At 53.5% G+C, this 121,896-nt stretch overlaps 2 protein-coding genes and 3 long non-coding RNA genes across 11 annotated transcripts; 2 read left to right on the forward strand and 3 right to left on the reverse strand.

Annotated features, from left to right (window-relative positions):
* Positions 1–22,830: 22,830 nt before the first annotated feature.
* On the reverse strand, positions 22,831–52,011 carry ITGB2 (integrin subunit beta 2). 2 transcript variants are annotated; one of them, XM_059886548.1, is made up of 16 exons: positions 51,685–52,003; positions 39,828–39,888; positions 39,403–39,491; positions 34,425–34,605; positions 33,274–33,444; positions 32,873–33,114; positions 31,899–32,054; positions 30,855–30,950; positions 29,053–29,142; positions 28,207–28,347; positions 26,557–26,744; positions 26,231–26,475; positions 25,835–26,054; positions 25,449–25,651; positions 23,504–23,670; positions 22,831–23,317 (listed from the first exon to the last, which is right to left on the reverse strand). In XM_059886548.1, the coding sequence occupies exons 2-16, from the start codon at positions 39,883–39,885 to the stop codon at positions 23,255–23,257; spliced, it is 2,310 nt and encodes a 769-aa protein (XP_059742531.1). In that variant the 5' UTR covers positions 39,886–39,888; positions 51,685–52,003; the 3' UTR covers positions 22,831–23,254.
* Positions 52,012–70,977: 18,966 nt separating this feature from the next.
* Positions 70,978–97,038, forward strand: SLX9 (SLX9 ribosome biogenesis factor). 5 transcript variants are annotated; one of them, XM_024982300.2, is made up of 6 exons: positions 70,978–73,090; positions 76,370–76,478; positions 83,467–83,535; positions 91,445–91,595; positions 95,584–95,652; positions 96,720–97,038. In XM_024982300.2, the coding sequence occupies exons 1-6, from the start codon at positions 72,953–72,955 to the stop codon at positions 96,841–96,843; spliced, it is 660 nt and encodes a 219-aa protein (XP_024838068.1). In that variant the 5' UTR covers positions 70,978–72,952; the 3' UTR covers positions 96,844–97,038. The 5 variants fall into 5 exon arrangements, with proteins under 5 accessions (XP_024838068.1, NP_001039573.1, XP_015329234.1 ...); NM_001046108.2 differs by having other exon boundaries at positions 72,886–73,090; positions 95,587–95,652; XM_015473748.3 differs by lacking the exon at positions 70,978–73,090 and adding an exon at positions 73,114–73,599 and having other exon boundaries at positions 95,465–95,652; positions 96,720–96,809.
* LOC132345971 (uncharacterized) lies at positions 90,753–95,465 on the reverse strand. The gene is made up of 2 exons (XR_009495617.1): positions 94,127–95,465; positions 90,753–93,526 (listed from the first exon to the last, which is right to left on the reverse strand). It is a non-coding gene; the product is annotated as an uncharacterized lncRNA (long non-coding RNA).
* Positions 96,992–98,302, reverse strand: LOC132345975 (uncharacterized). The gene is made up of 2 exons (XR_009495622.1): positions 97,589–98,302; positions 96,992–97,311 (listed from the first exon to the last, which is right to left on the reverse strand). It is a non-coding gene; the product is annotated as an uncharacterized lncRNA (long non-coding RNA).
* Positions 98,303–107,544: 9,242 nt separating this feature from the next.
* LOC101906512 (uncharacterized) lies at positions 107,545–119,791 on the forward strand. 2 transcript variants are annotated; one of them, XR_001501500.3, is made up of 4 exons: positions 107,545–107,764; positions 110,030–110,140; positions 111,273–111,488; positions 117,325–119,791. It is a non-coding gene; the product is annotated as an uncharacterized lncRNA (long non-coding RNA). The 2 variants fall into 2 exon arrangements; XR_804582.4 differs by lacking the exon at positions 117,325–119,791 and adding an exon at positions 111,989–114,100.
* Positions 119,792–121,896: the final 2,105 nt, after the last annotated feature.

Consider the following 121,896-nt stretch of genomic DNA (forward strand, 5'->3'; position numbering starts at 1 on the left):
AAATTATTGGAGCTTAAGCTTCAGCATCAGTCCTTCCAATGAATATTCAGACTCGATATCCTTTAGGATTGACTGCTTTAACCTCCTTGCTGTCCAACGGACTCTCAAGAGTCTTCTCCAGCACCACAGTTCAAAAGCATCAATTCTTCGGTGCTCAGGCTTCTTGATGGTTCGATTCTCACATCCACACATGACTACTGGAAAAACCATAGTTTGATTATACAGACCTTTGTCAGTAAAGTGATGTCTCTGCTTTTCAATACATTGTCTAGGTTTCTCATTGCTTTTCTTCCAAGGAGCAAAGGCTTTTAATTTCATGTCTGCAGTCACTGTCTGCAGTGATTTTGGAGTTCAAGAAAATAAAATCTTTCACTGTTTCCACTTTCCCCCCATCTACTTGCCATGAAATGATGGGAGCAGATGCCATGATCTTAGTTTTTTGAATGTTGAGTTTTAAGCCAGCTTTTTCACTCTCTTCTTTCACCCTCATCAAGAGGCTCTTTAGTTCCTCTTCACTTTCTCACATTAGGGTGGTATCATCTGTATATCTGAGGTTGTTGATATTTCTCCCTGCAATCTTGATTATACATCTTGTGCTTCATACAACCTGGCATTTTGCATGATGTACTCTGCATATAAATGAAATAAGCAGGGTGCCAATATACAGCCTTGGTGTACTCCTTTCCCAATTTTGAACCAGTCCTTTTTTCCATGTGCAGTTCTAACTGTTGCTTCTTGTCCTTAATACAGGCTTCTTAGGAGATAGGTAAGGTGGTCTTGTATTCCCATCTCTTTAATTTGTTGTGATCCACACAGTCAACTACTTTAGCATAGTCAATGAAACAGAAGTAGACTTTTTTTTTTTTAATTCCCTTGCTCTTTCTATGATCCAACGCATGTTGTCAATTAGATCTCTGGTTCCTCTGCCTTTTCTAAATCCAGCTTGTACGTCTTGAAGTTCTCAGTTCACTTACTGTTGAAGACTGTCCTGGAGAATTTTGAGCATGACCTTGCTAGCATGTGAAAAGAGTGCAGCTGTGCAGTAGTTTGAACATTCTTTGGCATTGTCTTTCTTTGGTATTGGAATGAAAATGGAACTTTTCCAGTCCTGTGGCTGAGTTTTCCAAGTTTGCTGGCATATTGAATGCAGCACTTTCACAGCCTCATCTTTTAGGAGTTGAAATAGCTCAGCTGGAATTCTGTCACCTCCACTAACTTTGTTTGTAGTGATGCTTCCTAAGGCCCACTTGACTTCACACTCCAGGATGTCTGGCTCTAGGTGAGTGATCACACCATCATCATTATCTGGTTCATTAAGATCTTTTTTGTACAGTTATTTTGTGTATTCTTGCCACCTCTTCTTAATATCTTCTGCTTCTGTTAGGTCCATACTGTTTCTGTCCTTTACTGTGCCCATCTTTGTATGAAATGTTCCCTTAGGATCTGTATTTTCTTGAAGAGATCTCTAGTCTTTCCCATTCTACTGTTTTCCTCTATTTGTCTGCATTGATCACTGAGGAAGGCTTTCTTATCTCTCCTTGCTATTCTTTGAAGCTCTGCATTCAGATGGGTATATCTTTCCTTTTCTCTTTTTACCTTTTGCTTCTCTTCTTTTCTCAGCTATTTGTAAGGCCTCCTCAGACAACCATTTTGCCTTTTGCATTTCTTTTTCTTGGGGATGGTTTTGATCACCACCTCCTGTACAATGTTACAAACCTCTGTCCATAGTTCTTTAGGCACTCTGTCTGTCAGATCTAATCCCTTGAATCTATTTGTCACTTCCACTGTATAATTGTAAGGGATTTGATTTAGGTCATACCTGAACGGTCTAGTGGTTCTCCCTACTTTCTTCAATTTAAGTCTGAATTTGGCAATAAGGAGTTCATGATCTGAGACACAGTCAGCTCCCAGTCTTGTTTTTGCTGGCTGTATAAATGCTAGTGATAATTTCTAAAAAACCTTTGCTTTCTTATAGAAAGCGTCTCAGGATGGCACCAAGCATTTTTCATCAATAGCTCAAAGTTTCTCTGTAAGAGGAAATTAGTTTTCAAGAATCAGTGTTTCAGAATCTTATTTTATTTGGAAATGACCTAGCTATTCAATAAGCTTTTATCACTCAGTTTAGCATAACCCTAGAAATTCAGGTTACCAAAATCTGCAGAGACCATTTTAGACAGATATTTCTAAAGTATAATTATTCTTAATAGAGTTTATCTAAAAGCTCCTATCTCATTTACATTCTTTCCTGAGAGGTTTCTTGAGTTACTTTCCTTGCTGATAAACTTGTAACAGATATAACAATATTTAACATATTAAACCTAGGCACAATTAAAATATTGTGCTTAATGTTAATGACTCTTAGACATGTCTGTATTAGTTAGATCAACAAACTAACATTGACACCGGGTATTAACTTAATACTGAACATTTCCCAATTCACACGGACCTGAAATTCATTTAGGTTGATTTCTCTTATATTTAGAATTGTTTGATTGTGCTTACTTTTCTTTCTGCTGAGTAGATTGTAGCTCATTTACAAACTAACCTCAGCAATCACCAATATTATCCAAAGACAAAGCCACGAGCCGAGACACATGTACATCCAAACAGACACGGGAGACCTCATAACTTTGTTTTCCAAACCTGGCTATGAGTCAGGTATCACAATATAAAACTCACTACTTGTAAACAGCAGTTGGAATAAAAACATGTTTAAGGCTTCATTCCCTTTTTTTCCCTTCAATTTCAGGAATTAGAGATGGTCTAGATAAGTGATCCAGAGAGCTCTGGTCTCAAGGCATAATAGGAGTTATTTCCTCAGGGCAAGGATTCTAAAGAGATAATTTTCCTTTCAAACTTTCTCTGGAGGCTAAAGACGATTGTGACCACACTGTCAAAAAGCATATTTATTTTCCTGTGGTCATAGTTTCAGAGCCAAATTTTAGGCCAGATAGTGCTCAAATTGGCCCTAACTGGCTGATAAAATGTCTGTCCCAGAAGGGATTGTCCCTCTGAGAGATGGGGGGGTCTTAGTTAGATCAGCTCCAGGCTGTTGAATACAGGAGTAAAGTCTTAGACGTAAGGGAACTTCAGTCTATTTTCCCATCCTATGGCAATAAAGATCTAATATTATTAGGCCATTCTTCCTTGTCATTGGATCATAATGTATGGGGTGATCAGTCATTTAAAATCGTTCCCAAAAGGCTCCCAGGTGAGAGGTAGGCTTCCAGTTTTAACTTGAGCAGTTTGTACAGGGGTCTGTGTGCTCAAACCAAACCAGAAGCTTACCAACCAGAAGTCACACTTCAAACAAAACAAAAGGCAAAGAGATGCCCAAGAAGTCAATAGCCAAATGGCATAAATGTCAAATGTGACTTATCAGTCCCATTAGACCTGTGACCTGGCAGAGTCAGGGCTAGGTGGCATTTTTTAGTTCCGATATACTTTCAAGCAATTTCATTTGATTTCCTGCAAAGAAGTTACTCTGTTGTTCCCTCTTTTAGAACCTTCTAGATACTAAAGAAAGCATTCCATTCAGTCTGTTTGATCTTATGGCCAGCATTTTCTAAGTGTATGCAAAAATATCAATTTTGGAATATCAAAAGAACTCCAAGTTGGACATTTTTGTTGAGAGGTCCTTTAGCATGATTTCTCCAATTAACTACATCTGTTAGTCACCCAGTCATGTCCAACTCTTTGTGATCCCATAGACTGTAGCCCTCCAGGCTCCTCTGTCCATGGAATTCTCCAGGCAAGAATACTGGAGTGGGTTGCCATTCTCTTCTCCAGGGGGTCTTCCTGACCCAGGGATCAAACCTGGGTCTCCTGCACTGCAGGCGGATTCTTTACCATCTGAGTCACTAGGGAAGTTCAGTTAACTAGGTACTTGTAAGTATATAAGTCTGTATATATTGCACATAAATCTAGTTGGAATGTTAATCAGAAGTTGACTTTCTGATGCCCTTCATTTCTGTTTTTGAGATACTGTTTCCCATTTTAAGATGAATTTGTCAGGGACAAAAAGGAAAATTGTGTGATGGGCCTGTGTGCTGCTTGTTAGCTTAACTCCTCCAGGAGTCATCCCAAAGTTGTTTCAGCCCATCTTACTTGTCTCAGATTCTGCGTCTGGCAATCCAAGATGACTGTGGCTGCTCAGGTTGCTAAATGGCCAATTCTTATTGTGACCCCTGGACGAGCAAGTGTTTTAATCAATGAATGGGTTTCCCTAAGGGACCACTGCATGGTATGAGGACTAGGCCTCCACTACTTCTATAAATTTCTCAGTCACCTGAGAAAACTGTAACCAGCTGGGAGGAGACTTGTCCCTTTTCTTCATTCCCCTCACTTTTATCCTGACAAATTCTATAAAGGCAGCAGAATTGAGGAAAAGTGACAGATCAGCCTCTTACCTAACCACTCAGTCCTCTGCAGCAGAGCGATGTTGGTAACTTTCAGCCAAGCCCCCAGTATCCCTGAATTTTTTTCAGTTGAGCCCCCCGACCCAGTACCTTTCCACTGGGTGGGTATTCCCATGGTATCTTTCAACCAAGCCCCACACAGTGTCTGGACTATGAGTGGGTATTGTTCTTGTTCAGTTGCTAAGTCATGTCTGACTCTTTGCAATCCCATGAACCATAGCACACCAGTATTCCCTGTCCTTCACTATCTCCCAGAGTTTGCTCAAATTCATGTCCATTGAGTTGGCGATTCCATCCAACCATCTCATCCTCTGTCATCCCCTTCTCTTCCTGACTTCAATCTTTCCCAGCATCAGGGTCTTTTCCAATGAGTTGGCTCTTTGCATCAGGTGGCCAAAGCATTGGAGTTTCAGCTTCAGCATCAGTCTTTCCAATGAATATTCAGGGTTGATTTTCTTTAGGATTGACTGGTTTCATCTCCTTGCAGTCCAAGGGACTCTCAAGAATCTTCTCCAGCAGCCCAATTCAAAAACATCAGTTTTTGGGTGTTCAGCCTTCTTAATGGTCCAGCTCTCACATCCATACATGAATACTGGAAAAACCATATCTTTGACTATACAGACCTTTGGTGGCAAAGAGAACGTCTCTGATTCTTAATACACGTCTAGGTTTATCATAGCTTTCCTTCCAAGGATTGAGGGTCTTTTAATCTCGTGGTGGCAGTCATTGTCCACAGTGATTTTGGGTATTAGTGGATGTGCCCCAGCATATTTCAACTCCCCTCCCTCAGTATATTTCAGCTGGCAGGGGGATCAGGTAACCTGCTCCACCACCAAATAAAATTCATGATCTCAACCAATACAGGATATCTGAGAACCAGGAGAGTTCCCATCTGCACTCCCCAAGGAGGCGGATGGGCACAAGGGTCCCAGCTGCTGCTGGTACCAAAGCTCCAATTCCTCATGAAGTTCAGGCGGAGGAGGGAAGTCGACTTAGGTCATTTCATTGGCCACCATAACTGTTGACTAAAAAGGTGCACAATGTGAGCGTTGCAGGTTGAGTTTTACTGGGGATAAAATGAGGACTGCAGCCCAGGAGATAGTTCTGAGAGACTGCTTCATAGAGGTAGTAGGGATGTAAATATTTAAGATTTTGGTGAAGGAGGGATTCATTGCAATCAAGTGCTTACTTTACAAAAGGTTCTCTGCTAGTCATGAGGAGCTGATGTTACTATGAAGGGATTTAAGGATTCTCTAGACATGAAAAGATACAAGGATTGGGATCATGAAATCAGTTCCTGAAAATAATCTAACTATCCAAAGGCCTGTTACACCAGATTCTCTGGAGCACAGAGTCCCTCACTCTCCACCCTGATCTCCCTCAAGGGGTGTTGAAAGTTGGCAGCTGCAGCAGCACAGGCTTCAGTCTCCACAGAGGTAGATGGGAAATGTCCTTGTTGCTGTTCAGTTGCTGGCAAGAGCTCTTGGCAAGTGCCAATTTGTGGCTGACAATACCATCATTGGAAAAGACCCTGATGCTGGGAAAGATTGAAGACAGGAGGAGAAGGGGATGACAGAGGATAAGATGGTTGGATGGCATCATCAACATGATGGATATGAGTTTGAGCAAGCTCCAGGAGTTGGTGATGGACAGGGAAGCCTGGCGTGCTGCAGTCCATAGGGTCACAAAGAGTCAGACATGACTGAGCAACTGAACTGATACAAACATTTAGAAAAGAGAGAAACTGTAGAGGAGAGTAAAAGCACATATATCACCAAACTGGGCCAACCAACATCCAGACGCAAACAGTGTGGGAAGTCCCATGTAGTAGCAATCTGGAGTCCCAATTGGGAAAGTTCTTCCACCCCATGGGTGAGACTTGAAAGTTGTAATTTAGGGGCTTCTGATTATAATCCCAGGCCACAAACTGATCAACAGTTTGCAAGCAGAAATGTAGCTCTGGTTTCATGTTAATCTTTTTACAATGCTATTTTTCTTTTATCTTGTAAGTGATAAGATTGCCAGACCATGGGGGATTGGCCAGATTCAGGGGCTCAAGAGAATTCCAGGACTCACTCCCAATCTTATCTACAGTGCCCCTGGCTTACAGGTAACAACTGGTGCCCTCAGGAGCAGACAGATAGTCAGGGTAGTGTCCAGGCAGGCCTGCAGCAAGGTTGGAGGCCTGCTCTGCTTCCTTGCTTCTGAAGCCTGAACAAGACTACTTCCATTAAATTCCCCTAATACCTGATTTTATGGAGTTTCTGCTATTAGGGTGCTTCTAATTGTTCAGAAATTGTTCAGCCAGGGGCCCCATCTACCTCTTGCCTCGAAGGCATCTCCCCAGCACCCCAGCATGCTAGGACTCAGTGGCCTGGCCTTTAAAATCTTCCACATGCTCTCCCCAAGACAGTCCCATCTGGTTGGAATGTAACTGGCCCTCAACCCCTAGGGTCAGTGTGGAAAAACTTTTCTTAGTTAAGAGGACGTGGTTGGTGGCCTTGTATCTGTGCCTCTTCACGTACAGGGACTAAAGACACCATGACCTCATTGTGCCCACTGCCGGGTGGGGAAACCTGGGCCCAGCATGGTTCCTGCAGAAGGCCCCAAGCCAGGAGAACAGCGCATCAGGGCTGTGAGCCGACATCCCAGACCCGCCAGTTCCTGCCTCCATGACCTCAGCTGCCATGAACTTTAGTGCCACAGCTCAGCACACTCCTGACATCACAAGGTCACAGGGTCACACACTGAAAGGACCTGAGGGCCACAGGTCAGAGCCCAGAGTTCGTGTCCCTGCCGGTCCCTTTCAGGGCAGCCCTGAGCGAGCCTGGGTCCTGCCGCTGCTGCTCTTTGGTGCCAGGAAGGAGCCTGGCCCTCCCGCACACAGAGACCAGGTCACAGACCCGCACAGGTCTCTGAGGTCACATCAGTGTGACTGTCGAATGTTTTAACAAGACTGTCTTCAACTTTGCTCTGGCTCTTTGTAGAGGGGCAAGGTTCCTTCCTGCCCGTGTCAGGCAGCAAAGGGCCCTTGACTGCAGTAAGCTGTGTCTGCCCCACCTCTTCCAGTTGTCGATTTAAAGAAGATGCACAATGTGAGAGCTGCAAGTTAAGTTTTATTTGGGGCAAAATGAGGACTGCAGCCCAGGAGACTGCCAGAGATAGTGTTGCCAAAATCTTGGCTCTCTGTGCACCAGGGCCAAACAGAAATATGGAGACAGAGTTATGGAGGAGAAGGAGAGACTAGCTTTATAACTTTGCCAGGCAAAGGGGGAACAGAGTAGGCTAGTGCCTCAAGAACTGTGCCCTCCTCCCTGGTGAGCAGGGAGAGGTTATATAGTCAGGCAGGAGTATGTGATAAGAATTAAGACAGTAACAGGCTATTCATTCTTCTGCAAGATTTCAGGGGCTTCCCTGGTGGCTCAGATGGTCAAGAATATGCTTGCAATGTAGGAGACCTGGGTTCAGTCCCTGGGTTGGGAAGATCCCATGGAGGAGAGAATGGCTACCCACTCCAGTATTCTTGCCTGGAGAATTCCATGGACAGAGGAGCCGGGTGGGCTACAGTCCATGGGGGTCACACAGAGTTGGACACAACTGAGTGACTAAGCACAGCACAGCACAGCAGAGTTTAGAAAAGGCAATGTTGCTGACAAGATGAGGGGTGTGCAGGGTCTCAGGTGGTCTGTCTCCTGATCTTGATGAATCTCTCTGGCCCTTCAGTCTGGGCTCAGGTGGTTCATTGCTGATCCTCCTTTGATTAAGAACTGCTCTGCCTCTTGGAACTGAGAGGTCATGAAGGCTCAAGTCTTACCTATAGGAAAGGCGGGACAAAAAGGCCTCTGTGTCCAGGAGTCCCACAGGGCACTGCTTTGCATCAATAACTAAGAGAAACTGCTCCAAAGAGGTAGGTGGTAAGGTCAATATATGTGATTTTGGGAAAGGAGTAGTTTGGTGCAATCAAGCTCTTACTTTACAAAAGGTTTTCTGCTAGTCACATGGAGGTGATGTCACCATGAAGGGATTTAGCACTTTTCTATATATGAGCAATAGAATTCCAAAAAAACATTTACTTCTGCTTCATTGACTATGTTAAAGACTTTGACTGTATGGACCACAACAAACTGTGGAAAATCCTTTAAAGAGATGGGAATACCAGACCACCTGGTCTGCCTTCTGAGAAATCTGTATGCAGGTCAAGAAGCAACACTTAGAACCAGACATAGAACTGGTTCCAAACTGGGAAAGGAATGTGTCAAGGCTGCATATTGTCATCCTGCTTATTTAACTTATATGCAGGGTACATCATGAGAAACGCTGGGCTGGAGGAAGCACAAGCTGGAATCAAGACTGCTGGGAGAAATATCAATAACCTCAGATATGCAGATGACATCATCCTTATGGCAGAAAGTGAAGAAGAACTGAAGAGTCTCTTGATGATGATGAAAGAGGAGAGGGAAAAAAACTGGCTTAAAACCCAACATTCAGAAAATTAAGATCATGGCATTCAGTTTCATCACTTCATGGCAAATAGCGGAAACAATGGAAACAGTGACAGACTTTATTTTCTTGGGCTCCAAAATCACTGCAGATTGTGATTACAACCATGAAATGAAAAGATGCTTGCTCCTTGGAAGAAAAGCTATGACAAACCAAGACAACATATTAAAAAGCAGAGACATCACTTTGCCAACAAAGGTCCATCTAGTCAAAGCAATGGTTTTTCCAGTAGTTATGTATGGATATGAGAGTTGGACCATAAAGAAAGCTGAGCACTGAAGAATTGATGCCGTTGAACTGTGGTGTTGGAGAAGACTCTTGAGAGTCCCTTGGACTGCAAGGAGATCCAACCAGTCAATCCTAAAGGAAATCAATCCTGAATATTCATCGGAAGGACTGAGGCTGAAGCCAAAACTCCAATATTTTGGCCACCTCATGCAAAGAACGGACTCACTGGAAAAGACTCTGATGCTGGGAAAGATTGAAGGCAGGAGGAGAAGAGGACAACAGAGGATGAGATGGTTGGATGGCATCACCAACTCAATGGACATGAATTTAAGCAAACTCCAGGAGATGGTGAAGTACCAGGGTCCAGCCCCGGTAGGATCCAGGGATTCCCTCGGGAGGACGGCATTGGCGAAAGAATAGATAAAGAGATGAGGAAAGAATTTTGAAGTTAAGAAAACAGAAGAGAGAAAAGAGGCTGATATTCTTTGGTTTACGCAGAAAGCCAATAAAGTCCCAGCACGGGACTTGCTCTGTTCACGTAGGCCGCAGGCGCCCTCTCGAATAGCTGAAGGTGCCCCACATTAGGCACCTTCTCGAGTGGGTCTTAGAAGCCCAGGCAGGAAAGTGAACGCAGAGAGCCCCTGCGCTCCATGGAATCAGCCTGAATAGGAAAAGGAAAGAGAAAGAACGACATGGGGAGACCAAGCTTCAGTGAGCAAGGCCCGCACTTTATTTTCCAAAGTAGTTTTTATACCTTAAATTGTGCATAGAGGATAATGGGGGAAGGGGTAGAGTCATGCAAGGTCAGCAGTCCTTGACCCTTATCGAAGCCAGGCTTTCTTTCTGCAAACTTATCATATGCAAAAGTTTTTAGGTGATTTACATCATCTTCTGGCCAGGAGGCCTGTTAACATTTTATGACCCTTTCTTCAGAAAACTGATTTTTCTCTAAAGGTGATTATTCTAAAGTCAGGCGCCACCCTCCGAAAGCATGAGATAAAGTTGCATTCCTATAGGGTAAAAGTGTGGTGGGCTATAACAAGAAAAGAATTAACTCAAGGGTCCAAGGTTACAAACATTAAAGCTACTACTTACATTTCTATACACCAACTATATTAATCAATACACTCCCAGGGACACAGTAGGTAAGGGATATGGAAACTTGGCAGCAAGCATTAGCTCAATAAAGAAATCCTCTACTAGTTCTATTTTAACAATTTTAATTCTCTGAGAATCTGAACAAACCTGTCAGGCAAACTAGAAAGTCATCAGAAGGGTTTGAATTGAAACACTCCTATTATGCCCAGGAGATTTATTAACTAGAGTTTTAAGTTGATTTTCTTACAGAGAAAGGTGGTAGGGGATAGCCCCCCATTAATGTCAAAAGAGTTGGTGAAAGTTGTGAAATAGTAAAACAGATTCTGGTTTGGGGGTAGATGCTCAGGCAGGCCCAGAGGGGCACCCCTCGAGTTCTGGCTTGCCTTGCCCACCAGAACTCTCCCACATGACCTTGTCATGGGTGGGGACTCCCATGCTGGCTCCCTGCAGGGAAGGCTGGTGTGCTGCAGATCATGGGGTTGCAAAGACTTGGACACAACTGAGCGACTGAATGAAATATGAGCACCTCTGCATTCAGATGGGTGTATCTTTCCTTTTCTCCTTCGTCTTTCACTTCTCTTCTTTTCTCAGCACTTTGTAAGGCCTCCTCAGACAGCCATTTTGCCTTATTGCATTTCTTTTGTTTGGGGATGGTTTTGGTCACCGCTTCCTGTAGAATGTTACAAACCTCCGTCCATAGTTCTTCAGGCATTCTACCAGATCTAATCCTTTGAATCTATTTGTCACTTCCACTGTATAATCATAAGGGATTTGATTTAGGTCATACCTGAATGGCCTAGTGGTTTTCCCTACTTTCTTCAATATAAGTCTGAATTTTGCAATAACAGTGAGCTCCAGGTCTTCTTATTGCTGACTGAATAGCACTTCTCTGTCTTTGGCTACGAAGAATACAATCAGTCTAATTTCAGTATTGAGTATCCGGTGATGTCCATATGTAGAATTGTCTCCTGTGTTATTGGAAGAAGGTGTTTGCTATGACCAGTGTATTCTCTTGGCAGAACTCTGTTAGCCTTTGCCCTACATCATTTTGTACTCCAAGACCAAACTTGCCTGTTACTCCAAGTCAGGTTACTCTTGACTTCCCACTTTTGCATTCCAGTCCCCTATGATGAAAAGGACATCTTTTTTTCTGTTAGTTCTAGAAGGTCTTATAGGCCTTCATAGAACAGAAATAGAAGATATTAAAAAGAGGTGGCAAGAATACACAGAACTATACAAAAAAGATCTTTATGACCCAGATAATCACGATGGTGTGATCACTCATCTAGATGCAGACATCCTGGAATGCAAAGTCAAGTGGGCCTCAGGAAGCATCACTACAAACAAAGCTAGTGGAGGTGATGGAATTCCAGTTGAGCTATTTCAAATCTTAAAAGACGATGCTGTGAAAATGCTGCACTCAATATGCCAGCAAATTTGGAAAACTCAGCAGTGGCCACAGGACTGGAAAAGATCAATTTTCATTTCAATCCCAATGAAAGGCAGTGCCAAAGAATGCTCAAACTACTGCACAATTGCACTCATCTCACACTCTAGTAAAGTAATGCTCAAAATTCTCCAAGCTAGGCTTCAACAGTACGTGAACTGTGAACTTCCAGATGTTCAAGCAGGATTCAGAAAAGGCAGAGGAACCAGAGATCAAATTGCCAACATCTGTTGGATCATGGAAAAAGCAAGAAAGTTTCAGAAAAACATCTATTTCTGCTTTAGTGACTATGCCAAAGCCTTTGACCATGTGGATCACAATAAACTGTGGAAAATTCTGAAAGAGATGGGAATACCAGACCACCACCTTACCTGCCTCCTGAGAAATCTGTATTGCTCAATCTGTATTGCTCTAACTGTTGCTCAAGAAGCAACAGTTGCTCAAGAACCTGGAACAAGGGACTGGTTCCAAAGTGGGAAAGGAATACATCAAGGCTGTATATTGTCACCCTACTTATTTAACTTATATGCAGAGTACATCATGCAAAATGCCAGGCTAGATGAAGCACAAGCCGTAACCAAGATTCTCAGGAGAAATATCAATAATGTCAGGTTTGCAGATGACAAGACCCTTATGACAGAAAGTGAAGAGGAATCAAAGAATCTGTTGATGAAGGTGAAAGAGAAGAGTGAAAAATCTGGCTTAAAACTCAACATTTGGAAAACTAAGATCATGGCATCTGGTCCTATCACTTCATGACAGATAGATGGGGAAACAGTGGAAAACAGTGACAGACTTTATCTTCTTGGGCTCCAAAATCACTGCAGATGGTGACTGTGGCCATGAAATGAAAAGACGCTTGTTCCTTGGAAGAAAAACTATGACAATCCAAGACAGCATATTAAAAAGCAGGACATTAGTTTAGTGACAAAGTTACTTTACTGTCTAGTTAAAAGTATGGTTTTTCCAGTAGTCATGTATGGATGTGAGAGCTGAACCATCAAGAAGGCTGAGCACCAAAGAATTGATGCTTTTGAACTGTGGTGTTGGATAAGACCCTTGAGAGTCCCTTGGACTGCAAGGAGATCCAACCAGTCAATCCTAAAGGAAATCAATCCTGAATACTCATTGGAAGGACTCATGCTAAAGCTGAAGCTCCGATATTTTGGCCAACTGATGCAAAGAACTGACTCACTGGAAAAGACCCTGATGCTGGGAAAAATTGAAGGCAGGAGGAGAAGGGACAACAGAGGATGAAATGGTTGAATGGTATCACAAACTCAATGGACCTGAGTTTGAACAGGCTTGGGGAGTTGGTGGTGGACAGGGAAGCTTGGTGTGCTGCAATCCATGGGATTGCAAAGAGTTTGATATGACTGAGCAACTGAACTGAACTAACTTCCAATAAAAAATTTTAAAAAGCCACATTTGCATTCTTAGTGGAGTACATACCATCCTCGGCTTAGAACTATGTCCCCAGATAGCAACATTTAAAAAAATTTTATTTTATATTTTTGGCTGCACTGGGTGTTCATTGTGTCAGCAGCAGATTGCCAGCGCTTGCCAAGGGCACTTAGCATCTGCCTCTGTGGTTTACTGAACCCTGTGCTGCTGCAGCTGCTGACACCCTGTGAAGAGAGTTCGGGGAGGAGTGGGGCACTCTGTGCTCAGGAAACTGGTGGAATGCATCTTTAGATAGTTAGATATTTTCAAGAACTGATTTCCTGATCCCAATCCTTGCACCTCTTCATATCTAGAAAAGCACTGAATCCCTTCATGGTGACGTCAGCTCCTCATGACCAGCAGAGAACCTTTTGTAAGATAAGTGCTTGATTCCATGTACTCCCTCTTCACCAAAATCACGTATAATGGCCTTCCCCCCCTACCTCTTTGGAGCAGTCTCTCATAACCATCTGAGGTGCCGTCTCCTGGGCTGCAGTCCTCATCTTTTTAAGTCGACAGTTGCTGCACGTGAGTTTTCTCTAGTTGCACCGAGCTGGGGCCTCTCTCTAGTTGTGGTGCTCAGGCCTCTTCTTGTGCTAACTTCTTTTGTTGCGGAGCATGGGCTCTAGACTCCTGGGTTCGGTAATTGTGGCACACAGGCTTGGTTGCTCCTTGGCATGGGGGGGTCTTCCTGGACCAAGGATCGAACTGGTGTCCTCTACATTGGCAGGTGGATTCTTAACCACTGGATCACCAGGAAAGTCCAGAAGGCAACATTTTTTTTCATTCTAACAACCACAGGACAGCCATGTGCTGGCTCTTGAAAGACACTGGGCATTTGTCACATTAACCAAGACACAGTGTTCACGGCTGCATCTCAAACGCTGCCCTCAGCAAAGGCATTTAAAATCCAACTGAGGTTTTGGGATAATTAGATAATGAGGAAGTTTAAAAAATAGTAACTAGAGCCTTAGTCCCTGTTTGAAAAGGTGGAGGTGGTGACAGCATTATTAAACTTGACGCATTCAATTGTCAGAGAGCATCAAGCTGATGAAAAATGTGAAATACAGCACTTTCTGGAGAAACTGATTGTTGTTTGCAATGTGAAATCTGTTTTTGCAAGCACAATGGTTAAGGAATTATACTGACACAATCACAGTGGAGTCAGCTTGGGAGAAATAATTGCAGCACCCCAGCAAGATGGAGCAGGCTGTCCACAGACAGAGCAGACCAGTCCCAGTGGGCGGTGGCCTAAGCCCTGGTGGCTCTGGAGCGCCAAGGCCCCCTCCCCAGGAGTGTGCATGTGGGAGTCACTCAAGTTAGGCATTTTCACCTGAATTTCTTGCAGGAAAGGGGACCCCTCAGGGCCTGAGAGTGGGCAACACTCAGAAATGAATTGTCCAAGTAAACAATAGCTACCGACAAGCAAGAGACTGCGTTGAGAAGGGGCGCTCAGGCAGAGAGCAGCAGGGTAAGGGAACCCAGGAGGACCACTCTGCCATGTGGCTCAAAGTCTCAGGTTTAATGGTGATGGGATTAGTTGCTTGCTTGTCTCTGGCCAGTCATCTTGACTCAGGGTCCTTCCTGATGGTGCACACGGCACTCAGCCAACACGGTACCAGCAAGGAGAATTCTGGGAGATTGGTGGGACACGTGGGCTTGTGTGTCCTCTCTCCTTTTGACCTTTCCCGAATCCTTCCAGTTGGTGGTAGCTTGTTGGTTCCGAGTTCCTTATCGGGACCTCCTGTTGTAATATAACCCACGCAAGTGGTTACTATCAGGCCTGGTCAGGACGGACGACTTCCATCAGTGATTCCTGTAACATGTCGTTTTTATTAGGTGGTCGAGCGTGCCATTGATTTTCTCATCATTGTTAGTATATTCTATAGAAAGTTAAAGAATGACTTCCAGAAAGGCTGTGTGAAAAGATGAAAGCTTCTACCCAGACAGGTCGCATTTTAACCCCTGGGATTATTTTCAGTTCAGCTGAGGACAAGGGAACCCTTGAGCACTGGGAGGGATCTGGGAAGGTCTGCAGGGCTCTTAGATAGGCAGGGGTCATTGGGAGGGATGGACAGAGGCAGAAGACTGTGCTGAGTGCCTGGAGCCCACTTTCCATGGCTGGATTGAGAGACGGTATGGGCCATGCATGCACCCCCAGGTATGAGGATGGCTCCAAGGAGGGCTGCAAGCAGGAAGGCTCCCCAGGCCCTGGCAGGTCGGGCCTCTCAGGGCCCTAGGATTTGTCCTGGACTGAAGCAGGGGTACTCTGCTACCCATCTCTTCCCACGTGGGCAGTCAGGATCCTTAAAGCAAGGATTTAAGGATTTGTCCTGGACCAAGGCAGGGGTACTCTGCCACCCATCTCTTCCCACGTGGACAGTCAGGATCCTTAAAGCACTTCCTCTCAGGGACAGGAAGGGGGCGCTATGGACCCCTCCACCAGTACCTCTTTCTTTTTCAATTGAAAAAAATTAGAGGGCCATGCTATGTGGCATGCACACGACACTTCTCTGACCAGGGATGGAACCCGAGCCCCTGCATTGGAAGTGCGGAGTCGTAACCACTGGACTGCCAGGGAAGTCCTCCGCCTGCACTTTGACAAAGCAGAAAACAACTTTTTCCCAGGTCATGCCAGGGAGGCAGGTTGGGCCTGAACCTAAGGGTTCACCCCGAGGGTCCACTCTCCTTCCTGGGGTCTCCATCCTACCAGGAGAAGGTGGAAACATTTCAAAAGGATTATTTGCAAACTAGCCGAAATAAGTCACAAAAACAGGAAATGGACTGAGTCTGCTGTTCATAGTCCTTCAGGCTCCTGATCCTAGCCACTAGACCAGTGGTCAGTGGCCAGGGCCCTGGCCCTTTAGCTTGGCTGAGAAGAATTGCCATAGAGATGGAAAGAGGTGAAGTAAGTATTTACTAAGCGGAAAAAGAGTGCAGTACAGGGGGTAGACACACAGGAGTTCTGTACGTGTGGGTGGACACACAGGGGTGTGATACGTGTGGACAGACACACAAGATACAGTTCAGGTGGACAGACACACAGGCCGACTCAGAGGGAGAGCCCTTGAGATGCAGACTTGCACCCTCGTGGCAGATTAGGTTACTTTTATGAGGCATTTCTTCTGGGCTTCCTCTGACCAGTCATTCTGGTTTCTCTAGTTCAGTTCTTTTCTGGTATATCTCAGGGCGCTCCCACGTGTGCACACATCTCTCAGCCAAGACGGATTCTATCACAGAGGCATATGGGTGGAACATCCCATGACATCCCTCCCCTTTGACCTCCCAGGAGCCTTTCTGAGCGTGTGTGGTCAGGGAGGTCTCCTGACCTCAGGAGTGAGAGATCTGTGGCCTGGGCAGGGCCCAGCCTCCTCTTTTAATTGTCCTGCTATTCTCATCCTGAAGTTTCAGTCTACAGGGAAAGAACGTTCAAGGGCTTTACCCTGGTGGGGGTGGCATCTACCTCCCGCCTCAAAGGCATCCACTATTCTAGTTCCTCACCTGCCCAGGTCCTAGGTCTCAACAGTAAGAGGCCCTCAGCAGTTAGAGTTTAAAATAAAAGTAGATGACTCAATGGACCTGAGTTTGAGCAAACTCAGGGAGATAGTGAAGGACAGGGAAGCCTGGCGTGCTTCTTGGGTTTGCAAAGACTTGAAGACGACTTTGCAACTGAACAAAAGGGACCAAAAGCCAGATGCCCTCTACATGTGTCCCTTTGCAGGTCTGCTTGGGATCCCGAGGATTCTGTGATACTGTGATATAGTAAGAAATATATGTTTGTTCAAGGCACAGAGCTCCTAGAACTCTTGGAATTTCCTGAGTGATGAGTGAAAAAATATGTGTCTTGGTTACTCACAACAATCCCCTTTCAACCACATCAGAGTTTGTTCAAGCTGTGACCTTTGAAAAGTAGCTGTGGATGGGGGCTGGTTGCCAGGAGAATTTCCAGTCCCCTTGGCAGTCCGACCTCCAGGGAGGGGAGAGGGGCCCAAGTGATATGATCAACCATGCCTAAGCCTATATAATAGAAATATTATGGGAACCACCTATCAAAACTGCCTGCCCTGGCCAGACCTGAGAGTAACCACTTGTGTGAGTTATCTTACAATGGGAGGTCCTAGTAAGGAATGCAGAACTAACAAGATACCACCAATCAGAAGAATTTAGGAAGATTAAAAGGAGAGAGGAGTCACTAGCCCACATGCCCTACCAATCTCCCAGAATTTTCCTCGCTGGTACCATCTTGGCTGAGCATGCGTGGGCCACCAAGAAGGACCCTGAGTCAGAATGACTGATCAGAGACAACCCGGAAACTATGCCCATCACCATAAAACCCGAGACTTCAAGCCATATGGCAGAGCAGTCCTCCTGGTTTCCCTTAACCTGCTGCTCTCCGGCTGGGTGTCCTTTCTCAATAAAGTCTCTTGCTTTGTCAGCACATGTGTCTCCTAAGACAATTCATTTCTGAGGGTTACACATGCAGGTCCCCCCTTCCTGCAACAGAACCTCCATAGAAACCCCAAAAGGGCAGGGTTCGGGGGGCTTCCAGGGCGAGGAGAGTGGGCTCAGAGAGCACAGAAACCCTGCAGCCCTTCTGGCTGTTCATTCATTACAAAAATAAACTGGTAATCTAGTGAATAAATTATTTTCCAGTTCTGTGAGCCCCTCTGGCAAATTAACCAGATCTCAGAGCGATATAGCTGGTCCATCAGAAGCACAGGTGGCCTGGGACGGGCAAGGATGGGGGCGGTCTGGTGGGACTGAGCCCTTATATCTGTGAGATCTCCAGGCAGATGGAATCAGAATTAAGTAAAATTTGTGGGACGCTGGTCAGTGTCCTCAGGGAACTGAGTTAATTGCTTGGTTGTGTGGGAAAGTGCAGATAGCAGAAGTGGCCCACTGTCCAAACTTGCCCAGATGCAGGATTTCCCAGGATAAGGAAATCTGAAGGTTAAACCGGGTAATCCCTTTGGACATCCCTGGTGGTTCAGTGGTTGGGACCCCGTACTTCCACTCCAGGGCACTCAGGTTCATCCCTTGTTGGGGAACTAAGATCCCACATGCCACGTGGCTCGGCCAAAAAAAAAAAAAAAACCCCGGACATTCCAGGCCACCCTGGATAGTTGGTCACTGGGCCTGGCTATGAACCATGCCCCCACATCATTCTGATACCCTCCCTCCCCCCTTTTCTCCTCCCTCCCCACCCTGTGTGTGCCACCTGCCAAGGGTCATGACCTGCCTGTATGGGAACCCAATCCTAAATTATCCATTTGGGCTGTGTGCTTGCTCTGCCATGGTTCAGAGCTTTTCATAGCACAATCCCCTGGTAGGGGCAGGGGGGCAGAGGTTGAGGGAGGGCCCCCCTGACCTGTGGTCCTAGCAGCATCTAGCTCCTTCCCCGGTGGTATCGGTGCTGGGATGGACTGGCCTAAGGAGACAGGATGGTGCACGATGGAGGTGACATTGTTAAAGGATAAAACAAACCCACAAAATTAGCTTGTTGAAATGCACCCACAGTCTAGAAACAAACATCTGAAAGGTTGTCGTTGAATGAAAAGACTGCTGGGGTTCTTGGCCTCCAGAGGAGAAGAATTCAATCCGGGGCCAGAGACTTGATCTGAGGCTTGATCGCTCAGAGCTTTGCGTAGTAAAGTTTTATTAAAGTATAAAGGAGATAGAGAAAGCTTCTGACATAGGCATCAGAAGGGGGCAGAAAGAGTACCCCTCTGCTAGTCTTCAGCTAGATGTTATATAGTCACTAGCAGTCTGTTAATGAAAGAAAGGAATGTCTTAAAACTCAGAATGGCACCAGGCTCCTCACCCATAAGATGCATTTTGGGATAATCTTGGCACCAAATGGTTCATCCTGGGCCATAAAATGATTAACTTGAATCTTGTAGAAGGACAGATTACCATACAAATAGCTTCGTTTACATAAATTGGGGGAACAATATCTGAGTATAACATACTGGTTTGTCAAGTAGGTTCTGAGCCATTAGGCAGAACGACTTGAAGAAAGAGTCTGGAGTAAATGCATAGCACGTTAACATAGCTTAAGACAAACATTTCCATAAGAAAAATGCATTGGTTATCTCAAGGTTTGAGAATAGTTAACTTCAGGTGAAACCAGGTGTCATTTTGGCAACACAGTATTTTAAGAGAAACCTCCTTTTAAATTTGTATAGAGAAGAAAAAAATATGCTAGTTTGTTTCCTCCTGCCGCTTAAGAGAGATAAAAATGTCTGACACTTGCAGGCTATTTCCTCCATTTGGAGACCCCTGGCCTTCCTGCCTGTTACCCTCTCACATCCGCGGAGTTGCTTGTATAAGCGAGGTAGGATTGTGACCCTATCTGAGTCTAAACCTGTGTTTAAAGCAGAGAGTGAAGGAGAACACTACAGGATCTGGAGGGTGAGGCTCCAGCTGTTTTTTTCTGGTCCACAGGCTTGTGCTGCCAGGAGGAGGTTTAGCTGGAGGTTTGGGGACCAAATACCCATAAGGGACAGCACCCTTATGGCAGAAAGTGAAGAGGAACTAAAAAGCCTCTTGATGAAAGTGAGAGTGAAAAAGTTGGCTTAAAGCTCAACATTCAGAAAATGAAGATCATGGCATCTGGTCCCATCACTTCATGGGAAATAGATGGGGAAACAGTGGAAACAGTGTCAGACTTTATTTTGGGGGGCTCCAAAATCACTGCAGATGGTGACTGCAGCCATGAAATTAAAAGACACTTACTCCTTGGAAGGAAAGTTATGACCAATCTAGATAGCATATTGAAAAGCAGAGACATTACTCTGCCAACAAAGGTCCGTCTAGTCAAGGCTATGGTTTTTCCAGTGGTCATGTATGGATGTGAGAGTTGGACTGTGAAGAAAGCTGAGCACCGAAGAATTGATGCTTTTGAACTGTGGTGTTGGAGAAGACTCTTGAGAGTCCCTTGGACTGCAAGGAGATCCAACCAGTCCATTCTGAAGGAGATCAGCCCTGGGATTTCTTTGGAAGGAATGATGCTAAAGCTGAAACTCCAGTACTTTGGCCATCTCATGCGAAGAGTTGACTCATTGGAAAAGACTCTGATGCTGGGAGGGATTGGGGGCAGGAGGAGAAGGGGACAACAGAGGATGAGATGGCTGGATGGCATCACTGACTCGATGGACGTGAGTCTGAGTGAACTCCGGGAGTTGGTGATGGACAGGGAGGCCTGGCGTGCCGTGATTCATGGGGTCGCAAAGAGTCAGACACGACTGAGCGACTGAACTGAACTTGGGGACCAAGGGGTCACAGCGTGGAGAGGACTGCACCTTGTTGTGAGACAGGGAATAAGATCACGACTGCCTGCCTGTGTAGATGCCAGTGCGCAGCAAGGGCAGGGGGACCCCACCCAGGAGGGCCCCAGATGAAGGAGCCACTTGGGGGAGATGCCAGACGGACTTGCCTGTCTGACACTGGGGGGTGGGGGTGGGGGCGTCTGCAGGGCCTCGAGGCTGGAGTGGGGCCCCTCAGTGTGCAGACCAGGTGTGAGGAGGGGCTTGCCTGACAGGGTGGCAGGGAGGGTAAGGTCAAGACCAGGCACACGCAGAGCCACCCACATAAACCAGGTGGGGAGCCGGGGTGACCTGCGGCCCAGCGTTGTCTGCAAGAGAGTTCATGTTGTTCAATTGGGTTTTAACATTTTGGAAAACCAGCGCCCGGTTCTCCTGGGCGCGGAAGGATGCAGCACCACGAAGGTGGTAGAAGGTTGACCTTGGGCTGCTCTGTATCAAGCCCTCGTACTTATGAACAGGGTAGGAAGGAGAGACGCCTGGGCGCTGGAGCGAAGGCTTTGAGGCGGGAGCGCGCCTGCGCCCTCGGCCACGTTCTGTGATTGGCGGCCGGATGGCGAGGCGGCAGAGGCACTAGGTGGGAGGGGGAGCTCCCCCTGCAGGAGAACAGGCAGCAGTGCAGGTTACTAGCGGCAGAAGCCTAGTGGGTGAAATGTGCGTGTGTGCTCAGTCGCGTGCAACTCTATGCAACCTGATGGACTGTAGTCCGCCAGTTTCCTCCATCCAAGGGATTCTCCAGGCAAGAATACTGGAGTGGGTTGCCGTTTCCTCCTTCAGGGGATCTTCCGGACTCAGGGATCGAATCGGTGTCTACTGAGGCGCCTGCACAGGCACCCTCCCTCTAGTGCCACCTGGTGGGCGACATGGGCACTTTTATTTCTTTAAACCTTGCTCATTAGAAAAGACCCTGACGCTGGGAAAGATTGAAGGCAGAAGGGGACGACCCACTCCAGTGTTTTTGCCTGGAGAATCCCAGGGACTGCGGAGCCTGGTGGGCTGCCGTCTATGTGGTCTCACAGAATCGGACACGACTGAAGCGACTTAGCAGCAGCAGAAGGGGACGACAGAGGACGAGACGGTTGGACGGCATCACCTACTCAACAGACAGTGAGTTTAAGCAAGCTCTGAGAGATGGTGAAGGACAGGAAAGACAGGCGTGCTGCAGACCATGGGGTTGCGAAGAGTTGGACACGAGTGAGTGACTGAACTCAGTTCTGGACTGCGTGCCCTTCCGTCTCAGCGTGCATCCTTTATCATTTCATACCGGCAGGGAGGCTACCCTGCGTGTACCTTCGTGAAGGCAGTGAGCGTCTCTCCTTTGCCCAATCTTCTCTGCAGTGACTGGCAAAGGCAGAACTTCATAAGTGCTGTTTGAATAAACAGGATGTTCTTTTTAACAAAGCATTATGCTGGGGTTTTAATAAAGAATTATATATTTTAGGGAAAAATAAGGACAAATTTCATCTGAAACTATGTCTAGGCATTTGAATATATATCACAAACATGCACTCCATACTCAACATCTGTCTGCCTCTCTTAGGCCTGTGTAACATGAAGAGAGCCAGCACCAGCCGGGTTTCAGAGGATGTATTTTTTTTGCTCTTTTTCATTTTTGGCTGTGCTGGGTCGTTGTTGCTGCCCAAGGGCTTTCTCTGGTTGCCCTGAGCAGGGGCTGCTCTCTCTCTGCAGTGAGCTTGCTTCTCTTGTTGCACAGGCTCTAGGGTGACCAGGCTTCAGTAGTTGCGGTACACGGGCTCAGCTGCCCTTTGGCATGTGGGATCTTCCTGGAGCAGGGAAGGAACCCGTGTCCCCTGCACTGGCAGGCGGACTCCCAACTCCGTGACCAGAGAAGTCCCAGAAAATCTTAGTTTACGGGAGTACGGCCCTTCCTTGGGGATCCAAGGACTGCCCCATCCTCACGGGCTCTCACTGGCCACACCTGGACCCTGACCCATACCAAGCGTACTGAGACTGGCAGATACACACAGGTCTCAGTGATCACGGTGGGACCTTCCCTCTGCTGTCATCACACATCGGATCAACGTGACCTCCAGGTCACTCTAGAAAACAGCCCACAAGAAACACACTCAAACTCTGTCCCATCATTAGCCGAGAACAGGTGTAGACAGTGGAGAGGGGGACAGACGCCCACTTTCCCATCTTGCCTCAGCCCTACTCAGGCTCCACAATGGGACCCCCTTGTGGGGGTCTGCTCCTTCTCAAAGCAGCTTTTGAGGGGGACCCAGGTAGGGACAGAGAGAGGCTTGCATGGGCCACAGATGAGGAAGGAGAAAAAGAGAACCCCATGCCCTGGCCCAGAGGCCACACGGACCCTCAGAGTGCAGTGGCAGAGGAGCAGAGCCTGGCTCCCATGAAAGCTTCTGCACAAGAAGATTTTATTGATTTTTTTTTTTATTGATTGGGGGCAGCATAACCAAGGGGATGTAACTTCATACCCTGAGAAGTTCACACATAAATAATTCTTCATCAGACTGCTGTACTAATTTTTACAAAGGACCTGTGTGTAACCATACAAAATGTAGGCAATTCCTTCTCTGACTTGCTATCAAAAGTCATTCATATCAGAAGGGGTAGGCTGGCCCTTACCATGAGCCCATAGAATAACCTGGCCACGCCCATCATTCTGGGGCAGAAAAAGCAGTGCATTTTTGGTTAACGGTGAAGTTGTCAGCCACGTCCACGAGGCAGCGGGGTCACGGTCAGCCTGCTGGAGGGGACGTGGAGAGGGGGTGTTCCCATCTGGGTGGTGCAGAAGGCCTTGTCTTCACCGGGCACCCCTAACTCTCGGCAAACTTAGGGTTCATGACTGTCGTGGTGGCACTCTTGAAAAGAGGGTTATCCTGGTGAGAAAAGCAAACGTGGCTTGTCAGCACAGGGAGGAAGGCGCTGGGCTCTGGGCCACAACAGTGTCCACTGGGGGTGGACGAGGTTCAGGGGCGGGGGTGGGGCAGGCGCACACGCCCGTGGGGACGCCTTGGCTTGGAGGGTAGGAGGTGGGCCTTCGCAGGGACCCTGAGGCCACTCACGTTGTTCCACTGGGACTTGAGCTTCTCCTTCTCAAAGCGATGGTACTCCCTGAGGTCGCTCAGGTGTGTCAGGGCCTTCCAGATGACCAGCAGGAGGATGCCGACGAGCACGACGCCCCCCACGGTGCCCCCCACGATGGCAGCGATGTTGGGGCCCTTCACACACTCTAGGGCACACATGTGGTGTCAAGGCTGCCCCGGCTCCCAGGCCCCGGGTGTCAGCCCTGTCCCTGCACGGTGTCCAGGTCCCACTGCCAGATCTCTGTGGCAGGTAGTAAGCAAACCAGCCCTGGCCCCGGCCCCCAGCCCAGGAGAGCCCAGAGCTGAGCACAAGGCCAGGCTCCGCGGTTCCCAATGAAGTCGAGAGGGCCCTTGTTTACAGAGAAGGAAAGGGGGGCCCGGATTGCCAGAAACCAGGGCCAGACTCTGGCCTCCCACCCAGACCACACTGTATCAGAGTTTAGGGGGGACTCTCCTCATGCAAGCATTCCCGGGGAGACTCACAGCAGCAGCCTTGGGAATGGGAGGCAGGGTCCCAGTGCCCAAGGGGGCTGCACCCAGCCTCCTGCTGAGCTCAGGTGGGGGTCTCTGGACTGCCACATGCCCACTTTGGCTGCCGACAAAGGCACCAAACTTGGTGCAAGCCCCCCTCTGGTTGCCGACAGAAGCACCGCACTTGGTGCAAGCCCCTCACTGTCTGCCTGGCTGAGGGCACCGGAGTCCGTGGTGCTCCCTCGTTCATCACCCTGGCCTTTCCAGGGAGCCTCATGTCCTTAGAGACTAAACACCGTAGCCACAGCTGCCCCAATCCAGACCTGACGGCACATCTACTCTGAAAACCCAGGGAGAGCCATCCACCCCAGCAGGCTGGGCTCTGCAGCCCTGGGGATACACAATGGACTGGGCCCCACATGCCTTCCTGGGGGTCCTTTCCTGGGGAGGGAGAGCGGGAGCAGATCCCAGTCTTGCAAGAACCTGGGTGGACAGCTGCCACATGTCTGCTGCGGTCACCCTGGAGGCTGGCCTGGAAGCCTGTGCTCGTACCCTCAGCCTCTCTGAGTGGGAAGGGTGGGGTACTCAGATCTGGTGTCCAGATGGCTCTGGGTGCTGCTGCTCCAACCCTTACACTCATTCCCTCAGGGGTCTGTTGTTCTAAGTCCCTCCATCTCAAAATGTCATCATCACTCAATGTACCTCCTTGAAACTGACCCACCCTCTGCCCCCACTCATCACCTGTCCCTTTCGATCCTGCCCAGAGTTACATTCCAGAGCAGGCTCTGTCCACGCCGCCCCCAGGGCCCCAACCCAGCCCTGCTCAGTGCCTGGGCCGGGCTGTGGCCCTTCCCAGGTGTGTGTCCGGCTTCTGAAAGCTCCTCTGAAAGCTGTTGGCAGCCTCCTTTTATGTCTGGGAAAAGACCTAAGGCTCCCCTGGACTCTCAGGGGTCCAGTAAGTGCCCAGCCCAGCACCTGAAACCTTCTCCAACTATCTGCAACTGTCCTCCTTAGAGATACCTTCTGACCTCTGACCTCAGAAACAGGCCCCGCTGGAGTCTTTGCCCCTCAGAACCTGCTCATATGTCCCCAGGGGACCTATGAAGACTGCGCTGGTCTCTGGGTCCTGGGCAGAGCCGGGTGACTGGAGGGTAGTGGGCATCTGGGGAAGAGAGCAGCAGCTCTGCAGGCCCCTCCAGGGCAAGGGCTGGACTTGGGTCTGGAGGTCCCCACGATCCCCTCCGCCCGGTTCTCAGGACCCGCTCGGCTTGGGGAAGCTCTACTGTGGGACAGCCCACCGCCCACAACGACGGGGGCGGGCTGAGAGATGAGGTGGGGGCGGGGTATGGTGGGGGTGCGGCGGGGGCGGGTTGAGAGATGCAGGGCCCCGGGGTGGAGAGTAGGGGCGCGGAGGGGACTCTTCCCGACACCCCCACCCCCATCCCGGGCTCACCGAGCATGTCGTCCACGTGCACGTCGTATCTGTCCCGCCCGTCGCGCTGCACCAGGGTGTAGGTCATCCAGCAGCCCTCGGAGTCGCGCTCCTTGCACTTGCGGCCGGGCACCGGGCTGGACAGCAGCTTCGTCTGCCCGCACGCTGCGCTGCAGTTCTTGGCGAAGGGGCCCTTGTCGAACTTCAGGCACTCTGTGCAGGGGCTGCGGGGAGCCGGGGCGTGAGCGCGGGCGGGGTTGGGAGGAGTGGCCGCCGGGAGCGGCGGGTCTGTGCAGGGCCTTCTGGGGAGGGCGGGCCGCCCGCGCCCCCGCCCCGCGCCCGGGGCCGGGCAGTGGTTCTCCCCATCCGCAAGGAGGTGCGAGCCCGGCGGGGCGGCGGACACTCACGCGAAGCCCGCACAGGGCACGGGGCAGCCCGGGCACTCGCTGCACAGGGGCGGCTGGTAGCCGGGGTCGCACTGGCACACATTGCAGCGGCATCGGCCGCGGCCGCTGCACTCGACGCCGTCCAAGTTGAGGCAGCCCTGAGTGGACTTGAGGCACTGGCATGCCGAACCCTCATACTGCTCGTCGCACCTGCAGGTGCCGCAGAAGCAGAGCCCCCTCTCTGGAAGACAGCGCGGCCGCGGACTCAGTCCCGCCCCAGCCCCGGCCCGCTCCGGACCCCATCCCCGCCCTGGAAGACAAAGCCGCCTCGGACTCAGTCCCTCCCGAGCCCCGCCCTGGCCAAAGCCCCCGGCCCCATGCGGCCGAGGCTCTGTCCCGCGGCCCCCCAGCACTCACTTTCGCCCCCGCAGACTTGGCCGTCGTAGCGTTCGCAGTTGACGTTGTCGCACTCGCAGAACTGGCCGTAGATCTTCTTGTTGGGCACGTCGCTCGTGTGGCACACGCACTGCCCGCAGATGCAGTCCCCCAGCCCCGAGCAGATGATGGAGCTGTTGTCCTTGCGGCAGCTGCCCTCCAGCTCCTGGCTGCTCCGGCCCTGCGTCTGGCACTCGCAGTTCTTCCCGATGTAGCCGGCGTCACACCTGCGGGAATGCGGGGTCAGAGCCCTCCGGAGCGCACCCTGCTTCCGGGCGCCTGCGCCGGGGGCGGGGCGGAGGCCTCACCTGCAGACGCCGCACTCCATCGAGCCTCTGCCGCCGCAGATGCTGCCGTCCCTGCTGGCGTCCCGGCATTGGCACTCGCACTGGGGGAGGACCCGCACGGTCACCGTGTCCGTGAAGCCCAGCGCCCGGATGGTGAAGGACTGCTGCTGGATGCACTCGGTGGCTGTGACCTTCACCTGGAAGGTGATCTGTCATGGGAACGTAGAGCTCAGGTGAGCATGGGACCCCAGGCTCATGACCCTGCTCTGATCTCCTCTGGGCAGCATGAACAAGGGCACAGCCTAGAAGGGGAAGGGCCACCACCCTCTGCTACCAGGCTGGTAGGGTGCTGCCTCTGCTGGGCCAGGGAAGGAGTGGATCGCGGTGGGAGAGGGAAAGGACAGGGACATTCCAGGTGGCTCCAGGGCTCAGGAAGGGAGATGAGGGAGAAGATGAGAGCTGTAAACTCGGACATGCTGCAACATGCACCCCCACCCAGCTCCCCCCACCCTCCATCCTCAGGTGGCCTGGACTTGCGCGGAGGTGTCTTTAGAATTCTTTTAATCATGCATCTCTTAAAGGGATTTTAAAGTGACTTCGTATTAATAAATGATGTATATTTTCTCCAGGTATTTTGTCCTGAAGCCCAGAGGCTAAGATGTCAGAATACCATAGGAAGTCCTAGATTCTGCATGTGAAGGTGTATCTTGAGCCTGAATGCCCCAGAAGAACTGAGCTGGCAGCACAGAGCCCCACCCCCACCCCCACCCCACCCCACCACACACACACACACACACTGCTCTGCTGCTCAGCCCTCAGGGAGCTTCAGGGAGCACCCGCTCAGCCTCACTGCCGGTCAACGTAAGTGAGTCTCCACCCAGTACATGAAGACAGAGCAGAAACATCAGGGAGGAATCAGGCAGTCAACACTGAGTACATTCGGGTATGGATCCCCCAGTAAGAGGGGCAGAGATTTCAGTCAAAGTTCACATGCACTTAGTAAGTCACATATTTGAAAGAATTTCAATGTCATTCAGAAATAAAAGGAAGTATTTTGCTGAATATTAATTCACAGCTGGTGAAAGGAAACGTTGAATCATTCCTGGTCATGACAAATTTAAACTATTAGAGAAACAACTCACTGCCTGCTTGTAATCATCTGTGTGGCCCCTGCTTTAATGTCTTTGTCAAAAAACAGGGACTTCCCTGGTGGTCCAGGGGTTGAGAATCTGCCTTCCAATGCAGGGGACTTGGGTTCCATCCCAGGTTGGGGAACTAAGATCCCACATGCCAAGGGGCAACTAAGCCCGCTCACCACAACTGGAGAGCCCATGTGCCACAACAAAGATCTGACGCAGCCAAATAAATAAATTCATAACAATAATAACAATAAACAAAACCACAAAAATCAGGAAAATCAAACCAAAGCAGATGCCCAGAGGGGAAGGAATGCCCTTTTTAGGCATGTGGTGCTATGCCCAGCATTTGCCACCAGGGGGCGCTGGGGTCTGTCCACATCAGGCCACAGCGTTTGTGGATTTTAAAAGGAAGGAACTGGACCGAAGGTGGACAGGCCCAACCTCTTAGCTGATCCATGGTAGGCCATTGGCCAGGGCACACCCTCTTGCTGTCCAAGGGGAACCCCTTCCAGAGGCTGGGAGGGAGCCTCACCGGGACGTTGATCTGGACGCCGTCGCAGTCCCCTCTGGGCTGGTCCACCTGCGATTTCCCGTTACTGCAGAAGGAGTCGTAGGTGACTTTCAGGGTGTCAGGGAGGGTGCTGTGATCCAGGAAGACTCTGGAGGACAGTTTCTGTGGGGAGACAGTGGTGCCATCAGACTCATCTTCCAGGCCATGGCTGGCATGCCTCTCACCTCCCCCGCCACCCACCACACATCCATGGAGAGCTCTGTGGGTGCCAGGTCACCCACGTCACGCCCCTCAAGACAGGCCAGTGGAGGGTACGGACGTGGAGACAGGCCCCAGCCCCATGAGAAGAGGGGCTCAACTGTCCACTCACCACTGAAACCCCAGTGCCTGGCACAGGGCAGGAGCTGGAAAAACTGTTTAAGTGAATGAGAGAGACAGACACAGAGAGAGAAAAACAGAGAGACATAAAGGTAGACAGAGAGGTGAGACAGCCCCTCCCAGACAGCATCTGGAGTTTGGGAGGGCCTGCTGGGGCTTAGGGCTCCAACAGGGCAGGAGCAGCAGATGGAGCTCCCCCACAGGGCTCCGAATTCACCCAGTGCCGCCAGCGCTTCCTGGTGTGCCCAGCAAGCTGAGCCCGTGAGGCCCTCAGGCCCTGCGGCTGTAAGAGGGCTTGACGCTCATGCTCCAGCCAAGTGCAGGAGGGCCTGGGGTGGCACCTACCGCGCCATTAACCAGGGAGGACATTGCTCCCCAGTGGAGGCGCCCGAGGGTGGCCCAGACAAGGCCGAGGCTCTCCGCATCAGATCACCCTCCTGTTGACCTGCGGTGGGGACCCCATCTTCGCTGACTGCCCGGGGGACTCACATTGTAGGCATTCTTGATAAGCTCCACCACGTTCCTGGAATCTTCAGACAGCTCCCCGACTGCAGACTTGGGGATGATCTCTGTCAGCTTCTGTCAGGGCAGAACACAGGTAGCCGTGGCCAGAACCATGGGGCTGAAGACTCCTCAGGGTCCACCCAGTTCTGTAACACCCCTGAGGGTTTCCTTCGTGCTGGTGAGATGGCCCAGACAACCCCCCACTTGACTTCTTACTGTGTGCATGGTCAGTGTTGTGTGGGCAGACATTTGCTTGGTAAAACTACTTCCCCATGGTTATTTCAAGCTGGTCACTGAAAGCAGAGCCGGGAAGACGTGCCACAGCTAGGGGCCCGCCCCACCTCGCAGATGTGACAGGCACAAACAAATCAAGGTCATCGTAAAATGTGGCATGAAGTCAGGAAGCAACGTGTACCGAGCGTGTGAATGAGCTGACATAATTTCAACAATGGCTGCGTTAAACAACAGCGTGCCAGTTGACTCTGGCAGGCAGGACCACATCCAGTCCAGGTACACCTCTTCGTAGGCAGGCCGGAGCACTGGGTCATGCAGGCAAGCCTGGGGCCAGCCTCCAGGACCATCTGTGCCCTCTGCCGCCGCCTCTCTCCCGCTTAGCTTATCTTTCACAGGAAATTACACCATCAGTTTATCTTGCAGAGCCGAGGGCTGGGCCATGTCCCTGCCCCCAACCCTGCTGTGATGCCCTTGAATGGAGTCCAGTCCCCTCCATTTGTGGCTTACGAGGATCATCACAACCTGGCCACCCACCTTGGGCCTCCATCACCGAGCAGGTGATGCTCCTAGCTCCTAGCTCAGGACCCCGCTGGGGCTCGGGAAGTCCTCCAAGCCACCTGCTCTCCACTCAGAGCAGAAACATGTACTGAGGAGGGTCCTGCGTAAACTGTCCACACAGACCCTGGGCCTCCTAGAACCCCCCAGGAGCTCCAGGAATGGGGGTCAGGAAGCTGAGACTCAGCGAGGCCTGTGACTGCCCGGGGCCTCGCCCTTGCTGGGGTCCACGTATTCCATCTCCAGCTCCTGCCCTCTCACCACACTGCCTTCTGGGACACGAGTGTGCTGGGACCCATGCTGCCACTCGGTGAGGAGAGACTGTCGCATCCGGTAATTCGGTTGGGGACGTGGTGACTGGAGGTCCTGACCTGCCGGTGCTCAGGCAACTTGTGGGGCAGTGGTCTCTCAGCTGCACCCCCTTGCCACTGCACCCACCCTGGCCACTTGTCCCTCCTCCCTGGATGCCCCCTGCATCCTGTGCCCGAGGTGGGGCCCCGAATGCTGACGGCGGGTGTGGCTGGTCCCACCGTTGGGCCTGCAAGTGTCCCGCACAGGCACAGCAGGTCACAAGCAAGAGGAAGGAGCCTGGGACTTAGAGGAGGAGAGGGGCCAGGAGGCGCCCCCAGCCCATCACAGCCAGAGGCCGCCACGCTGAGCCCAGCAGCGAAAACACAAGACAGCAAGTAAAACAGCCCTCCAGTGACGGGCAGAGGGGAGAAGTGCTGATGTGCAAATGTACTTGGACACAAAACAAGGAACTTTTCCTGATGTGAAGAATGGGACCTGCAGACTCAAAGGGTTTGCTATGTTGTAGCAAAACCACGATCACTGAGCCACAGGGACCTGTCAGCTCCTCCCTCCACAGTGCTCACTGTCTGGGGCCGCCCACATGGCCTTGGCCAGCACACCCAGTGCAGAAGCAGCACTCAGTCTGATCACCCCAGATTTTGTCACTCTTGAGCTGCAACACCTTGTCCTGCCTCAAGCCCACTTACCTCGTACGTTTTCACCATCTTCTTGGTTACTGCAAAGATGGGCTGGATGTTGCTTTCTGCCAGTTTGTGTGCCAGCTGGCCCACCGATGGGTAGTCCTAGAGAGGAGACCCCCAGTCAGATAGCCCTGAGGCTGGGGACAAGCCATCCAGGCCACCCGTCAGCCCCTACAGGCAGAAGTGACTGCCCAGAGTGCAGAGGCTCCGCCCTGCTTGTGCTGTGATGGGGCTGTTCCCAGTGATGTTTGCAAACACGTAAGAGAGTGGGATTAGTAGGGAAATGGACAATACTGAAATACACTCAAGAAAATATTAAAAGTTGTGGTGTGCTTCTTAATCAATGCACCAAAAAAGAAGTCCAGTGGCAAGTAACGGCTCACAGACCCTCAGCGTGGAGATGAGTGAGCAGCACCTCGCTGTGTCTGAGCTGTAGGGCAGAGATCACAGACGCTGCACGCCAGCATGCGTAGTCACTCAGTCATGTCCAACTCTGTGTGACCCCATAGACTGTAGGCCGCCAGGCTTCTCTGTCCATGGGATTCTCCCGGCAAGAATACCAGAGTGGGTTGCAATTTCCTCCTCCAGGGGATCCTCCCAACCCAAGGATCGAACCCGTGTCTCCTGTGTCTCCTGCCTTGCAGGTGGATTCTTCATCCGCTCAGCCAGTGGGGAACAGCACAGTGGCACTATTTTCATAGCTGTCTCATGTACAATTTCAGACAGAAGCTCACAGGAACCTCAGATGTCACCTTCATCCTGTCCCAGTCGGTGGGCCCCTGAGAGCTGCCACCACCACCTCCCGCCTCAAGTCTGCAGGCTGCAGGTGGAGGGCCCCAAGGGTCCCATCTCTGAAATCCTCTGCAGCTCCAGGGATTACAATGCCAGCAGACCAGGGAATTCTACCCTCTCGGTGCCATCAAAGCACCTCCCTGGGAGCGAGGGCCCCTTCTCGCCCCTCTGGACTCCGGGCTGGGAGTGAGCCTGCACCCCCGCTGCCCTGGGGCAGACCCACACCCTCCCACCTCCCACCCAGGATGCTGAACTCACAAATTCGTTGCTGCTTTTGTACAGGTTGTCTTCCAGGTGGCAGCGGCCGTCATTGGGGGTGAGGATGGCACCCAGCTTTCCATCGCCCGCAAAGTGGAACCCATCGTCCGTGGCGAACACCAGCAGCCTGGTGACATTGCGCCAGCCGATTTCCTCCTGACAAAGAGACGGTGGGGATGACCTGCCTCGGTTTCCCCAGTGGGGCCCCCACAGACTGCAGGAGCCAAGGCTGAGCTTGCTATGGGGGCCTTGTGTGCCCCCAACACCTGGGTTTTCTAGGGAGCACGGGGAGCACAGAAGGCCTCAGCTGCTCGACTCAGGGTCCTGTGTCTGCTGCAGATTCCAGCGCTCAGGGGAACCCGAGAAGTGTCTGCAGGGTGACAGCCTCCCCGATGCCTGGGCGGGTGTGGGACGCCGAGGGGATAGGAATGCACATCTGAACACTGCATCCTCCATGCCCAGTCAGCTCAGAAGAAAAAATACTTAGAAATGTTTATCTCAGTGGAAAAGCACTGCCAACGCAGGAAAGCGGCCATGGGCACTGGGGTGAGGGGGTGATGGAGGCGGGCACGTCAGCAACACGCGTCATGAACCATGATAATCACACAGACGTGAAAGTCTGGGTCCATGAGGCAGGGCGGTGTGCCCAGGGACCAGAGCACCTGGAGGGCTGGGATCCCATCTGTGAAGGCGACAGGACTGCGTGGCTAAACAGGATCGACGCGCTGTAACACTGACGTCACAGATACAGCGCAGCACAGGACCACGTGGGAGGGGTCAGCAGTGGCCGGGGAGTGGCCGGCACTGACACTGAAACCACATAACTGTGGGCGAGCCTGGCCAGGATGACCTTATTCTCTGAGGGGCTCTGGAAGTAGGGGGCCTACCAGGATCGGGCGGCAAAGGGGTCTTGCTTTCCAGGGTCATTTCCTCTTATTTGGGCTTCAGAAGGTTTGCTCAGGACAGAGCCTCACCGGGCACGCGGCCACCTGCATCATGGCGTCCAGCCCACCCTCAGGGGCGTCCAGGTTCCCCGAGATCAGCTGCTTCCCGACTTCTGTCTCGAACTGTTTGGAGTTGTCAGTGAGCTTCAACACGTGCCTGAAGGCGAACGGGGGCTGGCACTCCTTCTCCTTGTTGGGGCAGGGGTTCCGCAGCTTCTCGGGGTGCGTGTTGACGAAGGGGAGCACCGTCTTGTCCACGAAGGACCCGAAACCTGGGGGACAGTGAGGGGCCGTGAGCCTCTTACCAGAGAGGGGTAGGAAGGCCCGGCACGTGGGGAGGGGCCTGGCGCCCTGCCCTTGGGGTGCAGAGGTGCAGAGGTGCCTGGGACCGGGGCTTGGGGTTTCAGGGGAAGATGGAGTAGCTGCCTCACCAATGCGGCCCGACTCGGTGATGCCATTGAGGGCCCGGAGCAGGTCACCCCCCAGCTTCTTGACGTTGACGAGGTCATCCACCATGGAGTAGGAGAGGTCCATCAGGTAGTACAGGTCGATGGGGTAGCCCTTGGCCCTCCGGAAGGTCACGTTGAACGCAACTGCCTGACCTGCCAGGATTTGGGAGAGAGTCAGGGTGTACCACCTGGTCTGGGGGTGGGGGGGTTCAGGGGCACTGATGCCTCTTGCAGGCCTCAGAACCCTCAGGACTCCCCCATTCTCTGAGGCTGGTGGATAGGATGCAGGACGCCTATTCAGATTCCGATTTCAGGCAAAGCACACGTTCTGACATAGAAGACCATCTGGATACAAGATGTGCTGGATACAAGAAGATATAAGAAGTGGTCATTGTTTATCCAGCACTGTTGAGATTCAGTTCTACCTGGATCTCTCTGGGTCTCCCTGGTAAGGCCTTCTCTACCACCAGCTGCTAAGCAAACCTGCCAGGGCCCAAAAGGGCTCCCTGGCCATCCTGGGGACACCCCCCCCCACTTCCTCAATCCCAGCTGCCCTAGTTTCTGCTCCTCGTCATCTTAATCACCACCTGCACTTGTAACGACTTCTTTCCTTGTCAATACAAATAGCCTGTGTCCCCAGCTCTCAGGTAGATGCCTGGTGCTCGACAAAGCCATGACCATCAAGTCCCCTCTGCCAGCCCACCTTCCAGCATCAGCTCCCCCATGTGGCTACCCCAGCCCTGCCCATGGCCATCCACCATAACCCCCTGCTGTTCCACCAAGCCACCTTCCTGAAGGATGTTTCTTGGAGTGCTAACAGAGAGCTGTGTCCTATACCTCGGTCTGTGGTTAAGTCAGGTGGGCAACATTGATTCAAAGGTTTACTTGGGTTCCTAGTTTACAGGCCTTATCAGAGCCTTCACTCAGCCAAAAAATACCTCATCTTCTGAGAGAGGGATAAGGAGTGTTTTCCAGATGGTTTATTCTCCCTTTTTTTTAGGACGCAGAACTCAGTGCTAAAAGCGAGACTAGGCACCAGCTGCAGATGGGGCGTTGGGGACATCCTCCTGGGGCAGGGACACATGGATACACGCGCCATTAGGGCCGGCCCACCCCTAGCCAGCCAAGCCTACCTGGTCTCAGGTAGAGCGTCACTTCCTGTGGGGACAGCTGCTTCCGACTGCCCGCCTGGCTGTCCCGGGTCTCAGCGAGGCTCTTGGGTTCCATGATGTCATCAGCTGGGCAGCCCTTTGACAGCAGCTCCGCTCGTGTGTCACAGCGAATGGAGTCGGGCTCCCCTTGCCCTGTGAAGTTCTGGGGGAGGCAGGGGTCAGGGGTAGCACAGAGGAAATATGGGAGCCCATGCTGTGGGTGCTGTGCCAGGCTGACCCCCTCATCTGCTCCACTGTTCAGGAAGAGGTCCCTGGGGGGCGGGGCGGGGATGGGGGGGGCTGGGCAGCCTCTTCACAAGGCTCGGGGTCGCAGGAGAGCCTGGCACCAGCGGGCTTCTCCCCACAGCCTCCAGCAGTGGAAGCAGCTCAGGGCCAGCATCTCAGCTCCAGGCAGACCCATGGGTACCCTCCATGGCCCATCGAGCAGCTGGCCCAGGTTTTCAACCCCTTCCTCAGCAGTGCCTTGCTGGCAGGGAGTGGCTCTCTCCTGAGGGAACACGGGTGCCCCTCTTGGCCTACCAGTTAATGCCCGGGCACCCCAGGAACCCGGAATAGAGGCCAGGGCTCTGGGCCAAGTAGATCAGAAGGAAAAGACAGGGGGGAGCGTGGGGGTCCTGGGTCCAGGGCACTTTCCTCATGACCACCCTGCTCCCATGAAGGCCCCCTGGATGTCACTGCAGCAGGGAGAGCCAAGGGGCCGTGTTGGTGGGTCTGGCTTCCTCCCACAGAGGGAGACTAGGGGATAACAACCAGACAGGCCTGATAAGAGGCACTCAACATGCTGGCAAATTTGGAAAACTCAGCAGTGGCCACAGAACTGGAGAAGGTCAGTTTTTATTCCAATCCCAAAAGGCAATGCCAATGACTCTTCAAACTACTGCACAACTGCACTCATCTCACACGCTAGCATGGAGAAGGCAATGGCACCCCACTCCAGTACTCTTGCCTGGAAACTCCCATGGATGGAGGAGCCTGGTAGGCTGCAGTCCATGGGGTCGCTAAGGGTCGGACACGACTGAGCGACCTCACTTTCACTTTTCACTTTCCTGCATTGGAGAAGGAAATGGCAACCCACTCCAGTGTTCTTGCCTGGAGAATCCCAGGGACGGGGGAGCCTGGTGGGCTGCCGTCTGTGGGGTTGCACAGAGTCGGACACGACTGAAACGAATTAGGAGCAGCAGCAGCAGCAGCACACTCCAGCAAAGTAATGCTACAAATCCTCCAAGCTATGCTTCAACAGTACATGAACTGAGAACTTCCAGATCTTCAAGCTGGATTTAGAAAAGGCAGAGGAACCAGAGATCAAATTGTGAACATACCTTGGATCATAGAAAAAGCAAGAGAGTTCCAGAAAAACATCTACTTTTGCTTCATTGACTACACTAAAGCCTTTGACTCTATGGATCACAACAAACTATGGAAAATTCTTAAAGAGATGAGAATACCAGGCCACCTTACCTGCCTCCTAAGAAGTTTGTATTCAGGTCAAGAAGCAACAGTTAGGACCAGTCATGGAACAACAGACTAGTTGCAAATTGGAAAAGGAGTATGTCAAGGCTGTATATTGTCACCCTGCTTATTTAACTTATATGCAGAATACATCATGCGAAATGCTGGGCTGGAGGAAGCACAAGCTGGAATCAAGATTGCCGGGAGAAATATCATAACCTCAGATATGCAGATGACACCACCCTTATGGCAGAAAGTGAAGAAGAACTAAAGAGCCTCTTGATGAAAGTGAAAGAGGAGAGTGAAAAAGTTGGCTTAAAATTCAACATTCAGAAAACTAAGATCATAGCATCCAGTCCCATCAGTTCATGGCAAATAGCTGGGGAAACAGTGACAGTCTTTATTTTCTTGGGCTCCAAAATCACTGCAGATGGTGACTGCAGCCATGAAATTAAAAGACACTTGGTCCTTAGAAGAAAAGCTATGACTAGACAGCATATTAAAAAACAGAGACATTACTTTGCTGACAAAGTTGTGTTTAGTCAAAGTATGGTTTTCCCAGTAGTCATGTATGGATGTGAGAGTTGGACCATCAAGAAGGCTGAGAGCTGAAGAATTGATGCTTTTGAACTATGATACTGGAGAAGACTCTTGAGAGTCCCTTGGACTGCAAGGAGATCCAACAGGTCCATCCTAAAGGAGATCAGTCCTGGGTGTTCATTGGAGGGACTGATGATGAAGCTGAAACTCCAATACTTTGGCCACCTGATGCGGAGAGCTGACTCATTTGAAAAGACCCTGATGCTGGGAAAGATTGAGGGCAGGAGGAGAAGGGGGCGACAAAGGATGAGATGGTTGGATGGCATCACAGACTCAATGGACATGAGTTTGAGCAAGCTCTGGGAGATGGTGAAGGACAGGGAAGCCTGTTGTGCTGCAGTTCATGGGGTCACAGAGTCAGACATGGCCGAGCCCCTGAACAACCAACAAGGAGGCCAGAGAGCTGGGGGGCAGGGCCAGACTAAAGGGGCGTGGCCACTAGAGGGGTGGTGCTTCCTGAGCTGCCTCTGTACTGGCTTCACTTTTGAAACCCTATTAAAGATTTTACTGCTGCGTGCCTGCGAGCTGCTTACTGGCTCAGTCGAGTCTGACTCTTTGCGACCTTATGGGCTCTAGCCCGCCAGGCTTCTCTGTCCATGGGGTTCTCCAGGTAAGAATACTGGAGTGGGTTGCCATTTCCTCCTCCAGGGGATCTTCTTGATCCAGGGATGGAACCTGCATCTCTTGCATCTCCCGTGTTGGCAGGCAGATTCTTTACCACTGAGTCAGCTGGGAAGCCCACTTTTTAAGTGTTAGGGAAATAAAATTAACAGGAATGGGGAGGGGAAAAAATCCCTAAAATGGAATCTGCTCAGAAGCAATTTAGCCTAACTGCATTTCAGATGCAAACCAGAAGCTCACAGGAGGGAAGGGAGAAACCCACCCTGAGGAGGGACTTTGCAAGCTGGACTGTGACTGCTTGCCTGCAGAAGAGCACGCAGACCACACCCATCTCCTCCCTGCAGTGCTGTGGTAGCAACTCTGTAACCACTTCCCCAGAGTCAAAGGAGGAGGAAATGTGGAAATGTATTGTGGATGTTGGGAGCCTGGCTTCTCATGAAGGGAACCAGGAACCCTCTGGTGGTGGCCAGGCAAGTGCCAAGGGGCCAGGAGCGCCTGCTGATTCCAGAGAGAGAGCTCAGGAAGTGATGCTGGGGTGTGCTAGTCGGGCACAGGGCTAGCCCCAGGGCTCCCATGGCCAAATGGGGAACAATTTGAGCTTCAAAATGACAAAGTGAAAGTGATACCACATAAGCTACGGAGTAACAGAAACATCTATGGGTCCACACCAATGAGAAAGAGAGAGGGAGAGTGCAGGAAGGAAATATTCCTCTTACATTAGGAGGCATTGGAGGGAGTCATGAACAGGAATGTCACCATTCTGCAACCATCCCAGTGATAACTGATTCAGGCTCCCATCAACCAATGGACACTAGAGTGAGTGGGTGTAGGCTACAAGGGAAGCAGAGTGCTTCCTGGCTTCAGAGCATCTCCCCACAAATTACTTACTAATTGCAAAGGGGAAATACTGGCATCACCGTGGAGAGTCTGGCAGATGATTCCCTCAGCTGAGTGGTCTAGGCTGTCATCGCCCGTACTAGGACAGAATGACAGCCGGAGCCCTGGGGGTTCCTGCTGAAAGGCCCACCCCAGGCTGTGTCAGAGGGAATGCCAGACAAACCCACACGAGGGACATTCTGCAGAACTGCTGTTCTAAACTCTTGAGGAATGTCAAGGATGTGAAAGACAAAGAAATCTGAGGAAAGTTCCAGGTTTGAGGAGATAAAGAGACATTCGAATGCAATGTGCAATCCTGGATTATAATATTGATCAGTGAGGCAGGGATGATAGCAAAGACATTATTGGAACAATTGGCAAAATTTGTACAAGGTGTGTAAATTTGTCTTTTTATTTATTTTACTTATTTATTATTTTGGCTACACTGGGCCTTCGCTGGGCATGGGCTTCAGTAACTGTGGTGCAGGGGCTTCGTTGCTCCACGGCCTGTGGGATTTTCCCAGACCAGGGATTGAATCTGTGTCCCCTGCATTGACAGGTGGACTCTTAACCACTGGGCCACCAGTGAAGCCCTGAGCTGTGTAAATTTGATCAGAGTAAAGTACTGTGTTAAATTTCCAGGCTTTGATAAATGCATTGTGGTTTTGTAAGTAAATACCTTGTTTTTGAGAAAGTCCCTGGAAACCTTAAGGGACAAAGGGGCTCGTGTCTGCAACCTACTCTCAAACAATTGAGAAAAAATAATAATGTGTGTGCACGCATGTGTTTCCAAACAGACCTGCAGTGTCTGAACCTCAGGGGTCTCCAGGAGGAGGGAATGGTCAGTATCTCGGGGGTCCCCAGGGAAGGGGTCCTCCCCAGGAGGAGGTGGAGTTCCCCTACATCCTGGCTGTCCTGGGCCTTTGCCTTTTTCCCCAGAGGGTCTTGCAAGTAAAACATGAAGTAAGGACAGCAGAGAGTTCAGGACCCAGTAGGGAGCTTCCCCACTCCTCCCGGTTCTGGGAGTGGATGGCTAACAGGGAACCGGGGCTGCAGCAGCTCTGCCCACGCGTATCTCTTCCTTGTCTTGCCCAGGGCTCCTGCCTCCAGGGCCCAACGAGCTGCACCTGGCCCGACCCAGTGGTTTCACTTAGATCTGCCTCTGCCAGGCTGTCTGGGGACACCACTGTGTCTGCCTGTCTGTCTGCCTCTCGGACAACGCTGCGTCCCTGGCCTGCTCCTGCCCCACTGGGAAGCAGAGTGATAGTGCTTCTGGGGGCCGGCAGTTTCAGAGGCAGAGAAGGGGCTCCAGCCCAGGAGGAGGGAAGAAGGGAAGGGCAGGCTGGGTGAGAGGACCCTCAGGGTGGCTGACACCATTCAGCGAGGCTCTTACCAGTTTCTGGCACCAGGCGCAGCCGGGGCCCGACTCGATGCAGTCCCGGCAGGTGCTGACCTTGTAGTTGGTGCACTCCTGGGACAGGACTGGGAGAGAGACACGGGCTGGTGAGCCGGCGCCGGTCGACCCCCCTCTCCCAGAGATGGCAGGCCTTCCAAGGGCAACAATGAGGGGCTGGGGGCTGTGAATGGATGACCAAGCCCGCAGGCAGGGGTGGTGGAGAACGAGGGCCAGTGGGAGGATCAGGAAGCAGGGAGGAAACCAGGACCCACGGGATGCTGTCTTCAGGGGGGTGGGGCCCAGGTCAGCCCCAGGTAGAGGGGCAGGGGAGGGCAGAGCAGGGCCTTTCCTAAGGCCCCGCCCAGGAGGGTGTGAGGGTGGGTCCCGCTGTTCCCGGGAGGAGCCACCCCCGTGGGACTCACCGGACTGGAGGGCAAGCAGGCCCGCTAGGAGCAGCAGCTGGGGGCGCTGGCGCAGCATGTCCTGAGGAGGGAAGGGGCAGTGACATAGCTTCAGACCCCAGACTCTGGGCCTGGAGACACAGAGTTGGGAGGCCCAGTCCCTGCTGCTGAGGGCTGCTCAGCGGTGGGGTGGGGCCCACACAGGTCAGTCTCCCTTACCCCCTCACCCAGGCTGTGTGACCAGCAGGGGAGGAGGCCTGAGCTGGTCATGTGCTCCACTCCGCTGAGCCATCCTGACCTCCAAGGGTGAGCAGGGAGTGGGCCTCCTGCCAGTGACACACATACACACACACACACACACACCACACAGGTGTGCCTGAGGGGTGGCAGGCTCTGGGTCAGGGCCCTGTGTCACCTTTGTGGCCCTGAGTCCTCAGCGAATTGAGCTGAGCTTGGAGCAGAGACTCGGTGTGCCCAGGCCTCCTGGCAGGAGGCAGAACCAGGATTGTGCTGGCTGCCTGCTGGACGCCTGCCCCCAGGGCGAGGAGGTGTGACTGGACAGGCCCTGCCCACCCCATCCTCTGCTTGCCTCTTGTTTACAGAAAAGCTGTGGTCTCCCAGGCCTGGCTGGGGAATTATGATCAAAGGATGTGAATGTGTAGTAACAGCGGCAGTTGGGCCGGGAGAACTGGTAAGAATTTAAACAGTAATTCAGCCATGTGGCAGTCACAGAAGCTTTAGTTTCTCCCTGAAGTACCTAGATAACAGTCTCTGAGATACATTTCCTAGGTTGTTTTACAGAAGCTAAAATCCCCACCAAACAGAAGAAGCTGACTGAATGATGACCATGAACACACGGCCCCGGGACCTACTGGATCCTGAGGACTGATAATGTTAACCCCTGTGATCCTGCCCTATTACCTCATCATCAACCAATCAGAGAACTGGACACAAACTGATCACATACTCTGCTAAGCCCCCTCCCTCCTTTTGGCTTTAAAAATGCTTTGTCGAAATCTTGGAGGAGCTCGGGGATTTGGGGGTGGGGCCTGAGCCACAATCTCTTTGCTCGGCCCTGCAGTAAGCTTTTCGCTGCTCCAAGGTGTTTCGGTTTGTCTGGCCTCACTCTGCGTCGGGCACTTGAGCTTGGGCTAGTGGCCAGCACACAGTCCTGCAGAGCCACCACCTGCCTTACCTGCAGCCACCAGCTGTAGGCCACCGCCATTGTGTTTTTCTTATTCCGCACCTGCTGTCCTTAGAAACCCAGCACCTGGAGTGAGGCCTGGACCGGACGTTGGGTCATCACTGACTGGTACTGATGCTCCCCAGGCACTGTGGCGGGGGCGGGGCGGGAGGCTGGTATGCTGGTTCTGGCATTGGGTCTTGGAGGTGGAGGCAGCACCTTCAAACCCACTGCCTGCTGCGTGGGACCCAGCCAGCCGGCTCCGCCCTCAGGGAATTGCTGCCCACCCCCTCCCTGGAAGTGTCCCAGGGACCCAGATCCGGCCCAAAGTGACAGACCTCCTCTAGCTTAGCTTCCAGGAGGGATGGCAGGGCTTCCTGGGCACATGAGCCCCCAGGTCTGAGAAACCTGTAGGGCTGCGGCCTTTTAATCTGATACTAAGAGAGTGGAGAGAGTGCTGAGAAGCCAGCAAACCAGAGGCAGCGGACAGGAAGTGGCTGTGTTTTATCAGAAACCAAGATCAAACCAAGATGAACAGGCTCGCCCTGAATACCTTGCCCAGTGCACTGCTGATGGTGTTGGCCAGCACGGTGGCCTCGGGGTCCCAGATCTGGGCCCGCAGAGGCTCCGGCCCAAGGTGTGCCTGTGTGGCCGGCCACGTGGTCCCTGCTGTGGCCCCTGCTGTGGCCTGTGGGCTCTGGGTGCCCGTGGGGTGGATCGTGCCCGAGCCTCTGCTCTCCCATAACCTCTGCATGTGTACCAAAGGCTCTGGGTGGAGGAGGACCCCAGGGTGCCCCTGGGAATTCCCAGTCCTTTTGAGTTCCACCCAGCCTCACCCTGCTGTCTTTTCGGAGGGACCTTGCTCCCTGGTCCCTGCCAAAATTACAATCAGGAGCTAGAAGTGTCAAAATGGAACCGTGGGTCCTTCCTGTTCAGGTCAAAAGCAGAACTCATGCCCTGCTCTGGCCTCCAGGGTCACAGAGTGGAACTAGGAAGAAGGTTTCAGTTCACTGCATGCCCACCCATTTGTGAAAGCCCGGAGTTGCCCCAGAGTTCTCCCAGTCCTTTCAGGTTCCACAGCCGGGTGGCCTGTCGGGCCAGTGTGTGCCCATGACCTCAGCTGATCCGGGCGGCCTCAGGAGAGCACCCCACATCTGAGCCAGAAGTGGCTCCAAGTAGAGGAGGGGAACCCCCCATCCCAAGTGCCCCAACCATGCATGTGGCCTAGTAGGGGGGCTATAACCCCAGCTCTCCATGCTTGTTCCTGTGGCCACAGATGGAACCCCAAAGGGTCAGCTGGCAGGTAACCCCATCCTGGCCTATGGAAGCTAAGGCCCCTCAGCACCAGGCTGCGGACCCTGAGCTGCTCACAGCTGGAGCCCCTCCCACACAGGGGGGATGGCGAGGGGCGGGGAGAGGGGAGGGGAGCCGATCACAGCTGGAGTGGTACCCCTGGAGCCCCTGCCACCTGGAGGGAAGGGAGTGTACCTCGGTTAGGCAAGACAACCCACAGGCCGCAGGTCCTTCCCTTGACCGCAGGAAGCTAGTAGGGGGGGTGGTCTGTCCCCACAAGTGTCGTCCCCACTCGCTTCCTCACTCAAGCATTGGGACAGCCTCTGCCAATGGCTCCAGCCTGGCCCCGGTGTCCACAGCCCCTCAGGGACAGGATACCTGGACACACGGCAGCTCTGGGAGCTGAGGGCGGCCAGCCGGGAGCAGAGGCAGGGCCTGCAGCCAGCCCTGCGCTCAGCTGCAGGCAGAGGTCACAGCACCCGTGCCCCGCAGCCAGGACTGGCTACCGGAGCCTTGATGCCTGAAACCAGCATCACGGGGCTTTGCAGACTGAGACCCCTCTGGGTGCCGACGGCTCAGGTCAGTGTCAGTCCGGGTCCCCCAGCGACACGCTCTGCCTCAGCTCTCTGTGTGCCTGGAGGGGCTTGCAGGCCTGGACCAGCTTGAAGAGCCCTCATGTACTTGGGGCGCTGACTCAGCTGGGACAGCTGGTCCAAGAGCAAGGAGGAGGCGCTCCAGCCGGCCACCCGAGCCCAGGTGTGTGGTGCCTCCCTGATGATGTGCCAGCCTGAAGGCTGCACTGCACGCTCCTCAGATCAAAGGGCAGCCCAGCACCAGGACTCAAGGTGCAAAACCCCAAGTCCAGGCAGGTTCAGAAACCCAAGGCCACCCCCACCCCACCCCCACCCCCCAACCCACTGCCACTGGCAAGGATTTTGCATCAGAGTCACCCTTGAGCTTGCCCTTGCCCAGCAGGGGGGCGCTGGCGCAACTGAGTGCAGCCACAGAAGTGGTTCATCTGGAGACCCCGGGTGCCCTGAGGATTGGGCTCCCTTCACAGTGGACAGAGCTCTGAGCTTCACGGACTGAGACTCAAAAGAAAAACTGAATCTATTCCTTTCAAACCCCACACACGCCACAAAACCCCATAGTTCATATTTGGTAAAAGACAAGAAAAAGAGGAAACATCAACAAAGGGAGAAAAGTTTGAGCAAGAGGCAGTGGGAGGCCCACATCCGAGGCAGGGCGAGCTGATGTCAGATCAGCTTCCTGTCAAAGACAAAGCCTCTGCCAAAGTGCAGACCCCTAGATGAGGCCCCTCTGACTGCCATCAGAGCCTGCCATAAACCCAGAGGCATGGCCAGTAAGTGACGAGGAACAGAAGCGCCCTGGGGAGGTTACAAGAGGAGAAGGCAGGGTCCAGATGCACCCTGGGAGGTGAGGATTCAAGCCTCTTTCATGTAGAAAAAGTGTTTACATCAACCTTTAAACAGGTATCAACCTTTAAAACCAAAAAGACAAAGTTAAGATGTAGTTGTGCCTGCTTTATGTAAAGACAAGAAAGAATTGGACAGAAGCAGATTGCAACAGAGGCTTGAACCCCCACCTCCACTCCAGGACTTAGAGTTTCAGAGAGACCAGGGAAGAGGAGGAAACCACCCACCGATTCTCCAAACCCACACATTCTCAGGCCCGTGAAAACCCACCATACACGTTCACCACTGCTCAATTCACTGTCCATGGCAGAAATTTTCAGGGCCATAGTTTCTGGCCAAATGGAAAAAAAAATTGATGCCCCCCCACACAGTTGCTAATTGGAACCTTTAAGGCACTCTGCTCAACATCACTTGAGTTCAAGAGGAAATCAAGTTTAATGTTTACAGACACGTCAGAAAGGAGAGCGCACAGTGCTCACTGATCAACATGGTGAAAACCTCTGTCCCTGCAGAGACAGAAGCCTAAGGGCCTGGGTGGCTTTGTGCCGGATGAAAAGGAGTGATGACGCACACCTGCAGGACAGAGAGCTCGAGGCAAGAGAAAGAGCCAAGGGCTCAGGAAGTAAGGTGAGGGAGGGAGGAAACAGACAATAGAAGAAGCTGGAGAGTCTGAAAACAAACGCAAAAGCTGAAACTGATAAATACACCGAAACCCATTTCTTTGGAAAAAGCAATCCAGTAGGTCTCATCTGGAAGAGAGTGTGTGTGGCAGGTGCCAGGGAGCTTAGAAAGGGAAGTGGCAAGGTGGCTGCCAGCTGGGCAGTGGCCTCTGAAACTCATCTAGAAGCTTTGGGACAGAGTTGGTGCCGCCCTGAACCTCAGACCAATGGCCAGGAGAGAGAAGTGAGCAGCAGGACTCTGGCCTTCGAAGGTGCAGGGCAGAGCACGTTCCTGGGGAGATGCGCCCCCTTCACATCACGGGCCAGGTCAGCCCAGGTGCAGGAAATGAAACGATTAAAGGAATGAGAGACTGCGTATTTCAGAGTAAGGATGCTGAGCATAAAAACTAAGGGAGAAGCTGTTAGAAGATAGACTTTGAGACGAAAACCCTAATTTGAAAAGACACATCCCAGTTGTTTATTGCAGTGCTGTTTACAGTAGCCAGGACATGGAAGCGACCTAAATGTCCATCAATAGAGGAATGGACAAAGAAGATTTGGTATATATATATGATGGAATATTACTCAGCCAGGAGAAAAGTTTGCCTGGAGAAATGTCAATAACCTCAGATATGCAGATGATATCACCCTTATGGCAGAAATCGAAGAAGAACTAAAGAGCCTCTTGATGAAGGTGAAAGAGGAGAGTGAAAAAGCTGGCTTAAAAAAACATTCAAAAAACTAAGATCATGGTATCCAGTCCCATCACTTCATGGCATATAGATGGGGAAACAATAGAAACAGTGACAGACTTTATTTTCTTGGGCTCCAAAATCACTGCAGATGGTGACTGCAGCCATGAAATTGAAAGACAGTTGCTCCTTGGAAGAAAAGCTATGACCAACCTAGACAGCGTATTAAAAAGCAGAGACATTACTTTGCCAACAAAGGTCCATATGGTCAAAGCTATGGGTTTTCCAGTGGTCATGTATGCATGTAAGAGTTGGACCATCAAGAAGGCTGAGAGCTGAAGAAATGCTGCTTTTGAACTGTGGTGTTGGAGAAGACTCTTGAGAGCCCCTTGGACTGCAAGGAGATCCAACCAGTCAATCCTAAAGGAAATCAAGCCTGAATATTCATTGGAAGGACTGATGCTGAAGCTGAAGCTACAATACTTTGGCCATCTAACCCGAAGAATTGACTCATTAAGAAAGACCCTGAAGCTGAGAAAGATAGAAGGCAGGAGGGGAAGGGGATGACAGAGGATGAGATGGTTGGATGGCATCACTGACTCAACGAACATGAGTTTGAGCAAGCTCCGGGAGATGGTGAAGGACAGGGAAGCCTGTTGTGCTGCAGTCCATGGGGTCAGAAAGAATCAGACCCGAATGAGTGACTGAACAACAACATTACTCAGCTGTAAAAAGCATGATATAATGCCATTTGCAGCAATATGGATAGACCTAGAGACTGTCATTTGAATGAAGTAAGTCAAAAAGAGAAAGACAAATGATATGAAATGATATCATATCACTTATATGTAGAATCTGAAAATTGGTACAAATGAATTAATTTACAAAACAGAAACATATTCACAGACATAGAAAACAAACTTCTGGTTACCAAAGGGGAGAGAGTGGGAAAGGATAAATTAGGAGTTTGGGATTAACATTTACACACTGTTGCTGCTGCTAAGTCACTTCAGTCATGTCCGACTCTGTGCGACCCCATAGATGGCAGCCCACCAGGCTCCGACATCCCTGGGATTCTCCAAGCAAGAACAATGGAGTGGGTTGCCATTTCCTTCTCCAATGCATGAAAGTGAAAAGTGAAAGTGAAGTCGCGGGCTCCTCCATCCATGGGATTTTCCAGGCAAGAGTACTAGGGTAGGGTGCCATTGCCTTCTCCAAACATTTACACACTACTATATATAAAATAGATAAATAAGAAGGACCTACTGTAGAGAACAGGGAAGGGAACCATATTCAATGTCTGTAATAACCTATAACCTATAATGGGAAGGAGAAGGAAATGGCAACCCTCTTTAGTATTGTTGCCTGGAGAATCCCATGGACAGAGAAGCCTGGCAAGCTAAGGTCCATAGGGTCGCACAGGGCTGGACACGACTGAAGCAACTTAGCATGCCCGTACACACGCATAATAGAAAAGAAACTGGAAAAGAATGTATATATATATACAGAATCAATTTTCTGTGCACCTGCATCAGTGTAAATCAACTACACTTCAACAAATTAAATAAAAAAGAAGACTGACTCTAAAAACAAAGTTTGTAGATAAAAAATTGAGTAGATGAAAACATTCAGTATTTGTCTCATGCAGAAGGTGAATGGTAATTTTTGTGTCTAAGGAAATCTCAGGAATAAAAGCAAAAAGGCAAATACCCCATAGAAAAGTCTGTTGTAAACACAAAATGCAGAAGAGAAGAAATGAAACTTGTTCTCAAACATTTGAAAAGGCTGCTCTGGATGATAATCAGGTATTCCAATCAAAGTACCTAGATTCCTGGTCTAGTTATCAAGCTGGACACTGTTTTTAACAACTGTGATGCTCACGAGTGGAACCTACACGGAGGGAAAATGTGTGAACGGTGAGTCCAGCTCAATTTTTCCAATAAAATGTTGCTGTGTGAAAAAAAAGTAAGTGAACAATAACCAAACTAGGCCGTTTCTGCTGGATGGCGGCATTGTAAGTGTTTTCAATTTTCTTCATTATCCCAGTTTGTATTTTTCAAACTGCTGCAATAAACATATAAACTGATTTTTTAAAAATTCATACATTTAAGAAAATTTCAATTCTGTGGTGGTCAATGCATTGCTTTAAAATATCTCTGGATTCCCAAAGTGGTCAGTTTTTCTGTCCCCAGTGAGGACAGAGGGCAGTCCTCAGTCCACAGACTGAGGGCAAGTGACTCTCTGCTGGGATGCCGGCTCCCAACTCGGTCACTCATTCACTCATTCTCGGAACAAGTGCTACCTGTCTGGTCTCTGGCACTGTTCTCGATCCTAGGATTTTGACTTCTGCCAAGCCCTTGTGGTGTGCCACACCTCTGTCCCTCCCCCAAACTCCCATCACCCTGAAACCCTCACCACTGCAAAGCCAATGCACAGCCACATCCATGCTGTTTATAAAATGAACTGGGGACTTCCCCGGTGGTCCAGTGGCTAAGACTTCGTGCTCCCAGTGCAGGGGGCCCGGGTTCAATCCCTGGTCAGGGAACTAGATCCCACAGGCCACAACTAAGAATTTGCTTGCTGCAACTAAGAACTGGCACGGCAAAATAAAAATAAATATTAAAAAAAAAATGAATTGGTGGATTTTCGTCACTAGATATTCAACAAGGGCCTCCAGAACACTGTTGAATGGTTCCAACTTGCAACTAACTATAAAGCGTTTACTTTTCGTCTTTTGTAACCAGATACGAATAAACATGTTTACAAAGTAAAACCACAGATGGGTGGGAGCACTGGTCCCGCTGGGCTGCCGTTCTGTGTGTCCCCGCCCTCGGGGCACTGGAAGAGGACCGTGCCCCATGCTTGGGGAGGCCCCTCAGGCAGGAGCCCTGGCCCTGCTGAGGTCTCGCCCGTCAAGGAAGCTGGCCTCAGTCCCTGACTTACTCCTCATCCAGCCAGGGAACACTTCCAGCTACTCCTAGCTATAGCCCAGGGCACAACTCCCCCGGACGACCCTCCCCTGGAAGCTTCCAGAGTGGTGGAATCAGGCCGCGTGGGTGTGAAGGTCTCTGCATTGCAGACTGGCCAGATCTGAGCACCCAGGAATCTGACCCCACACTGTGGGCTCTGTGGTGACCCGTGGGCAGAGGGCGGAGGCCGTGAAGGCCTGGGCCACAGCGACCTGACCACGGCAGGCACGGCCAGTCTTCAGGGGGAGCCTCAGGCAGCGGGCGTGGTCCCTGCCTGGACAGTCACTCAGGACCCCAGGTCCCAGAGGACCAGGGCTGGGTGATGCCCACAGCAGCCTCCCTGTGGGCCTGGCTGCCACTGACACCCACAGCCTCAATTCGTCAGCAGCTCCCTGGCGTGGGGAGGCCAGACCTGCTCCCCATTCCCGGAGGTGGGGGAACCAGACCTGCTCCCCAGGGGTAGGGGACCAGACCTGCTCCCCATTCCCAGGGGTGGGGGAACCAGATCTGCTCCCATTCCTAGGGGTGGGGGGCCAGACCTGCTCCAATTCTCCCAGGGGTAGGGATGGTGGCTCTGAGGGTCCCTAAGCCCCACAGCCAGGACAGATGCCAGGACTGGGGCCCCCATCAACCTGACCCCAGGGTTGCTATGCCTAAGTCTATGCCCAGTGCCAAGTGACTGTGGACAGGTCACAGTGACTTCCCATTCTGGACCTCGGTTTCCTCCCGGTCACAGAGAGCCAGGGGTGCTGTGAGCGTGAGTCTCATGCGCCAAGTACACAGGCCCAAGGGACCCAGATGTTTGCTCAAACTCTTCTCTGAATGTGCTGCAAAGATGTCTCTTAGACGGAGTCAACGTTGAATCAGTGGACTCTGGGTAAAGCAGATTGCCCTCAATGCTGTGGTTGGGCCTCATCCAATCAGTTGAAGGCCTTAAAGGAAAGATGGGGTCCCCCAGGAGGAGAGACCTCTGCCTCTGGACAGCCTGGAACTCCAGCTGTAGCATCAGCTCTCTGCGGGTTCTCCAGCCTGTCCTGCAGACTTGCGGTCTGTCAGCCTCCATAGTTTCACAGGTCAGCTCCACCAAACCAACCTGTCTCTCTGTACAAACACATGCAAACACGTGCACATGTTTACACACACACACACACACACACACACGTGCACATGTCCTGTTGGCTCTGTCTCTCTGGGGAGCCCACACTTCATAGCTCCCAGGAGAAGCACCTCAGGTTCAGGGAAAGCTGCTGGCATTTTTTGACAGCACCTCCAGGTAGGTGGGCACAGCTGTGCCTTCCTGCTCCGTGTGTTTCAGAAGCGGCAAGGGTGCCTGGCTCCCACATCTCTCTGCCCTGCAGGGGTGGCACCCCAGCCCCGAGTCCATGTGCTCGGCTGCAGACCTGGCCTCATGGGGTGCCATGCTAAACAGGGATCGTGCCAGGGCTCACGTGGAAGCTTGAGTCTGCTGGCTCCCTGGCACCCCCAGCCCTGCTGCTCGACTGCTGGGACGGTGAGCAGCCTGGACACCCCTAGCTATTGTGGGGGACCCTGGAACAAGCAGGAAGGCCTGCCCGGGTCACAGATTGGCAGCTTGGGGACCAAACTGCACCTGCTGCGTCACCAAGATGCCCACTCACCAGTGGTGGGAGCGACTGGAGACCCCAGGCCCGCCCTAGGGCTGCCGTCCGCACGGCCTGCCCTGCCCAGGGTCAGGGGGTGAGTGGGGGAAGGTAGGGGAGGTGGGGGAGGGGAAGGCGGGGGACATGGCTCTTTCTGAACAGCCCAGGTTCCCTGCCCACTGCGGCAGCTGGACATGGACTTCATCAGCCTGACCATGACCCCATTCCAGGGACAGGGCCCCAGAGGCCAGGGGGGTGACAGATGGCAGCATGGCTGGGACAGGTGGGTCTTGGCATCCCAGGGCCCCTGGGGCTTGGCCCCCCACCCTGTCAGCCACTTGCTCAGTAGGTGCAGGGGGTTTGGGTGGTGCCTCCTTCAGACCTCAGCTCCTGGCTCAGGTGGGATTGGGTGAGATGACCTACAGCCCATTTTAGGTCTTGTTTAGGGAAAAGGGAAATGGACAGGGGCCACATTAGCATTGCAGCCCCGCCCACCTGCAGTGTCACTGGGACTTCACTGTTCCCAGAACTGGCATTCTCAGCTGGCCCCACCACCCACAGGGGCTTAGTCACTAGCGTCTGGTAGCTGCCCCCGTGATGTCGGCTCCAGAGGGACTGAGGGACACACGCACAGTGACAGGTGTGCAGGCTACCGGGCCCCACCCCCACATGCCTTCCAGACCAGGGGGGCCAGAGTCACATGGGGCCCCTCGGGCTCCACGCTGCCCCACCCACGGGGTGAAAACCTCTCCACAGTCCAGTAACCAGCCAGGCATGGCCTGAGCTGAACTTGTGGGGCCCTATGGACACAAGGCCAGCCTTGCCCACAGGCCCACATCGCCACCTCCCAGGGAAGTGGTTTTCGAATCACAAGTCGATTAGACCATCAGCTGGAGTGCAAACTACTAGCCCATTTCACAGATGGAGGCTGAGCAGCCAGCCTGGCCCCACCCGTTTGGCCAGTGTGTGGGCGGGCCTCTCCCATCCCCTGGACAGCGACGCCCCCTCTGCTGAGCTTCTGAGAGGCCCCTGACTTTCTGGGGTATCTCCCCTCAGAAACCTCCAGGAGCTGACTGTGACCTGCCCCAGGGCTGCGCTGGCTTGGTCCAAGCCAACAGCTGTGGGCAGGCACGTCCATGCAGATTTCAGCTGAGAAACCCGAGGCCGGCGGGGCTGAGTCTGGCTGCCTGGCCAGCCGAGCTCCCAGGAAATATCTCAATTTACTCCCGTCGGGACAAATCCCAGGGCAGCCAGGAGTCCCCTTTCCCTGAACTCATCTGGGTCCTTGGACCCTTGTCCCCACACTCCCAGGGGACAGGCCTCCAAGGGCCTGGTTGCGGGAGATTTAGGTCACACACCCAATGACCGCCTAAAGCTTTAACTGTCTCCCCGCATTTTCACATCATTAGGCCAGAACTCATGAGCCTCTGGACCCTGAGAGAAGAAGCAGACCTGCCTTCAACACAACGCACCATGGACACAAACACACACAGACACACACACAATGCACCTGGATACACACACAGACAGACACACACAAAGCACTGTGGACACACACATACGCACAGAGACACATACACTCAGAGGTACCACATGCACACAGACACACACACAGAACAAACACACACAGACACAAAATGCACCATGCACACACAGACACACACAGACACATACACTCAGAGGCACCACACACACACACAGGGGCTCGCTGGAGGACAGACCTGCCCGGCCAACTGTGGAAGCATGAAGAGAGGATGGGGACAGACCAGGGCAGGAAGAGGAGGGCACGGGGCAGGGGGAGGAGGGGGAGGCCCGGGAACCCTCCTTCAGAGCCCGGCCGCGCAGACCCCGTACCCCCGAGAGGGGCCTGGCCTGCCTCCAGCCTCCTTCTGGCTCTGCGGGGCCTAGTGGCCCCCAGATCAGGGGCTCAGCAAGCGCCTGGGCCTTGTTGAGAGACTCCCACGGCGGGACCGAGGCTGAGGTCTGCGCGCATCCTTCCGCCATGCTGGCCCCATCCCCTTGGTTACCTGCCTCCCAGCAGCCAGTAGCTCTGCAGCAGTGGGCTCAGCGCTTCCCCTCGTGGGGTCTCAGCTCAAGGGGCCTGGAGCGGACGACCAGGGCCACCAGGGCCCCCGCAGCCTGGGCTCCTCGGAGCTGCTTCCCTCGGGAAAGACAGCAGCCGGGGCCTCAAGACTGAGCAGTTCCCCTTCAGAGAAGCTAGCCCGGACACAGAGGAGCCTCTGTCCACTCACCCCTGGATGCCCTGGAGACCTCGGCAGGGGTGTCCCAGCTGGACTGGCAGGGGCTTCGGCTCTGCTCTTCACCAGGCTGGTGCTTCGCGGATCTGGGAAGACACTGGCCACTGGAGACCCCACGGGTGAAGGCGCGGTGCTTCCTGTTCTAAGTCAGCAACTTGGAGGAAGTAGTTACATGTGCTTGATTGCACCACTTGGGGCCTGTCATCCAGCCCCGGCCCCTCTGCCTACACAGCTCCAGCCCGGGGGCTGTCAGAGGAACAACATGCACACAGACACACCATCCATTATACATGCTCAGGGCGGGAAGCGGAACAGGGTGGGAGCAGATGGAGCAGGAGCAGGGCCCCTGGCAGCACCGCCTGTGCCCTCAGGGGATGGGGAACCCTGGAGGGCAGTGCCCAGGAATTTGCACCCCTGGAAGCGACAGCCTGCAGACCGAGCACACCCATCAGAGAAGAAGCAGACAGGCACAGAGGTTCCAAACTTGTATCACAGAAATGGAAAAGCATCACAGGGCCCGAAGGGCAGAACAAGAAAGTGGAGAGCAAATCACTGAGCAGGCTGTGGGATCAGCTGGGGGGACAAAGGAAAAAGAGACTCAGAGACAGAGATAGAGAGAGACAGAGAGACAGACAGCACACAGGAGGAAGGGGAGGATAAGGATGAGGAGTAAGAGAGGAGAAGAGGAGACACAGACTGATTACATCCACAAAGAAACAGAAAGCAGAACCTTCAGATGAACCCAGTCTCACAAACATAAACTACCCTTAACTCTGTTTGGAAGATGCAATCTCAAAGACAGATAGATGGAGAAATCCAAGAGGAATCCAAGGGTGGGTGTGGGGGCAACAGTAACCAAAGAAATAAGTACAAATTGTTGAGCCTAAGTAACTGTTGATTTTAAACAAATGATAGGAAACATTTAATATTTAAATTAAATTTTAATATTTTAATATTTAATTTTAATAATACATTGTGACTTGTTGTTCAGTTGATAAGTCATGTCCGACTCTTTGCGACCCCACGGACTGTAGCACAACAGGCTTCCCTGTCCTTCACCATCTCCTGGAGTTTGCTCAAACTCACATCTATTGAGTCAGTGATGCCATCCAACCGTCTCATCCTCTGTCACCCACCTCTCCTGCCCCCAGTCTTTCCCAGCATCAGGGTCTTTTCCAATGCGTCAGCTCTTCACATCAGGTGGCCAAAGTACCGGAGCTTCAGCTTCAACATCAGTCCTTCCAATGAATATGCAGAGTTGATTTCCTTTAGGATTGACTGGTTTGATCTCCTTGCTGTCCAAGGGACTTTCAAGACTCTTCTCCAGCATCACAATTTGAAAGCATGGATTTTTTGGTGCTCAGATAGGAAACATTTAATTTTACATGTGGTAACTATTAAAACTCTTCTAAAGAAGAGAAATAGGCAGGTCTTCCCTGGTGGTCCAATGCTTAATAACCTGCCTGGCAATGCAGGGGACATGGGTTCAATTCCTGCTTGGGGAACTGAGATCCCATATGCTGCGGAGCAATTAAACCTGAGCACCACAACTACGGAGCCTGTGCACCCTGGAGCCTGCGCTCCACAAGAGAAGCCACTGCAGTGAGAAGCCTGCACGCCACCACTAGAGAAAGCCCATGAGCAGCAACAAAGACCCAGGGTGGCCAAAAGTCAATAAAATAAGTAAGTAAATATTTTTTAAAAAGAACAGAAATAGGAAGTACACAGCTGAAGAAGAAGGAAATATGAGAAAAAAATTTTTTTAAGGCAGAAGCAATAGAACAACAAGAAAGGACTGTGAACTAAAAGCCCACAGTAAGACTTTAGGAATGGTTTCAAAAATTCCAGAGAACCCAGAGTTCCAGGGTTGCAGCACCTGTGAACAGGCCAATCTCTCCCTGTTCAAATACAGTCTTGGTGACTTTTTTTGAAAAAAAGAACAAGTTCCAATTAGATGTCTTCTATAAATGGAACTTCCTCTTTATGGAACTATTTCAGAAAATACGACAAAAAAGGAAGAAGAGATTGAGATGCAGCAGTGACTGTCCCTGGCAGTGACCCCACAGAGACATGCCAGTCACAGAGACACCCCTGCCACTCACAGACGTGTCATCTGCTGCCCTAGGCCTTGGAACGTGTAGCAACAGACATTAAGATAAATAAATAAAATAACTGATGCTGAAGCTGAAACTCCAATACTTTGGCCACCTGATGCGAAGAACTGACTCATTGGAAAAGACCCGGATGCTGGGAAAGATTGAGGGCAGGAGGAGAAGGGGATGACAGAGGATGAGATGGTTGGATGGCATCACTGACTCAACGGACATGAGTTTGGGTAAACTCCGGGAGTTGGTGATGGACAGGGAGGCCTGGAGTGCTGCAGTCCATAGGGTCACAAAGAGTCGGACACGACTGAGCGACAGAACTTAACCGAACTGAAATAAAAGTAACAATGTTTACTCTTGAACCCCAATCACATCAACACTTTATCCCTTTGATTGGGAACAAGGAGGACAGAGGGCTGGGCTAGTGGGCGTGGCAGAGATGAGAGAGCACCATCAAGGCTGGAAAGAAGCCCCCAGGACCAAGAGAGGTTGCATGAGAGAAGAGTAGGTGTGGGAACCCCAAGACAGGAGACTGGAGAGACAGGAGCCACTTACCACGCCTGGACCGCAGGACATTCACAAACTACCGTCAACAGCTTTAGGCGTGTTAAAGGTTCCGTGATTATCTTAAAGAATCATCACCTTTTAGAGTCCCAAGTTAAGATATTTGCACAGGGTGTTTCGGGTTTTCTTCCAAACAATCAGGGGTGTGGTAGGTGGGAGAGAGTGGAAAGTGAAAGTGAAGTCGCTCAGTTGTGTCCGACTCTGCGACCCCGTGGACTGTAGCCTATCAGGCTTCTCTGTCCATGGGATTCTCCAGGCAAGAATACTGGAGTGGCTAGCCATTTCCTTCTCCAGGGGGTCTTCCCGACCCAGGGATCTAGCCCCGGTCTCCTGCATTGGAGGCAGACGCTTTAACCTCTGAGCCACCAGGAAAGCCCACCAGGGAGAGAGTGGGCAGGGATGTAAATAAGACAAGATTAGCCGGGAACTGATTGTTGTTGAAGCAGATGCTGAGGACACATGGATTCACTAAACTGTCTGGTCTATTTGTATATGTGTAAAATTTTCTGTAGTAAAAATTTTTAATTCTAAAAAGAAGCATAAAGTTGCCTAATGGGGGTAGAGGTTCAGTTTTGCAAAATGAAAAAGTTCCAGAGTTTAGTTGCATGACAGTGTGAATATATTTCATAATAGTGAACTTTACACTTAAAAATGGTAAAGATGGCTAAATTGATGTTATGTATTTTACCATAATTAGAAAGAAAAAATGTTACCTATTAAATTGTTAAAAGTGACATTGAAGGCTGAAAATAAAGGATTGGAAAACATACATATCACATAACAAAATACTAAAGATACAATATAGAGATAACATTAAAAGATAGAATTAAATGCAAAAAAAACACATTAAATGAATAAAGATGTACATAATGAAAGTTCCAATCCACAAAGAAAGTTCAGCCATCCTAAATATATACTAAACAAAATCACAATACATGAAAAATAAAAACTGACAAATACGTAAGTGAACAGATACAACCACAAACATAGCAAGCATCTTAATATGCCTCTCTCAGAAATGAATAGATCCCAAAGAAAATTAGGTCTATGGAGAACTTGAGGAATATAATCCCCAGAGGCAGGCATGGCAACTCACTCCAGTATTACTGCCTGGAGAATCCCATGGACAGAGGAGCGTGGTGGGCTACTGTTGCAAAGAGTTGGACATGACTGAAGCAACTTAGCACACGCTCACAACCCTTTATTTTTAACTTGTTGCAGTAAAGTTAAAAAGGGAGGGAAGTAACAAGCAGATCATTTATTAAGCCACAAAGGAAATTTCCATTTGTTCCAAAGCACAGAGATCATAGAGGCCAAATTCAGTGTAATAAAAGTAGATGACAAGTAAAGAAGGTTGTGTGTATATTAGTTACTCAGTTGTGTCTGACACTTTGTGACCCTAGACTACTCTGTCCATGGAATTCTCCAGGCAAGAATACTGGAGTGGGTAGCCATTCCCTTTTCCAGGGGATCTTCCTGATCCAGAGATGGAGACCTGGTCTCTTGCCCTGCAGGCAGATTCTCTCCTGTCTGAGCCACTAGGGAAGCCCGAAGCAAAGAATAGCAGTAAAGAAAAACCCAGCACTCCCAAACTGGAGCCAAACCCAAAATGGAATAAAAAGATAACTTGTGGCCTTTCATGCACAAGAGGAAGCAATTAAAGTATGGATCTGGAGCTGTCTGTATTCATACAAGACACCCAAAACCATAACACTGAGGTTAAATTTAAAAACAAACTGCAGAAGAAGGCTTCCTACTACACCATGCACATTTGATATGATCCCAGGAAAAGCACCCACACACTCAGGAACCCACGTCTAGGGCAGCGGCTGCCTCTGCAAGTGAGAAGGCAGTGGTCCTGGGAGATGGATGCAGAGGGCTTTAGTTTTGTGTTTTAAAGTTTTATGAAGAAGAAAGAAGAAAACTTCTGGGCAAAGTAAAGCAAAATATTAAGATTTGATAAAGTTGGATGGTGGGTATATGGGTGTTGATTATGCTGATCTCCACACTTTTCTATAGTTCAAAATAATTTATTTTCTTTTTTAATGAGCATTTTTAAAACAAAAATTTTATTTATTATTTTTATAGTTTTGGCCATACTGGGACCTTTGTTCCCCAACCAGGACTGAATCCTCACCATCCTGCATTGAAAAGTGGAATCTTAACCACTGGATCACCAGGGAAGTTTCCAAATAATTTTTCTTTCTTTTTTTTTTAAAAGGAACTAACAGGGAGTGACTGCAAATGGGCATGGAGATCTTTTGGGGGTAAGGGAAATACTTTAAAAATGGACTGTGGTGGTGACTGAATAGATTTGCAAATTCAGCTAAAATTCATCATCATTAAATCGTACACTTAATATGAGTGGTATTGGCTTGCAAGCTCTGTCTTAATGCAGCTGTAAAAAAATGAATTTAGATTAAGAATAAGAAAAAAAGGGCCAGTAGCTTCCAGTCCCAGCTGAGACAGAGTAAGCCCAACCCACTCCATCTCTACAGTGACCACAGCTGAAAATATCACACAGGATAAAATGGAGCAACTTTCCAGACAGACTAGGGGGAGAAATCAAAACCTGATGAAAGGCTGCTTTCATTGCAGATGTCTCCTACACCCACGGGTTAGATTCAAGGTAGCTTGAACCCCAGGAGAGACAGGAGGCATGACCAAGAGAACCCTTCCTTTCTGGTCAGTGGACTGGGAGGAGCAATGCCCTGAAAGACAGACAGAGTGAAAGAGATGCCCTGTTTCATTTTCCTAGTCTTGCCCTAGAGGCAAATTCCTGTCCCAACGCTGCACCCCCAGCATGGTGGTAGTGGTAGCAGCAGCTACAGCAGCGGAAGCTCTGGTCACTTTGACCCACAGGCGACCCAGTCACAGAAAGCAGGAGGCACACCAATGCAGGAGGCTGAAGTTCCTGCTTTATAGCCAGAGGACAGGAAAGGGAGCCTCAGGAAGCCGGAGAGCTTGGGAGAAATTAATAAGAAGATCAAGAAGGAGAACACATAAAGCTTCACATGAAGTTCCAGACTCAACTCTGGGCTGGGAATGTATGGAAATGACCCAAAAGAGCAAGTCAAAGCCTTTGAGAGTTGAATCATGGTGTAGATAGACCACCGTCAAGGTTGAAAACTGGATCAGGGGGTGCAGATGAGAAGTGGATTCAAACAGCACTGCAGAGAGTCTGAAAAGTAAACTCACATTGGAACCACATCCCACAGGAGGCAGATCTGAACTTGTGGTCTAACCCAACCAGGCTGATGGGTGGGGCGGGGGCAGGGTTGGGGGAAGAGCAATGTTGGAGAACACTGGAAAAGATTTTGAGAGGATCATTAAACAATGTCCAAAATGTTTAAAACATAATCCAAAAGTTCTCAAACAACAATAACAACAAAGAAAATCTGACCAAATTGTAAGAGGAAAAAAAAAAAAATACTAGCTGCCAACTCTGAGATGATCCAAATGTTGAAATTATCACATAAAGCATTTAAATCGATAACTTAAAATATGCTCTATTATGTAAAAAACACATCTTGAAACAAATGCAGAAATACAAAAACTTCAGCAGCAATATAAAAGCTATAAAAAGAAATAAATGGTATTAAAATATGATTATAGATTTTAAAAAATTCATTGAGTGGGCTTATTAGGAGGGTAGTGAAGACAGCAGAGTGAGTGAACTTGGAGACCAGTAGAAATTATCCAATATTAATGACAGAAAGAAGAAAAGATTGACAACAAATGAAGAGAGCCTGGGGACCTGTGGAATAATATCAAGAGACCTAAGGCTTGTGTCACTGGAGCCCCAGGGTGAGAGGAGTAAAGGGCTGGCCCAGAAAAAGTATTTGAAAAAATAATGGCTGAAAAATGCCCCAAATTTGATGAAAAAATATACTACTGCTACTGCTAAGTCGCTTCAGTCGTGTCCGACTCTGTGCGACCCCACAGACGGCAGCCCACCAGGCTCCCCCGTCCCTGGGATTCTCCAGGCAAGAACACTGGAGTGGGTTGCCATTTCCTTCTCCAATGCATGAAAGTGAAAAGTGAAAGTGAAGTCACTCAGTCGTATCCGACTCATAGCGACCCCATGGACTGCAGCCTACCAGGCTCCTCCACCCACGGGACTTTCCAGGCAAGAGTACTGGAGTGGGGTGCCATTGCCTTCTCCAAAAAATATACATTTACAGATTAAAGAAGCTTAGCAAACCCCTAACAAGATATAGCTGAAGAAAATCAAGCCTATACACACCCTACTCAGACTGCTGAAAACCAAAGACACAGAAAAATGTCCCGAAAGCAGCCAGAGTGAAATGACGCATCACATGTAGAGAAGCAATCGCTGGAATAACGGCAGATTTCCCGCCAGAGTCCACGGATGCCAGAAGACAATGGAACAACCTGTACAAAAGCTCTGAAAGGAAAGAAGTCCTTTCCCTCAGCTCTGAATTCTATTCCCACCAGTGAAGGGGATACAAACACATCCTCTGACAAAAGTAGGAAAACTAGTGTTCAGCAGACAAGCTCTAAGAGAAACCGTAAGATTTCAGGAGGAAATGGTATCAGAGGACAACTGGGAAACCTAGAAATGAAGAAAAAAACAGCAGACCCAGTAAATAGCTGGTAAACATGTACAGTATTTCCCCTCTTCAGTTCAGTGCAGTCACTCAGTCACGTCTGATTCTGCGACCCCATGGGAAGCAGCATGCCAGGCTTCCCTGTCCATCACCAACTCCCAGAGCTTCCTCAAACTCATGTCCATTGAGTCGGTGCTGCCATCCAACCATCTCATCCTCTGTCATCCCCTTCCCTCTGGCCCTCAATCTTTTCCAGCATCAGGGTCTTTTCCAGTGAGTCATTTCTTCACATCAAATGGCCAACATTTTGGAACTTCAGCTTCAGCATCAGTCCTTCCAATGAACACCCAGGACTCATCTCCTTTAGAATGGACTGGTTTTCTATGATCCAACGGATGTTGGCAATTTGATCTCTGGTTCCTCTGCCTTTTTAAAATCCAGCTTGAACATCTGGAAGTTCTCGGTTCACATACTGTTGAAGCCTGGCTTGGAGAATTTTGAGCATTACTTTGCTAGTGTGTGAGATGAATGCAGTTGTGCTGTAGTTTGAACACTTTTTGGCATTGCCTTGCTTTAGATTGGAATGAAACTGACCTTTTCTAGTCCTGTGGCCACTGCTGAGTTTTCCAAATTTGCTGGCATATTGAGTGCAGCACTTTCACAGCATCATCTTTTAGGATTTAAAATAGCTCAGCTGGCATTCCATCACCTCCACTAGCTTTGTTTGTAGTGATGCTTCCTAAGGCCCACTTGACTTCACACTCCAGGATGTCTGGCTCCAGGTGAGTGATCATACCATCGTGGTTATCTGCATCAGGAAGAGCTTTTTTTGTATAGTTCTTCTGTGTATTCTTGCCACCTCTTCTTAATATCTTCTGCTTCTGTTAGGTCCATACTGTTTCTGTCCTTTATTGAGCCCATCTTTGCATGAAATGTTCCCTTGGTATCTCTAATTTTCTTGAAGAGATCTCTAGTCTTTCCCATTCTGTTGTTTTCCTGTTTCTTTGCATTGATAACTGAGGATGGCTTTCTTATCTTTCCTTGCTAGCCTTTGGAACTCTGCATTCAGATGGGTATCTTTCCTTTTCTCCTTTGCCTTTCACTTCTCTTCTTTTCTCAGCTATTTGTAAGGCCTCCTCAGACAACCATTTTGCCTTTTTGCATTTCTTCATCTTGGGAATGGTTTTGATCATTGCCTCCTGTACAATGTTATGAACTTCCTTCCACAGTTCTTCAGGCACTCTATCAGATATAATCCCTTGAATCTATTTCCCCTCTTCATGTCTTTACAATATGTTGATGGTAATAATGATGACATTGTCTGGTGGGGTTTTCAATGTACATGGATGTTAAAATGGACTTCCCTGGAGGTGCGGAGGTAAAGAATCTGCCTGCAATGCAGGAGACACAGGTTCAATCCCTGGGTTGGGAAGATCCCCTCTGGAGAAGGAAATGGTAACTTACTCCAGTATTCTTGCCTGGAGAATTCCATGGACAGGAGCCTGGTGGGCTACAGTCCATGGGGTCACAAAGACTTGTGACTTGATTAGTGACTGACCGTGTACGCAGATGAAAAATAGACACAACTACATCATAAAAGGAGACCAGTGAGGAACACAGTTTTAACATTCCGGTTCATTTCACTTGCAATGGTAGAGTGGCCACTTCAAGTAGACAATGAGGTGTTTAGTATATATATTGTAATCCCTGGAGCAACTGCTGAAAAACTTATATAAAAAGATGTAGTTAAAAGCCTACTAATAAATTAGAATGTAATACTCAAAACCCTGATACAATAAAGGAATGCAGGAAAGTTGAACAGAAAAGTGAAAACCAAAGAGCAAACAGAAAATGAAGATTTGAACAACACCTAAATCCAATGATGTTAATAATTACATTGTGTAAACAACCTAAATACACCAGTTGCAAGACAGATACTGGCACATGGAGTTTCTAAAAATGTGGCCCAACTATATGCTGCCTGTAAGAAACACACTTTATTAATTTTTTAATTGAAGTATATAGTTGACTTACAGTGTTGTGCCAATGTCTGCTGTACAGCAAAGTGACTCGGTTATATGCACATATATTCTTTTTAATATATTCTTTACCATTATGATTTATCATAGGATATTGCATATAGTTTCTTGTGCTATACATTAGGACCTTATTTTTTATTGATTCTAAATTTAATAGAGAAACACACTTTAAATATGATAGTATAGGTAGGTTAATAGAAGATGGATGGGGAAGATATACCATGCACTAATAAAAAGAAAATTAGAATGACTGTGTGAATATCAAGCAAAGTACACTTCACATCAACGCACGTTACCAGGTGCATGGCAGGCCCTGACTTGAAAGGATCTATTTAACAAGACAATACAACAGTTGTAAAATGTGTATACATCTAATGACAGAATGTCAAAATATTAATACAGGAAGCAAAATTTGAAAGAAATAAAAGGAGAAATAGATGATTATAAGAGGAGGCTTCATTACTCCTCTCCCAGTAATCAATTTTTTAAAAAATTAGACACAAGATCAGCAAGTACACAGAAGACCTAAAAAACAGCACTGACCATCAGGACCCAAAGGACATTTCATCCGGAGCAGTAGGAGATGTCCACAGCACGGCCACCAAGGAAGGCTGTGTCCAGGGCCACGGAGCAAAGCAGAGCACACTTAAGAGAACTGGAATCATGTGGGGTATGTTCTCCAGCTGCATGGCATTGCTAATTGGAATTGAACCAGAAAGCAAGCAACAGAAAGACACAGGGCACTCTCAGAAGAAATGATGTACTTCTAAATAATCCATGGATCAACAGAAGCCTCAAGGGAAATTAGAAAACATTTCGGATGGAATGAAACGAAACACAACATATTGTGTTTGTAGGAAGCAGCTAAAGCAACATGTAGAGGGAAATTCATAGCAGTAAACCTATCCATTAGAGACCCAACAGCATGAATGATTCACAAGCACTGTGCCAAGTGAAGAAAGCCAGGAGGAAATACATAAGGCTGGATAGAGACTCAGTGTGCGCAGGGGAGGTTAATAGCAAAACTGCAGTGAGAACCGCTTTCCAACCATCACAGGGATGGATCTGAAAGACAAAGAGGAAATGGGGTGCAGCATCCTGTGTCTAGTGCACAACACGCACCCTGTTTGGTGCAGCACCCCAGCCTGACGCCCACAGGGTGACTGGAGGGTCTGTGTCTTCATGCGGCGGCATTCGTACGAAGTGTCGTGAAATCCCATCTTCCAGGGATGTGGCTTCAGCAAACCCTGGGCACATCCGTGCTAGGGGATTGAAGTGGTTGAATGGCTGGCAGCAAGAAGGCAGACAGGGAGCTCTGACAACGTGGAGCAGAGGACATCACTGGCTTTGGTGGGGAGCGACCAAGAGGGACAGGGCTTTGCACTACAAGGAAAACTGAAGCCACGGACAAGTGAGCTTCTGCAGCAGGAGTCTGGGAATAATCTTCTCCCCTAGGTCAGCTAAGAAAGTCCATCTGCAGGCACTTCCGCCTTCACCTTCCAGATAGTTGACTTTATTTCATCAGGTGCTCATTGAGGACTCCAGGGCTGGGGCCTGACTCTAAGCACAGAAGGTGCATGGCCGTGCGCTCAGAACATCAGGGCCTGTGAGAAGGCAAGCATGTCATGGTGACATAAAGCAGGATGAGGGGGCCCCCAGTGTTCTAGGCGTGGAGGTGGGCGGGCAGGAGGCAGCCAGGTGAGTATAGAAAGAAGGGAGAGATGCCTTCCCCTTGAGGTCCTGAACATCAGCCTGGGTGCCCCAGCCTCCTTCCCACCCAGTCACGTCCCCACAACACACTCCCCGAGAGCACGAGAAGCAGGCTCCTTTGAGACAGTGTGCAGGTTAAGAAATATTCAATGATGGAGCACCATGAGAAGGGTTCCTGGCTCACTGTGCAGAGGTTCCCGTGGCGGGGCAGCTGGCGTCAGACACTGCAGCCCATGAGGCTGTGCCCGTGGGGTGGACGAGGAGGCATGAGACCTGGAGAAAGAAAGAGCCTGCACCCAGCACCCAGAAGGCAGAATGTAGTCCCTTGAGAACTCGCCCCATGTGACGAGCGGGCATTTAAGTGAACAGCGAGGCTGCCGGCAGCTCTTCTCCAGCCCTCCCTAGTCCCCAGCTCCTGGCAGGCAGTGCCACCATCTTGCCTCCCTCGGCCAACCCCCTCCCAACTGGCCTGCAAGTTCCCCCACCTCCTCCTCCACTCCAAATCGTCTTCTCCAACCCTTCCCCCCATCTTTGCTTTTTTTCTTTTTTAATTTCTTCCCACCAGTAACTTCCTACTGAGTGTTGATTCAGCTGCTGCTCTTTTGTGGGGAGGCGGGGGTGGGAGGCGCTGGCAGAGGCAGCTGTGGAGGGGCGGGTGGAGTAGGCACACGCCACTGGGGGTGGGGGGAGCAGAGCAGGAAATAGAACTAGCCATGCAGGTGCTCTAAACAATTCCCGCTCCCTTGAATCCCCACAAATCCACACCAACAGGCAGAAGTCACCCAGCCAGGGTGATGGAGATGCCCAGCCTAATCCAGGCCATGTGTGTGCGGTGGGATAGCCAAGTGAACCTAGAAAGGAGAAGAGGTCTGAGAGGCGGGGACTGCTTCTAACTCTCCTGTCCTGAACACTGGCCACAGCACCGCCGGCCCCACTTCCCATATCTAAACAGAGGGCCCTTTCTCCTTGCCTTCCTCCTTGTAGCTTTCTCTGTTCATGGGAGGAAGTTGAAGAGGTGACTCTCTCTCCCTGGCATGCCTGAAAGGAGGGTGTCTGAGCACCCCAGGAAGGCTGGGGTGGGGGCTGGCCTGGGCAGGGGTTGCTGGACCCTCCTCAAAGCACAGAGATGAACTGACAGGTTCGACGGTGTGGAAGGTCACACTGAGAAGAGTCCCTGGTGGACAGAGGAAGACTTGGCTCCAAGTTCAAAGGAGACTGAGCCAGCAGAAACGTTAAGCAACTATCAACTTGAGGGAAAACAAGAAAGCTGTGCCAAGATGAAAATGTAATTATCATGAGTGCACTTGGCTCGGCAGTGCACATTTACACAGTCAGAAGAAGGGAAGCACTGAGCCAGGTTAAAAATAAAACTGTGATAACAGCTCCAGCCAGAGGCGAGGGGTGGGTGGGGGTGTGAGGCACTATCACCTCCTCTACCAGAACAGGAAGGACACAGTGCTTTCCCACACCGCTCCCCTCAGCACAAAGGCCGGGCTGATCTGTGGGGCACCCACGGGTCAGGGGAGGGCATCAAATCCTAACCCAATCCCCTGGGTCGTTCCTCTCCTTCCTGGGACTTGTCACATTGCCATTTCCTGTTCAGTTTGTGTTTCCATTTGAGAACATCTTGGTGGATGCACGGCCATGGAAAGTCTGGGTTGCCTCCATCTAAGCAGGTTTTGTGTCTTCCATCCTGGATGGAGTAGCTCAGTTCCCACATTCGTTGTTTGGGCTCCTCCTCTCCTGGGGGCCCAGCTGCGAGCCTGGAGGCCGAGGCTAGGGCAGCCCTTGTACTTGGGGTCTAACAGCTGGCCTTGGTTTCCTACAGTCTCCCCCTCCCCCAGGTTGTGAGCATAAGTGAGGACATGGGAAAGAGTCCTGCAGTGGGCCTGGCACACAGCAGGTGCCCAGTAAATGTAAAGATTAAATCATAAAGAGAAGACTGAGACGAGGTCCCAGCCCTCATGTAGCTTTTTTTTTTGAAACTTCAGTTCAGTTCAGTCGCTCAGTGTGTCCGACTCTTTGCGACCCCATGAATCACAGCACGCCAGGCCTCCCTGTCCATCACCAACTCCTGGAGTTCACTCAGACTCACGTCCATCGAGTCAGTGATACCATCCAGCCATCTCATCCTCTGTCGTTCCCTTCTCCTCTTGCCCCCAATCCCTCCCAGCATCAGAGTCTTTTCCAGTGAGTCAACTCTTCGCATGGAGGTGGCCAAAGTACTGGAGTTTCAGCTTTAGCATCATTCCTTCCAAAGAAATCCCAGGGCTGATCTCCTTCAGAATGGACTGGGTGGATCTCCTTGCAGTCCAAGGGACTCTCAAGAGTCTTCTCCAACACCACAGTTCAAAAGCATCAATTCTTCGGCGCTCAGCCTTCTTCACAGTCCAACTCTCACATCCATACATGACCACAGGAAAAACCACAGCCTTGACTAGACGGACCTTTGTTGGCAAAGTAATGTCTCTGCTTTTCAATATGCTACCTAGGTTGGTCATAACTTTCCTTCCAAGGAGTAAGCGTCTTTTAATTTCATGGCTGCAGTCACCATCTGCAGTGATTTTGGAGCCCCCCAAAATAAAGTCTTAATTAAATAACTTTTGGCTGTGCTGGGTCTTTGCTGCTGTGTGGGCTTTTCTCTAGTCACCGTGAGCAGGGCTACTCTCTAGTTGCTGTACTTGGGCTTCTCAGTGCAATGCCTTCTCTTGCTGTAGAGCACGGGCTCTAGGGCATGTGAGCTTCTTTAATTGCGGCTCCCGAGCTCTAGGCACACGGGCTTCAGTGGCTGTGGTGCACAGGCTTAGTTGCCCCTTGGTATGGGGGATCTTCCCAGACCAGGGATCGAACCCGTGTCCCCTGCACTTGCAGGCAGATTCTTCTTTTTTTTTTTTTTAATTAACTAATTAATTAATTTTTTTTTTTAAGTTAGTTAATTTATTTTCGGCTGTGCTGGGTCTTTGTTGCTATGCGTGGGCTTTCTCTAGTTGCCACAAGTGGGGGATCCTCTTTGTTACTGCGGTACTTGGGCTTCTCATTGAGGTGGCTTCTCTTGCTGCAGAGCACGGGCTCTCGGTTGCAGGGGCTTCAGGAGTTGCAGCACACAGGCTCAGGAGTTGTGGCATGCAGACTTAGTTGCCCCGCAGCACGTGTGGAATCTTCGAGGACCAAGGCTTGAACTTGCATCCGCTGCAATGGCAAGTGGATTCTTAACCACTGGACCACCAGGGAAGTCCTAATTTATTTATTTTTAATTGAAGGATAATTGCTTTATGATATGGCAGGCAGATTCTTAACCACTGGACCACCAGGGATGTCCCACTCATGGAGCTTTTGAAAACATTACAGATTTTTTTTGAGGGGAGGGTCTATATCTAGATTTACAGAGCAATTTCTCATTAAATTTCCTGCTTCTACTTCCTAACATTGAGCTTGGGAGAACAATTTAACTTCTTTGCATTGGTTTCTTTTCATGTAATAACAGGAATCAGATTCTCTACTCCTTCCCTCCCAGAAATGCAGTGCAAAGGTGAACCTGGCTCCATGAGCTGAGAGAATGTATTAAGGAGGAGGCAGAGGAAAATGTGGCAACTGAGGCCTTCCTGGGCCGGCGGCGGGGGCGGGGCGGGGGGGGGGCGGCGGTGCGGGAATGTGGCACCACTGGTTCCTGCCCACCCCCAGGAGATGGTGGGTTTGGGGTTGTGAGATTTCGGGGGAACATCTGAAGAATTCTCTCCCTGCTCTCTGCCAGGATCCCTGGGAAGGTCCGTGAAACCCCACTTTCAACCCATTCTCCGCCACGGGGATCCCAGGCTTCAGCCACATCTCATTACCTGCCACATCCTTGTAGTCATCTATATTGTCACACCTGCATGGCTGGCTATGAGTCCACCGCCCCCCCCACCCACACATTCCATCCTGAAGGGTCCCACCTAAACCCTGCTGGCCTGTGGACCCCTTGTCCCTGCTGTGTTCCTAACTGGTCAGGAGCTGTCCCTTCCTCTGTCCTCAGGTGGCACTTTAGAGGCAGGTGTTGCATTGGTTGTGCAGAGGTAAAGGGCACTGGCTTGGGTGTGTGGCCTGGGACTCGGACTTGAAGCCAGACCCTTGCCCACCAATGAGAACACTGATCACAGTGCTGTCACCCAGCGTGGGGTTGCGAGCCACATGGTCACAGAGGAAGTGCAGTGGGTCTGGAGGGTGGCAAGAGGCAAACTTTCCTGGGGAAAAGCGTATAGCACCTATTTTTGGCCTGGCTGGCCATGTGACGTGTGGTGTGACAGCCACAGCCCATCATGCTGTGAAGAAGCAACGGGGTTTAAAAATGGGCAGAGGGTCAGTCTGTGGGTTGGGGTTCCCAGAACTCACTAGAGACCAGCAGTTCTCTGGGAGTGAGCACACCGGGGCGAGGCGCGGGGGAAAGAGCACTTGGGTGCCTGCTGGGAATGCAGTGGGTGCATGTCCAACCCACTGGATCAGACTCACTGTGGGGCTGGGTGTCTGTGTAACACAAGTGGCAGGTCATCAGCAGGGGGGACAAGCCCAAATGGGACCCTGAGCCCCATGCCATGCTGGCCTGCTTGGGAAGGTGCTAGGCACTGGGGAGGAAGGAGAGGTGGGAACAGAGCCTGAGACCACCCGACGCTGAAGCAGACCCTAAGGGTCATTGCTGTCTTGGAAACCTCTCTTGGCTTTCCTTGTCATTTCAAGACTCCTCCTGTTCCACCCAGAACCTCCCAGGGTGTACTAGTGGTAAAGAATCCACCCGCCAATGCAGGAGTCACAGGAAACAAGGGTTTGATCCTTGGGTCAGGAAGAGACCCTGGAGGAGGAAACAGCAACCCTCTCCAGTATTCTTCTTGCCTGTAGAATTCCACGGACAGAGGAGCCTGGCGGGCTACCGTCCATGGGGTCACAAGGAGTCAGACACGACTGAGCACACACACAGTTCTTCCTCCACTGCAGCACCTCACTGGCTCCCCAGTTCCCACTGAATCCCGAAGGTGGGTGTTGCTGTGCCTGGCCCACTGGGCTCCCCTGGCACCCTTGTGGGCATCTTCCATGAAGTGGCCATGTGCCCCCTCTGCACATCTGCTCCCTCCTCCTTCCCTCTCCCTCCTCCTCCCTCCCCTCTGGTTCTGGGTGCCAGCCCAGTGGCAGCCTCTTGGCCCAGCAGGACCTCTCCAGAAAGATCTCACATCCTCCATCACTGGGAAGCCCCTGCAGCTCAGGGTGGTGGGGTGGGGGTGGGGGTGGGGTGCGGGGTGGGTGGGGGAGTGGTGGGGGTGGGTGGGTGGGGGTGGGGGGTGGTGGGGGTGGGGTGGGTGGGGGTGGGGGGGTGGGGGTGTGGGGGTGTGGGGGTGTGGGGGTGGGGGGGAGGGCGGAGTCTGCGTTCTGACTTCTCCCGCTTATGTTTTCTTGCTCCAGGAACTAGCCGCATGGGCTCCATGGGTCAGCCTTGCTGCTGGCACCCAGAGGCGCAGGGTGAGTGAGCAGTGGGGGGCTCGGGGGGGGGGGCTGGGGTGGAGGACCAGGTACACCCCTCCCCCTCAGGGCAAGTAGCTCCAGGGTCTTAGGCCAGTTCCTCGAAGGTGCCCTTTTCTATCTGTAAAATGAGGGTGGGGGGTCCGCCTCTCAGGAAGCTGGGATGAAGTGCAGGAAGCTCTCAGCAGAACCTAGGAACATGGAGGCTGGGCAAGGTCAGGGCCAAGCCAGGTCTAGGTCAGGGCCAAGGCCAGGTCGCAGCCCAGCCAGGCTGCTGAGGGAGGCAGGGCAGAGAGGAGGAGGGGAGAGCGTGACACCCAGAAGGCGGCCACCGCTGGGGTGAGGCAGAGGGCAAGCAGGGAAGGAACATTTGCCTAGATCTGGGTGTGGCACTCCCACAGGGAGTGACCCTAGGAATCACGTGGGTGGGAGGCCGGCCTGGCTGACAGGCCAGCCAGCCGACCCTGGGCTAAGTGCTGGATGGGTACCAGGGAGATATAATCCCTTCAGTTCAGTTCAGTTGCTCAGTCGTGTCCGACTCTTTGTGACCCCATGAATAGCATCACACCAGGCCTCCCTGTCCACCACCAACTCCCGGAGTTCACTCAGACTCATGTCCATCCAGTCGGTGATGCCATCCAGCCATTATTAAAATTCCTATTGACTAAGGCTGCACTACCCCCGTGGGTGGGGGCAGGAGAGGAAAGAGGCTGCAGGCGCCTGGACACTATGGGGCACCTCTGGGAAATGGGATTGAAGGGGTTTTCACCTTAGAAACGGATTTCTGTATTCTCCAAATTGTCTATGAAAGCCATGTATTAATTTTATAACCAGAAAAGCATGCAACTATAAATTAAGTTAATGAAACGTAAACACAGAAATCAAGGGACCCACCCGCTCCCCCATCAGCGGGCTCTCTTCCTAGCTGCGGGAGGGCTGGAAGCGGGAAAATGAGCCTAGCTGGAAGCAGGGGCTGGCGGGCAACGGGCCAGGAATGCGACGGGCCAGGGCCCCCGCGGAGTCAGGTGGGAAGCCTACTGCCAGCCTCATCCTCTCGCCCCTCCCTCTCCACTTCCTTCCGATCACCCCGGCGACCACATTTAGGGCTCACTATTTTACCCCAAGAGTTTCTCATCGCAGCAACTCCACCACTCCCATAGTTTGCATTAGACCTTCCTGTCGCGTTGCTGGGCGTGGACGGGCGGAACCCGCTAGCCCCGCGGTGGCCGCCCGCGGAGGCGCACCGGTGGGGCCCCGGCCAAGAGGGATTCGTCCTCTTTCAGGGACGCTCAGACGACAGATGGCCCCACGAAGACCCAAACCGACCGTTTTCAACTCCAATGCCGGCCTCAGTCTAGCAGTCTGTAGCCAGTGGGGGAAGCCACTCCTCCGCAGCCTAGGGGGGTCTCAGCCGCAAGCCCCGGGATCCTGGAGCCTCCTTCCGGAACCCTTTCCTTAGGGGCCCTCGGGGCGGGGCAGGAAGGTCTGCAGTCGCGACTTTTCTTTTCTTTGCCCCCTCCTGGCTCAGGCGTCCCCAGGTCCGCACGCGGAGCCTCCGTCTGCCGCGGGGCGACCTGCCGGGTGCGGACAATCAGATCCTGAGCCTCACGCTCCACCGCGTGCGCTGCGCACCGGCTCGCGGCTCCTGCAATCTGAGCACCGGCCGCCCGCAGGTGCTTCCTGGTGCTTTACCTGTCGGCCTCAAAGAACCCCTACAGCAACTCAGTGTAGTGATGGGGAGACAGGCTCCTACCTTGCTCAGGTCACCTCCAAAACTGGCCAACTCCCCGGGGGCGCGTAAACCGGGCCTCCTCTCGGAGGAGAGGCCAGGCGGGGGCTGAGCGGAGAGGAGTGTGGCGGGTAATGGGGCAGAGAGGACGCATTCCGGGGCTGAGCAGGGCTAAGACAGGCTTATCTGGATTCACGCGGGGAGCTGGTGCAGCAGGACCACCCAGGACGGGCGTCCTGACACGGGGCACGTGGAAACGCGTAGGGACAGGGCAGCGTCCGGATGTATTGGGCCCTCGGGCTCCACATCCCAGCAAGATCGCTGGCCAGGGCGGCGCCCACGCTGCAGGGAGCTGGGCGCTGGGAGGGGCAGCGGGTCAGAGCCTGGCATCTGCAGCCCGGCTGTTCGCAGGTCCCCGTCCGCTCTCACGCGCAGCCCGGTGGGGTTTGGGAAACCCGAGAGCAGAGCTAGGGGCTGGAGATCATCAGGAAGTCCTTGCGGCGGGCCCCGAAGGACCGGGTGGACAAGGATGGACTGCGGGGTGTTTGCCCCGAGGCTTTCCCGGAAGCCATCCTTCCACGACTGCGTGGGACCCCTGGACCCGCTCGGAGGACCGCGTCCTGCGGAGGCTGAAGGCGTTCCGGGGCCGAGAAAGGGCCCGCGCTGGGATCCAACCATCCCCCACCCCCAGCATCTCCGCATCTGCGCCCTCCGCGCCCCAACTCCTCTGCAGAAACCCACGCGGGCCGTGGGCGCCCTCGTGCGACAGAAGAATTAACTAGCGCCGCCAGCACGAGGCGCAGGGTCTGTCCAGGGACCATCAGGACCGCGAGGTACCGCTGGGAGGCCCTCAGAGGGAACAGAGGAGCTGTGACTCAGCGCTGGGAAGGGCAGAGCTGCTGAGGGAGCCGGGCGGCCGGGAAGGGCAAAGCCGGGGGTAGGCTTTCCAGGGTGACCATGGCCACGACCCCTGGGGAGGCAGGGGCTGCTGTAAAGCTGAAGGGGCTCCATCCTGCCCAGGGGTGGAGGCAGAGGGCAAGAGGCTCCAGTGAGGTGGCCAGGGCAGAAGCCCAGTGGGGGTGGAACCTGATGCTGGGTTGGATGTGACGGGGGACTGCATGCAAGCAAGGTGACATGTAAGCTAAGGTGGCACCCTGGTTTGGGGTTTGGGTGGCTATGTGAGTGCCAGTGCCATTTCTTCTGAAGGGGGATGCACTGCGGGGTGGTGGGGCAGGTTGGGATGGGAACCAAGAAGTACACTTTAAGATTCCCTCAGTTTCAGGTGGAGACCCAGAGAGAGGTGGAGGCTGCAATGAAAGTGTCAGGGTATTGGGATGTGACCTCATTACCCAGGAAGATGAAGGCAGAGACGGAAGGGGCCCCAGGATTAAAAACTAACATATCCATTTTGCAGCAGCTGGACAGTCTTTTCCTTTAATCGAGAAAGCATGGACTGCACAGAAAGGGCAAAAAGCAAACCTGAAGTGCAGGCTGCCTTGCGGGCCTCTGGAGCTGGCCAGGGGCCCAGCCACTGGGAGTCAGGCAAGGAAGCAGGCCTCCAGTCCAGGGGCCAAGCCCGGGCCTCCCTCCCTAGATGGCTCAGGAAACAAGCCTGATTGGATGCAGAGGATCCAAGTGTTGATGATCAGGTCCAGTGATGCTGGGACCCATAGAACAGAGCTGCTCCTGGAATGCATCTCCCAGTGTCTTGGCACTGGCTGCCAGGAGGTCGTTCCTGGATGCCAGCTGGATTAGCGTGGTGTCTGCATGCACCATGGCCCTAAGTGTACCCAACAGTCATTACTTTGTGTCTTCCTTAGATCAGGGCTTCCCTGGTGGCTCAGATGGTAAAGAATCTGCTTGTAATGTGGGAGATTTGGGTTTGATCCCTGGCTCAGACCTCTGGGTCAGAAAGATCCCCTGGAGGAGGGAATGGCTACTCAGTCCAGTATTCTTGCCTGGAGAATTCCATGGACAGAGGAGCCTGGCGGGCTGCAGTCCATGGAATCATAAAGAGTTGGACATGACTGAGCAACTAACACTTTTTCACTTTCACTCCTTGGGCCTGGCAGAGCTGCAGAACGAGAGAATGTCTCCTGACACACTTTAAAGAAGTTGCAGGTGCCACCAGATGGGTGGGGATATGACTGGGTGGTGGGCTCGGCCTTTTCCACGCTCCAGGAAGCCTCCCCAGCAGTTCCATTAGGCTTGGTCGCAGGCTGGCAACAGGTTCTAGCCAAAGAAAGCTGGTCTAGCAGGCACTGGTCAGACATCCACCCTGGCCCTGCAGAGGCGGTGATAGCAGGACTACAGACAGGGTGGGAGCGCCGGACCTGAGAGCTGGCTTCTGGGGCTTCCTCCAGGGACATTTCTCTCCAGCCCCAGTCCAGATCCATGTTGTGAAGTCGCCCCTATAAGTCCTGGCATGATGTCTCTGAGGTGCCTGCAGCCTTCAGTCCTCTGCTCTCTTCCTCCCCCGAGGGCACTTATGACAGGCACAAGCAAACACACTCGTGTACTTCACACTTGATCTCCTCCAGCGTTCTAACTCATCATTCCCCAGATCACACTGGGGGTGGGATTAACCAACCACACCTGCCCTGGGCGGCGGGGCGGGGCCGAAGGCGGGGCCAGGCGCCCCAGGACCCCGCCGTCTGCACCGCAGCCCCGCCCCCCTGTGGCCCCGCCCTACTCCTCTCTGAAGCCTAACAGCCGGCGCGGGCAGGATCGCGACTCCTGTTTCCGCCCGGCAGTCAGAGTGCCGGACCAGCTTCCGGCAGCGTGTGCCGCTTCAGCCCAGCGGCTTCCAGCCGGCTGTGAGTCTTCCCTGGGAAGATGGGGAAAGTGAGGAGCCTGAGGGCCCGGGTGCACCAGGTTGCCGTGAGGCCCACGGGGGAGGCAGCCCCCGGCCTCGCGTCCCCCGCCCGGGAGGTAGCCCCTCTGCAGGCCTCGACTGGTGGAGTCGCGGGGAAGGTAAGCTGAGGATACTGCGGGCGGTAGGGGTGGGAAGGGGGAGCGGGTGGAAGAAGGGGGCCGCGGGCCGGAGTCGGGCGCCACACGGTGCGGCCCTAGGGTCCCCTGCCGCCCCCCGAAGCGTCCCTGCGGCCCCAGGACCGCCCTCGGCGGGCTTTGCCGCACGGTCTGTGAGCTTTCCCGGTCCACGAAGTGTCGTGGCCTCCGTGGACCGCCAGGCTCGGAGCAAGAGGTTGATTTGCTCCGCGTCTGGAGTTATGCGAGGGAGAACCAGAAACCTTCCACCTCGACTTCTAGAAATCTGCGCGAAAAAGGTAAATATTCCTTTACGTCGTAGCTGCGCTCCAAGGAAAGGAAAGGGGATTCCCAGGATTAAAGAAAAAAGGAAGAGCAAACTGAAGAGATCATGCTGTACCCTGGAGCTGTTCCCTCCCGGTCCCCCATCCCCTGCCTCGACGGTCCCCTCAGCCCTCCCGGCCCTGAGCAGCCGCTCGTCTTTGCCTGTGTCTGTACGTTTCACATGGATGGGGTCGTGTAGGTTTCCGCCTTTGAGTTTGGTTTTTTGGACTTAGCACAGTGTTTTCAGCTCTCACGCAGGTTGTGTGATGTTTAACAATGCTTCATTCTTTTTTATGGTGGAATCACCTTCCACTGTGTGGTTAGACCGTGTTTTGTTTATCCAGGTGCTGACCCTGGAGCTGCCTGGAAGCATTTACTGGTGTTTGTAGTCAAGGGGCCAACACTTGGACAGTGGACAAAACCCTCTTGGTTTGTGGGAACCATGGCTTTGGGTCAGTAATGCTGAAGAAAACAACCATGTTTGTTAAGCATTTGCTATGTGCCAGTCACCTTACATCTTTGTAACAGTCCCAGCCCTCATTTTGCAGGGAAAAAAACTGAGAGTTTAAATGAACTACCAAGGGCATTCAGCTGCTGATGGAGGAGCTGATGTGTGATCCCAGGATCTGGCATCAATGCCCTGGCTTTCATAAAACTTTATTGGGATAGAATTCATGCCATAAAATTCATCCATTTAAAGTGTACAATTCATTGGGCATTTTAAAAAGAATATTCACAGATTTGTGCAACCATCACTACCAATTTCTGAACGTTTTTGTCACCGCCAAAGGAAATCCCATACTTAGCATCAGTCATTCTGGCAACCACAAATCTGCTTTCTGTCTCTATATATTTGCCTCTCCTGGGCATTTCATATAAATGGAATTAATACAATATGTGGCCTTTTGTGTCAGGGTTTTTTCACTGAACATGTTTTTGAGGTTTGTTCTTATAGCATTATTTTCCTAGCACTTATTTCTCTGTTGTCCTCATTCTTTTTATGGCTGGAAAATATTCCATTGTCTGAATAAACCAGACCACTCTGCATTTTGTTTATCCATTCATAAGTTGGTGGATAGATTGTTTCTAATTTTTGGCTGTCATGCTGCTGCTCTGCACTAATTTTCCTGTGGATTCATGGGACGGAATTGCTAGGATGTATAGAATTCTAAGTTGAGCTTTTTGATGAATTGCCAGTTTACTTTCCACAATGGTGGCACCATTTTACATTCCCACCAGCAATACATGAGGGCTCCAATTTCTCCACATCCTCACCAGCAATGGTTGTTGTCTGTCTTTTTGATTATATCCATCCTGCTGCATGTCAGGTGGTATTCACTCTTTAGATTTGCATTTCCCTAAAAGAGTCGGACACGGCTGAGCGACTGAACTGAACTGAACTGAAGAGATAATGAATAATGTTGAATTTTTTTCTTTTTTTCTGGGCTTGTTAGCTGTTTATCTTTGGAGAAATGTCTTTTCAAGTCCTTTGCTCACTTAAAAGTTGTTGTTTCTCTTTCTGTTGAGTTGTCAGAGTTATATATTCCGGATACTAAACTTTATCAGATAAATATGGTTTGCAAATATTTTTCCACTTCAGTGGGTTGTCTTTTTATTTTCTTGATATTACCCTTGGAAGCATAGAATTTTTAATTGTTGTAACATCAGTTTCTCCTGTTTTCCCTTGTTGCTTGTCCTTTGGGTGTTGTGAAATGTCAGGGTTTAGTTGAAAGGCTCAGGGGAGTCTGAGCAGTTTGGTCATGGCTCTGTCTCTTTGTTGGTGTTCTCTGATGAGACATTGTCATCGTACTTCCCTGGTTCTTTAGACATGCTCTCTTTCAGTCCTGTGGCTGAGATGAGGTCATTGCCAAGTCCAGCACGTGGGCCCCTCGGACACAGCTTCTGTTGCCTAGGTCTTTTTTCCAGTCTGTCTGCGTGTGTCCTGCTCTGTTGTTCTTGAAAGCTGGCTGTCTTCGGTAGTGCTGGTGTTTGCAGGTCATCTCGGTTGTTCCCTGGCCTGGCTCAGCTCCTGTGTAACAGACCATTCTACACCAGTGTGCACCCTCCTGTCTGCCTATTATGTTTTCTTGTTTTTGTGTTGTAGCCTGGCAGCCTGGGTCGGCGCAAGCCTCTTACTGTCAGATTGTGCTTCAGCCCCCGTGGCCATAGAAACCTTTGCCCTTTACCGCTGGGTGTGCCTGTGTGGCTGGGAGGCTGCCTTCACAGTTCAGTCCCACCTTCAGCAGGGACTGGAGGCTTTGCGAGTGCAGTTGGTCACTCCTGAGCCAGTGCAGCCTTGAGCTCACACTGCTTCCAACCTGCCATCATGCTGCTTCCTGGAAGCTACCCCCAGGCCAGGGCAGCGTGGTGCCTGGCCAGTGTCTGCTCAGAGGTTGTACCTAAGCTGCCGGGTTACTGACGCCCCTTCCAAGGCCCCCGTCCTGGAGCTTGGACCTGAATGAGGTGGCCGGGCCTCGGAGGCGGGGTCTGGGGTAGCATGGTGTGCCAGGCAGAGTGACCTGGAGGGTTGTGAGACCTCGGGGTGGGATGAATATGGTCAGAGACCCAGAGATTGCTGGGAGAGTGTGGAGGTGGAGGAGCAGCCATGAATGACAGGAAGAGTAAGATGGTGGGAGGTTTGGGAGGAAACCTGGGTCCCGTCTCGGGGGTTCCTGAATGTTGTGATTTGTAATTGTTACTGATCCTGGGTCTAGTCTCAGATGGTCCCGAGGCTGGAGCCAGGCCCAGGGGCGGGCGTTGGGGGGTGGGGGATGAGCTGAGGCTGCAAGGAGCATGTGACCTGAGAGTCCTGGTGCCTGGGGTGGGGGTGGGCCTTGGGTTCCTCTCCAGCTCCTGCTCTGGAGAAGCCAGGGTCTGGCCCTTGCTGAGGGGTCTTGAAGCTGCAGAGCGAGTCTTAAGTCTCCTGACTTGCCTCTTCAGGAGTTGGCTTGCCTGAACGCTGATGTGTTTGCTGGGACCACGATAGACCCCAGTGCCTTGGTGCAGCAGCTGGACGTGGAGACGAGGAGCGTCACCTCCATCAGGAGAGGTGAGAGCTGAGAGCGAACAGCATGGACCTCGGGGTGGGGAGCTTCGGTGCAGGCGAGCTTCCACATGCCCACAGGCACAGGCCGGAGCGCAGCTCAGGTCGCCCTGTGCACCTTATATGTGCTTTTATTTATTTATTGGGCTGCTTCGGTGTTAGTTGTGGCATATGGGATCTGGTTCCCTGACCAGGGATGGAACCCAGGCCCTCTGCACTGGGGGCATGGAGTCTTAGCCACTGGACAACCAGGGAAGCCCAAGAGGTGTTTTTTCTTTAGTGGAAAGTTTTAAAGATGTGCTGAATAGAAAGATGGTATTAAACATTCCATGTGCCTATCTCCTACCTTTAGCACACAGCGCTGGGCTATTTTGAGGCAAACAGCATTTCCGTCAGGAATCCTTTAGTCTGTATTTCTTAGGGCTCTTAGAAAAAAAAGACATACATGCCTACAGGGCTGTTAGCATACCTGAACACGTCGGTTGTAATAACCTTATTGCAGGTGAGCAAAGTAGAAGGAGCCCCTGTCTCCCTGACGCCTCAGGCAGGATCCAGGGTGCACTGTGGCCCCCAAGCCCCTCTTCCTTCCCTTTTGTATCGTGGGGAGAGGTCTTTCCGACTGCACACCCCCCATTTCGGGCTTTGTGACACTGTTAGCCCGGTGTCCTGTCTGGGCTGGTCCTGGAGCAGGGGGCGGCTCTCCTGCCCTGGGCAGCCACACCTCGTCCGCTCTCGGCAGGTGAAGCCTTCATGCCACCTATGCTAGCTGCGTGTTTACGGCTGAGCGATTGAGAGAAGCGTTCTCAGTCCTGTTGAAGCACTCTGGCCTCCAGGGCAGGGCTTCCGGTGTTCAGCATTATTTTTCTGAATTTCCATGTACAGTCTGTGAACTGCTGCTGGAGTTATAAGTTGTAGTTATTTCACAGGTAAGCCTGTGTTGAGTGTTTCCTGTGAGATCGTGTTGTTTGCAGCTTGGTTTGGATTTTTTTTTTTTTTCACTGGAGAGTTATCCAGATCTCCTTGCTATTCTTTGTACATTGAGACTGTAGGGAGGGAAGCCTTCTCGTCTCTGCCCTCCTAGATTCTCAGCTAGGACCCTGCAGGTTAGACTAAGAGAAGACAGATTAACAAGAGAAAAACAGAAAAACTGCTGTGTGCAGGTCACATCCCGTGACCGTGTGCAGGCTTCGCCCAGGCCTCAGTGACGGCTCAGAGGCGTGGTGAGCACCTGGGCCTCTGGAGCGTCTGAGGAGCAGCAGCAGTGCTGTGGGTGGTGAGCATGGGGAGGTTCGTGTGTGCGGCTCCCTGTGGTCCTGATTCTGGCGTCCTCATGGCGTTAAACCTCCCCGGAGGAGGGGACCCAGGCAGACCTCACCTCAGAAGCTCCCAGCTTAGGTCAGATGAGGGGAGTCGCAACCTGCTGGCTCTGTTGGCTCCAGCCCGGAGTAATCCCGGCTCCCAGAGCGGTGTGTTTTCAGCGCCATCTTCTCACCCTCAGACCCTCCTGCTGCTTCTTGGGCTGGATCCTGCAGAGCTCTGGCTGCGTCCTGCCCGAGTACTTGCCCGTGCTCAGGGGTGGGGATCGGGGGGTACCAGGGCACTTGCCGTCGGGAGGGCAGGAAGGGTCTGGGGTCACGGCCACTCAGGCCCCTTTGGTGACACACACGATCCAGCAGTTTTGTGTGTTAACTGGTTCTCCTGTGGTTTGTGTACTGGGCAGTTTTGATCACTTTTCTTAATCATGAAGAATTTTTATGTGTTATGGAGAGCAGCTCTTTATCATTTTGGGCAAAAACTCTTCCAGGGTTTTTGAGTTGCCGAGGGAGCTAGTCCTCCAGGGAGCCGATGGGTGCTGCCGTCCCTGCCCTCCTACATACCTCTGTCTTTCTCACTCTGTCCATTGGCAAGTGCTGGGCACTTGGCGCTCAGCGTGGCACTCGGACATCTCACCTCCGTCCGGGGCTCGCATTCCTGCCACAGGAGGCTCGCATTCCTGCGGCAGCTGACAGACGTCCCCTCGCTGTGAGCCATGTCCACAGAGGCACAGCACACGGATCCCCACTTACCTGAGAGGGTGGGTCCCGCAGGGAACAGCCCACAACCCAGCACTGCCTCTGACCTCCCTGTAGTGGGACCTCCATGTGGGGCTCAGGGGACCCAGCAGAGAAGCCGTGCTGTCACTGGCGTCCCTGAGAGGTGTGCAGGGAGTGGAGGGACACGGCCATGCTCTGCTGGCGCTGCATCTTGAGCATCTGTTACCTGCGTCCGTCAGGCGAGCGTGGCGTCTGCTGGGCAGGTGTGCTGTGGGCCTGCTCGGGACTCGTCCGGGCCCCTTCAGCCTCGCGCTGGTGAGGGGCTGATGCACACGCACTGTATCCTGTGCAGACGAGGCTGCGGCACCAGCGGAGGGGGAGGGCAACGTAGCCGAGCTCAGAGCCACGCAGCCGCCCTGGGAGTGACTGCAGGCCCGCCCCTGGCACAGCTGCGGTGCTGTCTCAGCTCTTGCTGTCCTTCCCCCGTGCACCGTGTGGGTGGGGTGGGTCTGAGGCTTTGCACCCAGTTCGGGGAGGCCTGGGCCGGCACCAGGACCACTGGGGCCCCATCCCAGACCTGCCGAACCTTGTCTTCACACACCCCTCCAGAAGTCTCTGATGCTGCCAGGTTTAGGATACTGGCCCACAGCCTAGTGGGTCCTGCCTCTCAACTATGGGAGCACAGAAGTGCCCATCTCCTCCTGGACCCAGGGTCCTCTTGGTCCTGAGCTGTGATGGGCTGTCATTGGGTCTCCTGATCAGTCCTCGTGGTCCTGGTCGCTGTCTCTGAGGTGGCAGCGCCTTGGCGCATGCCTGTGGGCATGACAGCCTGTGCTCATAGGACTGTCTCAGTGCGCCGAAGACACTCAGTTACCCTGAGCCTTCACGCTGAGTCTGAGGGGTCGTCGGAAAGGCCGCCACAGACAGCGTGGGCTGCCCAGGGAGCGTGGCTGATCAGAAAGATGAGGTGTCACTTCGAGGTGGAGGGGACACTAAAATCTGAGTGGCATGGCCTGAAAACCACAGGGGTGCTAGAGGGGCAGGGAGAGAAGAAAGGAAGGTGTTTTCTTCTATGGGCTGGTCAGGGAGGAGAAGGAGCCACGGAGGAGAACATCTCTTATAGTCTGAGGGGCTGGCATGCAGGGCCAGGAGGCAGAAGACGGGGACTGGCCGGCTCTTGGAAAGCAGTCTCTCCCCAGTCAGAAGCCTTTTTGAAAAAAAAAAAAAGTCATAGTGTACAGAAAGCTAAAGGAGAATGGCAGGAGGAGAGGGCCCAGAGCTTGGAGCTCAGCAGCGGGCTATGTGCCTGTGGCCTTGCGGCTGGCAGAGCCCCGAGAGCCCCAGTGCCGAGGGTGGAGAAGGTGGGTGGGCGGCCTGAGGCCGTGTGCTCAGGAGCCTCCCGCTGAGGGTCGGGGTAATACCAGGCCTTATTTCTGTGTTGGGGTTGAGACAAGTCTGTAACTGTGGAATACTGGGAACGGTGCCTGGGCCTGGCCTTAGGATGGGGAAGCTGTGGGCCTGACTGGCCACACGTCCCGTTGAGTGGGCCTCCTCTCTGCAGGCCGAGGTGCCTGGTTCCCAGTGGCAGGTGTCTGTCACTGTGCCCACACCTCCCTCTGCAGCAGCAGACTTGCTTCCGCATTGACCCGTGCCTTGGCTCCCTTGGGCGCTGGGCCTGGCAGCCCCCTGGGTTTGAGCTGGAGTGGTGGCCAGGGCAGACACAGGTCATGGGGAACGTGGTGTCCAGTGACTCAGCTCTGCTTGTGACCTGCTGGGCCGTGCAGGCAGGGTACCTGTCCACCTGGACGAGAGCGTCCTCACTGCGGGCTGGGGGCAGGCAGCTCTACTGTCCAGCTCCCTGGCCCCTGTGGGCACGTGCTACACTGCCCTGTGGTCATGTGGTCCCAGAGACTGGTGGTGCCCCCCTCCCCGGGGTCTGCTGTGCCCCCTCCCCTGCAGCCTGGACTCAGTGGGGCTGGTGGACCCCAGGGTAGGGGGGCTGGTGGGCCTTGCTGGTGGCATCTCTCTCAGGGCTCCCTTTGGGAGCCCTGCCAGCCAAGGACTGCCCCCTTCTGATTCAGGCAGGGGCTCAGCCTCCTAGGGGGAAGCACTGGGTTCTGAGGTGATGGGCCTCCCCACCCTGCAGACCGCCCCCACCCACCACCAGCAGGACTCAGCTCTGGGTGGGGACCGGGGACTGGAGGGCCAGTAGAGGTCTGGGGCCCTTCTGGGCTCCCACGTCCTCTTCCCATGGGGTGCCACTGGCCAGTTCTGTTTCTAGTACTATATTCCCTTGCACTGCGACCATGCAGGAAACAAGCTCTGTGCTCAGATAAGCGCCTGGGTGTCCCCAGTCCTCTGTACCCTGGGCTGGACAGTCCCCACCCCTAGACTCAAGCGGAGGCATGAGCAGGTGGAGGACAGGCCTGGTCGGGGACGCAGGAGCAGAAGGACCAGAGAGAGGAGGTGGCCATGCAGCATGTCTGCAGGGGCTCTGGGCGGAGAAGTTGGGGATGTGACAATGGTGAGTGGCCCTGCTGGCCTGGAGGTCGCGGTGGAGGGACCGGGTTTTGGGGGCTCCTGTCTTGTCTCCCGGGGGCCCCAGGCAGAGAGCTCTGTGCCTGACCTTCCCTCTCTCTGTAGCCGAGCTCCCCCTGCTGACCGGCTACCACGGTCTCCTCTGAAACTCAGGCAGCTGCTCAGCAGAGGGCAGCAGTGCTGCATCTGGTCCTCAGGCCTGTCCTGCCTGGGGGAGGAGAAGAGGCTTGGGCAGGCTGACCTCAGGCATTGGAGTATCTGAGCACCTCCCAGAGGGGCTTGAAGCTCCCCATCAGACCTCCCCACCTTTCCTGCAGCTGTGAGGTCAGGGCTGTGACAGAATCCAGTTCTCCTCACTCCTCTCCAAGTGGAATAGGAGGTGTCCAGGCTGAGAGGAAGCTGCCATCCATTGCATCCGGCCCTGGGTGGGGTCCGCTTTGGGTTGGAGGGGTGGTGGTTGGCTCTCCCCTCGGTCCCCCTGACCTCCAGAGGATGCGGAGGGGAGGCCTGGAGGTCTTCGGTGGACAGCAGCGTGTGTGGGTCTGGGGGCTGGAGGATACCACACTGTCCTGGTCCTGGCTGTGGCGCTGGTTGCCTGCTGCTGGAGGCGCTGTGACCTCTGTGGCCGCAAGCTCTGCGCACCTCCCCTTCTTGCCCAGGCTCTTGCCTCCTTGCCATGGGGAGGCCCTGAGGGGAGGAGCCCACAGCTTCTGGGGACACCCTGACCCTGACTGGCAGGGCCTGTGTTCTGGGTGCTCGACCAGTGAGTTGGAGGGCACAGGCCACTGCGTTGGGCCTGCTGGCAGCTGGAGGCAGGGAAGGCCACTGCTGGGCTCGTCTTGCTGTCGTCTGGTCAAGCCCTTTCTGCCTGACAGGGAAGTTGGGAAGGGCAGTCAGATCCAGCCCGGAGGACTCTGCCTGCATGGCATCAAGGGAAGGGCTGGGCCCTTGGGCCAGTGGGAGGAGGAGGAGGAGGACAGATGTTTCTCAGTGCCTCTTCTTGGCTCTGGGTGGGCTCTTGGCTGGTGCCACAGGCAGGAGGATTTGGCTGTGGCGTGGCTGCATGAGGATGCATCCGGACAGGCCTGGGGTGCCAAGGAGCTGGGTGCACTGGGACCTCCAGGGCCCCGCAGGCAGTGGGGGTCAGAATCACGGGGCAGGAAAGTGGATGGTTGCTGGCCTGTTGCATACAGCACAGGACACAGGTGGTTAGAGGGGGAGACGATGGCAGGAAGCGTCCAGCCTGGCACCAAGTCCCTGCCCTCCTCCTCCTCCTAGTGGGAGGGCCGCCCTCAGGCCACCCTCTGGATCAGCCCTGAGGTTGGGTTCAAGTCACTGGGCTCAGGTCTCTATAAGGAGCTGTGCTTCCCCAGGGAGCGGGCTGGGCTTTATCGGCCATTCCTTCTGTCCCAGTGAGTTTTCACTTGAAGTGACCCTCTCACCTGAAGCATCACTAAGATGCTCACGGTTCTGCAGCGCAGGTTTCACAGCAGCCGATGTGGAGGTATGCGTTGGTCACCCTGCCTTCCCCAACGCCTGGGCCTCACAGGGTTGGCATGCTGGGACCTGTTTCCTGAGTGTGAGTCGGGGGTCCTGGCTGCTGAGAAGGGGTCCTGGGTGGTACAGGGTGGGCTTGACCCACCTGCCAACTTGTCCCTTGATCACAGGCTGCAGACTTAGGATTCCATCAGTCTCCATGTGTCGTAGACTCTTTTTTTTGAAATGATTTCAAAATCTTAGAGAAGTTACGGGATTGGGGCAGAAAGGTGGCTTCCTGGACCTTTGGGGACAGGTGTCCGGCTTGAGTCTTGTCCGAGGTCCCCATGTAAGGCTGCCCTCTGCCTCCTGCCACCGCCCCCCTTACTCAGCTCCCCTCCCGGACAAGCCGTCCTCACCTCACCCCTGTAGCCTGGCACCCGCGTGGGCCCCGCCGTGCAGGCCCTCTGTCCCGCCTCCCTGCCTGGGCACCTGCAGCCCGCTGACCAGCCCCGGGTGACTGGCGGCCCTTCCTGCTAGGGATGAGGGGCCAGGGTGAGTGGGGAGGAGAGTGGGTCAGCCTGGGGCACGGGCAGAGGTTAGGCATGAGGCTGTGGGTGTGGGCTGTGACTTGGAGAAGAGGTGGGAGCCCCGTGGGAGTCCTGGCTTCCCTGAACTGACTGAGCAGTAGGCCACCCTGACAAGCGTATGTCCTCTCAGCTTCTACTTAGATGCCGGAAGTCTGCGGCCATTGGATCTTGGAGAGTGCACCCGCCGGGTGTGTGTGTTGTCTCTGGGGAGACCAGTGAGAGCCCAGTGTGCGGGCGGCCTGCAGCCCCTGGGTCCCAGGTGTCCCGCAGCCACGGCCAGGCGCGGCGGCGGGCGCCCTGAGCAGAGGTGCAACCTGGGCTCCTGGTCTGTCCTGCTCACACGTGTTCTCTTGGCAGGTGCTGAGGCCAAGACTGTTCTGCCCAAGAAGGAGAAGCTGAAGCTGAGGCGCGAGCGGTGGCTGCAGAGTAAGCTTCCCCGTCCTGTCCTGTCCCGTCCCCAGTGGACCCTTGTCCTGGGCTGGCTCAGAACCCGGCCTCTGGGTGGTCTGGGCCCTGGAGGAGGCAGCCTGCACTATAACAGGCAGATGGCAGAGGGGTGGCCCTGTCACCCATGCGAGGGTCTGCACGGCCTTACCTCACTCCCCACCAGGAGTGTCACCCACTCTCGGGGGTAAAACGTCAGAGAGGGAGTGCCTGAGGGTCAGGTGATTTATGACACGAAATTTCTCAGATCACCTTCCTGGCCTGCGTGTGGCCCTCGGGGTCCCTGGCAGAAGCTGCCGTTCACCCACTGGTGGGGTCAGGGACCCCGGCCTTCGCCCTCTTATGGGGGTGCCTTGGCCTGCCTATCAGGGTGGGTTTCTTCTTAATAATTTTGGAAAATATACTTATTTTTCATGATGCTGAATATTTGCTGGTGTTTTTCTGAAGGTTTTCTTGTGAACATTGTTTTGTTGTTTTTTTTTCTTACAGTTATCTTTTTAGTCTGATTTTGCTGACTTTTAAAACTACTTTGAAATGTTTTTTTATGTTCTCACACCGTTAAAATATGACCAGCATTATTTTTTTCCTTGAAGGTTTTAAACAAATTATATGTTTAATAAATTCAAAATTTTTAGAGAAATGTATCAGTTTCATCCATAATTGTTAATTTTAAGTTTTCTTTGAGTTTTTGGATGTGTCTTAAGGAAATGTCCATTCATGCATTTTCTTTTCCACGGTCTGTAGCATGGGGTTGTGCAAAATATTCTTTGTAAAATGGATTTGGAAAGTTAATAGGCTGGGACCACTGGACCCCTGAATATTCTGGGCTATAGTTCTCTGATGATGTTTAAGTTTTCTTCTGTGACGGTTGGCCTTTTTTTAACTACTTGAGCTAATCTTGGTCACTCACTCATTTTCCCATAAAACCATCTAATCAGATCTCAGCCTTTATTGGCAGAGTTGCTAGTTTCTCATTATTTAACCTCTTTATTACTCTTTATTTGTATCCCCTTCTCTCTCTTCTGATTGATTTTGTCTTATCTGTTCCAGGAATGCCTGTCTTTAGTTGTCGTCTCCTGTTTTGTTTTCTAAATTGTTAGTTTCTGTTGTTTTAATACCCTGTTCTTGGTTTCTCCAGGTTTGTTTTAGTGACTTAGTCATTTATTTTTGAACAAAAGGCTAAATGTTAGCCTCTGACTGTAGCTTTAGCTACAGCTCCCAGATTTCTTTCACTGAGTACTTTATTATGAAAAGTTTTGTACAGAAAAGTGGGAAGAATTTTACAGCGGACACCCATTTGCCCACCATCCAGACTTTACCATGAGCGCATCACTTCTTTATCACGGCTGTCTGTCTGTCTGGTCCAGCCACCAACCCTTGTTTTAGCTGTATGTTCCAAAGTGGATTACAGATTGAGCACACTTTCTCCCTAGTAACTCTGCTAGAGGTCAGTATTTGTTTACGGTTCGTTTTAGTTTTGATCTTGAGGTAACGTTTGCATGTGGTGGCCTGGGCCTTCAGTGTGCTGTGTGGTGACTTGGGGCCAGTGCGCGCGCACACATCAGAGTCCTCTCGGGACGTCGGCCGGGCCCCGCCTCCAAAGGCAGCTCCGTCTGCTCTTTTCAGGTCGAGTTCAGGCTTCGCTGCTCTGGACGTCGGGTAAGGGCAGTCTTTGTGTGTCTGGGTTCTCCTGCTCAGCTGGGCGTTGGGCTCATCTGGGCTGGGTGGAGCTGTGGTCTGGGCCTGTGTGTTGCTGAGAAGTGTTTCCTTATGTGGACACACTGCTTGGTATCCACTTTCCTGTGGATGGACACCTGGTGTCTTTTCTCTTTTTAGCTGCTGTGAATAGGCTGCGATGAACATTCTTCACAAGTCTTTTTGTGGACATATGTTTTCATTTCTCCTGGGTAAACACTTGGAATGGAATGCTGGGTCATAGGGCAGGTGTATGTTTAGTTTTACAAGCAGCTCCCAGACGTTCCTCTCCTGTGGTTGTACGCTTACGCCCCCGACAGCGCGGGGGAGTTGGGGTTGCTCACAGCCCCTCCAGCACGCCAGTCCTGCAGTCCTGGCCGTTCTGCTGAGCGTGAGGTGCCTGTCACTGTGGTGAATGGGCGTTTCGTCTGCTGCTGCCCATTGGGGCGTCCTGACGCCCAGGCCTTGTTTCCCGAGGCTCCTGAGGGCTCTTTATTATTGAGCTCCAGGAATCCTCTGTCCTGGAGGTCAGTCTCCTCAAATGTGTTTTGCAGATAATTTTCTCCCAGACTGTAACTTGCCTATTTATTTTCTCAACACTTTTTTTTTTAAACTGAACAGAAGTCTAATTTTGAGGACACTGATTTTGTCTCTTTTCTTTGCATGTTTAGTGTGTGAGCACGTTCATATGTGTGTGCACGCGTGCGTGTGCCTTGTTTAAGGAGACTGCCCAGTCCCAAGACAGGACGATAAATCCTACCCTTCTGAAAACTTTATGGTTTTAGCTTTGATATTTAGATTTCTGATCCATCTTGATTTATGTTTGTCTGTGATATGAAGCACTGGTTCAGGGTTTTCTTTCCTTGCGTTTCATCAGTGTTTGTCATAAACACTCTCTCCTTGCGCAGTCATCCTGATGTCTGTGGAAAGCTAACGCCTCTCACCATGGTTCTGCTCACTGACCCTCCTCGGTTCCAGCCTGTTGAAGCTGCAGCTGTGAAGCAGGTCCTGGGGTTGGACAAGGAAGTCCTATGTCTGTCCCTCAGTTTCAAGACCGCTTTGGGGGGTCCAGGTTCTCAGCATTCCCGTGTGACTCTGATCACAGGCTGGTCAACGTCTTAAAGCCGCCACCTCCACCTGGTGCAGTAGTGACCTATGGATCATCGCTTTGAACCCGTGCATCAGTTCAGAAGTGCTGTTTTAACAAGGCCGGGTCTTCATCCACGGACACGGTAATTTTTCCTTTAATCTTTTGTTGTTGTTCAGTCACTAAATTGTGTCCGACTGTTTTTGACCCCATGGACTGCAGCATGCGAGGCTCCTCTGCCCTTCAGTTCAGTTCAGTCGCTCAGTCGTGTCCGACTCTTTGCAACCCCAGGAACTGCAGCACACCAGGCCTCCCTATCCATCACCAACTCCCAGAGTCCACCCAAACCCATGTCCATTGAGTCTGATGCCATCCAACCATCTCATCCTCTGTCGTCCCCTTCTCCTGCCCTCAGTCTTTCCCAGCATCAGGATCTTCTCAAATGAGTCAGCTCTTCGTATCACGTGGCCAGAGTATTGGAGTTTCAGCTTCAACATCAGTCCTTCCAATGATCACCCAGGACTGATCTCCTTTAGGATGACTAGTTGGATCTCCTTGCAATCCAAGGGACTCTCAAGAGTCTTCTCCAACACCACAGTTGAAAAGCATCAATTCTTCGGCGCTCAGCTTTCTTCACAAACTCTCACATCCATACATGACCACTGGAAAAACCATAGCCTTGACTAGACAGACCTTTGTTGGCAAAGTAATGTCTCTGCTTTTTAATATGCTATCTAGGTTGGTCATAACTTTCCTTCCAAGGAGTAAGCGTCTTTTAAGTTCTTCTTCACTTTCTGCCATAAGGGTCTTGTCATTTGCAAACCTGAGGTTATTGATATTTCTCCTAGCAATCTTGATTCCAGCTTGTGCTTCCTCCAGCCCAGCATTTCTCATGATATACTCTGCATACAAGTTAATAAGCATGGTGACAATATACAGCCTTGATGTACTCCTTTTCCTACTTGGAACCAGTCTGTTGTTCCATGTCCAGTTCTAACTGTTGCTTCCTGACCTGCATACAGGTTTCTCAAGAGGCAGGTCAGGTGGTCTGATATTCCCATCTCTTCCAGAATTTTCCACAGTTTATTGTGATCCACACAGTCAAAGTCTTTGGCATAGTCAATGAAGCACTGCCCTTCACTGTCTCCCAAAGTTTGCTCTGATTCATGTCCATTAAGTTGGTGATGCCATTCAAACATCTCATCCTTTGTCATCCCCTTCTCCTCCCACCTTCAATCTTTCCCAGTATCAGGGTCTTTTCAAATGAGTCAGCTCTCTGCAGCAGGTGGCCAGAGTATTGGAGTTTCAGCTTCAACATCAGTCCTTCCAATGATCACCCAGGACTGATCTCCTTTAGGATGGACTGGTTGGATCTCCTTGCAGTCCAAGGGACTCTCGAGAGTTCTCCAACACCACAGTTCAAAAGCATCCATTCTTCGACATTTAGCTTTCTTTGTCAACCAACTCTCACATCGGTACACGACTACTGGAAAAACCATAGCTTTGACTGTATGGACCTTTGTTGGCAAAGTAATGTCTTTACTTTTTAATACGCAGTCTAGGTTTGTCATAGCTTTCTTTCCAAGGAGCAAATGTCTTTTAATTTCATGGCTGCAGTCATCATCTGCAGTGATTTTAGAGCCCAAGGAAATAAAATCTGCCACTGTTTTCTTTGTTTCTCCCATCTGTTTGTCATGAAGTGATGGGACCGGATGCAATGATCTTAGTTTTTTGAATGTTGACTTTTAAGCCAGCTTTTTCACCCTCCTCTTTCACCTTCATCAAGGCCTCTTGAGCCTTTTTAGTTCCTCTTCATCTTTGCCCTTAGGGTAGTATTATATGCATATCTGAGGTTGTTGATATTTCTTCTGGAAATCTTCATTCCAGCTTATGATTCTTCCAGCATTTCGTGTGGAGTACTCTGCATATAAGTTAAATAAACAAAGTGACAATCCACAGCATTGTCATACTCCTTTCCCGACTTTGAACCAGTCAGTTGTTCCATGTCTGGTTCTTCTGTTGATTCTTGAGCCGTATACAGGTTTCCCAGGAGACAGGTAAGGTGGTCTGATATTCCAGTCTCTAAGAATTTTCCATAGTTTGCTGTGATCCACACAGTCAAAGGCTTTAGCTTAATCAGTGAAGCAGAATTTTTTTGAAGCTCCCTTGGTTTCTCCATAATCCAACAAACGTTGGCAATTTGATCTCTGGTTCCTCTGCCTCTTTGAAACCTAGTTTGTACATTTCCTTTCATGTAAATTTTTCTCAATTTCTGTCATCCTGTTGTGTGATTTTCAGAGTAGAGGTCTTAGATTTTTTTTGTTTGGATAAGCTTATTGCTAACTGTTCATTAGCTTATTGCTAATAGTTTTTGAAGCTATTATAAATGGAATTCACAAAAGTTTCATTTTCCAGTTTTTACTATGTATTATTATATTATCATTTATTAATTATTATTAACTCTGTATCCTCTGATCTTGTTAAAATTGTGTGTTCTGGTAATTATCCTGTGGATTTGGTAAAATGTTTTACATAAACGATCGTGCTACAATACTTAAGATAGAGACAGTTTTACCTCTCTTTCCAGTCTCTGTTTTATGTCTTCTCTTCCTACTGCAGCAGCTAGAGGGGGTGAGGATTGTTTCTAGTCTCTGGGAGCCAAGGGCCCATGGTCACTGTCCTGTGAGCTTGCTTTGCTCAGGGTCAGTAACCTCAGGCCACGTTGGGGCATAAAGCCGGTAGTGCTCACTCGAGCTCTGTTTGTTATGGGTGAGCTGATGCGGGCAGGGAAGCAGGGGAGGGTGACCAGGGTGGACGGACCCTCCAGGGAGCTGTGCCTGACCTTCTGGGCACCACGTGGACTACAGGCCCTGTTGGCACTGCGGCAGGCTTGAGGCGATGGGGGGAGGAGCTGCTTGCTCGTGTCGCCCACCCCGGGCTCGGAGTCGCCCTCACCTGGGCTCAGCTGGGTCAGCGTGGGTCTGCACTGTCCCTTCTGTGGCCTGCTTCACCAGAGAGTGTCTGGTGTGTATGAGACGCGGTTTCTGGTAGATAGTGTCTCAGATCGGGGAAGTTCTTCCTGTTCTTGGTTTCCTTGTGATCTTTATCCTGAGTGGGCAGTGAATTCTGTCAGATTCTGTGGACACTTCTTGTGGTAACTGCGGCCTTTTTTGAAGCAGCCGCTGCAGTGACTCGCCGGCACGTGTGCCCGTGTTGTGCCGTCGTTGCACACCTCAGATGTGTGCTGGGTGGACCCCACCTGTTACTAACCTAAGACGCTGATGTGCTGGCTCCTCTGTAGGCAGACAGGTGTCCTGTGTCCTGCCAGGAGCCAGGCCTGCCCTGCCCTCTCTGGTCCCCTGCAGCCTTGGTGCTGGGCCTGCCAGGAAGGGAGCTACCTGTCCCTTCCCCTGCCTGACCCCTGACCCCCAACTCCTCCTGGGTGCTAGGCTCCCCGGGAAGAGGCACCAGCTTCACAAGCTGAATAAATTGCCCTGGCAGCATGGAGAGCCCTGGATCATTGCCTTTAAATCCTGGTGTCCCAACACTGAGGGGTGGCCTGGGCCAGGGCCCAATGACCCGGAGGAAGGTGGTCTTGGTCCCACAGCCCAGCTCTCTGGAGTGAGGTGCAGGCCCCTGGACTGCGGCAGCCTGCTTGCGGCTGGGGCAGGTGTGTCCTGCTGGGCTTGTCTGGCTCGCCCTTGCTGGGCTTCTCTGGGCCTCTGGGGGTGACTGCTAGCTGGGAGGGGCTGCTCCTGCCAGGCTTCCCAAGTAGTCAGTTTCTGGAAATTACTCTCTTTTGGAGATGCCTGTGGGGGTCAGCACGCACCCCTCACATTTCACACACACCTCCCGCACTCGGGGTGGGCTGTCCTGAGTTGTCCAGCCCCCGTTTTCCTGGCCTGCCCTGTGTCTGGTGTCATCACCGCTCCCCTGGTTACCGTGCCCACCTCCATCACCTCTCACACCTGCCCTGAGGGGCAGCTGGGCAGCCACACACCCACATCCCCTTGCAAGGAAGAGGTCCCCTGTCGGGCCCGCCTAGGCCACTGGCTGTCACCTCTCTCCTGGCTTCTCCTGGCCCCTTGGCTGCACTCAGTCCACCGACCGCTCGTCGGGAAGGTGCTTCCAGTTTTTTTTTTAGAGGAGATTCAGTCTGCAGCTGGTTATTTATAGCCCAGTAAAACTCGCACAGTAGGGAGGCGGGGAGCGTCTCTGCTGTGGTCTAGCCGTCCCAGATCCATCACAGCCTCATTTCCCAGCTTTTTAGAAGCAGAGCTTTTTTTTTTTTTTTTAAGGAATCTAATACAGAACAATTAACAAATCGCTTTTCACAGATTCAGGCAGCCTCCCGGAGCAAGGTCTGCACACAGACTAGTGAGCTGCCGGGTCCGCACACCACACTGTGGAGACAACGTGCTTGAGAGCGTGTTTTATTAACAGTTTCAGAATACACACCGCTTATAAAATGGAATTCAGATCTCGAGGCCCTTCCGTGTGTGGTGGCCACAGCCCTGCTGGCCGACAGCGGCCTCACCCAGCGGCTCACCCACGCCCTGCCCTCCACCTGGCACCCTGGACCTGGGCCCTGTCACCCTGTCTCTCTGGCCAGTGCCCCTGCCCCTCCTCACAGCCCCCACATCGTGCAGGAGCCCCCTGGAGACCCCCCCTTGCTTTGCACCTGGCCAGTGTTGGGGACCCTTCACCCTGTCACCACCTCCCATGGGGACCACTTCTCTTTTCTGGGCGCATCCCCAAGAAGCTGACTGGGGGGCAGAGGGGAGGGTACCAGCTGCTCTGACTCTGCAGGCCCCTCTGTCTGCCCACCCCTCCGCCCACCCCCTCCTCCAGGCCTCAGGGCCCTGGCCTCCCCAAGGGCAGCTCCTCTGCCTGCAGCCCGTCTCCCCAGGCTTGTAATTCCACAGCCATCTCCAGGATTAAGGGGAGCAAGTCGCTTGGGCTGCACCCCTCTACCCCCTCCCACCCTGGGTTCCCAGCTAAGCTCTGGCTATGCAGGCTGGGAGCCGGGACCCTCTGCTGCTAAAGTCCATGGCCGAACACTTATCCTCCTGGGTCCTCTCTCACTGACCCTGTGTCCCTCTTCCTCAGAGATTGAAGCCATAAAGCTGGCGGAACAGAAGCTCAAGGCGGAGAGGAGGCGGAGGGCCACGGTGGTGGTGGGGGACCTGCAGCCCCTGAGGGACGCCCTCCCTGAGCTGTTGGAGCTGGAGGCTGGCGGCCGGCGGCCCCCTACCCGACGGTGAGTGTTGTGTCCACAGGAGAGGCTGAGCAGTGGTGTGGCCGGGCTGGGCACTGACCCTGCAGAGGCCCATCTTGACTTGGGACACCCTTGTCTCAGGCCCAACCATGAGGTGGGGGCCCTGGGCCTTCTCAGGAGTGGGTGCCCGGTGGTGCATCGATGGCCTCCCACAGCCACTCAGCCGGGCGCTGTGCCTGGGGATCCCTCCAGCTCCATTTTCCCACCCGTTGCCCAGCCACTGCCCTTGTCACCCCAGCCCCCTGCCCCAGGCTGGGCCTTCCTCCTGGGGCTCGTCCTGCTCCCCTGGGACCCCGTGCTGCAGAAGAGTGTCCTGCTGTGCACCAGCCAGGTGTGACCGTGGCTTGGCTTCAGGACGAATGGGGAGTTGGAGGCCTTCCTGTCCTATCATGGTTCCTGGACCTTCATCGTTGCCTTTGTCTTTGATTTTGTCTTTTTGAAATAATTCTTTTTCCTGCTGAATACCCCTCTGAGGAGGAAGGGTTGGGGTGGTGGGTGACAGGCTCAGGGCCCCTTGGCTGCAGAGTTAGGTGGTCAGTTCTAGCCAGTCTGGGATGGGAGTGCCCAGAGCGTGGGGTCCAGACAAGGAGTGGCCATCGGAGCTGAGGTTTGGTGATGGAGCTGGAGCCTGAAATGCGCATTCCATTCCTGGTTCTTGAACAAAAATGTGACCCGGTCAAGCGTCCTCACCCTGCTTGCAGTTTTCTCATCCAAAAAATGTGCTTGGTGCTCCCAGAGGGGAGAGGGCTGTGCGGACACCGGCCTTCAGCGGAGGAGGGCCCTGCGAGGCGGCCGGGGCGGGGGGCGCTCTCCCGGCCACTGTCACCCCGCCCCCAACTGCCTCTTGGCACCAGGAGCTGTCTGCCGAGGTAAACGTTATTCTAGAGCAGAGTTTGATGATAGAAAAGTTACGGTGGTGATGCCCAGAGTCACACGGCTCTCCTCACGTCTGACGTCAGCCTGTGCATTTTTCATAGTCAGGAACCAGCTTCATTCATAAATAATAGTCGGCTAAAAGCTCAGTCTGTTCAGACTCCTCAGTTTCCCCTACTGACCTTCTGCTGCCCCAGGGCTCCAGCCAGGCCCCCACATGACATGCAGCCATCGTGTCCCCTCAGAGCTCCTCTGGGCTGTGACAGTCTTTCAGACCTTCTTGCCTTTAACGACCTTGACGGTTTGGAGGAGGAGCCAGGCGTTTTTCAGGACGCCCCTCAGGGAAGACCACAGAGGGGAGGGGCCCTTCTCACCACGTCCGGTCAGGGTGCGTGCTGTCACGTGACCTCCATGGTGGACGCTGACCGTGGTCGCCCGGCTCAGGCGAGTCTGGCAGGTGTCTCCACTGTGCTGCCACCACCTCCCACCGTCCTCTGGAAGGAGGTCGCTGTGCCCACCCCCCACCCGAGGAGGGGCGCTCCCCTCCCCTGAGGACGGGACAGCTGCAGAGCCACGTGGATCCTCCTGGTTTCCTTCTCTGTCACTTGTTTACGTCAGGCTGGCCCCGGGGGTATTTATTTATTTTATGCTTTGGGCCGTGATCCAGTACTGTTGCTGTTCTGTTGCTGAACCGGCTCTGGCACTGGCCCTCGGGAGTTCCTCGATTGGCTCTGCTGTCCCACCCCGACACTCCCATCTGTGGGGGCTGTTGTGTTTTGTTTCTGAGTACGTCCCTTCCTCGGGCACAAGATGCTCCAGGCTCATCTAGGCATTTCCTGTTCCTGTCTGAGAGTCAGTGTTCCTCCAGGGAGCCTAGTCCCTTCCGCTGGAAATGGTGTAAGAGACCACGATCTGGGTGCCGACGTCTGACCACGGCTGGGGAGTCCTGGCCCCTCTCCGCAGGCTGGGGTCCCCAAGACCACTCTTAGGCTTTGCGATTCCCACGGGACTGTTACCCTCACAGTCACGATTAGAGTGAGCTGAGGAAGGAGGGACGTGGGGAGGGCCCAGGAGAGTCACCACCGTGGGCCCCAGGGGGCAGCCCTGGAGTCTCGCCCAGGACCGCAGGGGTCCTGCCACACTCGGCCCTGGGGTGGGCTGTGAGGCCGCAGGCTTCGATCCCTCCCCTCCATCCTGTGCCCTCCTCCCGTTGGCAGGGTGGAGTGGAATTGTCAGCCACGGAGGTCTGCTGGGCCGGGTGTTGGGCCTCTTCTGCTTCACAAGGGCAGGGCTTTCGGGGCCTGGTGCAGGAATGCCCACCCTCCCAGCTCCCCCCGGCATCAGAGTTGGGCAGGATATGTTGTGGGGCAGCTTTGTGCCTGGGAACCCAGACCCCAAGTGCCTTGCCTGGGTCCAGTCGCCTGCTGGGATACCCCAACAGAGGCCCTGGGCTGCCCCAGGTTCATCCCACATCTGGGTGGTGTGGGGAGAGCCCGAGGTTCTGAGTGGGCCCAGTGGGCTGTTGGGTGTTCCCCCCGACAGGTGGCACTGCCCAGCACTGACCTGGCCCTCAAGCCCCTGGAGAGCCTCAGGGGCCCAAGACCAGAGCAGGTGGTGCTCTGCCAGTGGGCTACGCTCACCAGGGAGAAGGGTTGAGTCTAGAGAACGTGGTTCCCCCATGGTCCAAAGGTTGTAGAGGACGAGAGCGGGTGGCCTGACACGGGGGGGCCTGACCCTGGGAGCGGGCGCCTGTCACCAGCTGGGCTTCCTGGACCTTGGGGCCTCGGGATCATCCACCAGTGCTGTGGATTGAGACGAGAGTCCCATTTGGTTTTGGGCCCCAGTCCCCTTGGGGTGGGTGCCACAAGGGTTTGTTCACATCGGAGGGGTAGGGATGGGGTAGCACAAGAGCCCCGAAGCTGAGAGCCACCTGGGCCCACTTGCATCCCCAGGCACTGGGTGCCAGCTGAAGGGAGCCTGTCAGGACAGCACTGGCCTGTCTTGCATTCTGGGAAACAGACTTCTGCTGGAGCAACTTCCCCAAGGGTTACCCCAGGGCATTCAGCACCCAGAGCCGCAGCCCCCAGTGCCGGCAGGGCCAGGGTCGTCTTCCAGCTCCGTGGGTCTCGGGAAAGGGCAGCTGCTTCGGTTCTGGCAGGAAGGTCTCTGTCCACTCTTTGTCGCTTCTCAGTGCGCTCGGCCCTGCAGCAGAGCTACCCAGGTGCTGGGTGAGCTGGGGCCCCAGCCTTTGAAGCGGGTGGGCAGGAACTGGGCTGGTGTCTGGTGTGAATGTCCCCGCCCTGGGCCGCTGGGGTGAGCACGGGGGGGTCAGTTCCCTGCGCCCCCGTGGCCTCCGGGAATCCACCCTGCCTGCCTTTGTCCAAAATGGAAAACCCCAGCGGGGAGGGGCGTGCCATTCCCGTGAGCAGCCTGCCAGGCCCTGGACATGTCCTGAGGCTTGGGTGAGGGTCCTGCCTCTCCTTGCCACCCTCCCCATGTCACCCTAGGCTGCCTCTGGACCCTGAGGGGACTCCCAGGGGTGTGCTTGCACCTTGGGGCCCTTGACTGTCAGAGCAGGAAGAGGCCGTGGGAGGCCTTCTTACCTGAACTAGATGGGGATGAAGATTCAGGGCATGAAGTCCCCAGGCCTCCTGACTTCCCAGCATGGAGGCGCCACCTCCTGGGTGGGGGGCGTGGCTGGGGGAAGGGAGAACCAGGCCCTCCGGATTGGCAAGGGTGGGGCCTCTGGGAGCTCTGTGGTGGACACAGAGAGGGGTCAGTGGTGAAAGGAACAGGGCCACAGTGTCCGGGGGCTGTCCTGGAGCTCTGGAGCGGGAGGGAGTCGGGATGAAGTAGCCCCAGAGCAGCTGAACAGGGAACAGAGGGAACATGAATAAGAAATGGGGGCTCCTGGTCTGCAGGCCAGAGTTAGGTGGTGTTTCAGGACTCACAGGTTTTCTGGGTTCCCGTTCTGCCAGGTCCTTCCTGCCGTGTCGCATCTGTAGCCTTCCAAGCCAGCCGAGAGCCCTGTGTAGACTGTGGCCTCCAGTCGAGACTCGAATGTGTGCCACGCTGACCCCTTTCTCCGTGTCCCCAGCAGGGCGGCCAGCAGACCCCGGCCCGCCGAGCTGAGCCGGATGAGCGCCATGCAGAGACTCCAGCTCCTGTGAGTACCACACGCCCTGCCCCCTGTCCCCAAACACACACCCGCAAAGGACGCCCGGTGTCCTGCCTGCCTCCACATGGCCCATCCAGGGCTTCCCCCACCTGAGTCCTTGGTGTGTTGGGGCTCAGCCTGGGGGGCGTGGACGACTGTCTCCAGGGACCAGGAAGCCCCTTCCCCTGGAGTGCTGAGGGCAGCCGCTGGGTCTTGGGGGGCCGCCCTTGGGACCCGGGTCCCAGGTGTCTTGGGAGTGTGGACACCTGGCCAATCAGTCAGCCATCTGTTGGGGTCTAAAGTCTCCCTGTTAACAGCACAGAAAGCTGGGGCATGGTGGGGTTTGACCTTGTCTTTGGGCACGCACCTGTGGAGGGTACAGGCTGGGCTCTCCACCCTGCCTCGCCACAGTGCCGTGGAGGGCCCACCACCCTGAGGTCCGGACAAGGTCACCTCAGTTTCAGTGGCAGAGATGTCCCTAGAGGCACCTGACCAGGTCACCCATGGCTGTGCTGGGCTGCAGGGCCGAGGTGTGAGCCGGCCCTGGCGCCTCAGGGAGGTGACGTGGCCGGCTGGGCTTAGGGATGGGCACAGAGAGGCAGCCCCCGCCGTGGACTCAGGGCCCAGGGCCTTCTGCAGGAAGGGTGGGCCCACTGCAGACCCCCATCACCACTGGGCCCGGCACCCCTGCTCCTGTGGGACCAAGCTGGCGAGGAGCTGCCGTGTGAGGTCTTGAGTGTGCAGTGCGCATTCCCCGCCTTAGACAGCAGCTCCTTGTCACAGTTGTGGCGAATGAGGGGCCTGTGTGCCCACCAACAGGCCCTAGGACAGCCCCTCCGCTCCTACCTGAAGTGCCCCCTCCCCCGGGCTTCAGACACCCATCTGCCCCCACACCCAGACCCACCAGGCAGAATCTCAGAGCCCCGCAGCCTGCCTCACACCCCGCCCTGTCCAGCCCTGGACCAGCCCTGTGCTGGTGTCCCTCCCTGCGGGGTGGCTGTGCCGAGGCTGGCCCTGCGGTTGCTGGTTGCTCTGCACCCACCCTTCCCACTGACCTCCGCTCTCCATTCTTGCAGCGAGGAAGAACGGACGCGGTTCCAGGAGCTGCTGGCCAGTCCGGCCTATAGAGCCAGCCCTCTGCTGGCCATCGGGCGGCAGTTGGCCGAGCAGATGCAGCTGGAGGGCGGTGGGCAGCCCTGACCCCGTGGGGCGTGTGAGAGCACCGAGGCCACCCACGAGGAGGTGCCCAGGGCCGGCTTGGCCACTGTCCCCTGGGCTGCCAGCCCCTTCTTCCGCGACACGGCTGCTGTGCTTGGCAAAGGTGGGAGACAGGCAGTTGACACGGGAGTATTGTGACGACACATTTATTTTTGCAATAAAAACACTGCTGGAAAACCCAAGGTGTCCATGGAGCTCAGTGCCCGCCCCACAGGAGGTGGTGCAGCCATGCGGCCGGCCTTCTCCTCCCTTTTCTCTTCCGTCTGGGTTTGTGGGCAGTGACTTGCACACATGTGTCATATTAAGAGACAAGCCTTCTGGCTTGGTCCTCTGGGGGCTCCAGGCTGACTGCGGCTGGATGCAGCTTGGCCACCTTCTCGCAGTGCCCTCTCTCAGGGCCTCTGACCTCTGCCTGATGTCAGGACCTTCTCCTTGACCTCACCTGTGGGGCTGGGGGGAGGACGGGGAGGTGCGGGGCGAGCCCGACGCTGCCGTCCTCTACAGCGGCCATCCACTGCCCTCCACTGCGGCGGACTCGCCGGGAATGTGGCAGAGAAGCCGAAACCGTCTGGGGATGCCGCCCGCCCCCAGCAGAGTGCCCTGCCGCCCAGACGGTTGGGGGTGGGGTGGGGGAGGAGGGCAGGTGGGAGAGACCCCCTCTCCCTCCCCACTCTTGGGAGCCTGCTGGCTGCCGTCTCTGACCCGGAGGGACTTCTGTGCTGCTTACCTTGTTTTTAATCTTCATAGAATGCGCTTGGATTATTTGGTAATAAAATTAAGTGACAAACGATTGGGTGGTTTTCATGTGCGTTTTAAACTCGGTTTGCTTTCGGGCTCTGAAGGCTGGTGAGCCTGGGCTGCGGTGTCCGCCCTACAGGGCCTTTGAGGGGTTCTGGTCATGGATGGGGCTCCCCAGCCAGGTGTTCTGCGGCTCCCAGCAGTGGGCGGAGGCAGGGGCAGAGTCCCGCGAGCCCCCAGGCCTTCCAAAGTGTGCAGCCCCAGGCCTCGGAGAGGGAGTGGGGGCTGGGGGAGAGGGGAGTGGGCCAGTGGAGGAGCCCCCTGAGGGGTGTGGACGTGTGGCAGAGTGGCCTGGGCAGTGGTGTCACTCAGCAGAAGGAGCAGCGGCTGCTAGGCGGAGGGAGCGAGGGCTCCAAGCAAGACAGATGGGACGCCAGGGCAGAGTCCGTGGCGGCGGGGGTGGTGGGTCCCCAAGGAAGACGGACCTCAGTCAACATGACAAGCAGTGGGCACCTGCTGCTGGCCTGGAGGCGCAGGGGGCAGGATGTGAGCATCAAGGAGAGGGGACTTGAGAGTGGGGACAGCAGAGCCCTGGGGGGGTGCTAGTGTCCTGGGTAAGGCCCTGGTCAGCGTCGCCTGGGGCCCCCAGTGAATCCCTCTGCTGCTCTGTGGGGCAGGGCTCAGGACAGGGGAGGGAGGGGTCGGCCTGGGGACCGGGGGGGTGGAGGGCTGGCTCGTGCGGGGGCCACACCCTCTGATGTGGGTGCTTAGTTGCTCAGTCTCTTTGTGACCCCACTGACTGTAGCCCACCAGTCTCCTCTCTCATGGGATTCTCCAGGCAAGAGTACTGGAGTGGGTAGCCATGCCCTCCTTTAGGGGATCTTCCCCAACCAGGGATCGAGCCCAGGTCTCCCGCATTGCAGGCATTCTTTACCAGCTGAGCCACCAGGGAAGCTTCTGTGTCCCGCATCGGTTCTGGTGTCTCCCAGCCTACAGCAAGCCGGCCCTGTTTGTGCCCGGCATTGGGCATCTCAGATTCGGTGTCCTGGGTGGGCATCCACTAGGTGGGGCCCGTCAGGGAGGGGACGGTGCACAGACAAGGCTCCCGGGATGACTGAGGTCCCGAGCCGCCTTCAGCCAGGTTTGCACGACTCCAGATGTGCCGCTGCTTGAACGCTCCTTGCTCAGTGATAACGCCGGTGACTCAGCCTGGCTGAGGTCATGGTGCTGAGAGGCTTTCAGGGTTCCCAGGGTCAGGAGCTCCGGGGGCAGGGGTGGTGGGGGGTGGTGAGGGGTTGGAGGGCTTTCACAGCGGCTGCCGCCCTGTCCTGTCTTATCTCTCTAAAGAGGCTCAAGTGACAGGTTAAAGTGTCGCTACAGGCGTACTCCTGATGTTGGATCATGTTTCTAAAGTCTTCCTTAAGGTTAAGAAATCTTTATTTTTAGATTCTGGGGAGAAAGTCTGTGATTATTTGTATCTCTGAATCCAAGTGTTTCCTCTGGTGCCACAGAGGCTTCCAGACCGTGGGCCTCCTGCTGGGCCTGAGCCTCGTCCCTCCTGTTCCTCTGGTCCCTTCCCTCCAGAGGGAAACTGAGCCTGGAGACAGGGGCCTCTTTCCAGCTGGTGCTGGCCACCCATGACCCCACTTACCCTTGACCTCACCCTCAGTTTAGGCCAACACCAGGTGTGCCACAACACGAGGCTCGGTGTACCCCGGGGGAGCAGCCCCTTTGCCCCCCAGCGCCCTTCTGCCTTGGGTCTGGTTTCTAGCTCAGCGGTAATTACTCCCACCTCAGCGTCTCCTGGGCTGGGAGCAGAGTAATTACATAATGATGTTTAATTAGAGTGCCAGGCCCAAGTCAGCCCTCCAGCTGCAGAGCTCCTACAGGGAACGAGTGGGCCGGCCTCCTACAGCTGCCCGGGCCTGAGGACCTGGCCTGGATGACCCAGTACCCCCCCTTCCCAGAGCTGATGCACCCTCATGCTCGTCGCATCATCAGCAGGGCGCACCTCCAGCTCCGTCTCATTTGGCCAACCCTTGCAGGCCTAATCTGTGGCCAGCCGAGCCACCCCACCAGGTGAAGAGACCCCTCCCTACAGGGACCTCTGTCTGGTGGGGCAGGCCCAGCTGTCCTGTCAGCCTAGTCTGGGGCTGGAGGAAGAGGCAGCGGGGCAGCAGCAAGTGTGAGTGAGGGGAGTACCAGCTCTGTGCTTGCGGAACTCACACCCCAGAGCAGACAGCGGCAGAGGCCCCGGGCAGGCCCCTCCTGGCTGTGCGTCTGCATGGATGGGGCCTTCCTGACTGTGCACAGATGGGGTTCTGGAGGCACTGGGCTGGGTGGCCAGTATGCAAGGGTGGGTTTGTCCTGGACCTGGGATTACCACAGAGCAGGCTGGGGACACTGTCCTGCTGAGGCCCAGGATGAGGGGTGCCTTGGTCATCTGCTAGTCCCTACTACAGACTGCTAGTAACAAAGAACTGTGGCTGATGATGTTTAAAATGGGAAGGGTTGCCCCTCGTATGATGAGGGTCTGGAAGCAGGCAGTCCAAGTCTTCAGGGTGTCATCAGCAGCCCAGGTGCCACTGTCCTCTACTCATCCTGGTGCTAATGAAGCTGCCAGTGCCCCAGCCATCACGTCACACTCCAGGCAGGAAAGGGGGAGAGGCAGAGGGCAAACAGCAAGAGGAATGGGGAAACCTGCTCTACTCCCATTTTAAGGTCTCCTCAGAGTCCCACCCAGGGATGTCCCTTCTCAGCTCACTGGCCAGGACTGGGTTATGTGCCCTCCCTAGACTCCAGGGGAGCTGGGCAGGCAGGGACAGTCTCTGCTATGGAGAGCAAGGCTCTTGCACCTCTGTGTGGGGGGTGAGTTGAGATTTGGACACCAGGCAGGTCTGGGACACTGCTCTGGGCCTGCAGAGACGTCAGCTATGGCTAGGCCATATCCTGGGGAGGAGCTGGGCATGGCCCTGTCCTTGCCCCAGCCCCACTCAGGTGGCCCAGCTGTCTTCCCGAAGGCCCCGTCCACTCGACCTGTGGCCCAGGGCTCTGCTCACACACAGGCCCTCTGGGGCCTGGTCACTGTGACAGTGCCCCTGGGTTTCCTGCCTGGCCACAGGAGAGTCTGCCTGCTGGGCTGGTCTCCTGAGCCCCTGCCAGGCCACCTCCTTCGTGGAGCCTGCCTGTAGCCCCTTGGGCAGACCCACCCTCCTTCCCTCCCTGGCTGCCCTCCTCCTGTCCCCTGGGTGGACCCCAGGGCTCCTTTCCCAGAGTCAGGTCAGGCTGACCTGCTGTCCTCTTTGGGGCCCCCCTGCCCTGGGTCCCAGGCTCTTCCAGGAGAAGCTTACAGACTTGACCCAGTGGATTCCCGTCCACTGTTAGCTCTTCCTGCCTGAGGCTACACGTCTGAGTGTCATCAAGCATCCCTGGGGTCCCATCCCAGGGTCTCGTGTGTGTCCTGTTGGAGTCACTTCACCGAGTTCTGAAGTCACCAGGATACGTACTCGCTCTGACTGTGTTGACCGGACACAGCCAGCTTCGCCTGCCTCATCCGAGGCTTAGGAGTTGCTTCTTACATATTTAATGTTGTAACAACATGTTAACATTCAGTTACATTGTAAGGGTCTGGACTGCAATCAGGGTGGGTGGGCTTGCTCCTGTTCTGGTGGAGGACGTGTTTAAAAGCCGCACCTGTGTTGTAACTACAGGGGCTGACACTTCAGTTTAGAAGCAGACGCTGCAGGCACAAGGTAGGTGTTTGCTCTTGCCCTCGCTCCGCTCCGAATAGGAAGGAAGCCCCCTGTTCCTCTCTCGAGCACTTCTCCCGGAGATGCTGAGTTTTACTGAATTCCTTCTTGGCTCCTGCTCAGAGTCATGTGTTTTTGTTATTACTTTTCCCGCTGGGGGGTGGATGGCGCGATCAGTTTTCCACGCGCCACACGGCTTTGCATTCCTGGGGTCACAGCTTGTCTGCTCTGTTCACACGTGACCTGCACCCTTCCCTGGCTCCTTCCCGAAGCCGAGAGGTGGGGCACTGCTTTTGAACCACGAGACTTTCTTGTGGGTCCCCAGGAAGCTTTCCACAGTGTCCACAAGCTTCCTCTTGGTGGACTGGGGAGGGGGCGTTTCCTCTAGCCCCTGTCCCACCCTGACCCCGAGGCTGGACCTCGCCCTGCTCCCTACAGAGGGAGGGGCTGGGCCTCAGCCCCTTCTGCTTCAGGCTCCCCTGGAATCCCAGGCAGGGCTTTGTCCTGGTCTGGCCCCCACCCTGAACTCCCCCTGGGGTGGATCCTGCACAGCCACCCTGGCCCGCCCCTTGGATGTCCTGTTGTCTGGCTGATGTCCCGGTCCCAACATCTCAGAAGGAGCAGATGGCTATGTTGGGACCGCCACCTGCTCTGGGGTCCCACAAGGTCCCTAACCAGGGCCCTCCCCTCCTGCTTGGCCTCTGGAGCCTGCTGGTGTCCCTTGTCATCATGTGACAAAACCTGTTTCGCAAGGAATTTTCCAAGTCCAGTGAACAGTGGGCACCAGTGCCCTGGCCACATCAGGACAGACATGACTAGCCAATCACCAACACTCCCAGCACGATGGAACCTCAAAGCTCGCCTCTGTGGGTGGCCTAGAAGCAGCTCCTCGTGACTGGGGTGCAGGTAGGGCACCCGCCCCTTCTGTCCTTGTCTCTGTGGTAGAGAGCCCCTATGGTCCGTCCTGAGGCTGTGCACTGAGCCCCCTCCTCCCCTGGCTCAAGGTGGGCCTTTGTCCTCTGCTCCCTGGGGTTGGGACAGCCCCAGACTTGATCTGGACATGACAGCATGTAACACACAGCACTGTGGGGGCAGCTTCCAGAGTCGGGGCGACCCTGCATGCCACGCACTGAGCTGTGTGGTCACCCCCAGCGCTGCAGATGGTGGCCTGTCCCCCAGCTTAGTCCTGTATGAGGGTGGCTGGTTCACAGTGGCCTTGCTGTGCCAGCCAGGGTCCAGCCTGACTGTGAGGCTGCGACCTTGGGAGTGTTTGTCACAGCAGCAGAACCTAGCGTCGTGTGACAGATACGCCTCCTCCTGGTTCCCACCGGGGAGACCTAGGAGAAGACACAGGTCGTCGCTGAGGCCAGGGCAGGGCACCACCAGCAGGGCTGCCAGGAATATTGGGAAATAAGAATTTTCTGCAAGAAAGAAACAGCAGATCAGACGTGCTTCCAGGAAACAGAGGCTCCCTTGGGTACTTTCATGCTGAAAGTCTGGCTGCTCCTGTCTGTCCCTGTTAGAGGCAGCACCTGGGGTGTGGGAAACGTACACCAGGCCTGTAGAAGAGATTCCGTGAGCTCTGAGTTCTCCAACACGCACGGTGGAGCCAAAATCAACCTGAGTCGCACTCAGCTCACGTGTGTGTGCTAAGTTGTGTCCAACTCTTTGTGATTCCCTGGACTGTAGCCTGCCAGGCTCCTCTGTCCATGGAATTCTCCAGGCAAGAAGAGTGGGTAACCATTTCCTTCTCAAGGGGCTCTTCTGGACCCAGAGATCGAACACGTGTCTCCTGCATTGCAGGCAGCTTCTTTACCGCTGAGACACCTGGGAAGCCCTAGAGCCACACTCAGAGAGCATGCAAAAAGAACAGATGTTCAGAGAGCCTTGAGCCCCAGGGGGAGCCATGGGGCATGACGGAGGCCTGGAAAAGAGCAGCGCAGAGGACACTCCCCAGGGAAGCTTCAGAAGGCAGCCAGAAATGCACTCGGAGGAGAACTTATCACTGTAAGTGTTTTCATTATACACAAGAGAGAATAAAAAATACATGAACTAAGCTTTCAATTCCAGACTGGAGGGAAGAAAAATAAGACAGCCCGAAGCCCAAGGAAGCAGCAGAAATATGTGAAAAAAGGGGAAAGTGGCTGGTTTGGCAAGTAGAAAAACCATAGAATTGGTACGCCTGAGACCTTGAACGTCCCCGGGGAGCTGCCTCTGGTGAGTCGGGTGTCTCCCCTGGGCGGCCGTCAGGGGAGGGGCACCCCCCACTCGCTCCCCCAGGACCTCTATGCTGCCAGGAGCTCCTTCCTTGCTGTGCTTTCCAGGCACTGGTGGGGGCTTTGGTTCTTGGCTCATCCTGCCGTTTCCAACAAGGAGAAAGATTCGACTGCGGCACAGGGAGCTGGGCCCCCAGGACAGAGCAGGGGTCACTGGCCGCCCAGGGATTGGTTGTTTCCCATGGCCGAGTAATCACGCAGTGGTTTGGGAAGAGAGCCAGGGCTCTGATGGCCAGGCGTCTGGAGGCCTGAAGAGCCACGAGGGCCGGGAAAGACCACGGCACCTCATCCAGGGCCAGCCGAACTGGGGGCCTGAGCCCACGGCTAGTGCCCAAAGGCACCGCACCAGGGTGAGTCCCAGCCGCCCTGCCCATCCTGGCCGGGACAGCTGTCTACAGATGTCAGGTGTCCAGGTGCCTTGGGAGTCCACGGCCACATGTCAGGCCCCCAACACAGGGCCCCTGTCCTGAAGGAAACCAGGCACTGTTCCCCCACCTGCGCCCCAGAACCAAGCTCGGCTGGCTGAGCCCCCTGGAGGAAGCAGGGGTCTCTCTGGAGCCCTTGAGGGGAGCATCGGGGGCGGGCCCTTGGCTGGGGACCCTCGTCCCTGCTGTGGCTCCTCTCCCTCTGCCTCTTGGCGTCGGCCCGGCTCCGGGGCCGCGAGCAGAGACACACAGCTGCTCGGAGCAAAGCGAAAGTTGTTTGTATGAAGCTGAACAAGACTGTCATATATTAAAGGCAGCTGTAAAACAGGACTTAGCCTTGTAATAATATTTTGGTTTTATTTGCACTATGTGCATCCTGAAAAATGTGAGTGTGACCTCAGCCCAGGGGTGGTCACACTCCGAGCCCTGGAGTGTTTCTGCTGCCGGTCAAGACTCTGGGGCTCCCAGTTCCAGGCGCCCCTACAGGGCCCTCACAGACAGTGGCCTCAAAGGGGTGAAATGTGGCCAGGCATCCTCCGTGGCTCACCTCTGGAACTGCGGCCCATGGGAGTTAACACAGGAGGCATCAGGTGTTCCCCATCCCCAGCTCTGGACCGAAGGTCGTCGTGTGCCGTCTTCCTGGATTCCTTCTGGCCCCTTGATGTAAATGCCACCGTTGTCCTGGGTCACACACAAGGACGCCGAGGCTCAGGGAGGTCGGGCCCCTCTTCCACTGAGGGGAGCCTGAGGCCCGGGTCCCCAGCTCACGAGAGCCTGCTGGCATGGCCCCCACGGCGCTGTGGCCTCGGGACAGACAGTCACGCGACCCTGTCCACACCGGGCTCTGGGAGGCCGTGCAGCCCCCACACAACGGGAGGAGACAGGCAGCTGTGGGCAGGTGCACCGTGAGGCTTCGGCCAACTCGTGTCCTGGAAACGGACCCTCTGGCCTCCAACCTTCAGGCGGAGCAGCCAGAAACCATGGAGACCAGGCGAGCGGCTGTGTGAAGCTGCTGCTTTTGGGGCAATTTGTGAGGTGGGGACAGATAGCTCATACCCCAGAGTCCTGGACACCTGAGTGAGGGGTGGCTTCAGCAGCCAGAGCCCAGCAGGCTGCCCCAGCCCTGTCCCACCACAGCCAACCCTCGGCCCCCCGAGGCGGAGGCCGACCTTGACCTTCCCTGGAGCTGGCTGCCTTGCAGCCCCGAGCTCCCCAGCCCAGCCAGGCCCCAGCCAGTGTGTCCATGCATACCCGGCTCCTGTCCGGCGCAAGCCCCTCGACCCCTGGCCAGGCCCACCCCCGTCTCCTCCTTCCTCTCCCCAAGCCCACCCTGGGGCCTGGCCGTTCAGGGTGTCCTCACTCATGGCCCTAGGCCCCTTGCTTGCCAATGTCTCCTGGGACTTCATCCTGGCCTCACTCGTCACCCTCCCCCACCCCCAACTGCCCTTCCCGATGCCTCTCCTGGGACCAAGGGGTTTCCCTGGATCCCAGCCCTGCCCAGAGGCTCCAGAACCCAGGCAGGCTCTGTGCATCCCTCCCCTCCTCCTCTCCTGACTCCCACACCTGCCCAAGCCCCACGCCTGTCCTAGTACCCACACCTGCCCCCTCCCCACACCTGCCCCCTCCCCAGACATGCCCCCTCCCCACACCTGCCCCTCCCCACACCTGTCCCATCCCCATACCATGCCCCATCCCCTGCATCTGCCCCCTCCCTACACCTGCCCCCTCTCCTGCACCTACCCCCTCCCCACACCTGCCCCCTCCCCTGCACCTACCCTCTCCCCACACCTGCCCCCTCACCTGCACCTGCCCCCTCCCCACACATATCCCAGCCCCACGCCTGCCCCCTCCCCATGCCTGCCCCCTCCCCACACATATCCCAGCCCCAGGCCTGCCCCCTCCCCACACCTGCCCCCTCCCCACGCATATCCCCTCCCCATGCCTGCCCCCTCCCCACACATATCCCAGCCCCATGCCTGCCCCCTCCCCACACCTGTCCCATCCCCATACCATGCCCCATCCCCTGCATCTGCCCCTTCCCTACACCTGCCCCCTCCCCTGCACCTACCCCCTCCCCACACCTGCCCCCTCCCCACACCTGCCCCCTCCCCACACATATCCCAGCCCCACAGCTGCCCCCTCCCCTGCACCTACCCCCTCCCCACACCTGCCCCCTCCCCTGTACCTGTCCCATCCCCACACCTACCCCCTCCCCACACCTGCCCCCTCCCCACACATATCCCAGCCCCACGGCTGCCCCCTCCCCTGCACCTACCCCCTCCCCACACCCCCCCTCCCCAGACCTGCCCCCTCCCCTGTACCTGTCCCATCCCCACACCTGCCCCCCCACACCTGTCCCATCCCCATACCATGCCCCATCCCCTGCACCTGCCCCCTCCCTACACCTGTCCCCCCCATACCTGTCCCATCCTTACACCTGCCCCTCCCCACACCTGCCCCCTCCCCACACCTATCCCATCCCCATACATGCCCCATCCCCAGTGGGCATGTCAAGCTACCATTCAGGCTACAAAACCCAAGTCAGGCACCACGGAACACCATGGGGATGACGGAACTCCAGGTGCAGTGGAGTGAACCACGCAGCCCCTGCTGGCCATGTACTACGAAGAGGTGTGAGGTGCCATGTGGTCATGAGCACTGGACTCTGCCCATGGTGATGCCGCCAGGGAACCCTGGGGCTGGGATGATCTTTTTCCGCCCTTAGATGAGTCCTGGAGATTCTGAGACTCTGGAGGGAGTCTTGGCCAGCCAGTGACTGACCCAGGGGAAACCTGGGCCCTCCCTGAGGGTCCCCATCTGTTCAAGCACAGGGCCAGGTCTCTGCCTGTGTCCCCAGGGCTGCGGGCTATAGGTGGGATGGCTCAGGACATCTGGGGAGGGGAAGAGGGGTGACTGGGGGCGGCTGTCAAGCACAAGAGGCTGGGTGTTTAGTCAGTGATTCTGCATTCCTGCATGCTATAAACAGAATTCCCACTTGACTTTTGTTTAGGAGACTTTATTAATGATTTACATTTCTGCTCAATTGTTTATTAGGTGTTAAGTTGATATTCCTACAACTGCGCCCTGCTGCTGAGACTGGGGCCTCTGAGTGTGTGCATGAGTGTATATGTATACTCGTATGTGTGTGTCCAAATATGCGTACACAGTGCATTCACATGCGTGCAGGCTCACACGTGCCCCTTGCACATGTGTGTGTACACATGTTTGTGTGTGCTTGCTCTTGAGCTCCTGGGTCCTGGTGTCTGTTTGCTTGAGGGTTGATGACCTGCAGAGGGGGATTCTGCAGCAGTTGATGCCGGGGGAGCCATGCTCTAAGGGAGGGTCCCCCTAGCTCTGCCATTTCCTGTTTAGAGCCGCTCCCAACCTGGAGGACTGAGTGGCCCCGCCATCTGCCTCAAGGGGCCCACGTGAGCTGCTGCCTTTGACTGGCAGGTCCAGACAGAGCCTGTTTAATCAGATGGTGTTTCCAGGAACAAATAACAAACACACTTTCTGGAAGCAGCAGGAACAGCCTGTCTCCCTGGAGAGGAAGGAAAACAAGAAGCTGCTGGGGGCCACAGCCAGGACAGCTGGAGCCGCTGGGGCCTGAGCTCACCAGCCGGCTTGTGGGAAGCTCCTCTGCATGTGCAAAGGCCCTGAGCACGGCAGCCTGCAGCCTGAGTCTGGGGGCCCAACCCCAGCCAGAGCAGGCAGGGTGAGTGGGTGGGGTGGAGTGTGGCCGGGGCCAGCTCTGGGCTGGAGAAAGGAAGAGCAGGGACCCAAGACTTCATGTGCTGCTTCTGTGACCTGGGGCCTTCTGGGTGGGGCTGGCGCATGTGCATTGTGGGGGCTTTGCGGGCTCTGGTCGGGGGCAGAGCTGCCCCTGCAGGGCTGGCCTCAGGCATCCGCTCCCCAGGCAAGCTCCTTGGAGGTGCCTCGCTTCCAACATCCCTCCAAGCCCAGCTGTGATGTGGGGGAGGGGACCTTGCCCTCAGAGGTAGGTCTGTGGCCTCTCCCCTCCCCGCCCCTGACCCCCTCACAGGGAGGAGGGCAATGTCCTTAGGCAGCAGGGGCTCCTGACCCAAGTCCTGCAGGATTCACGTAGAACATTCTTTAGAAAGCCACAGATTTCCTTCTAAATCTCAGTCCTGCTGAGAGTTAAGAGGAGGCTGTGCCCACGTAGCCCTCTCTGCTTCTTGGAATTTGACCTGTTCCCATTGTGCACCCAAGCCACCCCACTCAGCTTAAGCCATCTGCTGAGGCCACAGCCCTGGGCAGGTTGAAGCAGCCAGGGGGTGGAGGGCTCCTGTGGGTGGGCTCAGGGGGCACCGTCTGCTCTGCCCACCAGACAGAGATGGGAGGGGTGAGCAAGGGTCTGTAAACAGTGAAGTGCTCTGCGCACACTGTGCTCCCAGGGCTAGGTGGCTCAGTGGGGGGCGGGGATTGGGGGGGCTCCCCTTGGGGGAGGGGAGGGGCAGGGGCTGCAGTGTCCGGTGGCCTTCTCATGGTGTGGTGCCTGGTGGCCAATACTCATGGTGAAGGAGGAGATTTGGGGCCCTGGAGTCTGTCCAAGGCCGTGGCTCCCAGCTGCGTGCAGGCCACCTTGGGCCTGGGGTATGGGTTCCCTGGGGCTGGGTGGAAACAGAAATCCAGATCTGAGACCTCTTCTGGGTGATTCTCAAGTGCGGTGGGTGCGAGACCCCTTGGCCAGCATGCAAGTCAGGGAGAGCATGCTCTAGTGGTGTTTCTGGGGAGGCCGGGCTATGGGCCCCGGGGGTGCGGGGAGGCCAGGAGCCGCTGGGCGGTTGGAGGCCAAGCCTTTCAGCCTCTAACCTGGATGGGTTGTGGGTGAGTTCTCCTCGCCGTCCCTGTGTGACCTGGAGGAGCTCGGGATCTCTCTGTGGTGGGGGCATCATCACAGGCCTGGTGCTGGGCGCATCCGGGTGAAACACCTTTTATTTTTAGTCTGGGTTTTCAGCTTTGCAGGCAGCTGAGGACTTGGTGATGCTGTCACCTGGATCTCGCCTCTGAGCTAGGAGCTGGGGTGTCAGCCCTGCGCGCTTGCCTCCTGCCTAGAATCGTTGGTTCCTGAGGACACACTGGTGTGGGGAGGAAGAGGGCCACGGGGGTCAGGAGCCAGCCCTGGGCGAGCGGCCACGGGGGCAGTTTGGCCGCAAACAGACAAAGCCCCTGCAGGCCACGGCCCCTGGCTCAGCAAGGGAGGCTGTGGGAGGTACCCCAGGACTTGAAGGGGCCCCCAACCCCTGCCTGGGGCCTGGGGACGGGGACACAGGGAACTGCAGCCCTGAGTCTGCTGGCCTCTGCCAGCCTCAGGCGCCTCCCTCCTGGTGCCCTGGACCCACGGCCACCCCGAGGCCAGCAGAGGAGGGGCCACTGCAGAGGGCTGGGGGTGCCCAAGGCTCAGATGCCCCGGCTCCAGGTGGGCATCAGGCCTGGCCTCTCCTGGCTGCTGGAACGGCCGGGTGCTCTGGGTGCTGCCAGCTCTGGGTGCTGGTTGGGCCCTGCCCCCCTCAGCCCCCACAGATGGAGAGGTGATCTGAAGCCAAGGCCATGAGCCCCAGAAACCTGGCTGGGCTGGCACCTGGCTCTCCTAGCCCCAGCCTCCCATGGGTGTGACCAGTGCCGTGAGAGGTGTCTCTGAGGCTGGTGGTGGCAACCGTGGGGACTCAGCCTCCCCCCACCTACCTTCCCCTGCCCCCTCTCCACGGAGCTGCCCTGCGCAGGCCAGCTGCCTGGTGATGGCGTGGGGACTCGCTGACCTGGCCCCGCTTCCCGAGGGTCCTGGATGTGGGGTCCAGCAGAACCCCAGCTGTCCTGGCTGGAGGCGGGCCCCCATCAAGTGCTGCTTGGCTTCTTTGGGGGAAGCTGTAGGGGCAGATGAGGGCTCCAGAGGGGGAAGCTCACCCCAAAAGAGTGTTTGGGGATGTCCCCCCTCAACTCCAGTTTCCCTCATCTGCAGGGGCTGGACCACACGGCCTTGGAGCCTCCCCAGTGCCCGCCGCCCTCTGCCACGTTCCTGAGGACCTGCGGTCTCCATACTCATTGACACTGCAGCAAGGACCCTGACGAGGTGACAGCCGCCTCCTCTCTTCCTGCTGGTTTCGGGGTTGGGGGAGGGGGCACGGCTAGAACCGGGAGAGTGACTCTCGAGCTATTTTGTACCCAGTCAGGTGCATCTCAGAGAAGGCGTTTGCTTTATCGCTGGAGGAGCAGGTGAGGGTGTGGGGGCCACACGGCCCAGAGCTGGGGCCAAATAACCTCGGCCCAGGGTCTGGGCCCCCCACCTTGCCTGCAGAAACCCCAAATGGCTTAATGATGCAAGACAAGCAACTCAGGCCACCCCTCTGTGCGTGTCTGTATCCTCACCTCTTCTTACGAGGACACCATCCCTGTTGGCCTGAGTGCCCCCCTAGTGATATGATATCATTTTAACCTTTAACCTTTTAAAGGCCCTATTTCCTAATACAGCCCTGTTCTGAGTCCCTAGGGTTGGAGGCTTCACCATCAGCTTTTGGGGGCACAGCTCAGCCCATGATAGGGGCGTTAGCAACCTCAGGTTTGGGGTGCACTGGCTGCCCACCTGCCCATCTGGCTGCTGGCATGTCTGGGCATCTGGAATGTTTAGGATCACAGAGGCTGAGTGTCTGAGGTGAAGAGAGGCCAGTTGGGGGGCATCTTGCCTGTGGGCCTGTCCTGAGCTGGGTTCACACCCCCACCTTGTTGGTCTCCCCAGCCCTCCCATCTGTAAGAAGAGCCACGCCCGCTGTTGAGCAGCTCTGCGAGCCCTGCCCACCACACACACAAGGGCTGAGCCCACCCACTCAGGACGGGGACACTCAGAACGGGTGTCACAGGCCCCCTCAGCATGGGGCAGGGCCCTGTGTCCTGTCACCTGGGTCCGTCTGCCCACTGCTGGCCCTGCCTTCCTGTAGCCACACTTCACGCTGTTTGGGGGGCTACAGTCTGATGACTCAGATTGTAAAGAATCCACCCGCAATGTAGGAGACAAGGGTTCGATTCCTGGGTTGAGAAAATCCTCTGGAGAAGGGAATGGCTACCCACTCCAGTATTCTTGCCTGGAGAATTCCGTGGACAGAGGAGCCTGGTGGGCTACAGTCCACGGGGTTGCATAGAGTCGGACATGACTGAGTGATTAGCACTTTCACTTTCCTCCTCTGACTGTCTCTCTTCTGTGTTTCCAGGCTTGGTGTTCACTTTTCTCTGCTGGGAGAAGGGGCACCATCCAGCCCAGAGCCTAGAGAAGTGGAGAAACAGCCATCATGTGGCCCACATATGAGGGAGGTTTCAAAGTCCTGTTCTGAAGGAAGCCACCATCAGGAGGCCAGGACCTGTCTGACTCACCCTCTGTGCTGTTATTCTGATGCAACTTCATTCAAAGTCAGTGTCAGGAGCTCTGGGTCAGTATCAGCTGTTAGGTGAAAAGTGGATTCTTTGGCCAAATTAGTTTGGGGGATGCAGAGTTAGGCAAGGTTGAAAACAGGCCCTGCAGCAGCCTTAGCAGTGCCTTTAATGGGCCAATGCGAACTCTGAACCTCAGGGGAGGGGGGTGGCAGCAGGATTCTCAAACTAATTGGTGTTTTAATTTTGGGGGAAAATTTCACGAGGCCAGTGTCTTATGAACATATTTTGATAATGCTTCTTTAGAACAGCCAACAGTGGAAAATATAGGGCAGAGATCTTTAAAAAACTACACCTTAACTCTTCCTCACTTTCTTCTTATTGTTTAAAATCTGAGAAGGGACTTCTCAGTCCAGCCTCCCGCCTCGCCTGCCCCTCTCCTGCAGACGTGGTGGTGGGGGGTGGGGGTGGGCAAGGTCCCTTTCTGCCCAGGAAGAGACCAGCTGCCAGGCATTCAGGCACCTCCTCTCTCTAACTGGATTCTCGTTGGGTTTCTTAGGTCCTGAGGATGCCCTCGATGCTCCCTTGACTTCAGTGACCCCAAATGCTCTTTTCTTTAAAAACGTCGCAAATACAGGATTGTTGGATTTGAACCAGTGTCCACAGGTGCTGGACATGGGTGTCAGGATGCCACAGCATCTGGCCACTTTCTCCAGCGTGATCACGGCAGGGGATGGGAGTTTGTGTGGGTGTAGATGGCCTGCCACGGGGTTGCAAAGAGGTGGACACGACTTAGCAACTGAACAACAACAAAAAGGCAGCCTGCCACCTGCGCCCCCAGCTGCCCGGCAGAGGCCAGCTCCACTCCGTCTCTTCAGCCCCACTTGTGTGTGGCTTTCTGATTTGCGTCTTTGCATCCTGGGGTTTCCCCTAAGGACTGGAGGAATTACGATGGGAGCCTTGCAGGCCGGTGAACCAGGAGGGTCTCTGGGACTCCGGCCAGTGCCAGCTTCAAGGCTTGGCCTCGCCAACACAGTTGATTAGAAGCCCTCCCACAGGCACCACTGTCCTTGACCAGGGGGGCCGGGGGCACCGGGCCAGTCTCCTTTTGGCACTGAAGCTGGAGACAGTGAGAGGTCAAGGACAGGCAGAAAGAGCAGCCCTGTCGCTCCGTCCACGGTGACCTCACTTTCCAGATGCCTCCACAGTGTGGGCAGCGGAGTGAGACCCAGGACAGTGGCCAGTGGACCCCCGGACGCATGGTGCCACCCTGTCTCCTGCCCGCAGCCTTCAGGCCCGTCGGGGGCCTGGACGCGGCGGGTCTGGGCTTGGCGCTGCGCCGGTGGGAAGGACCACGAGGAGTTTGAACAAAGGCAGTGGAAGCATCCATCCAGCGAGTTCTGAGCTGTGTTTCTGCAAAGCTGTGCCTAAATGGCATTTTGATAAGTTAATTTCCCATCAGCTTGTTGGAATTTTGGCAATACTTTCTCTTTTTCTCATCACAGTTACGTTTCCCGGCTCATGGTGGGCCCCTGAGCGGCAGGTGCACGCACAGCTGCATGCTGGCTGTGTCCTCGCCACGTGGGACACCCAGCGAGGTCGTCATAAGAGGGCTTTCCTGAAGGAGCGAGGACGTGCCAGGGGTGACCCTGGGGGCTGGGGTCCAGGTTGGGCTTGGCTGTGGCCCCGTGGGCTCCTCCTGGGTCAACCATGTCCCGGCTGCATTAAGGCTCAGGGTCAGAAGCGTCCTTCATGTGGGAAGTGACCACAGGCTCTGGGGAGTGACCACAGGCTCTCTGAGACCCCACCCCTTCCCTCCAGGTACCAATCAGCCTCAAACCCCACCTTCCTCCTGGTCCACTGTGGCTCCCTGACCCTGTGGACTGTTGTTCTCCAGGTGGCAATCTGGCCTTTTCAAGTTGAGCTGCTCTGAACCCAGGCCCCACCTACCCTGTCTCTTCCGCATGCACCCCCTGCCCCATTCTCTCTGTCTGGTCCTGGGGGGCAGAGTCCAAACCCCCGGCTGTGCTGACGTCTCTTGGGCAGCAGGGGGTCCCAGAGGCCTCAGCTTGGAGCGATTAGGGCTGTCACAGGCACCCAAGCCCCCTCCTTGCTGGCTGCATTTCCTGTCTGCTCTGCCATGGCTATCAGCCTGCTTTGGCCCAGAAGAGAGTGTCTCACTTCTAAGCAGAGGTGTTCAGGGCCCTTGTGTGGTCAGCAGTGTCCTGCTGTCTCCTGCTCTGGCCCTAGAGTAACTCCCTGGGCAACCCTCCCAGGCAGGGAGTGTGGTGGGGGTGGGGGGCTGTCGTGAGATCTGGGGCCTGCTGGGGACGCAGGGTGATCCAGCCCACCCAGGACACACTCGGAAATCAGGAAGGTGGCCAGACACAGCTCCAGTCTCAGGGGACCATGGCCCAGAGGCGCCTGGGTTTTTAAAACTGCACTAGAATGAAACCGGAGCTCCGCCACGGGCCTGGATCTTCAGATGAGCGTGGCCTGGACTTTCCCTGTTTCTTTCTTTCTCCAGAAGTTCTTGGCGAGAGAGCTGATTGTGTGAAATTTTTTCCGGGCAAGGGTAATTTCCAATTATTCTATGATATTTGCAAACACTGCAAGAGCAAGCAGATCTGTGCTGTGATGTTTTCCAAGAAATAAAGTCTCTCCAAGTGGCCCTAACTGCTTCCTCCAATGGCGCAGAGAGAACGGGGCCCTCTGCCCGCTCGCTCGGCACCAGTCCTGCGGGCAGTGGTGTGAGCAGGGTCTCAACAGGCGTCTCAGGCCCTGGTCTGGGAACGTGTGCGTTCCTTCTCTGAGTTCTTTGTGGAAAGGCAGAGCCCAAAGCTCAGGTACAGTCTCAGCACAGCCCACCTGTCACTCAGGCCAAGGTGGCTTGTGGCCTTGTCCCTGTCTCCTGTCCCCTCCAGCTGTCCCCAGGTGGGCTCTGTGGTGCGTGCTCCTCTTCTGGGCTGATGCCCCCGCCCCAGGACTGCCACCCCCCAGCCCCCTGCCATCTGCCTCAGCAGGCACTGCTCCCCTGAGATGACCGGCTTCCAACAGTTCTCCAGATTTAAGATGGTATTTAGTCCCCACTGGTGCACATGTTCACAGTCAAGCTAATGCACTTGCCCAGGTGAACTCGGCAAGTTCTCCGTAAGGATGAGAATGCGGGAAGAGCTCAGGTGCCTCCAGCAGGCACCACGTGCCTACGGTGGGGTCGTTCATAGGACAGGAAGGACCACGCTGGCCTTCACACGGCATGGACCAAACTTCAGTGCATTTTTCCAAGTGAAGGAAGCCGGAGCCCAGAGCCCACTTCCTGTTGGAGCCCATTTCTGTGACATCCTGGGGAACGTAAGACTGCCGCCTTGGAGAACAGGTGTGACTGCCCTCTGCCGGTTGGCACTGGGACAGTCTGACCCCACAGGAGTCGGAACCCGGAGCCGTGGACATTCATGTGACCAGAGGCCCAGTGGCCATAGCTTGGAGCTGGGACACAACCTCTGGGCACGCCATTCACTGTCCTTGGCTTGTGCATAAGCAGCCAGCTCCGTGGGTTCTACATCTAGAGTCGCCATCCCAGCCCCCTGCTCATCTTCCTAGAAGAGGCCATGTTTCTGAGTTGGCCTCTTACAGAGGGGAAGCTGGCACCAGCTCTGGGGCTTGGGGGACCTGTGATGTCCGGTCCAATGGCTCTGCCAGGTGCAGGCACGGTGATATGGTGGCAGGAAGCCCAGAGCGAGTGGGTTGGGGTGGGGGCACTCAGGAGCCAGAGCTGCCTCTAAGGTCATCCTGTCCAAGTGGCTCGGCTGGAGGGGATAAGACTTGTGGGGACGCAGCTGGCTCATGGCTCAGTTGGGCCCAGAAACCTCGGCTCCTGAAATCCTCCGCTGCCCCACAGTGTCTGTAGAAGGAAGAGCCCCGGATCCAGCCAAGGGCATGAGGGGAGGCTCCTAAAGGTGGGGGCCCAGGGTGGCTTACTGCAGGCATCTCAGAGACCAGCAGTGGCCCGTGCAGGGGCAGGTGGTCCTGGCAGGTGCTGAGCTGGGCAGTCAGGACCTTGAGCCGCTGCTCTGCACTCAGGCCTCGATCTCTGGCCCTGAGCCTGACAGTCTGACTGGCATGTCCCGGTGGGGTCTCAGCTAGCTGAGCAGGGGAGCTGGCATGCTCGGGTACGTGGGAGATGACCCTCCCACCTCTGCAGGAATGAATGCAGGAGTCACGTCCATCTGTCCTGATGTTTGTGTGCCAGGGAGGGCTGTGGACAGACGCACAGACCTCTGCCTGTCTTAGCACCTCCTTGAAGAGGAGGCCAGGGATCACAGAACCAAAATTCTCTAGGTCTCCCCAGCTGCATACCTTCTGGGGTGATGGGTGCACAGGGGAGCCAGGTGGCCCTAATATTTCAGAGTCAGAGGATGCGTTACATGTGGGAGTCTATAGCAAGCAGCTGCTGGAGAGATTCAAGGAGACTGAAGGCTGCCTCTGCCTGGCGGTGGGGCCTGGCCGGGCTCCCTCCTCCCGCCTCTATGCCTCTTCGTACCCTGACACCAGGCCCTGGGACCCAGGTCAGACTCTGCGGACACAGGCACAGTAGCCGAGGGCCAGGCGCACCCGGCACACTGCCTCCCCCACCCCAAGGTTGACTCCTGCGGTCTGCTCAGCTTACCACACTGTAAACACAACATACTTCGAGTTAGAAATCAATGGCAGATGTGAGCAGATTAGGCCTCCGAGGGACAGGCATGGGGGAGGGCTGGCGGCCAGCCAAGGCCAGAAGAAGCTGCAGCTGTTGCAGCAAGATGCCAGGGCACCCACGGCATGAGGGCGTCTGGGTCAGGGCAGCCTAGACTGCTCCTTGAGAGCTGCAGAGGAGACCAGCTCCTGGCGGCCCTGGGCGCATACTCCCCAAAGGTGGGCACAGGCCTGTCCCTTGGCTCTGGAGCACAGCAGACATGCATTGGCATTCATGCTCATTTTAGCCATAGTTGTCATCTTTTAAAACAATCCTCTCTTTCAGAATTTAAAAAAATTGAGGTATAATTCACATACCTTGCAATTCATCCTTTAAAAGCGTCATTCAGCATCATTTCGCACGTGCATACTGTTGTATGAAGGACACCGTCCCCTCTCTAGTTCCAGAACTTTTCCATGACCACAAACACAAACCCGGCTTCCCTGGTAGCTCAGCAGTAAAGGATTATTCTGCAATGCAGGACCCACAGGAGACCTGGGTTCAATCCCTGGGTCAGGAAAGATTCCCTGAAGAAGGAAATGGCAACCCACTCCAGTATTCTTGCCTGAAGAATCCCATGGACAGAGGAGCCCGGTGGACTGCAGTCCATAGGATTGCCAAGAGTCAGACATGACTGAAGTGACTGAGCACGCACGCACACACGCAAACACAAACCGTGCTCACTAGCCATCCCATCCATTCTGCCCCACACCCAGCCTCGCCACCATGGCTCTGCTATTTGTGTCTATGGGTTTCCCTATCTGGATGTTTCCTATGAATGGACTCAGACAGTGTGGGATTTTCTGAACCTGACTTCCTTTCCTGAGCATAGACTTTCAAGGCTCCTGAAAACTGTAGCACGTCAGTGGTGTTCCTTTTCACGGCTAAGTAATGTTTCATGGATGGACCACACTGTGTTCACCCCTTTATCGCTGATGGACATTGGGGTTGTTTTCATCTTCTGACTATTATGAATGATAGTGAAGTGAACATTCTTGTACAAGGTTTTACGTGTTTCTCCACCTAGAAGTGGAATTTCTGGGTCATACAGAAACTGTTTCTAACGACTTAAGTCTGTAAATGGAGAAATACATTTGTTCCATCTTTTATCTTTACCTTTCCCAATGTTCTTTAATTTTTTTCTTTCTTTTTGGCTGTGCCAGGCTGCATGCCAGCTGACCAGGGATTGAACTCGAGCCTTCTGCATTGGGAGTGAAGAGTCTTAACCACTGGACCACCAGGCAAGTCCCCAATGTTCTTTCCTTTTTAATGTCAATTGCAGTGACCATCTAGTGCCCTTCCATTTCAACCCAAAGTCCTCTCTTTAGTGTTTCTTGTAGGGTAGGCTTGCTAGTGATGGGTTCTGTCAGATTTTATTTACTTTTATTCATTTTGTTAAAATTAAGAACTGTGTGTATCATCAGTTCAGTTCAGTTCAGTTCAGTCACTCAGTCCTGTCCAACTCTTTGCGACCCCATGAATCGCAGCACGGATCACCATTTCCCAGAGTTCACTGAGACTCAAGTCCATCGAATCAATGATGCCATCCAGCCATCTCATCCTCTGTTGTCCCCTTCTCCTCTTGCCCCCAATCCCTCCCAGCATCAGAGTCTTTTCCAATGAGCCAACTCTTTGCATGAGGTGGCCAAAGTACTGGAGTTTCAGCTTTAGCATCATTCCTTCCAAAGAAATCCCAGGGCTGATCTCCTTCAGAATGGACTGGGTGGATCTCCTTGCAGTCCAAGGGACTCTCAAGAGTCTTCTCCAACACCACAGCTCAAAAGCATCAATATTTACAAATGTGTGTATTCTTTCTTTTTATCACTGAATCTTGTTATTCTGTTTGTGTGTCTTTTGTGTTCTCACTGTTGTCCCACTGCTCGGCTTGCAGGGTCTTAGTTCGCTGACCAAGGACTGAACGAGGGCCATGGCAGCGACAGTGCCGAGTCCTAACCCCATTTACGTGTCTTAGCTTCCCTTTCACTTTGCGGGGTGGTTTCACTGTACATAAAATTCTTGGTTGACCGTCTGTCTTCCAGCACTGTGAATGTGATCTCCATGGTTTCTGATGAGAAATTAACGCTCAGCCTTTCTCACGCTCCCTACTTCTCTACTGCCGCCTTTAAGATCATTAAGTATGATGTATCCAGAGATGGGGATCCCTTTGAGTTTATCCTAGAGTTCATTGAGCTTCTACAGTGTGTAAATTGATGTTTTTCATCAAATCTGCGAAGCTGTAGGTCATTAGTTTTTCAAGTATTCTCTCTGGTCCTTCCTTCTGCCTTTTTCTTGACCCTTTGATGTGTGTTTTGGGTGCTAGTGGTGCCCTCAGGTCTCTGAGGCTCTGTTCCTTTTGCTTTCTTTTCTTCCTCTGTTGTTCTGCTCCTCACCTATCTTCAAGTTTGCTGATTCTTTCTTCTGCTGCTCAAATCTGCCAGTGAGACCCACAGTGAATTTTCTATTTCAGTTATTGTACTTTTCGACTCCGGAAATCCCATCTGGCTCTCTTCATGTCTCTTTGTCGATAGTCCTTACCTGGTGATCCGTTGTCCTCATGCTTGTAGTTCCCCTCCCAGGCGTTTATTTATTTGGCTTCACCAGGTTCTAGTTGAGGCATATGGGATATTCAGTCTCCATTGCAGCAGGTGGAGTCTTCAGCTGTGGCGTGTGGGGTCTTCAGCTGTGACAGGTGGGGTCTTCAGCTGTGGTGTGTGGGGTCTTCAGCTGTGGCCTGTGGCATCTTCAGCTGTGTAGGGTCTTCAGTTGTGGCATGTGATATCCAGTTCCCCGACCAGGGATTGAACCCAGTTCCCCTTGCATTGGGAGCTCAGAGTCTTAGCCGCTGGATCACCAGGGAAGTCCCTCTTCTAGTGTTTTTACTTGGTTTCCTTCAGTTCTTTGAATATATTTAAAACAGCTGACTTGAAATCTTTGATAACTTTAGTGTCTGGACAGCGCCAGGGACAGTGTCCATTGGTTGCTTTGTTCCCTGTGTATAGGACATGCTTTCTTGTTTCTTTACGTGTCTCTGTTTTTTGTTTTTTTTTTAACTGGACGTTTAAAATAATGCAATGGGGCAAGCCTGGAAGTCAGTTTGTCTTCCCTCCCCAAGGTTTGTTGTTGTCAGATTTGTATTTTGGTGGTTCTTGTTTCTGATTTTCTGAGTCAATCTGTAAAGTCTGTGTTCTTTGTCCTGTGTAGCTACTGAAATGTCTCCTCAGCTACCTTAGAGGTCATCTGATGGCTGGACAGAGAGCTCCTTAAACTGCTGACCAATATGTCTCAGTCATTGCTGGGGGGCTCTGTGTGTGTGTGCTGGGGCACCTTCAACACTCAGCCAGCAGTTGCCAACTCTGCCTTAGCCTTCACTTCCTACCTGAAGGTTGGCCAGAAGTGAGAATGCAGGGCTTCATCAAGCAATGCACAGCGCTGGGCATGTTCATGGCCTTCCAGGCTCCCAGGAATACATGGGAGCTTTCCAAATCTCCCTGTGGACATCTGACTCCCCAGTGTCTCCTATTAAGCTTGTTTGTTTGTCTTTTTCTTCCCCCAGCTATTTATGGGCTGGCTTAGGCAGCTACAACGTTAAATGACTGCCTCTGGTTTGTTTTCTTTTTTTTTTTTTTTTCTTTTTTGGCAGTGCCGCACGTCTTGTGGGATCTCAATTCCCCAACCAGGGATTGAACCCAGGTCATAGCAGTAAAAGCCCAGAATCCTAACCACTTGCTTTTGATTAAGAAACAAATGCCCTTGGGGATATGGCTGTTCCCATTGGGTGAGCTCCAGCTCAAGTCAGATGAAGATGGCCTTGCAAGCGTGGTCTTCAGGGACATGTCAGACCGTGATGATCTTCTGGGAATTGATGGTTGGGGGCAGCACCTCCTTTCTGCCCCCTCCACCAGCTGCCAGGTTTTCAAGGCTACTGTGGAGGTGGGGGAGGCAGACGGGAGGAGGGCAAGTTAAAATGCCACAGAGCTCGCTGTTCTTACTGAGATTCAGCTGTTTTTCTTGAATAAACATTCCTCATTGCAAGTCTTTGGTTGATTTCCAGAGGTCTGAAACAGTTGATTCCGATCATTTTTGCCAAAGTTCTCATTGCTTTTATGGATAAGAGGCTTTTTGGATGTCCCCATTCTGCCATTTTACTGATGTCATTACTCAGAATGTTAAAAACAGCCTTACGGAGGTAAAGCTGACATATTAAACTATACGGATGTAAAGCACAACTTGACAAGTGTTGAACATACATGTGTACCCGTGAAGCCATCACCACAGTGGAGCTGATGAACCGTCCAGCCCCCCAGACTCCTCATGTGCCTCTGGGGTCCCCCCTTCCTACCCTCTGCACTGCCCTTCGTCTCCAGGAAACCACTGATCTGCTTTCTGTCACTGTAGATTAGTTTGCATTTTCTACAGCCTTATGTAAGTGGAATCATTCTGTCACTCGGCATCAATATTTTGAGATTCATCCATGTTGCTGTGTGAACCAGTTTCATTCCTACTTAAAGCTGAACAGAACCCCATTGTTCGGAAACGAGAGTCTGTGTGTCTCATCCCCTGTTGATGGACATGTGTGGATCGCTTCTTGTTTTGGGCTATGACAAATAAAACTGCTGTGGACATTACGTACAGGTCTTTGTGTGGACATGTTTTCATTTCTCTTGGGGAGTGAAATGGCTAGATCATACGCGAGGAATGTGTTTAACTTTTTAAGAGACTGTTCGGTTTTTTTCAAAAGCAGTCATATTCTACACTCCCACCAGCAGAATGTGAATTGACCCACATCCTTGTCCGTGCTTGATTTGGTCGGTCTTTTTATTTGTAGCCGTTCTAATAGGTTGACGGCGGCATCTTGCTGCAGTTTTGTTTTCCCTGATGGCTGATGACATTGAGCGTTTCTGGTGTTAATACGCTGTGTTGTTCAGTCTCTACGTGTGTCTGACTCTGCAGCACACCAGGCTCCGCCGTCTTTCACCGTTTCCCAGACTTTGCTCAAATTCACGTCCGTTGAGTCGGTGATGTTATCTAACCTTCTCATCCTCTGCCGGCCCCTTCTCTTTTTCCCTTCAACTTTCCCCAGAATCAGGGAAATTTTACAAACTATATCAGTGTTAATTTGCAAACTGTGTATCTTCTGTGGTGAATCATCTGTTCAAATCTAAAAAAGGGTTATTAGTTTTCTTATTATTGAGTGTTGAGAGTTCTTCACATATTCAGGATTAAAGTAGAAATATAGTTTGCAAATATTTTGTCTCATTTTATGGCTGATCTTTTTATTCTCTTAATAATGTCTTTTGAAGAGCAAAAATTTAAAATTTTGATGAAATCTAGTTTATCAATTTGTTCTTTTATAGATCATCCTATTGGTGTTGAACCTAAGAAAATTTTGCCTAAACCAAAGTCACAAGGATTTTCTCTTGTGTGTTCTTCTACAAGTTTTATAGTTTTAGGTTTTACATTTAGACCTATGATCCATTCTCATTTAATATCTGTATATGGTGCAGGGTATAGATAAACATTCATTTCCCCCCCATATGGCTAGTCAATTGTCCAGACACTCTTTGTTAAAAAAGAGACTCCTTTCGACTGAACTGCCTTGGAATTTTTGTCAAAAATCATTTGCATGAGGATCTAATCTGGATTTTATATAAACACTCTATCTTGGCTACAACCTTTATAAAGTTTTAAATCAGGTTCAGCATAAGTCCTCAAACTTCATTCTTCTCTTTCAAAAT

The sequence above is a fragment of the Bos taurus genome, chromosome 1 (assembly GCF_002263795.3).
Source record: "Bos taurus isolate L1 Dominette 01449 registration number 42190680 breed Hereford chromosome 1, ARS-UCD2.0, whole genome shotgun sequence".
Taxonomy (NCBI): Eukaryota; Metazoa; Chordata; class Mammalia; order Artiodactyla; family Bovidae; genus Bos; species Bos taurus.

Bases quoted from the DNA above. Each gene is read 5' to 3' on its own strand.
- ITGB2 (XM_059886548.1), bottom strand. From the start codon at position 39,885: ATGCTGCGCCAGCGCCCCCAGCTGCTGCTCCTAGCGGGCCTGCTTGCC. The intron at 33,445-34,424 runs GTAGGCTTGGCT...AAATCCTGGCAG, and splicing joins GACGCTCTACCTGAGACCAG to GTCAGGCAGTTGCGTTCAAC. The intron at 30,951-31,898 runs GTGAGTTCAGCA...TCTCCTCTCTAG, and splicing joins ACAAAAGCAGCAACGAATTT to GACTACCCATCGGTGGGCCA.
- SLX9 (XM_015473744.3), top strand. From the start codon at position 73,348: ATGCGAGGGAGAACCAGAAACCTTCCACCTCGACTTCTAGAAATCTGC. The intron at 73,600-76,369 runs GTACGTTTCACA...TTGCCTCTTCAG, and splicing joins GCTCGTCTTTGCCTGTGTCT to GAGTTGGCTTGCCTGAACGC. The intron at 95,653-96,719 runs GTGAGTACCACA...CCATTCTTGCAG, and splicing joins ATGCAGAGACTCCAGCTCCT to CGAGGAAGAACGGACGCGGT.